The following is a 140925-nucleotide window of genomic DNA, read 5'->3' on the forward strand; positions in this document are numbered from 1 at the left end:
TGTGAGCCCCACCGAAAGCCCCTACCTCCCCAGACCTAACGGCTTTTCACTCACCTCTGCCTCCTCACCCAGACCCCATCAAAGCCCGACTCCAGCCCCACCTCCCTGCACAGCCTCCCAGGCTGTGGGAAGGCTGGGCCCTTCGTGTTCCTCAATAAACAGTCCTAGCGTGTTGAGAATTGAGTCTGGCTTATTCCTTTTTCCATTTTCCTAATACTTGGGAATAGCACCCAGGCACTGAGTTCAAGCCCCAAGACTGGCACAAGAAGGAGGAGAAAAGGAGGAGGAGGAGGAAGGGAAGGGGGAGGGGTGGGGGGAAGAGGAAGAAGAAGAGGAGGTGGAGCTTGTTGCATGCCTTGTTCTGCTTTGCTCAGTGCGTGCACACAGCCTGCTCCATCGGGGAGAGGACATGTTTGTGTCCTATTTGTTTTTATTTCTGGTTACTCACTAATTAAAAACTTGTTTCCAAGAAACATGTAAGCGTGACTTGGCGTCCACAATATTGATGTTTTCCGTGTCTTGTGGGATGCTGGAGACAAGTGAAATAGTGACTCAGTATCCACATGTCACAATTGGCTGGGCCGGCCTCTTCCATACGAACAGACACGTGAACCCAGACTACAGAAACAGAGAGTTCTACACCTAGCACACGCAGCACAGTGGCTTTGAGCCCCGAGTGGCTGGGGTCTCTGGAAGTGCGGTGCTTAAACTTTAGGCTAGTGCCCCCCTCCCTCTCAGGGCTCAGTAACAAGCAAAACAGCATTTCCAGTCTGGGTGGTGGGGCTCCTGGGGGCCCCTGGGACCAGGCTCGCTGTGGCAGTGATGTAATGTCCCTGAGGGGAGGGAGAGGTGGAGTCAGCCTGGAAGTGGGCGTGGCTCTGCACACACTGGCCAATGAAATACAGAGAGGGTGACATACCCCACATTTCTGGATGAAAGCCTGAAGGGCCACAGGGTGGCTTTCTGTGTGACTGGAGGCTGTGCAGGCCTGGGGCTCCATCTCCCCGGGACTCCATCACCACAGGCTCCATCTCCCCGGGACTCCATCACCGCAGGCTCTCAAGCCACTCCAGCTAGTGAGTTCCACTGGCAACCCAAGTAGTGCACAGAACACACGGAGGGATGTGGCCCCCTAGGAACTTGGGGGCTGTGTGTTCCTGCGGCCTGGCCTGGCCTGGCTGACCCAATGAAACGCATACACACGACTCAGCTCATGCCTAGGGAGAGAGTCGCTGAGTTACATGGAGTCTGACAGGACTGTGGGATTTCTCAGGGTCTGCAGAGGGCAGCTGAGGCCCCGCAGAGAGGCACAGGAGGCTGGCAGCTCAGAGGACTCTTGCTAGCCTCCAGTTCTGCCAATGGCAGCCGAACCTTCCTGCTGGACTCTGGACCTGCAAAGACTACTTGGGCACTGCTCCCTGGGAGCAGGGACTAGCAGCCACGTGGAAGGCTAGCTGTCCCGTGCAGGGGTAGTGTCCACACATGGGCAGGTGACACCTCGTAGACCTGTTCCCCACCCACACAGCAGTCCAGCCGTGGGCACATCACTGCATGGGATCTTTGGGATGACACGGGAGACTGACAGAGCTGGACACACCCGCACTCCGTCCGTGCTCTGGCCCTGGGGGGACTTCTGGCCATCTTTGCCCAGCCGCTGAGCCAACTCAGGTCCATTTATTCTATCTGCACTGAGCCTCCCTCTCTAAGACGAGAGATAAGGGCTAGACTCACGCAGCCATGGCCCAGTCCACACCTGCACCCTCCTCCACAGAGAACACAGTGCCTTTGACCACAGCAGTGCGTGGAGCTGCCTGAGGGCAGAGCCACGTGACCGGCCAGGGCGTCCTCTGCAGATGGAGGTCTCAGACAGAAAGGCTGTCGACCCACAATGAGCCCGAAGGAGGACTCTAATGGCAGGCCAGCTCCTGGACACCTAGGCGGATGAGGACCTGGAGGTGATGCTCGAAGCCTCCCCCCGTGCTAGGGTCTTCTGGTCCATGCACTCTGCCGAGTGTCTGCCCTCCGTCCACTGGAGCGGTGAGCGGGGAGGAAAGTCCTTATGTTCATTCGACAAGCAGCCAGATTGGCCTCTCAGCCAGGGCTGGGAGATGAGGTCACCAGGACAGGTGCGTGTCCTTCTACCTCTTTGTAAAACTCATGCACTCGGAGGGAGGCAGGGAGTATAAAGGGAAGAGGCTCACAAGTTGAAGCCTTGTCCCCAGCTAGGGGTGCTGTGGAGAGGTGATGGACAGGGCCAGTGAGCCCCGTGAGGAGCTCACACTGAAAGGGCTGTTAGGAGGTGGGCCTGGCCAGGGGGAAGGGTGGGGATCTGGTCCCCAGATCCTTCCTGTCTCTGCCTCCTGTCTGCCATGAGGTGAACCATCTTTCCCCACCATGAGATGAACTCTGGCTCTGCCTTACCACACACAAGCCCAGAAGCAACCGAGCCAGGTGACACGGTTGGAGCCAAAGCCACGCTCTCCTCCTTTAAAACGGTGTCCCTCGGGAGTTCTGTCACAGTGTGGCGGTGGTCGGCAGTGTTTGGCGGAGCGGGGGTCTGGGCAGGGGCCCAGGGTGGCTTCCTGCTTCTTGTGGAGACCACACTGAACCAAGGCCTTGTTGTTACATGGGGGAAGTCAGCTGCACACAATCCAGCCGGTACCACAATCACCCCCACGGGCCAGGCAGACGTCCTGGTGACTCACGACCTGTGGTCTGGCAAAAGAAGAGATCTGGTAGAGGCAGTGCGGACCTGAGAGGCCCTGGGCCCAGGGGCCATTCGGACTCCATCCGTCCCTGATTCCTTTCCTTCCCAGCCTTCCTTGCGCCAGAGGGATGCAGGCCCCAAGACCCCACAGATACTCCACCCTCAGCACTCTGGGCCTTCAGAGCCAAGCTGAGGGACACCGAGGACCCCAGCAAGATGCTGGGTGCTGGGTGAAGCCACCCCTCCAGATGCCCTGGAGACCCGACCTCCTGAACCCACCGCTGGATTCCACAGGACCAAAGGCAGAAGCTGAGTCACGTCACCACCTAGGTGAGCAGCCACGTGGCTGAACATGGAGCCCCACAAAGCTCTAGGTAGAGGTAGTGTGACCCAAACCCCACGAGGCTCAGATCCAGAGCTGCTCGGCTATGTCATCCCCCAAAGGCTTTCGTTGGGATCCATGGGTGAGTTTGGGGTAGTTTGTTCCATAGCTGTAGATAACTAACACCCTGCATGACAGGATCACTGCGGAGAGTAAGCAGTGCATCGGTGGAGATCAGGTTCAGCGGGTACCAGCACCCAATGGCCAACTTCAGCCCCCATCATTCCCATGGTCCTCTAAGGACTGGCCACCCAGGAAGTGCTCTTGGCCAGGACTCATTGGGCAAGCTGACCCCTTCTCCCCTGACACTGTAGCTCAGGAAGCTGGCACCTACCAAAGCAGAGGCTCAAGTTGTATTAGCAGCTGCAGATCAGGGCTGGGGGTGGGGGGTGACAGTGTGGGTGAAGCTGGATCGAGTGTGGGAGATTTACAAGTGGCCACCCAGCCATGGATGTAGGTGCTTCATGTCCTTGTCAGAGGACCCGGGGCGCCATAGCGCACACACTTCAGAGCTGGGAAGACGTGGAAATTCAATTAGTCTGCTGAGGGCTTCACTTGCTCCTTTTTAATCTCTGCTTTCTATTTGCAAGCAGCTGGCAGCTAATTGGAGCTCAAGTGCGCATTCGAAGCCAACTTCCCAGGTTCTCGCTCACCCTTGTCTTCACCTTCTCCCTTGGGCTTCCCCTCCTGTACGGCAGTGAACCCCAGAAACCACAGGCAACGGGAAGGGTGGAATGGGGACTGTGCAACGGCACTGGGCTTTGACTGATCCAAGGGTTCTGTGCTGACCGCACCCCTCCCCCTGCCCCACTCCCACCACTGACCAGAGCAGTCCTGGGTTGCACAGATGGCTCACACTCAGCTTGCCACAGGCACGGCTGGGCTGTGGGGCGCAATGCAGGTGTCAGTGTGTGGCAGAGTAAAGAGAGGTGCTGGGGGCACGGCAGGTGTGTGGGGTGGCACGGCAGGTGTGTGGGGTAGCAGGTGTGTGAGGTGGCATGGCTGGGGCATGGCTGGGGCATGGCAGGTGTGTGGGGTGGCACGGCAGGTGTGTGGGGTGGCACGGCAGGTGTGTGAGGTGGCACAGCTGAGCACGGCAGGTGTGTGTGGTGGCACGGCTGGGGCACGGCAGGTGTGTGAGGTGGCATGGCTGGGGCACGGCAGGTGTGTGGGGTGGCACGGCAGGTGTGTGAGGTGGCATGGCTGGGGCACAGCAGGGGAACCATTGCAGAAGTGTAGCAAGTATTGGTGTGACAGGTGTGTGGATATGGCAGGGGTGTGGTGTGGCATGGCAGGTGTACAGGTATGTCATTGCAGGGGTGTGGGGTGGCATGGCAGGGGTGTGGGGTGGCATGGCAGGGGTGTGGGGTGGCATGGCAGGGGTGTGGTGTGGCATGGCAGGTGTACAGGTATGTCATTGCAGGGGTGTGGTGTGGCATGGCAGGGGTGTGGGGTGGCATGGCAGGGGTGTGGTGTGGCATGGCAGAGGTGTGGGGAGGCATGGCAGGGGTGTGGGGAGGCATGGCAGGGGCCTGGCCTGTGGGGGAGAGGGGGTCTGGCAGCACAGGGGTGTGTCAGTGTCACCACCGGCAGGGATCTTGGTCCCTGCACTCTGCGCTCTGTGGCAGGGGCTGGAGGAAAGAGGAAAGCCCAGGAACTCAGTCGTTGGTGCTGTGAGCCCAGGCAGTGGCCCCCCTCCAGCCCACAAGGCTGTCTGTCCTTCCTGGGGCCCTGGGACTGGGGAGATGGACAAGACCGGGGCTGTGTGGCATCACCAGGCTCCAGGGGAGAAGAGACGGTGGGGCCATGTCGACTTGGGGGCCGGATGAGATAGCCGGGGGGTTTCCAGAGGGCTGTGGAAGAGGCACCTGCGGGCTGGTGTTGGAGAATGATGCAGAGGAGTTTTGGGGGCAGGGCAAGAGATGGCAGAGGCATGGACAGACACTCGCTATGGGGAGTGTGCACCCAGGCAGGCGAGCTGCATGGACATGGGCAGCCGAGTGTGGAACAGGTTTGAGAGGCTCCCTGTCCATGAGTCGTGGGGCCTGGTCACTGCCTGCCTCCCTGGCCTCCCTGGCCTCCCTGGCCTCCCTGGCCTCCCTGGCCTCCCTGGTCTCCCTGGCCTCCACGGTCCCCGTCCATGTGGCTTCTGCCAACCTTGTCTGTGGACACAGACTGAGGCTGCAATCCTCGTCCTCCTGTCCTCTGAGAGACTTGGTGCTGGGACACTGGTGAGGTGACCAGTTCTGTATGAGAAGGCTGCTCCTGACACTCTGGTGAGGAGGTTAGCCCGTGTGTGTGTGTGTGTGTGTGTGTGTGTGTGTGTGTGTGTGTGTGTGTGTGTGTGTGTGTGTGTGTGTGTCTGCAAAAGCGCATTGTGTGCATGCGAGTATATGTGCCTGTGTGTGTGTGTGTTTCTCCTAAGGGCTCAGGCCGTGTGTGTGCATGCATGTGTATGCATGTGTGCACATGTGACATCTCTGTGGAGCTCATGCACCTTTTGAAAGCAGCCGTCAGACCCTGGCGGAGGTCCTGGTTTCAAAGCTGAGTGCGTGGCTAAGATGAAGGCAGTGACATGGACACCCCTGAGTGGCCCGTGGGCGGCAGGGCCTCGTGGGCTGGTGACTGGGGGGGGGGGCAGGTCAGGGCGTCAGGATAGGAGGCTGTCCTTCCCAGAGAGGGAAGGACAGAGGAAAGAGACGCCCCTGCCTGCCCTCCTCCCCCGGCCCCCTCCACCCTCGCCCCCACCCTTGCAGCCCCTCCACATTTCTCACCGAGTTTTCACCTTTTAATCGATGGGGCTATTTTTAACTAGCCTGCCAACACTTCTGTAATTCCTTTTCTCTTCACATTGAGAACTGACACCAAGGCTCTGTTCTACCCTGAAGCCTTGGGGAGGATGAGGAGGACCCCAAGGATGAGGGGCTGGGAGGATGGCCTGGACTCTGCCATCCAGGGCTGGATCTGCGGGAGGTTTGCCTCCTGGGGGCTGTTCTAATGTCCGAGGCTCCGGTTTGGTAACCATTGGTGCCGTTGAGTCCCCAGGCTTGTTCTTCGTGAACAGAGGGCAGGAGTCATCTGCTAGCTCTGAGGAGATGTACAGGGTCTCCCTCAGCCAGATTTCTTCTCTAGTTCTCAACTAGGGGGCCAAGACCAGCCTCCAACCGCCAGCATTAGCCCAAAGCTGCCCCCAACACAGACAGGCTGCCCAACCCCAGCATCTTGACAGGATGGACCGTGGCAGGTGTGCCCAAGACATAGACTCTGGTGTGCCTGTGGCATAGACTCAGGTGGACCTGTGGCATAGACTCAGGTGGACCTGTGGCATAGACTCAGGTGTGCCTGTGGCGTAGACTCAGGTGGACCTGTGGCGTAGACTCAGGTGTGCCCGTGCAGCACAGTCTGTCATGGTGACCACCAGGTCTCCAGGCACATGGAATGCTCGCATGTCCTGGTCTGCATTGGAGAAAACCTGACATGCCAGGGCTGGGGCCCTGAGTCCCTCCCATCCACCTAGGAGTCTTGGCCGCTCAGCCTGTGGAGAAAATGTTAACCCTGGAAAGCTGAGCTCAGCCCCACAGCTGGCTCCGTAACCCAGGCTCTGTCAGGCCTTCAGAACAGCAGGGCACTCGTCCACAGGGCACTCGTGCTGTGAATAAGTGCTGGTGGAAACACTCCCCACAAATCCCTGGGGGGTTTCCTCTCTGATGGGCACCTCCTCTAGCAATCCAGTGCTTCTGGCTGGTGGATGATGCACCTAGAAACTACTGTAACGTACTGGCTTGCTTGGGTCCCAGCAGGTTCACAGAAATAGCAGATGGTTTCCTAGTGTCCGTCCCCAGCAAGTCCTGTGTCACATGACAACTCCAACAGCCTGTCTCAGTGGGGCAGTATTGGAAGCCTGGTTCTGGGGCCAAGCAGGGCTGAGGCCAGGTCTGCTGTTGGCCCGGGCTTCCCTGCTTGGAGGCTGGTCCTTGTTTGTAGTTTAGAAATTGCTGGAGTGCCAGACTGGCAGTTGATGACGTGAGCTGCTAACCCCACCTCTTCCTGTGCCCCTGGCCGGCACACTGTGGTGAATGGCACACGGTGTCCATTGTTTCACACTGGACAAGCCACCTCCCCAGGGAAGGGCTGGCCCAGCGTTGCCATCCCAGCCTGGGCCTCCACTCCCCAGGAAGGGCAGGGAAGAGAGGTGGCACCCCGTGGCCACTCAGAATGCCACTTGGCAGACGGCATGCAGTTCATTGGCCAGAGCAGGTCACATGATCTGTGCACAGTCTTCCTACCCCCTAAGGCGGACAGCGGGATTGGTGGGCATTCAGGACTCTCGTAGCCAATCCCAATGAGCAGGTAAGTGGGAGCTTTCCACAGCCCAGGCAGCTGCTGGCAGGTGGGGCTGCGGGTGAGGAAGCAAAGTCATTATGTAAAGGATGGTTGATTCCAGGTTCCTGTGCCTGGATTGGATGCCTGATTAGCCATTAATTAAGCCCCCATTTAGGACAGTGTCTGGAGACATTTCCCAGCAGGGGAGCGGGCACCAGGCCTGGGGCTCTGGGTCTATGGTGGTTTCCTAGAGAGATGACATGCCGCAATATTATGACCCAGCAAGTGATGGATGGCTGGAGAGAGCCCCGCTGACCCCTGGCCAGGGGGACAGAATGAGGCGCTAATGATGGATGACTCCAGGAGAGCTGTTTAATTTCCTGCGACCACCTGCCACTCCTCGGCCGCCGTTCCCTGCACTCTGCCCATTCGTCAAGCAAACCAGAGGCCGGGGCACAGCGGGCCAGGGTGGGGGCCGGGGTGGGGGTCCCTCCTCAGGGTGGGTCCCTCCTCGGCAGCAGAGATGGGACTGTAGCAAGATGAGAGGAAAGGCAGGCAGACGCCAGCCTCCGTCCCGGTGGGCTCACAGAGTAGGAACAAACAGTGGTCCTCTCCCCAGCCCTTGCCAAGCTCCATAGGGCACCCCGTTCCCCGGGGGCCAAGCCCCTCAAGGCCACTGGGCCTGTCCCGAAGTACACAGCTGGGCGAGGTCTTCTCCGTGCCTACTGCGCCCCATCCAGCTGCTGCTCCAAACTAGGGTGTTTGTTCCCCAACTGTCCACCCCCGCCTCGGCACCACCCAAGGCGGTGTCTACTGTTCCTAGACACATCACCCCACGCCTGCCGTTAGCTTCTCTGCCCAGGTGCCATCGCCATCCTGTAAAATTAGCTCTATTGTTTCCTCCCCATTTAAAAACAAACCTAAAACTAGTATACACTTGTTGCAAAAGAAAAAGAACAAGTTCGTGGTATCTGGGAAATGAAAGGCATCTTTGCTGCCTGCCGGCCTGCCTGGAGGCTGTGAGGAGGAGGGTGTCGCACTGCGAGGGCGGGTGCGGTGAGCACGCACACGCCCGGTGGTTTCCATTAAAAAGAGCCCGGGGCTGTCCACCCACGGCCACTACTGGAGCAGCACGTGGCACTTTCTGGGCCACACCTGCCTCACCACAAAGAAGTTGGCATCTGAATACAGCTAGGTCTGACCGGGGCTGACTGCTGTGTGCTTCTTGCTTTTCAGACCTGGAACCACACCTGGGGCATTGTGGAAGGGTTTCCTGGAGATGAGCCTGTCAGCTTTAGTGTCTGCCTGGGACCTGAACCCAGGTGTCTGGTCCTGGCTTCTCTCCCTGCCTGGATCATTGCCACCGCAGGAGAGAGGCCCTGGGCGTCTCCTGGGCAGCATATCCGTGAACATCAGCACAGCTCATGCCCGTAACTGGGAAACACACAGCCCAGGCTTGGGGGCTTGCTAGGGCCCCATGCCCCTCGGGGTCCTCACCAAACTTGACAAGTGCAACGCTTGCAATCCAGGCGCTACAGTGCTCAGCCCGGGCAGCTCCTGGAAAACAAACCACAGCATGAGAGCCTGGCTGCAAACTGGCTGGGGTGGAGTCCTGAAGCCCCTCCGGCCCCAGCCCCCCGTCTAATCTCTCCAGGCTGTACTGGCTGAGCAGAGTAGAGTGCCCTTGATTCTGGAAACAGCACCAGCGGCCAGTCCTGCCTCTCCCAAGAGATCACACTTGAAGTGCTGTTTGCACCGATGAGCTAATTAGATTAAAGGAAAAACTCTGCAGCCTTGAGAGAAAACATCCGCTTTGCAGTTTACCCAGGCGCTCCATTCCAGTAGGCCCTCTTTAGAACAGATCCATTAACCTCTTAGGACCTGGCTCTTCTACTTCTCAGAGTGGGATGTGCAAGCCCCTGGTGACCCCTGAACTCCACTCGCCCAAAGCTGCCTTGGTTCAACCACTGCCCTCGCCTTCAGTGCCAGGTCTGTGGGTCTGGGGCCTCAGACCCAGTGATACGGGCCTGCTCCTCTCTCCCCGTAGGCCTGGAGGGCTCCGCTTTGGTTGGAACTGCAGCGTGCTCAGCAGCTGGCCTTCAGTACCCAGCATCCCATCAATCTGCTGTGGTGGCTCTGGAGTCCTCAGGAGCATTTCTTTCTGGCTCAGTGGTATCCAAGCGGCCTGGACACTTTCCTCACCCTGCCCAGAGCCCTCCTCTACCAGGCACAGAGATCAGGGTGCGTGGCTCGTGTGCCACGAGTTGATGAACAGATAAGGCCGGGGGCAGCCAGGAACTTCCCACCACAGCCAGTGAGACCCACCAGCCCCTCTCTGGCTATGTCATGCACGACCATCAGAGCCGGGCTTCTGATGACCATGAGCCCTTGGGGGCCAGGGAGGGGAGGCCTCTGTCTTCCAACCGCCGCTCCTGGAGACGCGGCCTTCCCGGCCACCCGTGCTGTGGCTCTTTGGGGATGGCGCTGATGCCACCATGCCCTGACACCCAGAATCCTCTGTGTGCTGGGCATTTGCCTCTGCAGCCTTAGCTCACATTTCTTACAGCCCACTGTGTGGGCTGGCAGGCTGGTAGTGCTCACGCTGCAGAGAGCTGTCCCAACCTGCACTAGGAAGAGACGACATGCTATGTGGCTCTCTCCTCCTTTGAGGAGGGCTGGGCAGCAGACCTTAAACCCAGCCCCCACCCTCCTGGATTGGGCATGGCCAAGTGTGTGTGCTAAGGGTCAGAGTGTCTCAGAACCCCTGGGGTGGGCTCGGGAGGAGCCTCTGAAGTCTCAGGGTGCTGGAGCTGGTCTTCTCCCTCTCCTCCACCCACCTGATACCCTCTGCTCGTCCCATTGTACCAGCTAGTGCCACCACAGGGCCCTCTCCAGCAGGGATCTGAGGGTCGGCCACCCCTTCCTGGGAGGCAAAAAAGCTCCAGGAGACTCTCAAATAGACCTGACCCAGGCAGCACAAGCCTAGCTCTATTCTGGAGTCTTCTCTCCCTGATTGTCCAGCATAAGCGTCAACTCTGTGGGCAGAGCCCCACCTACAGCCTCCTGGGTCCCAGCCATCTTGGAAATAATCCCAGAAATGCCAGCCTCCAACTGGAACTGTGCAGAGACCAGAAAGCATCCTTAGCCTCCAGCCAACTGGCTCACTTTGCTTATCCCTCCCGGCCACCAGAGCCAGAGGCCCAAAGCTGGTTTTGTAAGGACACAGATGCCTCTATCCAGGCCTGGCAAGGGCTATCCTGAGGACACAGGAGCACTTCTCCTCGAGTCCCTGTGCCCTGCCCCTCGGCACCTCTGTAGCATCCTCAGCTCTGGGGTGGCAGATGGCTGGCTCTGTCGGCATCCAGAGGGACCACGCGCCTGCTGGAGGAAACTCCCCCCACCCCCCTGCCCTGCACACCGTGCCGTCAAGACCATTTTGCAGAGAAAATGTTGAAAGCGTCAACTCTGCGCTGCTTGGCACATTCGGTACTAATTACTGTCCCCCGTCGCCGAGGCCACCCAGGGCCAGTTGCCACGCTGACTTCACGCCACCCTCTTCTTGAATCTCACCATCATGCAGTGAGGGCCAGAGAGAAGGAAACGGCCCACAGACTCGGCAGGGCAGCAGAGGGGCAGGGTCTCCACCCCAAACACAGAGCCCGAGGCACTTGGCACAACCGCTTGGGGCTGCAGAGGGTCCCAGAGCTGTCCTGAACTGGAGTCCTCGCTGTGGTCCCCCTCCCTTTCTCAAGTGAGCCGCAGGCCTTGATGACAGTGCTCACGAGTCTGCGGGCAGAGAAGCAGATGCGGACGCACCCAGCTGCAGCGGCGACCTGCCAGCCGTGCCGCCCTCATTCCCCGGGAGGTGCCAGCCGCAGGTGGGGTGTGAGCAAGGAGCCAGCCAGCCAGCCCTGGCTCCAGGGTGACTTTGGGGAGGCCCTCAGCGGTCAGGCAGAGCCTCTGCCCTGGCTCCCGGCCCTGGCCATTCAAACCCCAGCAGCCGGGGATGGAGGAAGAGGGTGAGGGAGACGTTGGCAGGCTCTCAGTCTGCCTCGGGAACGTCCAGCCCACCTGCGGGCATGCGGGTGAACCCACAGCAGGTGGCGGTGTGAAAGGTCAGGCGGGCTCAGCACTGGGGACACGTTGGGGACAGCTTGTGCGTGTGTTGGGGGCAGTGACATTCTGCTCAGTCCTGCCGGCCATATGGACAGACGTTGTTCCTGGTCAGCCCCGCCAGGGCTGGAAGCCTGTGGGCGGCTCATGTCAACAGTCAAGACCTGCCACGTGTTGCATAGAGGAACCCCTGTCTGCTGTTGTCCAGCAAGCAGTGTGGCAGAGAGGGAGCTTGAGAGATGGGGAGAAAGAAGAGGGACAGGGGAGGGAAGAGGGGAGGAGACAGAGAGAGAGAGAGAGAGAGAGAGAGAGAGAGAGAGAGAGAGAGAGGAAGCAGATTCATGTTAGTGGCCTGGGAAGAACAGAGATCCAGGGTCTCTTGGCTACAGGGCAGCGGCACTTAGATCAAGACCCCAGGCTCCACCAAGAATGTCAGATAAATTCCTCACTACTGGGCTCAATAAACAAACAAATAAGCAAAGAATGCTCTGTGCAGGGTATGGTGGTGCATGGCTGTAATCGCAGCACATGGGGGCTGAATGAAGCAAGAGGGTCGCAGGGGTGAGGCCAGCTTGGGCTATGTAGCCAGGTTCTGCTTTGACTAAAGGAAATGTGTCCCAGGTGATGTCTGGGAAGGGAATCTACGTCACAAGAGCTCACCCAGTAATGGGGAAAGAAAAAAGAGAACCATAATTAACTTTTATGGATATTGTATTTTTTAATCTGTACTTTTACAGCCAGAGAGGAATGGTAAGAAGAATCACAGCACCATTATCCCCAGGCTCATCATCATCCACAGGCTCATCATCATCCACAGGCCTCATTCATATTTGGTCTGCTCGAATCTACCATGTCGAGTCAGTAGAAGCTGTTCCCTACTCTTGGAAGTGACCCAACTTTATCTCTGCCATCAAATACTCACATCTTCTTAATCTCTTTTATTCTGGGACATTCCTCAGCCTTCCTCTGAGTTTTTTGATTTGGACAATTTTGAGGAGAATAAGTTCGTTATTTGCGTGTTTGTGTGTAGCACTGGGGTTGGGGCGGAGTCTTTTACTAAGCAGACATTTGATCTCTTCACTCATTCCCCTAGACCTGTGTGTGTGTGTGTGTGCGTGTGTGTGTATGTGTGTGTGTGTGTGTGAGAGAGAGAGAGAGAGAGAGACAGACAGACAGACAGACAGACAGACAGACAGACAGACAGACAGAGAGACAGAGAAACAGAGAGTGAGACAGAGAATCAGAGAGAGAGAGAGACAGAGACAGAGACACAGAGAGAGAGAGATGGCAGTTTTCGAAGTAGGATCTTGGTCCATACATGGGTCAGTCTGGGCTACAATCCTCCTATTTGTGCTTCCCTTTGCCACTGAAAAGACAGGTGTGTCACCAGGCCCAGATACTTTTTGAATTGGAGCCATAAAATACTATGCCCAGGCTAGTCTCAAGCCTTAATCCCTCCCAATCTCCACTCCCCAGGCCTTCATCAAACAGGCTTGAGCAACCAGTGGACAGGTGGTTCGTTTCCCAGGTCATTCCTAACTTGAGTTAGTCTTGTGTTTCCTGGCGATGTCACCTGGAGCCCTTGTTTGGCAGCGGTACCCCACGTCCGTGCGGCATCGCAGGAGGCAGACATGGTATCTTCAAGAGATTGAGAAGAAAGCCGTCTGCATGCTGCCTGCCTTCTACCCCACTGGAGTTCTTCACTCTGTTCGGCAGAGGTGCGGCTCCATCTGGAGCCAGCTCGAGCATCCTGAGGAACTCGGTGCGGGGAGCCCCCGATTTGCATGGGTCTGAAAATAGCTTTTCTCGCTTTCTTTTTTGAAGGATATTTTCACTGAATATAGAATTTTGGATAACAGGTTTTTTTTATTTTAATTTCACGTTTTCTGTCTCCTGTCACTTCCAGTATGGAAGGCGGCAGCGTCTGTGCCACCGATCCCCTCAGGTGCAGCCTGTCTGATGGGAAGGTTTGGCTTGGAGTTGCCTCTCAGCAGTTTTACTACCCTGTGCAGTGTCAGTCCTCTGTGGCTACACCAGCACATCTGAGGAAACCATCTAAGGGAGGAAAGATGTGTTCTGCCTCATGGCTGTGGAGTTGCAGTCCATGGTCAGCTGTGGGCCTGAGGCCAGGCAGAGCATCATGGCAGAAGAGAGCAGCAGGGTGGAACAGAGCTGTGGAACCCATGGCAGCCAGGAAGCAGAGAGGGGAGGGGTGGGGACACAGTGGAGCTTTCCGGTAACCAACTCCCCCCACCAAGTCCAACCACCAGGTTTCCATCCTCTCCCCACAACGCCATCCAATTATGAGCCCATGATGGTCGATCCATTGGGTCAGAGCCTTCTGAGCCAGTGACCTCATCTGCTATCCAGGGACTGAGCTTTTAAGAGAGACTTCAACCCCAAACCTCAGTGTGTGCCAGGGGTCTGTCATCTACTTTGAGTTCATTGCTCTTGGTGTTTGCTCAGATTCTCACATCTGAAAGCTGATGGTCTTCCCTGAATTTGGGGGCTTCTTGGACACTGGTCCTGCCCATCTTCTGAGCTGGTCCCTTTCCTGTGCTAGAGCTTCTGACACTTTCACTGGGCCATGTTGGTTTTACACAAAGGAGTCCAAGGTCCTTGGGTGTGAAAATGTCTAGGCACTGTCTCCAGGCTGCAACAACACCATTACTTGTGACTTAGGGGCCCCATCTCCACCCTTGCCACACCACTCTGCCTCACCGACCCCTGACGACACTTCCAGTTCTGGCGCTTGGTCAGGAGTGGTGAGTTATCCTAGGTCTGTGTTATTCTGCCCACAGCCGCTTGTGCTGGTGGTTTCAGGGGCACGCTATGAACATGCCCTGGTCTTTCTTGCACTTGTTCATATCCAGACCAGGGTACCCCCTGCTGGCTCCTGAGACATCATAGTGGGCTGCCTGGGGTTGGCTTCACCTCGTTGTTTGTTGGGCTGCACTTGTCTTGAAGACCGGGACTGGAAGAGGACACTTGTATGGTCAGAGCATCTAACTCGGTGCTCAAGTCCTTCTGTGCGCAAGTCTTGTAGGAGGTACACGCATCCCGGGACTCTGCATCCACGTTCCCTGGATTCTTCTCAGACCCAGGCTGAAGACAGGCTACCGGGATTTTCTCCCAAGGGGTCCAAGTATGACCAAGGGGGCTTGTCAGTCAAAGAGGAGCCACCAGGCTCCCAGGGCACCCCAGACTGCGGTCAGGCCCCTGGGGGTACAAGTGGCTGGGAATCCTGAGGACCAGAGCCCAGAGGAATGTCACTTAGCTCAGGATGACCCAGCACAGGGTAGGAGCGGCGTCGCCTTCACCGGGCAGCCAGCAGCCAGACACGGCTGCCAGGGCATGATCATGCAAGATCAATGCCTCGAGACCTGGTGGGGAGTTTGTCCTGAGGGTTAGCCCAAACCAAGAAGTCGTCCGTGTCCACAGTGGGATGTAGACGGGTGACCGAGAGAGGCGGGCGCTCCTGATCCCACAGCAATGACCCATCATCTCTCCATCTCTCCCATGGGGCCTCATGGCCGCCCCTGTCCTAATGCTTCTGATCAGTTTAGTAGCCAACCCAGGCCCAGCCAGCGGAGGCACTTGGAGGCTGCTGGTGGCCTGCATCCATCACGGACTTTGACCACAGGGGAGAAGACGTGGACTCCTTAACAGGAGTCAGACGCCAACGTGGGAGGGGTCTGTGATGTCTGCAGATGGTGCCACCCTTCTGTCAGCGGTCCAGTGGTCCAGCCCTCCATCGGAGCACTGAGGGCAGAGGGAGAGGAGCAGGCCCCGCCTTCTCCTGCCTTCTCTTAGTCCCAGCATGAGAGTAGAGGACTCAGGCTGCTTCCCGAGTCCCGCCCTGGGATCTGCTCTGGGATCTTTGGGGCTTGGAGGCTTCTAGCAGTGACCCTCACCACTCAGAGTCACTTGGTCACTCCCTGACCAGGTCCATGCCAAGGGACCTGCCTGGACAAAGCCAGGGCTCCCAGTGCTCAGAGACTCCCCTATGACCTATGGGTTATAATTACTAAAGGCTGGTCCCTAGCTTGGCACCCTAGCTTGGCATCTGTGACTACATTTAGAAATAGGGGCTCTGAGAGCAATGGAGGACGTCCTGCAGGGTGCAGAGCTCAGCGTGTGGGGCAGAGGCTTGACCAGCGTGAGCAGTGGGGAGTGGCCTGGAGTGGATCCCTGCTCCCGGCCCCGGGGAAAGCACCCTGCCCATACCCAGTTCTCAAACACCTGCCTTCCAGAGCAGAATAGGGTGGATGTCTGTATTCTATGTCACTTGATTATGACAACCCCAAGAACTAGGGTCCCCGGACCAGGCCACCCACCTGTCCCCACCGATGTCCTGGTAGGACGTGGTGATGGCTCTGACAGCACTGTCTTCACCCCACGGTTCCTGACATCCAGCGCGGTCACCTCTCCCTCTACCCACCCCAGCTGCCCCCCAGGAGCTGGACGGGTCTCTGTGGTAGCAGGGGGAGGGAGCAGTTAGACCCTGAGCAGAACTAGAAAAGGACATGGCAGGAGTAAGGACAGGGGCCACTTGGTTACCTCCCGGCCCCCACCCTGCACCCTGAACGCCAAGGCCTGCTAGTGTGGACTATCTCCCAAGGGACACAGCTATGGGCAGAGAAGAGGTGAAGCTCAAGTCTCAGCCCTGCAGCTTGTGGGGTTGGTGACCCTCAGATCTCCCGTGGGGGCCTGCCACCCACTGTCTCAGCTCCCAGCTGGCTGATCACCTGTGTGGCAAAGGCACGCCTGTGAATGAAGGTGATAATTTCATGCTAGTGAATAATGAAGAGCGGCTAATGAGGTGATCTGGAATGAGCCATCTCAAAGCACTAACCTTTCAAGGGGGTGGAAAGTCAGAAAACCCTTTAGAGTCTGACCGAGGAGCTAAGAGGGCGAGGGAGTGAGGAGGGGGCCTGGAATCACCTCTCACACGGCCCAGGAACTCCAATCTGCTCCTCCACCGCACATTGGTGTTGGCAAGTGTTTCCCCGGGAGTAAAGACCACTTCCTTTCCTGGCACCAGAGAGGGGTCTGCGGCGGTGCGCAGGGCCGAGGCTGTGGCCCGTGATGGGGGAAGGGTAGAGTCAGGAGGAAAGAGCTGGAGATGCCTGCTGGACACGCTCCTTGAGCAGGAATCCCGGAGGAAGCTGTCCTCAGCTCCCAGAGTTCTGCAGGAAGTGCATCTGGGCATCACTAGACGCAGCACGGTGCCCCAGCTCCCCCAGGATTGTCACAGGAGACCACCAAGGGGCAGCCCTCCTTGTATAAGCCCTATAACATATATATGGTAAGCCAGCAGCAAGCCACAAATCCCCGAGCCTTGCTTTCTCCCCAAGACAGCCCTGAGGTAGTGAAGGGGCTGTCTGTGTGGGTCTTCCCCCAGGGACCTCCAGGTGTAGCCTTGTCCTGAGAGCTCTGGCTGGCTACTGGCACCTGAGGCTTCCTGGCTCCTCTTCCAGGGTCTTGACTGACTGCTATCTTGTAGTATCATGGCTGCAATGGAGAAAAACAGGGCCCTGGAGCTGTCTCCACACAAGTGAAGTACATCTGCAGAGCAAGCATGCTAACTGCACCTTGCATCTGTACAGCAAGCATGATAACTGCACCTTGCATCTGTACAGCAAGCATGATAACTGCAACTTGCATCTGTACAGCAAGCATGCTAATTGCACCTTGCATCTGTACAGCAAGCATGCTAATTGCACCTTGCATCTGTACAGCAAGCATGCTAATTGCACCTTGCATCTGTACAGCAAGCATGCTAATTGCACCTTGCATCTGTACAGCAAGCATGCTAATTGCACCTTGCATCTGTATAGCAAGCATGTTAATTGCACCTTGCATCTGCAGAGCAAGCATGCTAACTGCACCTTGCGTCTGCAGAGCAAGCATACTAATGCACCTTGCATCTGTACAGCAAGCATGCTAATTGCACCTTGTATCTGTACAGCAAGCATGCTAACTGCACCTTGCGTCTGCAGCGCAAGCATACTAATGCACCTTGCATCTGTACAGCAAGCATGCTAATTGCACCTTGCATCTGTACAGCAAGCATGTTAATTGCACCTTGCATCTGCAGAGCAAGCATGCTAACTGCACCTTGCATCTGCAGAGCAAGCATACTAATGCACCTTGCATCTGTACAGCAAGCATGCTAATTGCACCCCACATCTGCAGAGCAGCAGGCCCCCCCCCACTTGTAGGCGCATGTGCCCACACGCACATGTCTAGTTACACAGATGTGCACTCACACCTGGGCACAAGCACACCGGCAGGCTCACACTGGCAGGCATCCAAACAGGTGTGCAGGAGTGTCATTTTATGAGTGTACACATGTGCACATCCAGCACTAGAGACACGGTTCGTGACCCACAAATGTAGCACCCCTCCTATCTCACCTTTGCTCTTGCTCTTCCCATGGCACTGGCTGGCTCCTTTCCCCGCGCCCTCCTCGGGAGTGCCCACCAACTCTCCCAACACTCTCCCGTCTCCGGGATCTGTACCAAGCCCTCTGTCTTAGTCGTCCTGACTGGAACAAGGCCTTTGCCTGGGTGCTTCTAAGCAACCCGCATCCATCGCCCACCTTCTGAATGCTGCAAGTGTGAGGGGCGGTGTGGTGGGCCGTGATGTGCCGAGATCCATTTTCTGGCTCATGGACAAAGCCTTGGAACTGTGTTCAAGAACGGAGGAAGGGGAGAGGCGGCTGAGCCATCCTGTCAGTGCCCGTGAACTAATCGCTCCCCAGAGGCCCCCTCCAGGCATGATAGCCCTGGCTGGCACCGGGTCTTCACAGAGGAGCCTGGGCTGGCTGTCTCTAGCTGCTCGGGACAGTTTCTGTGAGCTCTGTCTTGAGTCTTGCTCAGTTGATACCAGGTATGCAGTTGGTGCGGACCTAACAGTCCCTGCCTGGGGTGTAGGGGACCCTGGGAATCAACCATGCTGCCAGAGGGACCTCCTGGTGGCAAGCCTCTGCGGGAAGACAGATTTCGACATGGGGCCTGGTACAGGGCAGCCACCTGTCCAGAGAAAGGGCGCCTCTAGAGGAAGAGGTCCGAATGCTGAAATGAAGTGGACTCACAATGCTGGGCAGAAAAGCCCAGAACGAGTTCATTTTTCTGATGACTGCTGTCCTGGCAATTTTGAAATCTGCTTGGACATCGAGCATCAGGCTCTTCTCTGAGCCGAGAATGTCAGGCGCCGATTGATTGGAATGAAAAAAGGCCCAAAGAGAGGCCCTGATTGAGAAATTCTCCTGGTAAGCATCTCAATGCTTCCTCAAATTGATTTTGGATATCAGGATCACTGATGAAGTGGAAATTTACAACTTGCTGCTGAAATTCCTCCCCGAGTCCACCATCCACTCAACAGATGGTGTTTCTTCAGGCTACCTTTAATAGCCCCAGAAATTAAATTAGAGAAGAAAGAAAGAAAGAAAGGAAGGAAGGAAGGAAGGAAGGAAGGAAGGAAGGAAGGAAGGAAGGAAGGAAGGAAGGAAGGAAGGAAGGAGAACTTCTGTAATGTTAAAAGCTTTCCGTGGCTTCAGGAATTGAGTAAATTTCCATCCACAGAGGCGGTGTGGTGTGAAAAGAAGTTGGAGATGAGGTTGTTGTTGTGAACTGAAGATGGCTACCCCTTCCTGTCTCTGAGCCACGTGCTAGAGGCCCCAGCTGGGGTCAGCAGGGCTGTGGGTGGAGCTGGGGGACTGGCAGCAGCCATACTGGGAAGTCTGGAGGGGGTGTGGGTGTCCCTGCCATGAAGTGCAATCCTGGTGGTTCCTGGCATGCATAATGTGCCACTTTACACCCACCCGGAGGGAGACGAGGGGGTGTGGCCACGGTCTTGTAGCCCAGACACACCATGGTCCTTGGTAGGTAGGTACCAACGTTCACAGCAAGGGGTGAGAAGAGACGGGGCAGGGTGTGGGTGACTCTGGCTCCATCCAGGTATGCCAGACCCAATGGTACAAGCCAGGAGCTTGCACTCTGACCCAAGCCTGTGTTCCTTGAAGTCCAGGCTAGGTCTCTTCCTCTGCCCTGGATTCCGCCCACGGGGTACCAAGCTGGAATGTTCTGATTGCTGCCCCTGGTGCCTGGGTCTCTGGCCAGATGCCGACAGCCCATTCTGAGTCGGCCACGTTGACTTCATGGGCAGAGTTTCCAGCATGGCAGATGGTCTGACGTGACATCAGGAGAATTGGGGGTGGCGTCAGAGAGAGGACCAGATGGGGGCCGGGGGGCAGAGTGCGGCACGGAGACGGAGCGTGTGTTCTGTGCATCATGGATCTCACGCAAGCAGCTCTCCCCTCCTTCATCACCGAGCCTTCCTGCCTTCCTCTCCCAGCTGGGGGGGCGACTTCCTGCTGCCTCCGCTTCAGAGCTCCTAACGAATTCATCTGAAAACTAGGCCATCTTGAACTCCCCCTTTCCGCACCTCTTCAGGGGCTCTCAGGCAAGCGCAAGCACACACCACAAAGGCTGGAGGGGGATGCTACAGTCAGACAAGCGTACCCCAAAGGCCAGAGGTGCCCTGGGTGGCGGGGGGGGGCAGGGGGGCGCGTGTGAGAGGGCCGTGACCGGTGTGTTCCCGAGGGAGGCTGGAGGCTCTCTTGCCCTTCCTCCCCTCGGCCTCTGGGTCATGACATAAGCAGTTCGGCTCTGGCAGGTGCTCTGCCCACCACACACAGCCTCACCCTGGGCTCCAGAGAAGCAAAGCCAATCGGTCATGGCCCGAACTGTGACCTTCCATCACGCTGTTCACTTTCTAAGTTAGCGCACTTATGGTAACATGGAGTTCGCAAACACAGGTGTGTTTCTTAGGGAACACTCGCTGATGGCCAGAGGTCTCCATGGCCGGCCCCCTGCCATCGCCTGGACACACAGGCCCAGACCCCTCCCCAGGGGAGGCCCCCAGCCACCTGCCCCCCCAGCCACCTGCGCACACCCCACGGTCCGTTTCTCAGCTGGGCCATGCAGGCTCAGGCTCCCATCTGGGAAACGTGTCATCGTGTCTCCTGCACCACACAGCGGGTTGTCTGCTCAGCCACCGTCCACGGAGCAATCCGAGGACAGCCGGCACCCACAGCCTCCTGTCTACCTGGGGTCTCCTCCCTGGGAGGCCAGTGGACCTCGAGAGAGACCTAGAACCATCCAGAGGCTTGGTTGGTGTGCCCTGTGCAATTCAATGCAACCCATTCAGTGCCGACACATTTCCTCTTCTCAGAGGCCTCAGGGTCCTGGGGACGGTGCGCTCTGGCCTCTGGCTCTGCTTCTCGGTGCTTCTCTTGTGCCTTTGTCCTTGAGCTGGCTAGCCTCATGGTGGTAGTATGGTTGCTGGGAACCACCCCTTAGCTGGTGTCCCTTCCTACCCATTCTCCAGTGCCTCTCTTTTCTTGCAAGAGAGAAGCAGAAGCAGACGCCTCCCACTCCACCCACGTCGTTGTTATGACAAATCGCTTCCTTCTGTCTGTTGGCCAGCATGGAATGGGTGTCAAGGTCCAGGCCTGCGGAAGAAGAGGCAGCAGGAGGACTTCCCTGGACTCGTGGCCGCTGACAACTGTGGTTTTCAGAGTGACTTGGCAGGAAAAATCCTAGCCCTCCTGGCCCAGCCAGCCCAGAGCCCATGTTAGTCGGGGGTGGGGGAGTAGGGGGGCAGGGGCTGCCCATCACCAGACACCTGTGCTCTGCACCACCCCTCCCAGGGTCTCTGTTCTGAGGAGTGAGGAAGGCAGGGGACGGACCCACAGCGGGACCCGGAGCTGACATCACAAGCAATCACTGCCATCTGTGGCTGTGAGAAAGTCTCCAGGTCTCTCATGCTCACCGTCCCCTCCCTCCCCCTCCCCCTCCCCCAGGGCCCTGTGTGACCACCCACCCCCACCCCTGTCTGGCCCTCCCTTAACTCCTGTGGGCTGGTCATGGTGTCACCTTTCTTGCTGTCTGTGTAAGCCCCCGTCAGCGACTCACGCCTGTCATCCCAGCTACTCAGGGAGCTGAGATCTGAGGATCAGGGTTCAAAGCCAGCCTGGGCAGGAAAGTCTGTGAGACACTTATCTCTGCCAGAAAACCACCAGAAAACCAGACGTGGCCCTGTGGCTCAAGTGGTAGAGCGCTCGCCTTGAGCTGAAAAGCTGAGGGACAGCGCCCATGCCCCGAGTTCAAGCCCCACAACCAACAACAACAACAAAAAAGGATAATGAAGCACAATGGGAGCTGACCCCGACTCACGTGGATGCGTGGACAGAGCTGACTTGTAGGGTCAGACATTCCCACGAGACACGTTCCCAGACAGCCCTGTAGCCTGTTTCTTTGGCATCTGAGTTTGGTGTCTTTGCTTGGACGCTATTTCCAGGAGCCCCTAAGGACCCTGGACAGGGCTGCCGGTGGCCGTCCTGCGGGGCTGCGGGGCCTGCTCTGGAGGGAGGAAGTGTCCGCTCCCAGCCCCCAGAGGATACAGGAGTCAGTTGGCGAAGGTGCCTTGCGCCCTGCGATGCCAGTGCTTGGCCTCCCCCGGTCCGCCCCGTGGCCACGCTCCTCAGAGGGTGTGTTGTGACAGCCACGTAAAACGCTAATTAGCCTGTCACAGAGGCTTCAGCTTGTCACACACACCTCTCCTCTCCAGCATCGCCCATCAGGCAAAACAGCAACATAGAACCAAGGGTGAGGGGTGGGGCTGGCACCGTGCAGGGAGAGCCTCTGGGCCAGGGATTGAGAGCCCAGCAAGTCCCCACACCCTCCCTGCTAGGGCCAGGGCCTTCTGCACATGCCTGCCTTGGGTCCTGTGGGCACTCTGGGGGCTCTTGGAGAACCTTTCTTCCTGGCCAGGTCTTCCTGGGCTGGAGATGGGATGGAGGGAGGATTCTAAGCCCAGCAGTGGGTCTCTCCCGAAAGCCTGTGGCTGGAACCCCTCTGCCCCCCTCCACCCTCCACCCCCCACCCTCGCCCCGGCTCCTAAATGTGAACCACAGTGCCTGAGGGGAGTTTAGGGGCCAGGAACTGCTTCCAGGGGATAAATCCAACTTGGGAAACACAGCAGAACCATTTCCAAGCAGAAGTAGCATGTGCCAAGGCCCAAGGCAGAGGTAGCTGGTGGGTCTGGGAAAATGCAGAGGCGTTCTGCATCCGGCCAGATCAGGGCTGAAGGCAAGGCAGCCTCTCTGAAGACACCAGGCAGCCCTCAGTTCTCCATGCTAGGGGCTGTGGGCTCGGACTTCCCTGTGAGCAGATCTGCCTTCCTTGTTCTTGGACCCCAAAGCCAGCTCTGTAACTGGGGCTAGAGGTGTGGGGTGGTAGGGTAAAACAGTCCCACAGGAAGGAGATCTGCTCCGGGGGGGTGAGGGGTGGGTCAGGGCACTGGGAGCAAGCAGCTTCTTCCCTCTGCCAGAGCTCATGAGGCAAAGTTGGCCCCAAGCTGGGCCTTGGGATTCCCCAGGGAAAGAGGCCAGAAGACTCGGCTGGAAAGGCCGTGGAAGAGGCCCCTGGCTCTGTTCCACCCCTGGACAGACAGCAAGTTGGACCCCTCTGCCTCCACTTCTGATGGTGCCACAAGGCACAGCATCGTCACCATACCCAGCCACGGACCAGCGGTGCTGTGACGAGCCCCAGGCTGACCATCACATCCCCGGGGTCCACAGGGGTTCACCGAAGGAAATACCAAGACCTCCGCTGGCCTCTCTAGGCTTGCCAGTTCTTCACCTCAGAGGCTGAGCATGCGCAGACTGAGTGGCAGGCTCATCTACCTTTTGCTGCCTCTCGGCCGCCTCTCCAGAGATGCAATCGGTCTCCCTCCCTGTGCTGGGCAAATCCATCTCCATCCAGGTTCACGAACCCATCTCCTCCACCTCCTAAATGTATGGATGGCAGCGGCTCATCCCTCCCGAGAACCTGTGTTAGTGACAATAAAGACAGGCTCCAGCCTGCAGATTAATGTCCCGGCCTGTCGTTCACAGCCAGGCTGGGGACTGGCAGCCAGATACAGCCGGGAAGGCGACAGAGCATGGAGGACAGATCCCCAGCCCACCGGGCCCAGACCTTCCCCCAGTGCACACCCCACCTCTAGCCCCTCACCCAGCCACATGCCACAGAACAAGGAAGCAGATAGAAGCCAACAGGAAGAGAGGAGAACACCAGGCTGTGGGAGAGAGCCAGGCCCAGGAGCAGGGCGCAGGTTCAAGCCACAAGCTGCACTCGGCTTACGAAAGCTACAGGCTCACTGCTTCCCTGGCTGGCCAGTCACTCATGCTGGGAAAGAAAAATGCTGGGGCCTAACATCCTCCATGAACGAAGACTGCTCTTGGGATCTGTCTGGGGAAGGTGGGGGAGAGCTCTTCCCTACTGGGTAGCCAGTTGAGGGGCAGCTGCTGGGGCTTCTGGGCTCCTTGCCAAACTGGCCTGTTGGTGCCCTGCTTGGTCCCCCACCCCAGATTCATGGTGGTGCTGGGTAAAGAGCAGATGCCTTTACGTGATAGGTCAACCTGGGAGTTAAGAACAGGGTTTCAAAGTCAGAACACTTCCTTTTTGTTTTAAGATGTCCAGTGGTTGTCATGGAGATGGTAATAAATATTTGTACCTAGTCACACAAATGGTCATCTTTCAAGTACCATTTGATAGATGCTCCTCAGCTTACAATGGGTCATATCCCCATAAAGGCATTGTAAGTAGAAGATACATTTATTTGACCAGTCAGCTGTGCAGCCTAGCTTAGAACTCAGTGCCTTCCCCCTGGTGTTTATGGGGCTGCCTGCAATCTGCAATCACGGCTGCTAACTAGCCTTGCAAAGAAGTAGCATACTACATGGCATTAGAAAGGAAAAAAGTAGAAAATTGAAATCTGGATTTTATTGAGTATGTGTATATATATATATACGTATCTGTTTGTCTGTCTGTCTGTCTGTCTGTCTGTCTGTCTATCTCCCTGGCCCTCATACAGCCTCAAGTTGTAAGCTGAGCATTGACCAAGCCCAGAGTGATTTGTACAGCTTCTCATTTAGTGCTGGACTCGGTCCTCTTCCCCTTTCCTGGCCTTTGTGTTGGTATCTTTTCCTTTTCCACTGATGTTTAAACCCCACACTCTGCTCTTAATTAAATTTGCTATAAACAGACAATTGCATTTTAGAGAAACGAAAGCAAGGAGAAAACAAAAGTGTGATCACCCTCATATTTCTCATTTCTGACTTCTTGCGATCTTTGGCGCAGAACAGATTTCCATTTTGTCTTGTTTTCCCTCCATCTACAAAACTTGAGCCAACATTTGCCGGTAACCGTCCTTCTGCTTCTCTGTCTAGGGGATAGCTGGCCTCACCCTCCTTTACTGAACAACGCGGGTGGGTGCTTGGGATCCTGGGATGGCAGAGTGGCTTGGTGCGGCTTTCGGAAGCTGTCCTCCCCAGGCTTTTCTGGCCTGCTTGGGTTTCCATGAGATGTTTGATGTCCTTCGTAGTTATATTCCTCCGTGTGTATCTATCTGGCTGCTTTTAACCTTTTCTTTTTAACCCTGGGTGCTTAGAAACTTGATCGAGCCATGCTCCAGTGTGGCTTTCTTTGTGTTGATCTGTCTTCAGGTTCACATGAGATTTTTAGATCTTTGGCTTTAACGTGGGCATCAGATGTAGTGAATGCTCAGCCATTATTTGTTCAAATATTTCTTTCTCTACTCCTCTGCTTCTAAGTTCCGAAGCCAGAAGCATTCGATGCATCAGGCTATCTCAGGATAACACAAACGCTTGACTCCTCTCAGCCTTCTTCCTCTTTGTGTTGGATCTCAGGGGTTTTCTGGAAGCAATGGCTTTCAGTGTGCGGTCCAGTCAGCTGATCACCTTCCTGCTGGATTCTGACTGGCACCTGCCCGACTTTTTCTTTTCTTGTTTCCTGGCCTTCGTCACTGGTCATGCCTTCATCACATTTCTATGCTGCTCGATATTGTGAGACTCATTGTGTTCCCCCCCCCCCCCGCCCCTTCTAACTTGTTTTGCTAATTCTAATTTCTAGATCTGCTTTGATTGGTGGATCTCGCTCTCGGCCGTGGACCTATTTTCTTGCCTCTTTGTTGTCTGGTAATTTGTGGTTGGATGTTGGCGATCATGAATCTTATTGTATGTCTTCAAGAATGTGGGCTTTGCTCTGATTCTTAATTCAGTTACAAGTCTTTCTTTAAGCCATGTTTAGGTAGGTCTAGACTAGCCTTTAGGGCAGGACTGGGGTGCCAGCCAGTGGGGGGCTCTAGCTGATACTTGAGCCATGGAACGGAACTCTGGTGTCGGTCTAGTGGCTCTATCCCCACCCCTGTGCAGACACATGCAGAGCGGTGGGCTGCTGGGGACTCTACGGGTCTCTCTTCTCCTCTTGGGATCCCCAGCCATCTGGCTTCCCGCCCTCATCCCGTCCTTATTCTTCCGTTGAGGAAACCCCTTGGTCCTGGCTCCAGGACACCTGCGGTGGCCATCAGAGGGTGTCCCCGCTGTGGGCCTCAGGCGGGGCTCACCGTGCAGCGACAACACCGCCACCTCGTGGGTGTGGCTCTGGGGGCTGGAGGACTCTCCGTGTGTGAGAACCTCAACCTTGACATTGACCCCTTGTGTGGCTGAGGCCGGAACTCAACCTCCAGGCTATATTTTCCCATCAGTAAAACAGACACGCGTGCTGCTCTCCCTTCGCATTGGCAGTGGTCCCACGGTCCTCCCTTTGCCGGAGGCCCAAGTTCCCTGCGGTCCAGTTACAGCCACGTTCACCCATGTCTCCCCCACCAGGCACTGCCCAGCTCCCCGAATGTGGAAGGTCTCTCACCACACCTGGGGACCCATTTTCTGCCCGTCGACCCAGGCTCTGCCGTCACGGAGATTCATCTGCCGTAGAGGCCACACCGAGGCCGCAGTATTTCAGGGACTTGGCCGCGTTTATGCCGACCTCCGCAGTGCCCAGCTTCCCGCTGTGCACCCCTTCCCTGGCCCCTGACCCTCTCTGCTCCTGACCTCTGGGATGTCCCCTAACAGCGCTGACACCCACACTGGCGGCCAGCCCCTTCTCCACACCGAGCTGAGAGGAGGGTCGAGGTGGCCTCTCCCAGGCAAGGCCACGACAACCGCCACTCCGCCGTGGCACCCAGGGATGCGGAGATGCCCCTGGCACATGCTGCCCGCGCTGTGGTGGGAGCCACTCACCGGAGTCAGGGTGGTGAGTAAGAATGATCATGGAGTACCGGTCTAGGCTGGACAGAGTCCCACCTGTGTCCCGGGGGGAGGGGGGGAGACAGACCCACAGAGGCCACAGGGCACGAGCCTGTCCTGGAGCCCCTGCCGGGGGGTGGGCCCGCCTCTGGTCCCTCCTATGAGGACATCACATGGCTCTCGGAGGGGCCATGGGTCAAGCTCTGTCCTGGGCAGGGGAGGCAGCTGCAGAGATGGAGCTCTTCCCCTGGGCTCTAGCACGCTTCTCATTCCAGCTGCCCAGCTGCCCAGCATGTGTCCAGCGTCCCCTCCATGCAACTGGAGCCAGAGCTGGGATGGGCGTCCTACGGTGCACTCCTGCTCAGGCCTCCTCTCTATCCAATGGCTCCCTGCAGCTGCTGGGGCTGGCCTGTGCCTCCAGCCCCCACCTTGGGACCAACACCCTCAGGGAGGGGCCGGCCCAGTGGGAACACGGCCGTTCCCCTCCTCCCCCATCCCTCCTTCTTTCCCTGTGACCTTCAAGTTCCGTCCCAGGCTCTGAGAGCTCCTGGCCAAATCACATTTCTAATTAAGCTTTCTTTTCTGGGAAAGACCCTAGGATCTCTTTTCTTCCTTCCTTAGCTTTAAAAAAAGTTTGCGTTTTTCAATTACCACCTTAGAACTAAAAAAAAAAAAAAATACCAAAAACAACATCTTATATAAGGGACATTGTAGGGAGAGCTGGTCGGGAGCCGCAGCTCCGGGCCCAGGGCTGCAGGTGGGATGTGTGTCTGTACTGCGTCTGTGTGGACTGCCACCTGAGCTGGAACTTCTGCTTCCTGAGCCCCCGTGTCCCCATCTCTGAGGCGGGGCTGGGAGGGCAGGGAGGGAAGGGGGGGCTTCTAGGCTGCAGTGTGAAATGGGGGTGGTGGCACCCACCTGACCTTCCCAAACCACCTTTGAAACGCATATCTGAAATGAGAGCAAAGGCAGGAGGGAGAAGAGGAGGAGGAGGCAGGGGAGGGAAGAGGGGGAAGAAGAGAAAAGCTGGATAAGAAAAGAAGGACACAGAGGGAAGAAAATAGAGAGGGAAGGGGAAGGAGAGAGGGAGAGGCATCAGGAGGGAGGGGAAAGGGGGAAAGAAGGAGGGAGGAGCAAAGAGAGGAGGAGGAAGGGAAGAAGGAAGGGGAAGAAGGAGAAGGGGGGAGGAGGAAGGCGCCAACCCTCCAGACCTGGACAGGGCTGCCCCTCCTCTCCACCCAGGCTGCCACTTCTGTGTTCAGGATGCAGCGGTGTCTGGAAGGTTCTCCACCAGACTCCACAGGAGCCCTGGACGCTGTCCCGGAGCTGCAAACATCAGGGTGGCCTGGGGTTCTGGCCTGAGGACACTCTCTGGATCCCATCCCCGGGGACGGGAGGGGGCGTGGGCAGAAGGCTGCCTCCTCTTCCCCACAAGCCCCACCCTTCCCTGGATGAGACCCACAGCACCCCTCCTCAGAGCCCCGACCCCAGCCAATCTCAGCTCATACGTAGAAGTGAGTGTGTGCCCACTTCCCCCATGTGGGCAGCAAGGCCACTGCACATGCAGCATGGGTCTGCTGGGAGGACATCCATGGTGGGGGGGGGGAGTGGAGGCAGGGGCTGGACAGGGGTCCCAGAAGCTGGACAGACCCCAGTTCCTAAGGGTCCCGTGGAAGTGTGGCTACCACACCCGCATGGACCCGTGGTCTGTGGCTGGTGCCATGCCACGGCAGGTTCTCTAAGAGAGATCGGCCTTCACCCCACCCTATTCCCCTCTCTTCCTGTCCCTTCCCCTCAACTCGCACTTAGGCCTCAGATTCTCCTCCGCCTTCTGCTCCGCCCTCCCCCTCCGGTGCCTCCCCCTCCCGCGCAGGTAGCCTGTGCCGCACTCTGTTCTCTGACAGCTGCCCAGGCTTCCTTCTCTCCCACGGGCGGAGCACCTGCAGACTTGCGTATCCCTCAAGTACCTCACTAAACTGTCTTTCTCCCGCCTAGGATTCCTGCAGAATGGGACGCAACCCCAGGGAACACCACGGGGCTTGGCGGGCCTGGTCTGAGCACAATGCTGGTTGTGCGGGAATGAGAACATGAGCACCGGCCAGCGGAGAGCTGAGCTCTGGACACCTGGGTCTCCTGTGAGCCCTTGGGCACCGGGACGGGGCTCAGCCAGCCCTCAGTGAGGATGAACCCCTCCCACTTCCAGCCTTGTCTGTTGGTGCAGCTAGGCTGTGAGGCGTGGGGCCTGGAGAACCAGGGCAGCTGGTGGGATGGGCTGTCCCTTGGGCCACAGTGAGCTTTGCTGAGACTCTGTGCTGCCCCTGCCCAGCCATGGGAGGGGAGGATGGGCAGTCACATGTCCAAGGCATGCGGGAAGCAGAGGAAACGTTGGACACATGCTAATTGTGTCTTTCCCCATGCCTCGCAGGTACATGGCTGGGAAGGCAGTGGACGGAAGCTGGTCAGCAAGTGGTCCCGTTTATCTTAGCGAGGAGGGCCGTGTTTGAGTTGTGTGTCTGGTTGCCGTGACGTTCCTGCCAGCACCATGCCCATCAGCCAGCCGAAGTGGGTCACACATCCATTCCTCCTTGCTTTTGAACTTCCGTGCGATGACGGTGGATCGGAGCTCGGCACATGCCAGCCCCTGCTGTGAACTCTCCCCTCGGCCACCTCGGGGCAGCTCCCTGTCTTAATGAGCTGCAGGCTGGAGGGAGAAGGGTGCTGCCTTTCACCTCTGTGTCCAAGCCCAGCTGCTGTCTCCAGGGTGCAGGTCAGGGTAGCTGCACGCATAGTCACCGGAAGTCCTGCTGTCAGTCTGACCGTTCACTTCACTGTGACACTCTGTTCACGATATGCACTTTGGCGCAGCGCTTCGCTCTGTGGATTCCAGGCCCATGGTGCTGTGGAAGCAGGGCCTGATGGACCAGGAGGCTGCTCTTCTCATGGTGGACAGGAAGTCAAGAGCAAAGAAGGGACCAGGGCCCGGAAGAGCCTTCAGAGGCATGCTCTCAGTCACCTCCTTCCTCTAATGTAGGAAGTTTCCCCACCTCCAGAAGTTTCCAGAATCTTCCAAAATAGTGTCAGGAGTTCAGCACACGAACCTATGCAGGACACTGCATATTCAGACCATAGGGGTGAGGGAGCATGTGACTCCCACCTCAGGTGAGTCCACCCCATGAGCATCTTCATGTACCCCTGGGGTGCACAGGGTCCACGCCACGAGCATCTCCATGTACCCCTGGGGTGCACAGGGTCCACGCCACGAGCATCTCCATGTACCCCTGGGGTGCACAGGGTCCACCACGAGCATCTCCATGTACCCCTGGGGTGCACAGGGTCCACCACGAGCATCTCCATGTATCCTGGGGTGCACAGAGTCCACTCCACGAGCATCTCCATGTACCCCTGGGGTGCACAGGGTCCACCCCATAAGCATCGTCTGCATGTGGACCTGGCATCTGAGGTTCTCCGTGACCACCCTGCCTAGGCTGGCATGGAGGAAAACCGTTTGTGGAACACCCCCCTGGGCTGGACGAGGTGACACCAAGATGAATCTAAGAAGAGGTGCTTTAGCCTCCTGCAGCTTCTGAGAGGCCAGAAAGGACACTATGGGGGTGAATGGTGCTGCCCCCCAACAGTTACACCCTCCCCCGCGACTGGGAGGTGACCTTAGAAAGTGTCTTGTGGACCCCTGGAGCAGGGTGGCCCTGATCTGAAAGACATGTGACCCAGAGACAGACAGACAGATGCACACAAGGACAACTAGCTGTGAAGATGAAGGCGATGAAGGCAGAGGTCAGGGCGAGGCTTCTACAAGCCCAGGAATCGGAGGACAGTGGGAGGCTCCAGGGCCCGGCCAGCCTCCACCCAGGGCTGCCGGCAGAGCAGGTCCCGGGCCTCGGGGCTGTGGGAGCAGGTGGCTCACCCCACTCTGAGCATCTGGGGGTCCTGTGCTGACCCCTGCAAGGGACCCAGGGAGGCGGAGGTGGCTCCCAGCAGCACGCCCAGAGCTTTTCTTCTACTGAATGTGACACGTGTCCCCTGCCGTGGGAGCTGGGACAGAGCAGGTCCACATCAGGGCTCACGTCCTGAAGAGGTATCACCTATATTTATCGAGGGAAGTGCTCAGCATCAAATGTCACCCCTGCTCAACCGGCCTGCCTCAGCCTGGGACTTAGCTTCTTACCCCAGGGGGAGGACGGGAGGCAGGGCCAATGCGGGCAGCCCTGGGGAGGAGAGGCTGGAGGGGGCGGCAGCCGCCTGGTTCTGGGGACACAGAACACAGATAAGAGGGGTGCCCTCCCCAGGAGAGCCTCCCCTCTGTGACTCACGCCCCTTGAGCCACACAAAGCTCACAGGTTTTTTCCACTGCATGGTGTGGCCTCTCCCTCCCGGAGTAACTTAATTAGCTCTCTGTTTTCCAAACAGGCAGAGCGTGACTCAGCGCTCGGCTATATTTGTCGCTGTTCCCCAGGTGTCTGCGAGCCCCCTTCCTCCTGGGGGAAATTAGATCATGGGGCCAGAGATGAGTCCAGGGCAGCCTTGGCAGGTTGGGGTCTCTGTCCACAGGAGGCCAGGCACCCCCTTCCCACACCCCTCCTGCCCCCAGCAGGAGCTCCACTCCCCAGAGGCTGCAACTTACAACAAACAGCAAGGTCACCAGCACACTATTGATCCGCCCGCAGGGCAGGCACCGGGCAGAGAGGCCCGTGGAGCTGGCTGGCCCCTCTGGGGGTCAGGACACTGTCCCTCTGTCCTTCACAGGGCGGCAGAGCCCCGACTGCCCCTCGTCTGCAGATGACGGAGGCCGCAGACTCACCTGCGCCCTGGGCTGGGGTCAGTTACAAGATCCCCTCTCCACGTTCCCTTCCCGTTTGTCCTCCACCCCGTGGCCAGCCTCCTGCCCCCCTTCCTTCTCAGGCCTGGTGGGGGCTGGGGGCTGGGAGACACAGTGGCCCCCACGGGTCTCAGCAGGAAGCCAGGCACTGTGACAAGGGGTGCCTGGGACCCACAGCAGGAGAGGCTCTGCCACTGGGGGGAAAGCTGTTCACACACCTAAGGGGTTCAATCCCTCCTACCCTTCCTCCCCCAGCCCACCTCTCCCCCACCCCGCCCCTCCTCCACACTTCCCCACCCCGTCACCTCCCCCACCCCACCCCTCCTCCTCCCCCACACCATGCTCCTCCTCCCCCTCCTCCCCTTCCCCTCCCCTCCCCCTCCCTACCCTTCCCCTTTCACCACCCTTACCCCTCCTCCTCTATCAGCCCAGGCCTCTTCACCTTCACCCCTCCCTTCTTCGTCTCCTTCCATCACCCCTCTCCTCCTCCCCCTCCCCTCCTCATCCTCCTCCACCCACTCCTCCCCCTCTGGCCCCTAGGACTAAGCAGTCACCCAGCTCCTCCAGAGTCACTGCCTGGCAGGCACAGGTGTGAACCAGGACTGACCTCTGTGTCCTTCCCTTCCTGTGAGCACCTGCTCTGCCCCCACTCTTCCCCCATGAACACCTGCTCCCCCACCTGCTCTCTCAGGGCGGGGCCCTGGGGGGGACAGGGCGGGCTTCTCTCTGTCTCTGGAAAGGCTGTGTCTGGGCTGGGGTCTCCCGCATTACCCATCCCCATCCCTCCTGGGGCTCAGGGCCAGGAGGATGCTTCGCCCACAGCTGGCTCAGCTCTGTGCCTGCTACACCAGCTCCTGCAGCCCAGGCCTGCACACACATGTTCCTCCTGCAGGCCCAGAGGTCAGCAGCTCTGGCCTCAGGCTCCCTCTAGACCCTGGGGCGCAGCCTCTTTTCCTTCCGTCCAGCCTCCAGAGGCTTTCTTTGTAGCCTGTCCCCTCCCCAAGGCCAGCAGCAAGCAGCTCCTTGCCTTTCCCATCTGCACTTTGTCCCCACGTCTGCCACTCCACCCCACCCACCGACTCCTCTCAGAAGGTCCCTTGCAGTGGGCCATCGAATGACACAAGGAAATCACCTCCTTAGATCTTTAGTGTGGTCACATCTACTGTCTCTTGGACCCACAAGGTGCCCTATTCACAGGCTGTAGAAAGAAGCAGGATGACTCTATCTCCACCAGCCTCATGCCTGAATCCCTCAACCCAGGAATTTCATGTGGCACAGGAACTTCACCCACTTTACCCACTCACCTTCGTGGCTTGGCTGTGAACTCTGGAGGGCAGTAAACTCATCTGGCTCCTAGCTGGTCAGTACACCCAACGCCACTGCCCCAGCCACACTGCAGTCTGAGCAGAGCCCCCCGCCTCCCCCAGGCTCTGGCTGACTCATGAATGCTGCTCTTCAGCCACCGGCTGGGCACGCGGGACACCTGCCACCACCCCGTAGGCTGTCATGTGGCGCTGTCATTAAGGCTGCAGAGCGTAATTATAGATATGGAATAAATTACATGTCACCATGCATGATTACACCCTGTCTCTCCTGCTATCATTAGGCATCTAAGTAACGGGCAGATGCTCTGAAACAGGCCATTGATTTCCTCAAAGGCAGGGATGAGGGATACAGCCATCCTGGCATTATCAGAGGTCTCCGTGGCCTCCGGGTTCTCCTGTTCCATGGCTAGGGCTGACTCCTCACCAGCCGCAGGCCCCTGCCTACCTCCTCCAGCCCGGAGGGCTGGCCTCGATTCCACGTGCTCTGCAGCCTCTGATTTGGATTCAATCGATCACTCGTGAGTGGACACTGGCATCTGCTTGAGTCCTGTCTTCTCACCACACACCATTTAGAACTTCAACAGCGGCCCACAGCTTTGCCAACTCATATCCCACAATCCTGTATGCCAGTGCCCTTGGCTGGAGGAGGTCACAGAGTCACCGTCCATGGGGCGCTGTCCAACAGCCTCTTTTATGGAGCTAGTCACCCACCTGGCCCTCCATTTGTAAAGGAGTGGATTGCAAGAGTCCCTTGTTGTTGTTTTTCCTTCCTTTCTTCCTTCCTTCCTTTCTTCCTTCCTTCCTTCCTTCCTTCCTTCCTTCCTTCCTTCCTTCCTTCCTTCCTTCCTTCCTTTCTTTTCTTTCTTTCTTTCCTTTCTCCTTCTTCCTCTTCCTCCTCCTCTTCCTTCTTTTCTTCCCGTTTTGTTTTTTTTTGTGGTACTGGAGACTAAACCCAGGACATTGCATTTGTTGGGCTACTGAGCTACATCTCAAGCCAAGAGTCTCTCATTTTTAACATGTTTCAAGCTCTGTGCTGGGCTGGGTGCTGGGCTGGGCTGTGTATCTCACCCCAGCGGTCCTGCCAACCCTGGGGAAGATGACGTGGCTGAGGAAGGGCATGTCACCTGCTTGGCCTCTCCAAGGCCAGCACTGCCCAGGTTAAACTGCGAGGCACACAGACGTCTATATACCAGTCCTTCCTTTTCTCATATTCTGCTTCCCTGGGATCCCCAAAGCCACATTTCCCAGCCTCCCCTGCGCGAAGGCTCCAGCCATGTGACCCTCTTTGGCCCTTGAAATGAGAGCAGGGCCTTCTCTTTCTGAGAACTCTCTAGAGGCTCAGTGAGGGAGGATCTGCTGGGTCCCTTTGGACCTCGCGAGGAGAGTGTAAGGAAAGCCCAGGCCATTTGTGAAGTTCTGGGGTTAGGGCTGCTCCTGCTGCGGTGAGGTGGGGCGGCGCTCACTTCTTCAAACCCTAGTAGATAGTAAACCAGCACAGGTGGTCTCAGGGAGTGCAGGTGTCCAGAAGGTCAGGGGCTGTGGCTGAAGTGAGCCAGGCTCAGGCCCCGTGGCTCTCAGAGCAGTGGAAGCACGGGAAGCATTCCGAACCCTCCCGGCCTTCACTTCACCTCGGCAGGTGTTTCTTAGGAAAGCTGCCCCTCCCCTCCCCAGCATCTGTCCTGAGCCCTGGGGCAGCCTCGGGACACTTAGACTGCCTTTTCTCCATTTTGAAGTCAAACATTTATTATCCAGAAGGGAGGAGGGAGGCGCCTGAACTCATCGCTCTGATTTATAAAGTCAGCGATTCTGCGAAGCACAGTGTGCCCAGTGTTTTATGTCGTCCTTTTACACGTACAATCCATTTTACGACTTGTTTAAGAAAGAGACAGGAAAATGCATGCTCTTCCCCACGTAGGAAATCGACAAGCCCAGCATCTCCAATCAATAAAATCATATTCTGCTGACTTTGAGCAGGAGGCTGAACTGTCATCTTGGGGGGCTGCTGATGTGTCAAAAAGCGATCTGGCACTGTGCAGAAACAGATGGTCCAGGGTAGGGCCAATGCCTCTCAGAGAAGCCTGGGGTGTGGTGTGTGTGTGTGTCTGTGTGTGTGTGTCTGTGTGTGTGTATGTGTGTGTGTGTCTCTGTGTGTATGTGTGTGTGTGTCTGTGTGTGTGTGTCTGTGTGTGTGTGTCTGTGTGTGTGTGTCTGTGTGTATGTGTGTGTATGTGTGTGTGTCTGTGTGTGGTGTGTGTGTGTGTGTGTGTGGTGTGTGTGTGTGTGTCTGTGTGTGTGTGTGTCTGTGTGTGTGTATGTGTGTGTGGGGGTGTGTGTGTGGGGTGTGTGTGTGTGTGTCTGTGTGTCTGTGTGTGTGTGTGTGTGTGCTGTGTGTGTGTCTGTGTGTCTGTGTGTGTCTGTGTGTGTGTGTCTGTCTGTCTGTGTGTGTGTGTCTGTGTGTGTGTCTGTGTGTGTGTCTGTGTGTGTGTGTGTGTCTGTGTGTGTGTGTCTGTGTGTGTCTGTGTGTGTGTGGGGTGTGTGTGTGTGGTGTGTGTGTGTGTGTGTGTCTGTGTGTGTGTGTGTGTCTGTGTGTGTGTGTGTCTGTGTGTGTGTGGGGGGGGTGTGTGTGTGGGGGGTGTGTGTGTGTGTGTGTGCGCGCGTGTGTGTGCGCGCGCGTGTGTGTGTGTATGTGTGTGGGGTGTGTGTGTGTGTATGTGTGTGTGGGGGTGTGTGTGTGTGTCTGTGTGTGTGTGGTGAGTGTGTGTGTGTCTGTGTCTGTGTGTGTCTGTGTGTGTATGTATGTGTGTGTGTGTGTGTCTGTGTGTGTCCCCATCTTGGTGTGTGTGTGTGTGTGTGTGTGTGTGTGTGTGTGTGTGTGTGTGACCCCCTCTTGGTTGCTGCCAGGTCTCTGGGAGTAGGCTGTAGCATCTCAGATTGCCTGTTAGCGACACTCCATGGGGAGTAGGAGGGGGAGTGGATGGCAGCCCTCCCTTTATGCACTATGCTAACCTTTGCCATACCCCTCCAGAAGGAAGGTCTCCCTGCTTCTGCTTGCATTCCACTGGCAACACGAGGCTCACCGCTGATGGGAGGCTCTTCCTGCAGAGCCAAACCTCCTCCTTCACCTCCGCCCTGCTGCTGGCTCCCTGTCCCATCTTGTCTCACCTGGAAGTGGTGGCTGCCAAGGCTCCAAGCAGAGGTATAAGCCAGTGTCTCCCCGGGAACCTGAGCTGGCAGAGCTGCCTTCAACACTTGGTTCTTGCCAACCCTGCTTGCCAACTTGGTTCTACCTGAACATCTTAGCTCCCTTGGTCACCCCAAATGGGAACCTTCTTCCCCACCCAGGTCAGCCCCGCACTGTCCTCCCTGGATCTGCCTCCAATGTTCATCTGCCTGGTTCTCTCCACCCAGAAGTTGGAAAGACTTCTCCCCACCATCTTTGTTTCCCATTCTCCACTGTGCTCAAGGCCAAGCTAAGCTCCTCCTCCAGGAAGCCTACCAGGTGCCTCCTGCCTGTCTCCCCGCTGCATTTCTCCCAGAGACCCCGGCTCTTTCCCTTAAGGATGGCTGTGGCTCCTGGTTCATAAGGGCTGTGTGTTGGAGTTGTGCCCATGCTGAGTGCAAAGCTTAGCACCACTAGGCTCTGACTTTGAGTCCTTGTGCTACATGGTAAGCAGAACAGGCATGGGGAAGTGGAGCAAGAGGGACTCTGCTGCTGCATGATGGGTAGAGAGGGCAGGGAGACCATGCAGGCCAGGCTCTGTTGCTGTTGCATGATGAGTAGAGAGAGCAAGAAGGCGGTGCAGGTGGGGCTCTGCTGCTGCATGATGGGTAGAGAGGGCAGGGAGACCATGCAGGCTGGGCTCTGTTGCTGTTGCATGATGAGTAGAGAGACCAAAGAGGTGGTACAGGCTGGGCTCTGCTGCTGCATGATGGGTAGAGAGAGAGAGAGAGAGAGAGAGCAATGAGGTGGTACAGGCTGGGCTCTGCTGCTGCATGATGGGTAGAGAGAGAGCGAGAGAGAGAGAGCAATGAGGTGGTACAGGCTGGGCTCTGCTGCTGCATGATGGGTAGAGAGAGAGAGAGCAATGAGGTGGTACAGGCTGGGCTCTGCTGCTGCATGATGGGTAGAGAGAGAGAGAGCGATGAGGTGGTACAGGCTGGGCTCTGCTGCTGCATGATGGGTAGAGAGGGCAAGGAGGCCGTGCAGGCCAGGCTATGACTACTCTGCACTTTGTGCCGCCCCAGCATGTGGGGCGGGGTAGGGGAGACTGAGAGAAGTTCCGCCCTCTCTGCTTAGCCCAGCCACTGTCCCAGCGTGGGAGAGCATCAGAGAGGCGCTCCTGATGGCCAGTACAGGCTGCTCTCCTCCTCAGGACCAGAACTACCGTGGCCTCAGACGGTGCAGTCGGACTATCCTTGACCCACAGTACTCTGTGATCTGACAGAGGGTGCCTTTCCCACGTACACCGCCCGCCTGAGTCCCGCAATGCAGCCCCTCACCAGCCCCACCAACCCCGGGCTTCCCTGCCCCCTCAGTGCCCACCCCCATCTCCCTGCCCTGACCCCTGGTGGGTCTCCTTTATTGTCAGCCCTCTCCCTCACAAAGCCCCGGCTCACTGGCTGAGCCCCACAAGTTAGCTGTGCCCCCAGTACATCAGGTCTAGATTCTGCTGTTGCCCACTCGGGGATTCCCCCAGGGCCATCCCCAGTCCCTTAGGCCATGCCTTTGTCCTTTGCCCCCCTCCCCTTCCTGCTCACCTTTTACAGCCCTGTTCGTACCTTAGCCCCTCCCCTACCCTTTATGGGAACATCTGGCGTGGCCTTCCTCCAGAGTCCCCCTGCCCCTCCTCCCCTAGTCCCAACCTGAACACCACCGGCATCCCGCTGCACAGAGACAGTCCCAGCAGGTAACTGAAGGCCACCCTGCAGGCCCCTAGAAGATCAGAGCTCCCTCCAGATTCCTCCTCTTTGAATGGCTGGGAGACTTGGCCACCCTGCCACTTGCCGGTGTCACTCAGCACTCTGGGTGGATGATGGTTGTGCCTGATGCCCTGTGACTGCTTCTCAGGCCCCTGCCCTCCCACAGAGCCGTGGGCTAAGGGGGGCGGTGAGGAGGTGGGTGTAGGCAGATGTTACCAGAAGCACACAGAATAGCACAGAGTGAAACTGCTGGGAGAAAAGCAATTTGTTAGTATCATTCTCCCAACAACCAGTTGCATCTAATCAAACAATGTTTTCTGTATCTCAGAGCTAATTTATTTTCAGGATCAACCTTCAGAATTGTTTCGCATTGGGATCTGTTTTCTGCTGCTTGGTATCTACGCACCTTGTCTCAATTTTGCATCACATTTTGGCTGCTCTGAATAATTCACACACACCAGATCGCATCTCACCCTACTACCTAGCCTCAGTGGGAGAGCACACACGTGGGGCGGCATTGGGGCCGGGGCCAGCTTCCTTCTTGTCTTCCCTGAAGATGAGCCTTGGGCACGGTGGAGATAGAGCAAAAGACAAGAGATCGTGGGCCTGGCTCCAGTGTCCTTTCCAACATGCTCTTACTCTCAGTGCCATGAACAAAGTGAATCCAGTGTATCTCACAGAATCACAGCCCAGAAGAGCTGATATTTAATAGCAAGGAACTGTCTGGGGCTGAGCAAGAGCCAGAACCACACCAGCTCCTTTCTCGATAAGTTTCATGGTCTTCCCTGCCTGGGCTGGCTTTGAACTGCAGTCCTCGGATCTCAGTCTTCTGAGAAGCTAGGATTACAGATGTGAGCTACCAGCACCCAGCCATTTTGTGTTTGAATGAGTGATGAAGCTGCTGGCGTCACAGCCAAGACCTGGTGCCTTGTAACCACCACCTGGAGCTGTCTACCTCCTTGGGGGTCTGAAGACCCCCGGTCGGGGACCATTGGCACAGGGATCTACACACCGGACCTACCTGCATGCAGGAGCTACCTCTTCCAGGAGCAACCTCTATGCAGGAGCTACCTGCAGAAGGGAGCCGTGGGGTCCCACACGAGGCTGCTCCCACCCAGCCCACTTAGATCAGTGCAGACCATGGCTTTCGGGAGCATAGAACCCAAGGAGGTGCATCACCTCTAGTCCTAGCTGAGCCTCAGCCCAGCTCTGGGATCCGAGAGCCAGGCTAAGAGCTGCTGAAGTTTAATTGAATCTCTCCTTTTCCGGCCCTTCCTGAGTTAGCACCGGCTCCTCTCACTGACCTGGTACAGCCTCTGTTTGTCTTCTTTATTATGACCTGCCACAGCCAATTTAGCAGGGACAACCGTCCAGCGTAAGCGAGACAAACAACCCAGGAGCAGATAGGAAGCTCATCCCTCTAATTAAAGCAGGCAGCAGCGGGAGGCAGGCGGCCGGTGGAGGGGTATCCAGGAGCACCTCCGCCTCTCTGCTGCATCAGGACTGCAGAGAGGGGGTGGGGGGTTGGGGTGGAGGAAGGCACCTTGCAGGTCTGCCCGGGCTGTGGATGTCCTTCATGAGCGGAGCTGCTACCCCGGGCAGGGGCAGGGGCAGGGCCCGGGCGCAGGCGGGGGGTGGGGGCAGGAATCACGAGAATTCAATAAGCAGAGATGAAACAACCAGGCACAAACAGCAGCAACATCATTCTTGGCGACCTTATTTTCCAGCCCTTAGCGGGAAGGAAAAGATCAATAAGGAAATTACTGTTCCTTCCTCCAAGTCCATGGCTGGCCACGCTTGGTCTCAGGCCTCCAGAGGCCTGAGTCAGGAGAAGGAAAACAGTCTTGGAAGGGGAGGGGGAGGGGGAGGACAAGGAGGGGGAGGGGATCTCCACCCAGGGACTCCGGAAACTTGCCAATTAAAACACATCTGGGTGACATCATACTGATTTCTCCTTCAAGATCCCAGGGCTGGTGCCTGGGGACATGGGTCCCATCTGTGAACTATCTAGCTACCTTATGCAGACCTTAACTAGTCTCTCTGGGCCTCCTTGTCTTTACCCGTAGAGTAGAGCGGGGATAATAGCGTCTCTGAGGCAGAGTGAGGGGCATCATGGCATCCGAGAGCATCACCAGGCAGGCAAGGGGAGCTGGAGCCATCCTGGAGCCGTGGGCCCAGGACGGGCCTGGCCTCAGGGCACAATCTGCCCCTCGTCATTCATTGTGACGCCTGCTGCTTCTCCAGCCAGCCTTTGGGTGGTGGTGCCATGGGATGTGGCAGACTCTGGATGGACAGGGAGGCCTCTGGCACAGTTGTCATGCCCTGGGCGTTGGCTGAGATCCGGGACAGATACGTGTGGTAGACCAGGCCCGGGTGACTGATCCCACTGAAGTTCCTCTCCTCCCTTGCTGTGATCACAGGGGGCTCAGGCCTGGCTGGCATGCAGGCAATGGAGGGGCCCCACAAAGGCAAAATTGCACCCCAGAAGCAGGAGGACAGAGGGGTTGCTCCTGTGTTGCCTGGTGGCCACGTGCCTAGAAAGTTAGTCAGTTTCCAGGCTTGTTCATTCACATGAATGGCAGGGAGCTTGATGTTAGCCTGTGTGTGTGTGCATGCGCGCGTGCGTGTGTGTGCATGCATACATGTGTGTGCGTGCGCGTGTGTTCATGTGTGTTTGTGAAAGGCAGCAGGATGAAGGTCACCTGGAGGAAAGGTCTTCCTCCCCACCTGCAGCCTCTCCCTCAGAGGCGAGGGGCTGGTCCACCCCTGGCTCTGGTTCTCTCTGCCGGGTCCTCACCTCCGCGTCCCACTCAGTGTGGGCCACGGTGACTCACTGGCCCTGGAGCAGGAGGACACGAGGCCACCCCCCGCCACGCGCTGCTCCAGTGCCTTCTGCTGCCCGCTGTGGGATGACTAAGGAGCTGTGACTCATGGGCTCGGGACAGCACGCACACCCAGGGGTCAGCCAAGGGCAGCCAGTTTGTGGCCAACCCAGCCACCTGTCGGCCAGGACTGGCTGTTGGGTAAGCGCCCGCGTCCCTTTGTTCAAAGAGGAGATGCTGCAGCCCTGGCTGGTGAGGGGAATCCACACACCAGGCCTGAGAAACTCTGCAAAGCCTAAGGAATAAAGCACTGGGGTCAGGATGACAAAGAGCTATCTTGGAAAGAATGGGACATCATCTTTCCAAGAGCGTATCTATGCCTATATGAGCAGTTTGCCTTCCCAGATCCAACAGAGTATTTCCTAAATATGCTGAATACTCTTGGTGACTGTAATCACCAGGGCCGTGTTCCATCACATGCCAGTTCGGTAAATATGACTCCCCAAAACAATAAAGACAGCCAGGTGCCAGTGGCTCACACCTGTAATACTAACCACTCTGGAGGCTGAGATCTGGTGATCATGCTTCAAAGCCAGTCAGGGCAGGAAAATCCCTGAGACTTATCTCCAATTAACCACCAAAAAAGCTGGAAGGAGAGTTGTGGTTTGAATGGCAGAGTACCACCTTGAGTGAAAAAGCTACAGGACATTGTGAAGGCCCTGAGTTCAAGCTCCAGCACTGGCACAAAATAAATGAATGAATAAATGAAGAGTAAGGGAAGCCTCTTCACCTGCGTGGTGAGGCCTTCTTGGGGTGTCAGTGTGCCTGGAGCCACAGGGTGGGGTTCCCAGGGGAGTACAAGGCCTTCCTGGGGTGTCAGTGTGTCTGGAGTCACAAGGTGGGGTTGCCAGGACAGCACTAGCCAAAGATGCATTAAGAGAGAATCTAGAAACAGAGCAGGCACAGAGGGTTTGGTGGGGGAGAAACTGGTCTGTTCAGGAAATGGTTCTGGGATAACTTGGCAGCCTCAGGCCAGGATAGAACGGGTACCAGTTCACTCTGCAGAACCCCGAAGGCCTAGACCGTCCTGACACAGGCAGGAAGTCTGCCTGCTCCCCCAAAGACCCTTACAGCTGAGAGGAGGGGAAACAGGACAGACTGTGACTCAAATGCCAAAAGTATCAAACCAAAAGATACCCACCACCACCCAAATCAAGAGATGAGCGGCAAAGTCAGCAATATTTACAGTGTACAACACAGAGTTTTAAAGACTGGCAGCCCACTCAGAGAAAGCTCTTGAAGTTTGAGAAAGAAAAGAACAAGAACTGAACAGATGGTTGAGTACCGATGATTCGTGCCTGTAATCCTAGCGACCGGGGGGATCATAGTGTGAAGAAAGCACCCTCCCTGAAAAGCTCATGAGATCCCAATCTCAACCAATAGCTAAGCACACTGGCATGTACCTGTAATCCTAGCTTCTTGAGAGAGAGAGAGGTCAGGGAGATCACAGTTGCAGACCAGCTTTGGCCAAAAAAGAAAATGACAAAGTTTGTGCAATTCCATCTCAATTCTTGTCATTCCAGCTCCAGTGGGAAGCTTAAATAGAAACATCACAGTCCAAGCTTACCTGAGCAAAAAACAAGATCCTATCTCAAAAAGTAATAAGAGAGGGGCTGGGACGGTGGCTCAGTGGTAGAGTGCTTGCCCTGCATGCATGAGGCCCTGGGTTCGATTCCTCAGCACCACATAAAGAGAAAACAAAAAGGGCTGGAGGAGGCATGCCTCACGTGCAGAATGCCTGCCTAGCTAATACAAAGGGCTGAGTTCAAACCCCAGTACTACCAAAAACCAAAAAGGGCAGAACAGATAAAAAGTGGACAAAAAATAAGAAGTAAACTGCAAGTTCACAGCAAACCTGGAGCTAGAATGATCTATTTAGTCCTCCTGCTGCCCTCAATGATGGTGCCATGGGCCTGGCAAACGAGGGCCTGGTGACCGGCTGCCCCCCTGGACTTCCACGAGCCCCCCAGACAGACCACTCCTTGGGCTGATCATCTCCTTCCGCGCACTGACAGAATGCAGCGGGCCCCACACCTGATTCTCTGACTTGTACCAGCAGGCAGAGAACCTGCAGGGGCTCCCTTCAGGGATGCCCCATCCCCCCACCCCCCAGGAAATCAGGAAAGTTCTGGACCCAGCTATGAACAGAATCCCATGTGTCCATTCTGATCTCTAAGCACCCTGCAGAAATGCCAGACTTTGACTCCAGGTCAAACTTTTAATAAAGAAAATCCATCCACAGATGTTCTGCCATCAGCCAATATATTCAGTTATTGGAATTTGGGAGATTCAGTGGCAGGCGGTTGTTTTATTTGCTCTCTGGATAGAATCATTTTTCTCGCGTATTTAATCTCCTGGAGGAATACTTTCCCTAGCAAATAGTCAGACTGAGACAGCAAATCCATGCCGGACCTATTGGGTCATTATTCTGTCTTCCAGTGACTCATACGACAGGTATTTGTACGTTTGTATTTTACTGTGTCATTAAGGGAAAATTAGGCAGAAGTCAGCCCATAATGACAGCCTGTAATTACAGAACAACCTGCCTGCTGGCGCTTGGACGGGGCTCTATCACACCCCGAATAAAGTCAGTGGCCTTGCGGCTGAGTCCCTGCTTTATTCAGATACAGGGCTTTTATATTAATAGCCAGCTCCTCTGTCCCATGGGGGGATTTCGTATGCCGCCTCGCTTCGTGATCATTTGTAAACATGAAAGTATGAGAATGCCTCCCACTTCTCCAAGTTCTGATTGGAAGCTGGCCCTGCAGTAGGGCGCGAGGCTGCTAGCTAATGAGGCTGTAATTAAGGATTAGCTTCTCTCCCCTCCTTCGGGTCACGCGGCACATGGCCGTAGATGATGGGGCGGGGAGGGGGGGGGAGGGAGGGATGGGAATCACTCACTTTGGATGCCCAGAATCCCTCCCTCAAATCCCCAATTGTAGATCCTGGGAAGAAGGGGCTCTCATGATGGGGCCATGGGGGGGCTGGGCCCAACAGAGGAAGTGCCGCTGTCAGTGGAAGCAGGGAAGTGGTTTCTCTGTGTGGCAGCCTGAGCTGCTCATGGCTACCTGCCACTCAACCTCTGAGGAAGAGTCTTCAGGACCCTGGGGTCCCATGAGTGACTGGCTGAGTTCTCACCTCCAGAGCTCTCCACCTTCATCCTGTGCATGGTTGCCCGGTCCAGGGTCAGAAGACAAAGACACCTGCTGTGGCCAAGCTGGACAAGGCCCCACATGCCCACCGCTGCCCCTCCCCCAGCCGGCTTCCATGTGGGCCTGGGAACCGATATGGTCTGTCCTTAGCAGTCCTCCACTCCACAGCACACACTGGTCAGCACGGATGTCCAAGCACTCCACTTCTCGGGCTACCAATGCCCTGCCGGGGTGCCTGGGTGCTGGCTGCTTTCCTAAGAGGTCGGTTTGCCCACTGGCTGGTTCATGTGGCCCTCCCTACTGCCCTGCTATCCGCCCCGCTGAGGAGAGGCGGCTGACAGCAGTGGAGGGGTGGTGTGAATGGGACAGCTCCCACCCCCCGCCAGGCCATGGAACCCAGTTTGGGCACCCTTTGGGTTCGGTATGGGATAGGAGAGTGATTTCATGGTGTGTCCTCTCTGGCTGGTGTGAACCCCCTGTATGTTCCTGCAAGTCTCCAGTCATTGATCTGTAGCATGTCTACAGGCGCCCCCAGCCTGCTTAGACGTGGGGGTCCCTTGGGATTCCTCAGATACTGTCACGTTTCAGGATCTCTGGGGCTCCAGGGGGAGCTGCCCAGCTCTTCAGTGAGATAGCTACAGGCTAGTTTGCCTGCCCTGATATTGTCTGGGAGCCACCTACCACATCAGGCCCATCGATGGTGGGTGGTGAGCCCAGTTCCTCACTGAGCCTTGGGAGGAGATGGATGGGGTACAGGAGTGGAGGGCGAGTCCCCAAGCCTGGAAGGCACCTCAGATTCACCCAAGGGGGTGGCAAACTCTGGGGTGGAATAGGACCACTACCCGCCCTCCCCAAAGAACGCATGCGTGAGGATCTGGAACACTCCATCACCTTAGAAACCCCCAGAAATGACAAGTGAAGCCAAAACAGCTCCTAATGCTTTTATTGTTCCTTAGATAACTGGAGAGTACAAACTTTCCCTCTTTTTTTCTTTAAATTAAAAAAAGGACCTTTCCACACACAATTGCCCTCATGAATTTCCTTCCATTGGAAACGAACGTTTCCCAAGACAAGCCCTTCCCATCCACGGATGCACAAGTCAGATAATTTAACAAGGAGAAGTCCCTCAATTATTATCCACACGGACTTGACTATGTCTCTATAAGGGTGAACACTGATTTTTTTTAATTTTTATTTTTTTTACTTTTTAGAAACAAAAACCATCCACGTATGAATCCAAACTACAGCATTGCATTACAGCATTCGTTGCATAAACTGAACACATGGAGTTACCACCTGAAGAATAACAGACGCACATTGCACAACACAGCTACAGGGTACAAAGTCCAAACAACGTGCTACAGCAATCACTCTACGCACGCCCACCATTGTTTCAGGAAATACTAGACATGGGTCCAGGAGCTACCAGGGATCTCGGCACAGTTAATCTAAGAGACAACAATGGCAGTTGGGATGGCGTGTGGGTTAAACCAACCTGTCCCTGAGCACTGCCCGCCCAGGTGCGGGTGCTCTCAGGCCATCGCAACTATCGGTGCCAACCACGACCTAAAGAAATGTCCATGCGATCCTAACAGTGGGTTGTTCTTGGGTGAAAGTGGCCAACAGTCATTGCCTTATTTCTTTAGTATGGTATTTGACCAGAGAGGAACTGGGGGATAAGGGGGACGGGTGGAGAGAACCAGGGGGCTTGGGGGCTGCAGTTCCAGCTGCAAGTACAGGGGTTTCTTCTGCAATCTATGGTCTTCCGGCTACCAGCGGGAGGAAGGCAGAGGCAACGCTACCCCTGGGTGTCAGAGTCGGTGTTGATGATTTCTCAACATTAGTCATCGTTAGTCTTCGTAGTATGATTTTGGTAGCTGGTTCACAGGAGGGGGGGGTCCTCAGCAGGGGAGGACTCGGACCCTAGGCGTGGGGACAGGAGGAGCTACAACTCATCCGAGCGGATGACATGGAAGAGGGTGACGTTGTAGAGGGTCTGGTGTCCATTGTTCCACGCGTACAGCGCACGGTCCTTGGGGTTGTAGTCTAGCATGGAGATGTGGGAGTACTTGTTCTGGAAGGGGATGTCGATGTACTCGTAGGTGGAGGCGTTGGTCTGGTAGGCATAGTGGACCTTGGTGCCCCCCGAGTAGCCATTGGTGACATAGAGGGTCCCGCAGATGATGAAGGCCTCGCCGGCACTGCGCTTGGGGTAGCTGGTGTTCCAGGTCTGCAGGATCTGCAGCGAGATGGGGTCCAGCTTGCTGATGACGATGTTCCCGGCGTTCTGGTTGGTGGCGTAGACGGCCCACAGCCCGTTCTCATCCACCATGAGGTCGATGTCCGAGTGGCCGCCCCACGCGTAGTGGTACATGTTGTTGTAGCCCGCATAGTCCAGGCTGCGCGTCTTGAGAATCGTCTCGGTTCTCAGGTCGAACCTGATGATGATGTGGCTCTGGAACTTGTTGAAGTAGATGGAGCCGTTGTAGACCACCTGCCCCGTGCCCGACCAGGGGTGCGGGAGGCGGTGGGAGGTGAAGTTGTCTGTGTTCATGAAGTCCACCATGGACCTGTACTCTCGGACAAAGCGGTTGTTGTGGTAACCGTCCATGTACCAGACCTGTGGAGAGAGCGTGCCTGGTCAGTGCTCCCAGAGTGGGGAGAGGTGGGAGGGGGCGTGGAGAGGCAGAGGGCCGGTGGGGCTTCCACGGGCAGGGGGTGTGTGGAATCCAGCCCCCACTGAGCATCTATAAGAGAAGGGGCTGAAGCTGGCGCAGTGGCACACTCCTGCCATCCCTGACACTTGGGAGGCAGAGGTCAGGACTGAGATGCCAGGCGAGACCAAGCACAAAGCTGAGACACCAAACTGTCATCCCAGAGACGTGTACACGGGCAGAGGGCAGTCCTACCCCCCCCACCCCCCCACACACAAAGGCTAGAGATTATCCCATCTTCCCTCCAGATCCAGGAGGCCTTGTTCAGAAGGGACAGGACTATTCTCCTATCAGAGAAAGGATATAGGGTGGCACTTGCATTTGTTTACTCTATTCTGGCTGAGGGCCTGAGAAAGGAGTTCCTGTCCTGCAGAAGACTCAAGGCTGGAATGACAGGGCTGGGCAGGGCACAGATGCTCACACACCAGGTAGTTTCCATCTGCAGGGTCAATGGATTCTCAAGGTCACAGGGAAAGGCTAGGGGGAAACACAGGGCAGGCAGCCTCTGCACCCCGCCAGGCCGCACCAAGGGGAACTGAGTCATCACGTCTGCCTTTGGGATGCTGGGAGTGTGGTCACCCGGGGTCAGGTCTAATCCAGGGAAAGTGGCTTTTAAAGAAATATGAGGTCTTCCCAGAAGGCTCTGGCTGTCCAAATCAAGCAAGATAACAAACGTAGTGCTGGGCCGGGTCTGGGGGTACAGAGGGTGATTTCCGACACCTGCTTCAATGCCAGTAAACCTGAGAACTGTCTAGACTTCGAACCAAACACTAACCAATATGGGAGTAAATGAGAATGCAGGGCAGTTAGCAGAGGAAATCTGGCAGCTAATGCTGCTCCCAGGGCATCTGTCTGGCGGTGAGACAGCTGCTTTATCCATCAAGAGCTCTAGAAGCTTCAGGAGAGATTAAGGATTCTGCTCCCAGGCTTGGCATGACACATACAATAAAAATTAAAAAAAAAAAAAACCATAACCTTGTTCCTGAGACATCCATTCAGATACTCAGAGGCAGATGTGCTTTTTTGTTTTTAATGAGATTTTTTTTAAAAAAACAGAAAAAAAAAAGAACTGGGTCTCATTTGCAGCTATTATCTCTCTCCTCCTTCAGACGCACCCTCGTGGTCATGGGCTAGAGGGGCACAGAACTCCCTTGATGTTGCTGGGAAGTGGTCCGACCCCTACCCTCTAATCCCTCTGCCTGGTTGCTGGTCTCAAGAACAGAGCTCTACTTCCTTCCTGCTTCAGCTCCAAAGATCATCCTCCCGGCTTTCCCAAGCCCACCTCTAAAAGAAGCCCATCTCCTTCCCCCAGTATGTCTCCATTCCAGCCCCCAATACGGGGCCCTGGATATTGAGGAGCAAGTGATTCATCCCATAAGAGTCCCTAAGGGTCCAATACCTCCTTCCTGGGGTGGTGTGTGTGTGGGGGGGGGGGTAATGACAGAACTAGTTGACTTTAACCTTCTGATGCACAATGAGACACAAGGTACAGCGCCTTCTGAAAACATAGTTCAGGTAGCAGGGGCTGAGTGTTCCCAGGGGTCTGGGCTGGCTGTGGCTCAGGGAAGGTGGCCAGGAGGCAACCTGTCAATGTGCGTGGTGTAAACACCCCCCGCTCTCCCCAGATGAGCCTGTGACAGGTGAGGAGAAGACACTCTTGCCAATGCCAGCCGTGTAATCGGAAGCCGAAGGGCCCTGTGAAAAAGAGACCCATGCAGTGTTCCTGCAGACCACTACTCTCAGTCCTCAAGCTCAGAGGGGACCAGAGCGTCTCCTTGGGGGCCAAGCGGCCAGCAGTGGCTGGCTGCTACCTGCCTTTCCACTTGGAAACAAGCACCTGCCCGTTTAGTTCCTCTCAGGCAGTGACCTGTGGCCTCCCTGGGCTGTAGTGAACCCAATTGGGGTTATTTCCACCCAGATCCCCAGGTCTGCTCTCACCTTGCCCCACAAAGCAGGTACCACCCCCAGGCATGCGCTACAGGGGAAAGCGAGTCTCCAGACAATCTTCTAATACCTCACTACCCCACGCCCAGGCCCTTGTCTCTGGCCCCTCCTTCTGCCCCAGTTCACTAAGAACGTCTGGCGGTCACCGAGTGGGCACAGGTAACTGGGAGATGCACACTTAGGCTGAGTGACTTCCAAGCTTCTGTGCCCAGCTTGGGGTCACACTACCCCCCACCCCCTTCCCGGACTGTAACAGCAGGGAATCCCTAGCCATAGCCACAGACGTCACCAGGCAGCTCTACAGGGTGGGTGGGGGTCAGATGACCAAGAATGGCCCAGCTCCAGGATCTGGGGGCTCATAAGCCCATGCTGGAGCCCAGGCCTCCCAGACGCAGGGGTGGGGCCCCGGAACCAGCCTTCCTCCTCAGATGGCCGCAGCAGCGCACGGACACACGACTCAACCCCAGCACAGGCTGATAGGGCCTGGGGGTACAACCACATGTCCATCTCCCTGGCCTTTCCTGGGAACTGGAATGAGCCTACCCAATCCTCCACCCCACCCACAAAATCCTCTGCCGGAGGAGACAGAACAGCTCCAGCCCTCCCTTCCCTTCCACGTGTGCTTGCCATGTCCGCTGAGGACCAGCACACAACACCGCCTCCCACAAAGGAAAAGCAGGCCTCCCCACATCCCGCCTGCAGTCTAAGCCTATGTGATGGTCCTTCCTGAGGGCACCAAGCCTCCTCATTTTCAGTGAGGAGGACCAAGGAGGTCCAGGACAGGGCCGGTGTCTGTTCCCGCGGTGAATCAGAACTTCCTCACAAAACACATCTGGTGCTTGCAGATGGAGCGTGGGGAGGCGCCCAGCAATGCTATTTAAAAGGCTTTCCTTCGGAACTTAGGTCCTAGTTTGCACTTCCCTGGGGCTTGGCAGGCATCGGTCATACGTCCTCCTGCGAGAACTACTCACATCAAGAAGGCTGATGCCGGAGAAGATGCTCAAAAAGGAGCTGTTAGTTGAAGGGGAGGAGCGAGGGAAGTGGAGACAGAGCCGCTCCCCAGAGAGCCCTGACTTCTGAAGTGAGCAGATTCGGTGGGGTGTCTAGGCTGGTAGAGCTGCAGGCCTTGCACACCGGCACAGCCTGATGCATTCTAGATAATTCCATCCTAGGATGCTAGTAAGCATCTGGAAGGCTCTGGCACTGTGCTAAGCTCTCTGTGGATGGTAAAGTGACAATGTTTTAGGAATTACACCAACCCCCCTTTGAACATGGGGTGGCAGGAGGGTCACGTGTCTCCCCTTCCAGTGTGAACTGGGTCAATGGTCTCTGCACAGTAGAGATCTCTCCACAGAGTAGCTGCAAGCCTCAGGATTAGGGACATGGATCCCTGGGGCTTTTGGGGTGGAACATAGCCCAACAGGGGTCTTGTGCATCAGGTGGGGTGCTCAGCCAGGCCCCACAAAGCCTTTCCTTCCTCTAACACTTGTGATGTGGACCAGGCCTCTGCCCAGGGCCTCACACAGGGGGACTCAGGACACAGGACTGCACATCCAGTTGGTTCTTCAAAACAGACAGACAAAAGCCTGATGCAAAGGCATCCCAGGAGGACTTTGTTAGGCTCGGCACACGTGTGGCCCACACGGCCCTCAGCATGCACTCCAATGGGGGGTCCCCCTGTGTGTTCTCCCTGCCTCTTGGCTCCACCCCTCTCACCGTGCCCTTGACAGCAGCTGGCTCCGACGCCATCATTGAGTCCTTTCCCCTCCCCCCCTCTTGTGGAGAGTTATTGATCTCCGAGCACGTGTGATCAACATTGGACAGGAGATTGAAAAAGATCAAAACAAAACATTACTGGTTCTGATTGGTGGTAGAACCAGGGGATGTACCACTTCATAGGCCGGGGGAGACCAGCCGGCCACTGTGCGGGGTGGGTGGGCTTAGAGCGGGCTGGGGGAGACCAGCCGCTGTGCGGAGCGGGTGGACTTTGAAGGGCTCAGAGCAGTCACCTGACAGTGCCCGTTCCTCCTGTTCCACCAGCCCCTGACAAAGGAAGGCCCTGACCCCACGGGTCTTTCCCACCCCTCCATCTGCTGCCAGAGCCTCCGGTCCTAGCAGGCAATGTAGTCATAAAGCAGAAAATAGATGTCTAATTACCCACAGTACCATGGGCACCCTCAGGACAGCCTTGCTGATGCACCCTTGTCCTGCCTGCAGAGCAAATGGGAGTCCTGGGTCCTCTGCATGTGGAAAAAAGATCACTTAACTGGACCCCCACAACCAGGGAGCGGAGGCCACACAGCCCCAGGGCTGGGCTGCAGAGCCCGATCAGTCAGCAGCCTCCTCCACAGCACCAACGCCACCGCTACTCTCATCAGATCCCCACCCTGCCTGAAAGGATTTATAGCTGGATTGTGGGCCTAAGCTGTGCAATGGGGGGGGGGAGATTGCAGAGGGAAGGCGGGGAGGGGGCTCCGGGAGCATCAGGAGGCTCAGCCTGGGAGGTTAAGGCACAGCCACCATGCCTGCCGCAGACTTGTTCTCAATGGTGCCAGGGACCCGCCTCCCAGGGAGCCCTGGGAAGGGCAAGGTCTTTCCGCACAGGTGCTGGGAGCTGGCTTCTCATCCTCCCCGAAAGGCAGAGGACCCGATGTTGGAGGGAGCTTGGAGGGAATGCTTGGAAAGGCTGGGGCACTGGCTCAGCGAGCCCAGACACCACGCAGACACAACAGTGCCCGGTGCCTTTGAGCTGCTTTTCGAGCATCTGTTGCCATTGTCTGGTCTTTATTTCCATATTATTATGATCATCGCCCGCATCTGCAGGGGGAAGGTGTTCCCTACTCCTAGCAGAGGTGCATTTTCCGGGTGGGATATGGAATAAAAGAACAGTTGGAACAACAGCCCATTAAATCAAATTAATTAAAATGTTAGGAACCTTCCAAGCATCAGCCATCGATGGAACTAGCCCTTTCCTACAAATGCTAGAACACAGCTGTAGCCCAGGTGCAGCCAGCCAGTCTGCCAGAACTCACAGGCAGCCAACTCGGGGCAAGGCTCAGCGTCCACGTGCCCGTCCATGGGGTGAGGCAGTGGGGTCTCCACCGGCGTCTGCACAACTGCAACAGAGCCTAGAGGTCTGCCTAGCCCATCTCCTGCCCACCTCCTTGGAGGGACCACTTCTGGTTTCTGGGACAGGACAACTATTCTGATGTCCCACCTACATGGTAAAAAATGGGGTCAGAAACTTCAAGACAGGCAACTCAGCCAGGCATTCCACTACAGACTTCCCAGACAGAGCTTCGAGGACCTGGAATTCCTCACTCCTCACAGAGGAGGAGCGGACAGCGCTCACCATCTGATTGTTCTGAAACCTGGGAAAGAAAAGGCAGGGGGAGAAATGCCAGACCCCACCTGGGAGGTCACTCCAGCCATGGTGATCAGGGTCACGTGGTACCAAAGGACACGGATCAAACTGCAGACAGCTTCCCTGCCTCCTCTGTCCCAGAGCTTCTGAGCCAGGAGCTGATCCATGCATGCATCCAGCAAGAGACAAGCAGCAGCCTCTGCCCTGGGCATCCACACACCCTTCCCCTCCCCCCCCCCCCCCCCCCCGTTCCCCCAAGCTCCCAGCCCTGGGGCTGAGCTCAGAACCCAGGGCCCAGGCAAGAGAGTAACCCAATCCCTCTCTACTTCTGAGGTCTGCCCAGGGGTGAAATGCCTAGGAAAAAAGAACAGGGCTTCTTCTTGAAATCAAAAAGGAACACCAGCCATGAAAGGAATGGCAAATGAAATACAAATGAGATGTCATTAAAACACGAAAGGCCTAATGGATGCTCTCTCCCTGAAGCTCAGGCTGCAATGTGAACAGCTGGGAGGTGGGCACAGGAAAGGGCTAGACTCACCAGTCCAGCCGGGCCACTTTGCACAGCCATGCCTAAGGCTGCCACTGCCCCCTCTGTGGGTGTGCCCTCCCCGACTCCCACCCTGCTCCCCATGAGTCTCGAGTTAGCACAGAGGCTGGAGAAAGGGACCCAAAGTCTTCCCAGGATGAAGCCCCTTGGTGAGCTGCCTGGGTGCGGGCACGGTGGAATTGGGGTGAGGATGGAGACCGGTCCTGCCTGGCCTCTGCCTCGAGTGGCCCCCAGAACAAGAGGAGGAAACACTTACCCTGTTGTCACCTTCTGGGGCCAGCGGGTCTGTCATCCAGGACCCGAACCTCGAGCCAGAGGTCTTGACGGTCACCGGGTCACTAATGCCAGTCAACTTGCCGCAGGCTGGAACAAAGCGCACAGTGGTCAGGCCTGGGAAACTGGGGGCCTTAGCCCACTCCCCCGTGGCACTACCCAGATGGCCAGCGGCCAAGCGGCTGCCTCCTACCCACAGACAGATGCAGGCCCTGGCTCTTTGGCCCCCACGCCAGCCCCAGGAGACAGAGAAGCCACACCTTCCTCTAAACCAAGCAAGTGAGGGAGGTATGTGCCAGCTCCTTGGGCCTCATCTGTCCTTGAAGAGCCCTGACCAGCAGGCCTGGGGACAGGAGGCCAGAGCAGCCCCTCTGGAGGGAACTCAGCCTAAGTAAGACTCCATTTTCTCCTCTAGAAGATGGGACAGCAATAGTTGAGGCTATGGGAGATAAAGCATCAGATGGGCCCAGCCTGCATCTTAGGCTCCACTCTAGACACAAGACCAGGCTGGATTCCTTTCACAGCAGCCTCGGGTGCCTGTGTGCCCACTGACCCTTGTATCCAGCCCAGGAGGAAGGCTGGTGGCCCCCCAGTGGGGAGCTGGTGGGCTTTTCTCCTTTCCTACAGGCCCCAGGCCCCTGGGGTCGTTAGCACGTGAACTTGGCACTGCTCCTACCCTATAGTGGTGGCTGGAGACTATAAGGGACGTGCCCAGGGACACTCCTTCATCCTCATCTGTGGCTCAGAGCTCCTGGCCCAGCCTTCCATCCTCCTGCAGCCCCATAGGCATCCAGCTTGCTTGTCCTGGGTGGGGCTTCACACCACTCAAAAACACCTCCCCCCAACCTCCAAGCCACAGAGCTCTTGTACAACACACCCATCTCAGCCTCCCTAGTTGAGTGAAATGCTGCCTCGCTGTGTGTGTGTGGAGGGGGGGGCGGGAGTAGTGGGTCCCTAACCTGTAGGTGCAGCTGGAAAAGGACCCCCTAATGTCCTTTTCCATCTCCCTCCAGGCCTTCTAAGTCCACAGGCCCCCCTTGAGGGCCTGCATTAGCGTATGTACACAGCTGTCTGCAAAGTTCAGAAGAGATCCGGTGCTTATGGAAGATTGTCAGCGACTTAACCTGGGGACCATAAGGAAGCCAGGATAATCCCTACAGCACAGAGGGTCGAGCCGGGCTGGGGGAGGGTGTGGCCTGGCTCCCTCGGTGCCAGACCTGAAGTGGGCTGAGCACACGGGCAGGGCTGGGATAGCTGGTGGGGAGGGGGCCGCTGGGCAGTGGGAGGCTTGGTGGGATTAAGAGCCTGTTACAAGCAGATGCAAACCCAGGGCGGAGCCCAGATTCCCAATCGAGTTCCCCACTCTTGTGCCTCCATCTGTAAGAGAAAGGAAGTGCTGGGCCCACTCTGCAGCCCTCCCTGCTCGCGGGAGATGCCTGGCTGTGCTCTCACAGCCGGGGAAAAGGGTCTGCCTGGCTCATCGCTGACCCCAAGGCCCCACTCTGAACAAACTTTGGTCTGGAAAGAGACTGGGCAAAGCAGGGGCGGGGAGGAGGGGGTGATGGCCAAGGTTAACCAGTGTTGATGCCTGGGAATGAGAAATACATTCTCGGAAATCTCATGGGCTGAGTCCTGGACCAACTATTCACGGCAGTGCCTGTGAGGGATTTGGGTGGGGGCTGGTTTCCTGTGGAGGAGGAAGGCCCTCGGAGGGAGGAGGGAGACCCGAGGAGGAGGAGGAGGGTCCACGCTGGACTCCACTCACACCTCCAGCCTTCCTGCTTTGCTGGACCATGGAGAGACAGCAGCTCCCCCTGAACCTGGTGCTCAACAGGGCCAATTTCCCCACCAGCTCTCCTCCCAGTCCCTCCCTACCATCCAGAGATAACCAAGGTGGCGTTGGGCCCACTGTGGACTTCCTGTGGATGGATGTGTGGGTTTGCATATCCATCCTATGAGCAACCTGGAAGGGGAGGGCCAGAGAAGCCACGGCCTTGCAGGGTGTCATGGTGGGAGACCCAAGCAGACCCAAGGCAGTAGCTCTTCTGACCAAGGGCACATGGTGTGCGTGGCTGTCTTGTATCGAGTCTTCCACGACTCAAGCTAGAGCTAAAGCTGTCCTAACCCGGCAGGAGGCCCCTTGCAGATCGGATTGTTTCCACGGAAGGAGAGCAGACATCTGTGCTGCTCATCACCTGCGGGCAGCAGAGGCGGCGGTGCGGGCCCACCCCAGCTCGGATGTCGGCCCGGGCCAGCCTTCCCTGCCAGCACCACACCCGCTCTGGAACACCAGCCCTGCCTTCCCTCTCCACATCCAGGACTGCACCCAGGCTTGGGCCCTCAAGACCTCCCCATCCTGAACCCCATCCCTCCACCCTGAGCTGGCAGGCGTCCCCCGATTTCCTGAGGTTGTCTACGTGGGCCTCCTGGCACACTGCTTCAGGCTAAGAGGGCTGCTCTTCCTGGCTCCCCTAAACTAACGGATGGAGGAGCGGGGATGTCGGGGGGGGGCTGAGGGGCACCCAGAAGCTCCTCCTGAGCACTGGGGACAAGGAGGGAAGCAGGGGGAGCCCCTTCCCCGGGATGCACCCCATCCCGGTGCTGCCCACATTCACTCCTGCCATGAAGAAATAGGGAGAGCAAGACATGTACCCTCAAAGAGGTCGCAACGGAAGCTTCCACAACATGCCTGCCAGCTTCTTCAGAGTTCACAGACAGGGGGCTTTGCTCTCAATCAAGCTCAGGCCCCATGGCCTCCCAGGGGCCTGTCCGCCCTGTACTATGGGCCACCTTGGGAAGCTAGCTGTGAGCCCTGGAGTCGCGGCTCACAGCCTGCCAGCCCAGGGCTTGCTCCTCCTGCACCAGGCCCCCACTCGCACAGTTGGCCTTGGAGCCGGCCTCCTAATCCTAGCTGAGGACAGCCAGGAAGTGTGGCCAGTGCAGGTACCCTGCCCTCCTGGAGTCCACGGGGCTGGAGGCTGCCCTCCCTTCTTGAGTCATTGAGTTATTTTTGGTTCTCCATCCAGACTGGCCCTGCCAAGACCTGGGTAACTGACAGGATCTATAAAAACCATGGCAGAGCCTTGGCACAATCTTGGCACATCCAGGTCAGGAAAGTGCCCTTTTCCCAGTGTGTTCGGGACACAGGCACAGGGGGGGCAGGGGAGACGGGAAGCGAGGGAGGCCGGCAGGACTTTGGCACTAAAGGCTCAGGAAGTACCTGCAGATTCCATCCCAGAAGAAACTGAGCAGGGAAAGGCAGGGCCCAGGCAGGGGGTGGGTCTCAGGGGGGCGGGGGCTGCCAAGCAGAGAGCTGCAGCAACCAAAAGCCCCAGGATGACACCCTGTGACGCTTGTACATTTGGAGGAAGGCACTCAGAGCAGCCTGGACAGTCCCAGGGGAGAAGCCCAGAGTGCAAGCCACCCGGGGCTTTGGAGTATCGGAAGCAGGCTTCCTAGGCCTGGCCTGCCTCCAGCCTCTTTTCCTTTTAACCTCACAAGCTCAAAAGGGTTAGGCCACAGTTTGTAGAGAGAGCTGGGAGCAAAGGGATGAGATGAGAGCAGCGGCACCCAGGGCCGATCAGGCCCACAATCCACCGGGGTGAGTGCCTGGGCGGGGTGGGATGGGGCATTCTGCATCCTCTAGTGACTTCTTGCTCTGGAAGGGAAGCTCTTGGTGCACACCGCCCTGGCTGGGGGCAGGAGAGCCAGCAGGATTGGCTAAGATATGTCCTTAGGGGAACAAAAGATCCCCAGCTGACCCTGGGTGTTTGGGGGCTTCCAACTGTCCCTCTCAACACCCTCCCCACACCTCCCCCCTTGTGATCCAGGCCAGCTGAGACTGGGGGGCACAGCCTGTGCCTGAGACCGAGATTTCAGGCCTTGCTCAGGTTAGCCTGGGATCTGACTGCAGCCCAGGCCCCAGCTCAGCTCAGGGGGTGATGACTCAGAGCTGGGCTGCACTGCCTCCCTTGTCAGGGGACAAGACTTGCTCCAGGGGCTGCTGGAAAACCCCTCTCGAAGGGAGGAGGCTGGGTTCCACCATGGTGGCTAGAGTTTAGATTCAAGTTCCTGGCTAGGCCACCAGAAAAAACAAAAACAAAAACACCATGCAGTTCCATGGAGAGAGCGTCGGTCCTGCTGCTAGTGCCTGCCTGTGCTCTGGTCAACACAGATTGGAAGGAAGGAGGCAGCCAGGACAGACCTCATTAAGACTCTGAGAGCTTCACAGAGACTTCCCTCCTCACCAGCCAAGAGTCCTTGTCAGGCCTCACAGCTACAGAGATGGGGAGGGGAGGGTGGGGGACTGTGGCAAGGGGAGGGAAGCTACCAGCCACTACCTCTTAGGGACAGCAGTAACTGTCACCCACAGCCAGAAGGCTGAAGCTTGGGCAGCTGTCACCAAGGAGGCATGCTGACAGAATAGTCCTGAGACGGGGCCTATGTGCAAAGCTAAAAACAAAGACTAAATTAAGCAGATACAGGATATTAATTGGATCCTTAAGTTACTGAGCTGAATAAAAGCCCGGGAAGAAGGAGGGCTACCTATTGGTCAATCACTCAATCATCTATTGATCATCTGTCTTTCCACTTACCAGCCATCCATCTATCTGTTTATCCATCCATCCATCCATGCATTCACTCATCCATCCATCTCCTCATCCATCTATCCATTCACTTATCCACTGACTCATCTACATCTATCCATCCACCCATTCATCTATCCATCCATCCACTGACTACATACCCAGCCGATCTGCCTACCTACCTGTTTACCAAGCTACCTGCCACCACGACCTCTCAAATAGTGTTAGCCGGCAACATTATGAATTCTCGTAGTGACCCCAGGGACTGCCTGGCCCCTTGTGTTACAGACACAGAGGCAGCGGACAAGATAGTAACTACCACGTGAGTCACACAGCACCGCCACCTCTAGACCACGGTGCTCACAGTGGGCTCTGCAAGAACCCACTGAGAGCTGAGTGTGAATGGCACCCACCTGCAGCCACTCTCATCCTGGTGTCTGTGTGTGTGTGTCACAGCCCTTCTGAGAGGAGCAGTGACCAGGTACCCTGGGGAGGGGGAAGGAAGCCACACACGCAGTTCTGAGGGCCTTGCTAGTCTCTCTTTACCAGCCAAGGGCAGCCATGTGAAAGACTCAAGACCCTACGCCATAAGGTGAACTCATCCAGGTGCTGGGACTCATCCTGGGACCAGATTTGAAGTCTGGCTCACTGGAGCATCTAAGGCCAGCAGCCCTTCCCATACTGGGGCTTGGGCTCCACAGGGCCCAGAACTGAGAAATCATGCAAGAGACCATCACTCAGGGACATAGCAAGGGCATCTCACAAAATGGGACGACCTCAAACTCCCAGTGCAGCCCAGGGTCCTCCTCGGGGGCCCATAAGTGAACACTCGCGGGGGCTGCTGGGGCCGGCACCTGGGGAAGGCCAGGCAAACGCCACTTCCCCACACTCTCCAACGAACGACACAGGAGTTTTAAACTCCTACCGAGGCAGGCTGGGAGGCGTGGGTAAAAAGGAAAGCTGCATCATGAGGTGGAGCCTCAGAAATTCTTCACAAGGCAAAATCACCCCAAGACTCCCCCAGCATAACCCTAAAGAACGTGTACAACGTGAAAATGACTGGGATTGTGTTAAGAGCGGGCGAGGAGGCCTGGCTCATCTTTGTGAGGATGAGGATATAAAATGGGAACTTTAAAACAGACCCAGCATTTTACAAGTTCAGATTAGCTAGTTACTAATCAGAAAGCAGGAGGGAAGCCTGAGAACTTGGAGGCCACCACCCGGTGAGCCTGATGAACTCTGAGAGAGAGGTCGCTGGCTCCCAGGGCCCAGGGCCCCTCCCTGGTAACCGCAGGTTACCAGGCTTTCACGATTCACCATTGCAAGGAAGTTCATCAGCCCTGTCCTCAACCTGGATGAGGATTGTAGCCCTACTGAACCTGTCTTAAAAACACATGCGCGTGCGCACCTGCACACACACACACATACACATACACACACACACACACACACACTCATTGGATGGTATCTGGCATTTACCACCACCTGGCTTCCTTCCAGATATGCCACTCAGAGGGGTCTGGCACAGGGCGTGGACACACGGGTGGGTTCTGTCTACACTTCCTGTTGCTGTCCTTCTGGGGCGGGCCTGCCCGGGAGCCCTAATTCAGCAGTCACCAGCCGGCCAGGGCCAGGCGGGAGCTGTCCCTTCAGCACTACTCCTTGCCCTGGGCATGTTCTGGGGCGGGCAGGGCAGTGCCACGCCCTCAGGGTGCTGGGCCTACCTAGTTTTTGCATGCATGCACGGAGCCTTTCTTCAAGATTGGACACTCTGCTCTGAAGTTCATCGTAGTCATAGGCGCCAATTTCCTCTTGCAGCTCGTTAAGGACTGACGTCAGATTCTGGACCTCCTCTTTAAACTGCAATACCAATTTGGCATCGGCCTTGTACTCCTCCAACACAGGTATCAAAGGCCTAAGTTCATCCATTTTCGCTTTAATTGCCTGCAAGGTTAAAATAAGCTGGGTTCAGTGCGATGCACGCAAGAACTCGTTACACCCTACCTCAGCCTGGCTACTCCGTACGTGAGGCAGGCTGGACGACCCACTCCAGTTATCCGCATTTATCCTGGTCCACAGGAGTCAGGAGAGCAGAGTAAACAGTCCTCAGCACACCAACATATTTGGGAAAGGTCTTTATTGTCAGTTTAGAATGCAACATCTTAAAGTTACATGCTTAAAGTCACATACACAAAGTTCTTTTTTTTTTCTTTCTTTTTCAAAAAATGCATTGACAAGGATTCAAACTATTCGTGAAATGCATCTAAAGTCGCATGCATGGGAGGATCCCGCTTGGGTTCAAGGCTCCTCAGTGATAGGGTGCTAAGGATTAGAAAATAATCATAGTAAAAATGCATGGTGCAAAAAGCTCTCTGGCTCTTTCATGGTTACATAGGACTGGCTGCTTCTTCAGTCTCTGCAGCATTGAAAAAACGCTTTTAAGTTAGCCCTGCAAGCAAGAAAACGAAAGACCGTTGAAACACTAGCTCGCTAGCCTGCCTTAAACAGACAAATCACAATTCAACACTAGTGAAACACAATGGCTTTCCTCCTGACTCGAATGCCCTCACAAGTTTTGCTAGGACTCCTATCTAGGCTGAACATGACTCCGGAACTCTGTGGACAGCACTCACCAGGTGAGCGACTTCATGCTGCTGTACCCACACTCCTGAGCAGTGTACCCAGCTTGGGGGAGGAGGGGGCGGCTCTGGCCAGCCAGGGAGAGTCATCCCCAAGGACCAAGAATGTCCACCTGGCCAGAACAGGCGCGACTGGTTCATCTCACCTGGGCAGACCCAGGCCTGCTACTATTTTATTTATAATACAGATTTAGAACTTCATTAGCTCGACTATCTACTGCATGGCTTTTAAAGAAGGATTAGCTCTTGCTTCCCATCAGAAACACATCAAAGAAAACATTAGCATAAAAAGACAGGAAGCAAGAGAGAACACGCCAGCAATTCCCAGCCAAGTCAGGCTGTGTGATTTGACCTGATCGCTTACATCTGGGCCAGATTCTTAATCGTCACACACATACGTGTGTCTTCATTAAAGGGCCTACAACCTCTCAGCATGGACGTAGCAAACTGTCGGGGTATATATACATACCTGTACATATGTATATATAATTTCAGGTCAAGGGAAGTGCGGGTTTAACGTCCAGAGTCACCTGGAGAACAGAGCTCTCACTATGAGCTGAGAAAAGCATTGCTCCAATTTCCCCCTGTGCCTATGGTCTATGATGCCCTGCCACAGTTAAATCAGGTCAGATGTGAAAAACCGCCCTGAGTGATCTCTGCCCAGCATTGGCTCTAATCAATTAAGCTAATCCTCCACTAATATGATTCACCTGGACTGACAGGGCCTGACAATCACCTTCCTGCCCAGCTAATGTGCCAGAGGCAGCTGAGGGTCTGGTCTGGTCTCATTCCTCCCCTCCCCATGCAGACTGATGGAGGAGGCTCTGAGGCCAGCTGGTGCCACAGCCCTGGCTCCAGCGCTACGCCCCTCCCTTCCCCCCCCCCCCCCCTGCAGGGCCCAGGACAGAGGACCTTTGCAGGGCAGACATCCAGGCCCCAAGCACTATTTCTGTGGGGAAAAGGAACAGAAAAGGGGGAGAGAAAAAGAGGAAGAGGAGAAAGGAAGAAAGGGAAGAGGAGGCTAGAGAGGAGGAGAGGTAAGAGTAGAAAGGAGGAGGGGAGAAGGGGGAGATGAAGAGGGAAGGAAAGGAGAGAAGGGGAAGAGGAAGAGGAGAGGAAGCAAGAGGACGAGGGGAGGAGGAAGGGAAGAGGGGAGGGGCATACATACCTTGAACTGCCTGGCCAGGTGCTGCTTATGGCTCTCCTCCACCTGTTTGAACTTGGACTCCAACCCCTTCATTTGGTTCTCCATCTTCTCCACGTACTGCAGGTCCCTCTGAGTCCTCCTGTCCAGTACCTCTATGGACTGAGACATGTTTTGCACCTGTGGAAGGGTAAGAGGTTCAAGGCTGAGAACCAGCATGGTCCTCTCTGCCATCTCAGCCGCCTGCTCGGGAGCCGTGCCGGCCCCTCCCGCACGGCCCCGAGGCGGGAGCCAGCGGCACCCATGCATTGTGCCCCAGTTACCTGGCAGCCTGGGGCTGTGAGGACTGAGAACCCCCCAAATGCAGTAAGAGCTCACCCACCTTCCCTCATCCCTGAGGGCTCACAGTCAGGGCGGAGGGCTAGGGGGACCCAGGCCTTGGAGGTCACCCCTCCTCTATTTCTGGGTTCTCTTTAGTCTTACTGGGTAAATGGTGGAGATGAACGGAGGCATCTGGCACAAACCCGCCTCTCCCCTAAGCCCCGCTGAGTGTCTTGCTGGGACAGTTGGCAGCCTCTTCCCCGCCCCCCCCCTCCGCCATCCATCATGCCCTACAATATCATGGGCTGATGACGGCTCGGCAAATGCACACATTCAGAACCCAGACTTGGGAATCAATCACCAGTGAATGAAGAATCGCTGTTTTACATCCTGGCGGGCAGATCCGAATGAGCCTCGCCTGGAGATGGGACTTAATATTCAATAGGATTCCAGAGGGCTTAAAAGAAAAACAGTTTGGGTGCAGCCGCCTGCCAGCATATCTCATTTCCAGGAAACTGGCTTGGGCTGGCGTGCAAACACATTGTGTGTGTGTGTGTGTGTGTGTGTGTGTGTGTGTGTGTGTGTGTGTGTGTGTGTGTGTGTGTGTGTGTGTGTGTGTGTGTGTGTGTGTTGAAAGAGGGAAGGAGGAGGACGCTGCTGCCCAGTTGGGTCATTTTCACAGCATCTAATCCAATTACTAGGGAGGAGGGTGGCACTCTAACAGCAAATCTTCATGGCTGATTTTCTGCTGAATTTGAAAACCCTCTCTCTTCCAGGGGAACGGAGTCAGCCAGCAGGAGGCCCCTGCTTGGGGTTCAGTGGCCAGACCAGGCCCCTTGCCTCCCTGTAAATCCTCTGCTGGCAAAGCACGATAAATGGGAGAAAGCAAATGGAAAGCCGCCTCCTTTGGGCAGATGGCCGGTATTGCTGAGCTCAGCACTTAGGGCTTGTGACGGGAAAGTAACACATGTGAGGTCAGTACAGACGGTGGAATTCAAGACCAACCACCCCTCCTCTACTCCCTTCTCTCTATAGACGTTCCTTGGGAAGCAAAGGCATGTGCTTCATTACCTTCCTCTTCTTCCTCTCACACATCCTGTTCTATCTATCCTTGAGTATCTGTAGCTCGCAGGTCCGGGGTGGGGTGGGAGAATTGGAAAATGTTATTTGCTTCACCCTCCAAAGCCTAGCTAAAGGCCGCCACCTCCAGGGAGGCCCCCAGATGATCCATGACAGAAGAGGCTGTGGAAACAACATTGCCCAATTGGCAAGAGGGGGTTGGCCACCCTGAGTCCCATCTACCTTGAGGGACAAGAAACTCAGGGAGGAAGGACGGGCTCCACCCACATCTAAATCCCAGACTGAGTAGTGCGAGGAGCCCCTGTAGCCAGCCTCCTTCTTCCCACTCCCTTCCTGCTTCTAAGAGCAAGAGGAAGCCTTCACACGTGGGGGAGGCAAGGCTGGGGGCGCTGGCTTTGGCAGCAAACTGGCACCGCAAGGTGGGCTTTTTGTCCCCCTTCAGAGAATGAATATTTTCATTAAATTTTAAAGACTAACCTTTACATTTAAAAAAAAAATCATAAAGCTGTCATCCTACCTGGCTGCTTTAAAATAAACTAGGTTCCCACCCTGCCTGCACACTTGCTGGCCAGGCCCAAAGCTTGGTAATGGACAGCGCCCCTCCTGGGTCACACCCTCTCTTTCAGGATGCTCTCCTAGGGGCCTGCCGATACACCCTGGGTCGCAGAGGTGCCCCAGCCGGTGCAGCAGCAGGCCCTGGGCTCGGGGGAGGGCCCCAGCTGCGTGCAGGCCTCCAGAGAAGCACTAATTGCTGGTATTTATGGCACATTTTCCATGCTCCAGGCACCGAGCTGGGCTGGGAATGTATTGATCTCACTTGATCTTGATAAAGCCCAGGGGAGTGAGCTCTTCTGAGTTCCGTGTTGTACACACGGAGACCACAGCTCACACAAAGGAAGCACCCATGCCGCAGGTCCCAGCCAGTCTCGCCACTGCGCAAGGGCAGGTGCGTGCCTCTGAGTGGGCAGTCTCCGCCCTGGCCGCTCATAACCACGGGAGATGTGTCCAGTCCTCTCAGTGAAATCCCAGGCTCTCCTGGACATGCCCCAGGGACCTGCTGCTCTGCCACCTCACCAGGTGACGGGGTTCACACAGAACTGGGCTGCACAAAAAGAACTAGCTGTGTCTCCGCCCCAAGGGCAGGGCACCAGACCTGGAGCCTCTTCCGTGCCTCGCTGCCCATGCCGGTGTCTGTGCCAGACCCCACCCCCTTCCACGAGGGCCCCAGGGAAGGAGAGGGGAAAGGCGGGGCGCTGGCCAGGCCCAGGGCCTAGAGATCAGGCTGTCCCTTGCAATACCCGGTACACACAGCCAAGGGCTTCTCTTCCAACCAATGGCTCAGGCCTGCTCAAAATAGAGCGGCGCACCGTGAAATAGGGCTTTAAATTTTTAAGCAGCAACGCCATGGCCTGCGTAGGCAGAAAGGAACACTTCATGGCCTCATTCCCGGGCCCCCCTTAGAGCTTTCTGGAACCCACTTCCCAGTTCTCTACCCTCTCACTAGGCACCTCTGCCTGGGGCCCTGGCAGCCCCTCCAAGCTCATCCCCTTCCTCAATGCTGCTGAATAATTAAAGGCTCAATTAGACTTCTGTCTAGTTTGGTGTTAATAAATGTTCATGGAATCTGTTAAATGCATTTTAATTCGATCCAAATGGTTTACTCAGGTGGCTGAAGAGGACAAACACGCTTCCCCAAGCCTCTGAGTCTCCTCAAAGGTGAGCCGGTGCTGTGAGCAGCTTCTTCCCGCTTGGGTTCCAGCCCCCTTCCAGGGGTGCTGGGCACAGTGACAGCTCAGAGTCCTCTCAGTTTCTACTCTGTGCTCTCCCTGGGGTAATGGGGAAACTGGTTTCCCCCAGATGTGGGAGGCCAGGGGGTGAACTGCTCTCCAAATGTGGGTCCTAGCACAGGGTGAGGCCGGCCACCTCTGGCTGTACCACCTGCCCTGGCCAGAGAGCAGCAAAGAAAGTGTCCATCCTCAGGCCCTGCCCCCAAGCCCAAGCCCTGCGGTATGTACAGGGACCTCTGCCCACCCTGCCAAGACCAACGTCCACCTGCAGAAAGCGCGGCCTTCCTGGTGTTTGGCGTGACCCCTCCCTGCAGTGTGCTACATGCAAACCTGTCCTCCTGGGGAGGGAAGGTGGGTGGGACAGGGGATCTCCCATCTCTCCTTCCCTCAGCAGCTCTGGGGACCCTCATGCTTGGAGGGTCATGAAATACAGAGGAGAGCCTTGGTGGGAAGCAGAGGCCAAACAGAGGCACGAGGAGGGCATGGAAGCCCATGCCAACCAGCTGTCCGGCCTGGAGACATCAGACCCATGCTCCCTTCTCGAATCTGTGCCCCACCCCCACTCCCCCACATAGCTCCTGTGTGACAGAGTAAAATGTGCAACCAAGCCTGGCTGCTGACCCAGGTGGGCTCCAAGGTGACAGCATGTGTGCCCCAAGCCGCATTCATGGTGGCAGCCCAAGCCCTGGCCAGCTGCACCCAACAACTACACAGCAGGCAGAGCCTCCCAGCCTGTAAAGCCCGCATTGACAGCCTCCGTGGTCCTAAGCTAGACCAAGTGTCACTCAAAGAGACAGCATGGGGTGAGGGGGGCGGGGAAGACAGTGCCCTGGCTCACTAAGCTGTCCCAGCTCCAGGGGAGCCTGCAGGGGCCAGGAAGGGACTTATTCACCTCCTTACCTCCCCCGCCACACACCTGTCCATCCATCCATCCGCCCACCCACTCATCTCCTACTCACTCATTCCAATACTGAGCCAACAAAGGTCTAGGCTGCACCCTGCAGACCGGCTGGGACTTCTGGTACTGCGTTAGGCCCATGAGTGCTTGTGCACACGTGTACATGCGCGTGCGTGCGTGTGTACACACACACATGAGCGCACGCCCACACCCCTGCCCCCACCCCCTACATGCACTCACCTTCTCCAGTAGCTGCCTCAGCTGCTTTGTGCGGGCATCCCGTGAACACATGGTCTGCTGGGGGGCCACCACGGTGCAGATACACCTGCCCTCGCTGTCCTGGGCAGAGCTGTACACCTGCCAGCTCTCCTCAGGGTTGGTGGGCAGCACCTGGAGGAAGGCAGGTGAGACGGGGAGATGGAGGAGAAGGTAAGACCAGGCATTAGAGGCAACCACCTAGAGGACAATGTGCATGTCCAACCCGGGGGAAAGACACAGAAATGGGGCAAAGATACTTCAATATTCCCAGGGAAAGGGGTCCTGGGAACAAGGAGGCACTGGTTAAGCACCAGGGTGGCCAAGAGAGGAAGGCAGAGAAGGACATCACTCTCCAGAGCTTTTACAATTCAAGTTCAACCCCAGGAACGCACGGTGTGTGGACATCTGTCTCAACTGACGCTTTGGGAGAAATGGGAGGGGCCAGCAGACGCCACCGCTGGATGAGGGGCAAGGCAGGAAAGCAAGTGGCTGGGTGACTCAGACATGGCGGCATACCAGCTTCTTCCCTCCCAATAAGCAGAGCACATCCAAGCTTTCCAGCGAGCCCCTGGGTGGCAGCCCCCATCCAGAGCTACTTTCCCAGAGCCACGGGCTGAGCACGCCACCTCCCCGCTGGCATCATCCTGGCAAACACACCAGGCTCCCAACTCCACGCAGGCTCCCACCCACAAGCCATTTGGTGGATGCCGCTAAAGTGCCAATGACACAGGATGACACTGGTAACCTCGGAGCTGAGGCTCACCCAAAGACTGCCAGGAAGCCAGAGCTGTGCACAGCTGGTCTGCCCCGGGGAGCCCTGCTCAGGTGCCCTGCCTGCCAGGCACACCGGCAGACGCCCCACACCCTCCTGCCCGCCAGCCCCTGCAGCCTGCCCCATCTCCAAGCATGCTCCCAGGTGACTGGTCACCTCCCTGCTATTTTTAGATGGGATGGGAGGAGGGCTGGGCGGGGCAAATGTGGAGTAGTGATCTATTTGGTTTCATTCATTTCCAAGCCCAGATGCTCAGGACTCCCGAGACTGGGGAGAAAAGTCATTGTGAAGGAAAACGCAATTTTCAAACCAGGAGAGGTAGAAGGCACCGGGGTCCCAGGCTGGGGCGCGGCACAGAGATCGGAGCAGAACAGTCAGCCCTTGATGGCTGCGGGAGAGCGAGCTGGGAGGATGCCCTCCATCTCCTCTCCTTTCCACTGAAGAGGGGCCAGGGCTTGGGCGCCTGGGGCGGGGGGTGTCCCACCTCAGCTCTCTCCAGCCCCACGACGCCAGGACCACAGCTCTCCCTCTCCCGGCCACAGAGGACCAAAGCAGAGCTGGCTCTCTGAGCCAGGAGGGAGGGCGGGCGGCGGTGAGCCCCTCTCCAGCCACCTCCAAGGGGACTCTGTGGACCTTCGCACCCACAGGAGACAAGGGCGCCCTGGGACTTCGGAGACGGGAGGCTGGGCCCGCTCCTGGCCAGCCCGGCCGGGCTTTGGCAAAGTCGGGCAGCCGGAGTCCCGGCGGGGCAGAGCCCCCCCCCCTTCCAGCCGCGTCTCTCCCCCTTCCCTGCTCAGTGACCTTGGACAAGTCCCCGGGTCCCAGCCTCAGGTTCCTAAGCTTGGCGGACCAAGAGCTTGCTATTCTGGCTGAGGGAGGACGCGGCTTCAGACCCGCCCCCCGCCGGCTCCCGCAGACCCCTCCCCGGCGGCCCCCGGCGGGGACAGCATCGCCCCCCCACCCCACCCCGGGGCGCAGGGGAAGAGGCCGGGCTGCGGCGCCGGGCTGCGGCCCGGGCCCTGCCTCGGCTCCCCTTCCCCCGGGAGACCCCCGTCCCGCAGGAGCCAGGCCCGGCCCGGCTGGGCCCCGGGAGGCGCCCGGGGGGCGGCGCGCGCGCGCGGGCGCACTTACGCCGGTGCTGCGGTCCAGCGTCCCGCCGCTGGCCGCCGAGAGCCGCGTGGTGTTGAGCCCCACCAGCGAGGGCAGCGTCTGGGACATCCAGTTGGTGATCATGGCCATGGTGCTCAGCACGACCCCGATCTTCAGCAGCGGCACCGACATCGCGCCTCCGGAGGCCCCCGGCGCCCGCGCCGCGCCGGCTCCCGCGCCCGGCCGGCCTCAGGCGGCGGGCACCGCGGCGGGCGGGAGCGCCCGGCCGCGTCCCCCGGGCCCCTCGGCCCGCCGCCGCCCGCCCGCCGCCGCCCGCGCCGCCGCCGCCGCCGCCCCGCGCGCCCGGGCCATCGCCGCGCCGCCCCGGCGCGGGGAGGAGGCCGCGTCCCCCCGGCCCCGCGCGCCCCGCCGCCGGCCCCGCCGCACGCTCCGCGCCGCCGCGCCGCCGTCCGCCGCCGAGCCGCGCCACCGGGCTCTGAGCGCCGCGCGGGCTGCGCGCGGGGGCCGCGGCCGGGAGGCGGGGACTCGGCCGGGCGGCGGCGACGCAATCGGCCCAGGAAATGGGTGGATTTCTGCTCGGCGCTCGGCTCCCCGCCGCCCCCTGGCTGCCGGCAGCCGGGGCTGCACGGCGCCGCCGGCCGCGGAGCGGGGCCCCAGGGCGGGCCAAGCGTGGGCCGGGATCCGAGACTCGCTAGGCGGAGCGGGCGGGTGGGGGGGGGGGGACCCCGACTCCCCTCCCCGGGCAGAGGCGCCCGCCGCACCCCTGCGGCCCAGCCCTTCCTGGGTGGCCAGGCCGGCCCCTCTCCCTCCCCGGCGTGGCCGGACCTCAGGCCACCGCAGAGGGGCCGGGCACAGGTCCCCAGACAGAGCCCAGAGGAGCCCATCCATGGGTGTGAGGGTGTGTGTGTGTGTGTGTGTGTGTGTGTGTGTGTGTGTGTGTGGTGTGTAGGGATCTGGGTCTGTGCTCAGGAGTCTGAGTGGAGGTGTGTGTGGTATGGTGAGTGTGTGTATGTGTGTGGTGTGTAGGGATCTGGTGTCTGCTCAGGGGTCTGAGTGGAGGTGTATGGTATGATGTGTGTGTGTGTGTGTGTGTGTGTAGGGATCTGGTGTCTGTGGTGGGGTCTGGGTGGAGATGTGTACACTATGTGTGTGCACTGTGTGTGCACTGTGTGTATAGGGATCTGCTGTCTGTACTGAGGGGTCTAGGTGGAGGTGTGTGCACTATGTGTGTGCACTGTGTGTGTGTAGGGATCTGCTGTCTGTACTGAGGGGTCTGGGTGGAGGTGTGTGCACTGTGTGTGCACTGTGTGCACTGTGTGTGTAGGGATCTGCTGTCTGTACTGTGGGGTCTGGGTGGAGGTGTGTGCACATGTGCGTGTTGAGTGGCTTGGGTGCACAGCTTCCCTGAGGAGAGCTCTGTTCTCCTTCTGCTCTGCTCTCCCTTTGCTCTGCTCTGCTCTGCTCTGGGCTGCTCTGCTCTACTCTGCTCTGGGCGGCTCTGCTCTGCTCTGCTTTGCTCTGTTCTGTTCTGCTCTGCTCTCCCTCTGCTCTGCTCTCCCTTTGCTCTGCTCTGCTCTGCTCTGGGCCACTCTGCTCCGCTCTGCTCTGTTCTGTTCTGCTCTGCTCTCCCTCTGCTCTGCTCTGCTTTGCTCTGTTCTGTTCTGTTCTGCTCTGGGCTGCTCTGCTCTCCCTCTGCTCTGCTCTGGGCTGCTGGCACAGGCTGCCCAGCCTCCCAGCCCAGGATGCATAAGCACCTAACAGAAGTCACCAGTGTGCAGATAGCAGCCAACCAAACACCTGTGAGTCTTTGTTGCCTCTGGTCCAGGGAGAGTGGCCTCCAGGACTTCCCTCTAGACCACATGCTTTCCCCTGGCCTCCTGAGGGGTACCGAGCGGGACACAGCCAGCCACTCCCTGGTGCCTGCCCGGGTCCATGGCAGCTTCCCGGGGCTTCTCTTGTTCTCAGTCCCTGTTTGCAGCTAGGGCTTTGATCACAGTCAAGATGACTGGCCTGAGTGACGGCTGGCTAAAGGAGTCCTGAGTCCTGAGTTCTTTTTTTTGTTTTGTTTTGTTTTGTTTTCTGGGTAATTCAAAGGCATTGGTGGCACAGGTCTGGGTTAGATGCCAGCACATTACAACTGTTGGGGAAGGGCGCCACCTCCCAGTATGAGCTGGTACTACAGCTCTGTGTCAGGATCGGCGGGTGCGAAGTACACAGGCCTGGCTTGTAGCCATTGGCACTCATGAATGCATTGCCTTCCTTCTCCCGCCAGGCAGATTGGCCACAGAGGCCGCGCCACAGCTGCCTCTGCCAGACCACCCGATTCCCACGGCGGGTGGGGCAAGGACCCCAACTCCAGTGCACAGAACTCTCAGGCCACCTCGGAGCGCACAGATGCTTACACGGGGAGCCACAGAAATGCGGAATCCCTGCTCAGAAACACAGAGACAAACATGGCTTTTCTGGGCTTTTCATGGGATACATTCTGTACGGTGAGCCTTCCTGTGCTTAAGAAGCAACATACTCAGCTGGAAGGATACCTCTCAGCTCCACAAGCCAGTCTGGCTCCACATGGATGGCTGGGCCTGAACTCTGGCTCTGCCACTAACTTCTGGGAGAGAGGGGCCCATCAAATTAGCCTTCTGTGGCCCCAAATGTATATCGAGGTTACTAACAGCAACTTTACTTAGCCAGGCATGAATAAGTGAATTAGCACAGAACAAGTGACAGGTGATGGTCCTTGTCACCACCGTGCAGGAGAGGAGTTGGCCCAGGAGTGCTTGCTCAGGCAAGCTGTAAAGCTGAGATTCAAAGCCAGGGTGATGTCCCCAAAGACCTATGACCCCCGCCCCCAGCTCCTGGCCAAGCACCATCAACGAGAGGGGCTGTCGGTCCAGATGTATTAGCTCAACCCAAAAATAACCCCTGAATCCAGAGCAGGTACAGATGAGGATGATGGTGATGATGATGAATCTCTCCTGATGTTGGAGAAGTTCTGGTCTGCTTTTAGAGGGTGTGAAGCCCCAAAAGTATTTACAATTGCTACTTCTCTGGACTCCCAAAAGACAAATACAAGAAGGAAGCCAAAGGCCGCTCAAGAGAACCAAATGGGAGGCAAGGCAAGATAGGAACCAGGGAGGGAGGGAGCAGGCCGCAGGACTCTGCCCAGGACACTGCCCAGAGATACAGACCTTGGACACAGACTGTAACAGTGTGGACTGGAGACAGGAAACACCTATATCCTAGGTCGTCGGAGCCACTGGCATGTTGGGGAGGCTGAGACCTGCTGAGGAGCATTCTCTTATTTATTTATTTATTTATTTATTTATTTATTTATTTATTTATTTATTTATTTTTGTGCCAGTCCTGGGGCTTGAACTCAGGGCCTGGGAGCTGTCCCTGAACTATTCTGCTCAGGGCCGGCTGTGGCTACCACAGCAACACTTCCAGCTTTTTGTTAAATTGGAGATAAGAATCTTATGGACTTTGCTGACAGGGTTGGCTTCACACCTTGATCCTCAGATCTTAGTCTCCTGACCTCAGTCTCCTGAGTAGCTGGGATTACAGGCGTGAGCACTGGTATTCTTTTATAAAGCCAGTCGAGGTGACTCACCTTGATCTGGCCAAATGGGAGCTGGACCTGAGAATTCCAAGGACCCCTGGGAACTAAAGTGATCTGAAATGTCAAAGCATTTCAGCAGGAAAAGCCAGACCTTGTTACTCTAATGCCTGTCAGTTCTGCTCATTATCTGCCCATGATTGTTGAACCTTACAGAGAAGTAAATAGCACCCAGACCTCCATGGGAAGGCTGAGCCTTTCAGCTCCAACCTGCTGATCCCAGGTGAACCTGAGCTGACCCTGCTTGTGCCGGAGTGGCTCTCCCTGTACCTGGAACGCTCCAAAGCAGGTGCTCTCCAATCAGCTAGAATGCAGCGGGAGCGACTGCTGTCACTCACAACCGCAGGGGTCACCGCAAAGACCAGGAGTGAGTGTGGTTTGATTTCCAAGGCTCCACAGCACTTCCAGAAGACATAAAGCAAGGACTCTCATGAAAGGGTCGACGCCATGCTGTTGGCCAACGCCCAGAGTTCCTAAAGAGGAATCCAAGCCCTGGTTTCCACATGATGTCCCTGGAAGCGAGCGTTGCCCACCTGCGTGCAACACATGCGTGCGACTTCGAGTCATCCCTCTGCCCCCCAGCACCCTGGGGATCCGCATGCTCTCACTTGATCCTCACACCAGCCCCCGGTGGCGCTGCGGCAGACTCCACGTTTGGAGACGGGTTGAACTGAGGAAGCCTCCAGACCTGCCAGACACCCGTGGCGGGACAGCCCCATTCCTGGCCAAGCCCGGACACGTGGTGCACTCCTGAAGCTCTGGCGTCATGGCTCTGGTGGGCCTTCCAGGCCCAGGGTGGTGTGACCTGCCTCGCTCCAGGAGCCACAGAAGCCCACGAGGAACGGCTCTGAGAGCCACGGAGGTCCACTGAGGAATATCTCTGCCAGCATTCCAAGGACTGACACCAGGCCGCCCCTCCCATGGTTCCTAGCACGGGCTTGAGGTACTGGGCCACCTGACACCATGAGTTAAGACTGATCACGTTCCCGTCCTTACACCAGTCTGACTTTCCAAGCCCCTGGGCACACGTGCAAACAAGAATAGGGACAACCCACAGCTCTGAGAGGGGGCTGGGCAAGGAAGCATGGTCTGTACGCGGCTGTCCCAGCGTCCGGAGGGGCCACCGCTGTGAGGCTCCCCAGCAAAGCGACAGCTCCAAAGGACAGAGCTCATTAACACGCGTGCTGTTCTTAGACTACTTCCAGCAAACGGCTCAAGGGAAACAGGAGAGGGGGAAAAAATGGAGGGAGAAAGGGAAACAGAGAGGGCAGAAGAAAGAGGGAAAAGAGCACAGAGACAGAAATAGAGACAGAGTCAGCAGTGGAGGGCAGAGGCGCCCACATGCAGCCCCTGCACTCTGTGGCCCTGTCCAGGTCCCAGGCCTGCCTGTACCACCTGCTAATTTTGCCCAGTGAGAGGGTGGGTGGCACCCTCCCCCTCCCCCTCCCATGGGAGAGCCTGTCCAGCAACACCGGGGTCCCCGGATGCGAAGGCCCAGCTGGCAGAGCCAGCCTGATACCAAAGGCAGGAAAGACACAGAGGCTTGGGGGAGCCTGCATTTGGGGTGTGTCAGCACAGCTAGCAATAGCTGACTAGCTGAGGGGCTGTGGTCCTCTGACATTCCGTCCTTCTCCCTTGCAGCTGATTTTCAAACTAGTCAGGCCCTCCCCCGGTGAGGAGGGGCCGCCGTGGTGCCCAGCCCTGGGGGGAGGGGTGCTCTCAGTCACTCCACATCCTCCGACCACCTATAGAGCCGCTCCCCACCCCAGCACGCTCCACGCCATTCCCATGAACACTGCTGCAGACGGCTCCACAGCCAGACCGTGTGAAGCCACGGAGGCCTGTTCCTGACTGAGGAGGCAGGAAACGCCTGGGACCCCAGAGTTACTTGGGACTGAGGATTCTGGGGCTGGGAGTTCCGAAGGCCAGCACTGGGTACCCAGAGAGCACCTGTCTCTCCTGGGTCTCTGCTGAGACCCACTGCCCCAGGGCCTGGATTGGACGTGTGGCCGACCACTCTGCTGCTGGGAACGCCTCCTGCCCTCCAGGCCCAGTGCTGCTGGGGGGGGGGCAGGACCCAGGCCCAGCCCCGCCCCTCCCTGCAGGCCACAGGGGCACCTCACTGTGTGAGTGGTGGGCAATCACCAGCTTCGGAGGCAGGGTGACTTCAGGAGTAGAGTGTTGTGTCAGGTGGAGGGTGGGAAGCACAGGTTCTCATATTTGAAAGCAGTCTTTGAGGGGAATCACCCCCAAAGAGTACAGTCTAATATTGCTGTCTATATAGGACCAGTGCTCAGGGGAGGGCAGCGAGTGAACTCACTTCTAACACCCCTGTGTCCTCCCTCCACCCCACAGCGAGGGGGGGGGCACTGCGGGGTTCAGAGTCCCGGAGGGCAGCGTGTACGCCCACTCACGCCCCTAGATGGGCCAGAATTGCAGGCCGGAAGTCGGCATCCAGCCTCTCCTCTCCAGCCAGATTTTACATGTCACAGCACTTGTCACCGCAGTACGTAAGGAACACAGAGATGAAATCCAAGACCAGGGGAACGACCTCCATGGAGGAGTGAGTGCCAGGCCTCCGTGTGCAAACACTTTGCAGCTGCCTGAGCAGTGGCCATGTTTTAACCTGGGTGTGGAGGAAGCGGGGACTGTCTGAGTAAAGCCATGGGCAGCCAGGAAGCCACACCCTGAGACAGGTCACAAATGCACGCAAAGGGCCATGGTTTATTTTAGTGGCCACAGGCTTCTACCGCGTCATGCAAATTGTACAGGGCAGCCACTGGGGCTGGCGGGGCCACAGGCCTGTTGGACAGCCTGGACATTGGCCGGAGGCTGTATCTGCCCAGTCTCCTTTACACAGGGTGTTCATACAGGTTTCAGGGCTGCCGTGTGACTTGTCACACGTGCTCTGGAGGGGAGCGGGGCTCCCCAGGGAGCCCCTCGGTTCGTGCCAGGACGGAGTGTAGCCTCTTAGCCAGTTGTCCACCTCCAAAGGGACTCACCAGAGGCCGCCATCCTTCAGAGGAGGGAAGTAAGCTACGCTGAGGAGCTGGGCTGCTCTTCCCTGCCCTGCTGCCCCCTCTGCCCCCTTCTAGACGCCCCAGAAGCAAGTCCTCAAGATCAGCAACGGCACCTGCAGAGCTCTGGCCCCCGTTAGAAAACACAGCCAACAGCTCTGCATTGACTCCTTGACACAGATCTGTTTTTCTCGCAGCTTCTTTCCCCTTTGTTTGACAAGCACCTGGAGTCAGGTGTTCTGGGTGTGAGACAGAGCTGGGGCTGCAGGGTCCTGCTTAAGAATGTGGGGATGGTTACGTCACGAAGAGTCAGAGCCAGCAAGAAAGTGGACCCCTGCAGTACCCCAACACCACCATCCCTGGGCAATGCTCACCTCCCACATAGCTCAGGCCCGCCATCCTTATTCCCCTAACAATGGGGGAAACGCTCTCACAGCCCCCTTACCCCCCCATCTGTCCTCCCCGCTTGGGACCACAGCGGTGTTGTGGCCAGCCGGAGGCCAGCTACCATGGCTTCATAGCTGTTGGGCTGGGTGTAGCCATGTCAACAGAGCCGAAACCCGGCTTCTCTCCCTGGTTTCGAACCTGGCTTCTCTTCCTGTCAGTCAGCCCAGCTCCTGGCTTCACAGTGTGAATCTAATTCAGTTTAGCTAGTAATTAGTTTTGTATTACTTTACACAGGGACGTTAATACTGATTAGAGGCCGATAACTTTAGTAATAAATACAACTCCAAGGCAGACAATTATCTTGCTTCTGATTGGGGAAGGCCGGAGTCAGCGGAATGAGAAACAAATTGCTTCAGGAGACAAAGGGGCTGCCTTGTGGGGAGGTTCTACGGTCCCCGGCCCCTGCTGCACCAGGGACCTCCCCACAAGGGACAGGGATGAGAGACAGAGGCAGGCCTCTAAGCATTACCGTCTCAGAGCCACGTGTCACTGCCCTTCAGGGCTGCGTCCAACTCCAATGCAAAGGCTAAACTCCCCCGTGTTCTGAAAGACCACAATTCTGTCTCCTCATCATCACCCCATTCATTAGGTGCTCTGTCCCCAGCTCTGAGCAAAGCACAAGAGGGACCAAAATCCAAGCAGCTGGCCTGGCAGGAGTGGCGTAGGAGGGACCACGGGGCTCAGGCTCCCGGGGGTCTGAGAGGGGACACATCAGAGTCCCTGCTCTGACTCCACCTGCTCCAACCCACACCAGTGGGCCAGGGCTGTCCACAGGGCCTTCCAGGCACCAGAAGAAGCACCAGGAGCTCACCGAAGTCCAACTATACAGCAGGCACTCAATAAAGCCCCAAGACAAACAAGCCCAGCGAGAGTGGAACCTTGGACCACATTGTAGACACATTGCCTTGATGGCTCCAAGCTCACCAATGGCCCAGTTAGGAGGGACCACCTCTACCTAAACAAAGTCAAACACACTCCATACACAGTTCTGGAGCACTGGGTATGAGAGCTGACGTCCTGGGCCCATCTTCAGGAGCTCCTGACTCCCTGGTCCTCCTCCTCAGCCCACCTCTTCCTGTTCAGAGCTCACAAGCAGAGTCAAGATGGTGTCCCCAGGTCCCTGAGTGCCCGGCCAGAGTCCATGTGTAACAGCACTGGCTCCTTAATCAGTGGTGTGGCAGAGCCTTGGGTCTGCCTTCGAGTCGCTCACCACCTTGCCACCAGATGGCAAGGGTTTGGATCGGCCTGTCGCTGTAAGCCAAGACTTGACAGGGTTAAATTCAACCAGCTGGTAGGCAAGCTGGGCAAGGCTTGCCCAGTGAATCTATGCCAGGCAGGACTGGGGACAGGGGTAGGGAGATGGATGGGAAATCATGTAGCTTACTCTTCCCTGTTTGAAAACAGCTGAAGTTCAGCCTCCAAAGAAGCTCAAGGTCTCTGAGCCGGTTCCTGGAGGGACTGGGGTAAGAATCAAGACCCCCTGGGTTCAAGGTCACAGCTGAGAGCTTCCCACCCCTCCACAGCCCCCACACAGGGGCCATACTTCTATGAGCAAAGAGGCTGGGGTGGGCTGTGGGCAGGCCTGGAGCTCAGGAAGCCTGAGTGTGCCTTCGCTCCTGACACTGAGCTGACCCTCAGGAGGCTCTGGGGTACTGCCATGCTCCTCTTGGCATGAAATGCCAGCCTTTTATCAGGAATCACAGAACAACAGGACGCTGTAGGTCTTTCTGACTGAAGACAGAGTTCCTGTGGACCCATGACTTTAAGTCAGTAGCCGGCATTCGATTGAGTGCCCTGTGTGGTACGCAAGCTGTCAGGAGGGCAGATGGCCTGGCACGTGCTCCACGCCCCCCACATGCCCGCCTGGCTCCAGCAAGCAGCCCTCCTTCAGTGCAGGTATGAGCACCCTTCCATCTCTGACTGGCCCCCCTCTCCACAGAGGCCAGCTAGTCTGAAAGCCCCGTGGTCCTGTGATCCTGTGCCCATGTCCCTTACAGGAACTGAAAAGCAAAGTGTGACTGTGATTCTGCCTGCAGTGGGGCCAGATTGCAGGCAGCAGGAGGACTAGTCAGTGAGTCTGGGAATGCAGATTCCTAGGCCTGGCCAGACCCATGCAGCTTCAGATTCAGTGTGGCCCAACCCTATCATGGGCACCCCTTACAGACCACAGGTGATGGAGAACCTCCTGATGGGGTCCCTAGAAGGGGAATAGGAGAGAGGAGCAGAAATCTGAGGAGCCCTTGTAGAGCTTTCATCAGTCTTGGAAAGTGAAGCTCTGCTCTGAAACCCCACTGTTAGAAGCAGTTTCCAACACAAGATCCCAACAGAGTGGCTGTTCAGGGAGGGTGGAGCTGCGGTGTGGGACTGAGAGGTGTCTCCAGACTGAGCTTAGGACACGGACACATCCCCCAGAGACCTGCCTGGCTCAGCCTCTAGGAGAGGAACCTATCGAGTAGGCAAAGAAAACATTCCGCTTCCTGCCACAGGAGGCCACAGACTGGGGCGCTGACAGGGAGCTGACCATGGTCCTGAAGGTCGCCAGCCGGCTCCTGACCCACATGGGAGGATGCAGGTGTTGTGCTGCAGGAGCAGGCTAGGCTTTGGCCAGGGCAGGTTTAGCATGCAGGCATTGGAGAGCCTCACCCCCCCCCCCCAAGCTTCTAACTCAAGTTGAACCAAAAGTTTCTCCCCCCCAAACACAGAACCTTTTAAAAGACGCAGAAAGGGCTCAGGGAGGAAGAGCACTTTGCCGCTGGCAGTGGAGGCCCGGGGGTGTGTGGATAAGAGCCACGGAGGCTTTGGGGGCCCTTGGGGACGGCCACTTCCACAGCCAGCCATCTCAGTGGAGATGCAAAGACAAGGCCCAGGCGTGGCATTTCGCAAGGCAGCTCCGTGCTATCCCGGACCTGTGAGGCTCTCTTTGCACCTGCGTGCACACGCGTGTGTGCACACGTGTACACGCGTCTTCCCCCTTGCCCCACACAGCCACCACTGTTCCCTGGGCCTTCCTCCCCGGGGTCAAGGAAACTTCTGTCCCGGAGGCCATAGGGGCCGCTTTAGGGGCGGCTGACACCCAGGCAAGGGGTGCTGAGAGCCAGCCGGCTGGCAAAGCTCCCTGTGGCTGTGGCTTGGACTCTATCCTAGGCAGAGCCAGGGAGCCAGCAAACAAGGGAAGCTTGCTCCTGCGTCTTCTCGCTGTGGTCTTCCTCCTGCTCTCCTCCTCCTCGCCTTTGTTTCCCTTTATTCTGCGAGCGGGGCAGGAGGGAGGGGAGGGTTGCAGCGGCCGAGGCTGGGGCCGGAGGGCTGTCTGCCCGTCTGTCCACCCCTTGGACTCTCAACACTCAAGGGCCAGAGTCCGCGCTCCGAGCGTGGCACCGTGGCGCCAGGGAAGGGCATTTTAACGTCGCTCCCGAGCGGCCGAAGCTGGCCGGCTCTTCGGGGCAAGTGAGCACCGGTACCCAAGCCGCCTCCGGCTGGGGGCCTCCACACCGCGCTCCTCCCGGACCCCGACCCAGATGCATTCGGAAAATGGAGACTCCCAGCCCCAGACACCCATGCCCGGGCCGCCACATGCACGCGGCCCCTCCGCCCGCCGGCGGCCCCAGCCCCCCAAGCCCTCCGCCTGAATCCGGCGATGCGCCCCGGGGCCGGGAGGGGCGCAGCGCTTTGCCCGAGGGCGGGCACGGACGGGCGGCGGAGGTGCCGTGTGCACCGGCAGGAGTTAGTCCCCACCCCCGGCTTCCAGAACGCCCGGGGGCTCCCGGCGATTGAGTCCCAACCCCAGGCAAGAGCCCCCTGCCCGCGCCCCCCAACTTCTCAGCGGGAGTCGGGGTGCTGAGCCGCGCCCCGCCGCGCCCGGCCGGGCCGGGCCGGGCTCCACGAGGCGCGGCCCGCACCCCTCCCCCGTCCCGGGGCGCGGCGCGGCGGCTCCCCGACTTGGCCGGGCGCCCGGCGGGAGGACCATGGCGTTGGCCGCACGTACTTGGGTGAGTTCGGTGCCCATCAGGAGGAGGACGAGGAGGCCGAGGAGCTTCCGGGCCGGTGGCATGTCTTGCGGCCGCTCCGGGCGTCCTGGCGAGCGGGGCCTGGGTGCTGCCGGCCGGCGGCGGCTACGCGGGCGCGGACGCGGGCGGACGCGGGCGGACGCGCTCCCGGCTCGGCCGCGGCGGCGGGGCTCCGGCGAGGGAGGCTGGGGCTCAGCTCCCGGGGCGGGCGGCGCGCGGGCTCTGCTGCGCCCGGCCTCCGCGCTGCATCTGTGCGGCTCGGGGATCCGGCGCGGCGGCCTCCGGGGCAGGGCTGGGCCGGCGGGGCGGGGGCTGCGCCCTCCTCCTCGCCGCTCCCCTCCGCGCGCGCGCGCGTGCCCGGCACGGAGCCCGGCGGCGCGCGCGGGCCGGGGCGGGGGCCAAAAGTTTGCCGGGCGGCGGCGGGGGCGCGGGGCGCGGGGCGGGGGCACCGGCGCGCGCCCGGGAGGGGAGGGGAGGGACGGCGACGGGAGGGCGGCGGCCGGGGGGGGGGGGGGCGGCGGCTGGGACAGGATGTGACATCAAAAGGCGGGGGAAATTGAACTGGGGCTGAAGACTCCACGGGTGCGGGCTTGAGCCCGGGCCTGGGGTACACAGTGCGGGCCCCCCACAAGGGGCCGGGCGCGGGGGAGGGCGCGGGGACCTGGGTGGCCAAGGCTGAGGGCTCCAGGACAAGCGCCTGCGCGGAATCCTTGCAAGGGACCCTCCAAAAGGGTAAATCGAGGCTGCGGGGAGCCAGCTGGGAGCGTGGCGGGCCGGGCCGGCACATCTGCGCGCTGGCCAGGGCTCCCGCCGGCCGGCCGGCCCGCCAGGCCCCGCAGGGCCACCCTGGGGTGGAAGCCCTGGGCCGGGACCGGACTCGGGGCCTCCCAGGAGGAGCCCTCCCTCACCCTGCCCACCCCCCTCCCACAGGGAGTGGGGCTTGGCTGAGGCCAAATGTACTTTCCAGCCAAAACCTCCCTTTGGGGGGCGTCTCCAGGAAGCCCAGCCTGCCACGGGCGTGTTGAGTGTCGCTCACATGCTTTTCCTGGTCGGCCGGCCTCCAGTCTTTGGAAAATGAACCTTAGAAAGACCTGCAGAAGAAAGAGGCCTCTGACCACCACCTCCGAGGAAGAGCTGCAGGGCCGAGGTCTCACCTCCCTGGGTCCCGCATGGGACACTGGGGTCTGGGGGAGAGGTGGGAGAACTTAACCCAGGCCACTCAAGGAGCCCCACCGGGCCCTGTGTCCATTCGTGCCCTGCCCCTGTGGAGAGGGGGGCTGGAGCACACGGGTTTCTCCTCGGCTTTCACTGGATGTTGGGGGGGGGAGTTGGAGACAAAGGCTCAGGAATACCCACCCCCACTGTGAGGCCCCCAGAGCTGGGATGTGGGCCCTGCTCTTCAAGGTTCTGCTCCATGGGAAGGAAAGACTGCACTAATTTCCTCCGAGAGACCATCCAGCCAGGGTGGTGTCTGTTCTGAAATTATACAACCATCTAGCATGGTAGCTTCCCTGCTGGGTTTTCACCCAAGGGAACTAAAAGCAGGACCTAGAATCAATATCTGCACCTCTGAGTTCACTCCTGGGGTTCACAGTGCCATTCACAGCAGAAGTAGAAACACGCCAAGAGTTGGGTTCTTCCCTGGAGAGATGAGTGGGTAAAGAACCAAGGTCTGTCCACATAGCCACGTCCAGTGGAATACTAGTCAGCAGTGAAGAGGAAGGAGACCTCCAGAACATCCTACTGAGTGAGAAACCCAGAGAAACCCAGCCACAGGAAGACTCACGGTGCAGAACTGATTCCACTGAAGGGTGCTGGATGGAGACTGAAGGTAGAGCCAGGCTTAGGGGACCGAGGGGTGGGTGGAGGGTGTTACCTCGAGGATACAGAGTTTGACATTGATGGAAATGGTTGTACAAATGACAAATAGACTTAATGTCACCGAATTGTACAGTTAAAACTTTGTGTTACTTCAAAGGGGCCAAGTGTGCAGTGCATGAATGATAGCTCCATAACAGGCTATAATTAGCTGGGTGGACCTGGTATAGCTCCCTCCTTCCCTGTGTGGACAGAGGAAGCAAAGCAGGCTTGTGTAAGCCAGACGGCCCAGGTTCCAGTCCAGCCCTGTCTCCCCTTGTGCTGTCACCTCCCTGGGAGAAGGGTCAGGGCTGATCCCCTCTGGCTGCGGCTCAGTGATTAGAGCCCTCTAGATGCAGTGATGACCGGAGCAAGTGGAAGGGAGTGATGGGACTGGATGCTGTGGTCCGGGCCTGTCACCCCCACTGGCTGGGGGGTGGCGGGGAGGCAGAGATGTGGAAGATCTTGGTTCAAGACCAACCAAGACAAAAGAAAAAAAACATTAAAAAGTTATTGATCTTTTATTTCAAAGAACAAACAAGCCAGGTCAAGCATGGTGGTGTGCACCTACAGTCCCAGCTGCCAGGAGATATAAACAGGAGGATGGGGATGGCCCCCAGCAAAAGTGCAGGACCAGATCTGAACAAATAACTGAAGCTAGAAGGGCTGGGGGCCTGGCTCAAGTGCCTGCCTAGTAAGCATGAGATTCTGAGTCCAAACCTCAGTACTGCAAGAAGAAGAAGGAGGAGGAGGAAGAGGAGGAGGAGGAGGTGGAGGAAGAGGAAGAGGAAGGAGAAGGAGAAGAAGAAGAAAAGAAGAAGAAGAAGAAGAAGAAGAAGAAGAAGAAGAAGAAGAAGAAGAAGAAGAAGAAGAAGAAGAAGAAAAAGAAGACGACGATGTAGACTAAGGCCATTCTATAGATGTGGAGTTGCTCAGGGTCCTTGGGGAAGGGTTGGTTCTGGGTCTGGACACCCTGAGGGCCTTAGAAGCTCAAGCCCCCCATATATTCAGCACTAATGGGCACCCTTTCCCATTTATTTGATTTCCTTACTGTTGCTTGGCCTTTTCCATTAAAAAAAATTAGAAGTACTGGGGTTTGAACTCAGGGCCTCATGCTTGCTAGGCAGGTACTCTACCACTTGAGCCACACCACTGAGATTTTTTTTTGTCGGTCATGGGGCTTGAACTCTGGGCCTTGGTGCTGTCCCTCAGCTCTTCAGCTCAAGGTGATCACTCTACCACTTGAGCTACAGCGCCACTTCCAAACCACTGAGATTTTTATCTTACCCTAGTTCTCCCATTTATGTCTTCCACACAGCTAGGATGGCACCACTATTCCAAACCCATTGGTTGAGACAGGACCTTGCAAATGTTTTGCTGGCTTTGAACTGCAGTCTTCCTGGCCTCCATCTCCTGAGTGGCTGGAATTACAAGCATGAGTCCCTGGGCCCTGCTGAAGTTTTGTTTTTTTGATTGCTATATATCACATTTGTACTAATTTGTACTAATTTGTACTATTGGTGACGTTGTTGTACTGGCATTTCAACTCGGGGTTGCACTTGCTCTGCGTGCTGTCTATCTATTGCTTGAGCCTTGCCCTCAGTACTTGTGACCTTTTTAGTTTGTTTTCCACAAACTCCTGAGTAGCCAGGATTACAGGCCTCGGCCGCACGCTCCTGTATCCTTTAAGGCTTCTCTAGGAAATTTCTAATTCCAGGTAAACGGTTGTTACAACCTATCATTTACCAAACAATGATAAGAAAGAAGGGGGTGGTGAGGGGGGAATGTGTTCAGGCCATGCCTCTAAGATTTTCCACCTGCTGTTGGTTAAATCAGAGAATGTCGAGCCTGGGGGTATGGAGACCAAGGTTACCTGGAGGCAGAGGGTGCCAGGCTGTACTTGAACTTAGGGCAGGGAGGGAGGTGAGGTGGAACTGAAGCCACTGGTTGGCACCCATCCGTCCCCACCACAGCATCTCAGACTCCCTGGAGCCAGGTGTTCCTGTCCCACTTCCCATTTGTATCCAAGCAGCCATGTCCGGGGGCGGGGCTCTGGTGGGTGGTCAGCACCCCCCCCCCCCCCCCCCCCCCGCTCTGGATGCTCCCGTCCCTCCTCAGAGTTGATCATAGTCACCTCTCCCCTTGCTGCCCAAGCCCCTGGCTGCTTGGCCACCTTGTTCTGGATGGGGGTGGATGCGGTGGCCAGGCCAGGGTCCTCAGGGACCCACGAGTGACCCCAAATGCAGGTGGCTCAGCCCCCTCCCTGCAGCTCTTCAACTTGCAGAATATCACAGCACTCTCCACACAGAGCCGGCTCTGAGAGCTGACATCTGCCCCGACAGCCACAGCCTCTCTACGCCAGCACAGACCCTGAGCTGGCCTCAGTGGGTACAGAGCCACCAGAACTCACAAGTTCCTGGGCTGGCACCCCACAGCCCCCTCTCCTGCTGACTTCCTGATGGAACTGATGGGCCAGTGAGCACTGGAAAGCAGAGTCTTTCCTGCTGAGCCTTCTCCTCCGGACCCCAGCAGATCGAAATGCTTCGTGCTCCTTTAAGACAGGACTCCTGCTACCGCTGAGCCTCATTATAATGTGACAGGATGTTGCCTTGGAAACGGCACTAACTCTCCCCATCCTCTCTCTGCATTTCCTAGCAAATGGGGCCTGACACCTATGGGGCTGTCCTAATGCCCAGGCAGCCCTGTGCTGCCTTCTCAACCCCCTCCCCTCTCTCCTTCCACCACCCCCCCCCGCCCCCATTTCCCCTTTTCCTTGAGCTGGGTCTAGAACAACAGCTGTTTATGGAGAATTTACTATTTGGTGAGCACCGGGCTCTGTCAGGCTGGCCAGAGACACAGTCTCCTCCAGGCCAAGACACCAGTCCGGGCCTCACACAGAGGACAGTGGACTCGTGCGTTGTGGGCAACTGCTTCTGTCTGGAAGCCATGAAGGAAGGACAGGCTGGCAGCTTCGCTCCCAGGAGTGGCATGCTCACAGCCAAGGCCTAGTTGCTCCGGTGTTCTTAGCCCTTCTTCTGTGGGCTGGCCTGTGCCTACGTGTACTTGTGTGTACTCTCTCCCGGAACCCTGGAGATCTCAGCACAGCATGGTTGCTCTGTAGGGGGTGAGGGGGCATCCTGGGCTCAGTCCTTGGTGCCCCCTGTCCACCATCATTATTGTATTGCCCCGCTTTTATGTCAACATAGCCTCTTCTGGAAACTCCAGGCTTGTACCCTACCTGCAAACAGATAGCTCATTAGAGTTCACCATCCCCAGTGCCCAGGGTGCAGGCAGGCCAGCTCTGTGTGCCCGGACTCAGCCAAAATCAGCTCGGGCCCATTCCTTCTCATCTGAAATTCTGGAGGGCTGAGCTTGGCTCCTTGGTCTTTTTCAACCTTTATGCCCAACCACCCAGGTTGAGCACTTTCGCAGGCCAACCACCCGTTTACCCAGCATCCGCCAGGGGAGCGCCTTGCTTCTGGGTCTCTGCCTTCTCATCTTCCCCGCCTTGCAGTTGTTCTGCATGGGCTTCACTGAGATCCCCCGACCGGGATTTCCCACATCACTGGGAACAGCCAAGATGGCCATCCTGGCTGCACGCCACTCTCACGCCTCCCCCTGCATCCCTCTCCTTCCCTGAGTCCTGTGTGGCTGCTCCTGCCTCCCTGCCCCACCGGAGCAGGGAACATACTTCCTTTCTCCACGAGGAACTTCTGACCTCAGGCACCCGCTAGCTTCATCAGGAAGTCCCTGACCCCGGTCAAGGGCATCTTACATACCATGTTTCTCAGGCCCTTGGCTGTACTTTGCTTTCTTACTTCTTCTTACCAGCAGATGTGATTTATGTTGTTTATATTCTCTCTTTCTCTCTCTCTCCCTCCCTTCCTCCCTCTCCCCCTCTCTTCCCACCCCCTAGAGCTGCCTGAAGGCAAAGCAAATACTGTCCTTGTCTGAGGGGACTGTGGCAGTGTTCTGCTTCTGGCTGCTAGAATGAGACACCCCATTCTGGCAACTTGAAACACTAGGGAATTGTTCCTTCCCAGTTCAGGAGTCCAGGATCAAGAGGCAGGCTGTCCCATGCTCCCTCCGGGGCTCCCTCCTTCAGCTCCAAGTGTCCTCATCAACCCTGGCCTCAAGACTCCAGTATGTATGCGTCAGTCCCCTTACCTCCGTCTCCTGAACTTCTGCAGTTTAGATCCTAAACTTGGTCACATCTGCAAAGGCCAGTGAGACCTTCAGGAAAAGGCCAAGGCCAGCTGGACAGCTGTTTTTCCGTCTATTGTAGGGACAGACAAAAAGCAAAAGAAACAAGGCAAAAAGCAACAAGCAAATAAAAGAACCAGGGTAGACATGAACTCTGGCTATGTGAGCTAACAGGCAGGACTCTGGACTCATGGAGAGTCTCATGGAGAGACTGAAGGAGAATCTCTGGGGGAAGGCAGCATGGAGCTGGCAGAGCATAGAGAGGCTGAGGGTGGCGATGAGACCTAGTGACATGGGAAAAGGGGGTGGGGAAGAGAGAGACAGAGACAGAAGTGAAGGGGAGTGAAGGGGAAGGGAAGAGAGAGGAGAAGAGGGCAAGGGAAGGGAAAGGAGAGGAAAGAGACACAGAGACTGAAACAGAGAAGTGCTAGCACAGGTACAGAGGAAGACGTGGGGTGTGGAGATGGAGGGCAGGAGGCAGAGCCTCTCCAACCAGGGAAAGGCAGACCTGTAGACGCTGTGGACAACTTTGGGTTGTAAGCAGGAGTGACAGGGTGCAGTGTGTTTTATTCTGAGAATGTGGACTAGTGTATGGGTGGATGGAGCAGGAGGTGAGGCGAGGAAACAGGCTTCCCTGGCTTGATCAACAGAGAAGCAAGCTAAGGAGGAAGCAGGAGTCAAAGTAGGGCCCTGGGCATGGGGACCTAGAAGGAGGCTGTTGGTGTAGTAAGCCATGGTGGAGCAGATCATGGTGGAGTAGATCATGGTAGAGTAGATCATGGTGGAGTAGATCATGGTGGAGTAGATCATGGTGGAGTAGATCATGGTGGAGTAGATCATGGTGGAGTAGATCATGGTAGAGTAGATCATGGTGGAGTAGGCTGTGTGGAGTAAGTCGTGGTGGAGCAGGCCGTGGTGGAGTAGGTTGTGGTGGAGTAGGTCACTGTGGAGTAGATGTTGGTGGAGCAGGCTGTGGTGTAGTAGATCGTGGTGGAGTAGTTGTGGTGGAGCAGGCCGTGGTGAAGCAGGCCGTGTGGAGCGGTCAAGGGTGGCTGCTCATGCAGTAGCCATGCAGAGGGAGCGCAGCACCTAAAGCATGAGAAGTGCACCAGGGGTCCCAGTGGGCTTTCCGGAAATGATGTCCATGCTGACAAGGGGGGCCTAGGGCACCAGCAACGTGGACTTGGTGGGGAAGAACAGACGGGAAGATGGGACTTCAGGGTGGAAGGAGCTGTGCGTGGAGCCCAGCCCCACTGTCAGGGTTGTGTGGTGGCTCAGGGTAGGGATGCCATCTTGGTACCAATGCAGGCTGTCACTCAGATGCCTATGTTGGGTTCCCCAGGCTGGGGTTGAGCCTGCAGGTCTGGCAATGACTGGACCCCCACCCCCATCATTTGGTACAGTGGGAACTCCAGCCACAGGCCCCCACCTGCAGCCTCTGATCCAGGCCCCACACCCTCTGCGTCTGTTGATTTTACCCCAACTCAGCCCCCCCAGGCGTCTGTCTGGGTGCCCTGGTGCTCTGCCCAAATCACGGAGTGGCTTCATGTTTTGGCACGTGCTCAGCACCAGGCTGGTGGGGGAGTGGGAAGGAGACTCAGGGGTTTGGATTCTGTTATGAGTTATGGTGCCAGGGACTGCACAGGCATGCAAGACATTCATGGCACCTGGTCTATATTTAAGCCTCCTCCCCCACCTTCCTAACAGGAGGAACGAAAGACTTGGAGGTGTGACGTTCCTGCCTGGGTTGGGTTGCAGCTCAGTTTCCTCTCCCTCTAGGCTCAGCTTTGACCTGCCCCTCCCCCTCACAGGGCTGGACACCCATTTTTTTTTTGTAAGTTTTATTTTCTTGTAAAGATGCTGTACAGAGAGGTTATAGTTACATCAGTAAGGTAATGACTATCCCTTCCCTACCACATATTATATATATATATATATATATATATATATATATATATATATATATATATATATGACATTTTTTTCTGGATATAGCAAGTCTTTATCAGATAAATGCATTTTTATTATTTCTTCCATTTTTTTCTTTCTCCTTTTCCTTCCTTCCTTCCTCCCTCCCTCCTTCCTTTTCCCCTCCTTCCCTCCCTCCCTTTCTCCCTCCTTCCCTCTCTCCCTTCTTTCCTTCCTTCTTTGCTCATGGCTGGTGTTCTACCTTGATCCTCAGGTCTCAGCCTCCTGAGTAGCTAGGATTACAAGTCTGAGTCAACAGAGCCCTTTCTGACTCTTCTTGGACTATTTGGTTGAATTTACCAGGGAAAGCATCTAGGTGTGGGATTTTGTTGGTGAGAGGATTGTTTATATATAAAATAATTCTGAGAAGTAGCTATAGCAATATCCAGATTTTTCTCTGCCAGTAGCGTTAATTGATGGCAAGGCATTTTTCCTTAGTTCCAAGTTTTCAAATCTGTGGCATTCAGTTATTTGCTATCCTCCTTGTTGTGTTTATGCTGTGTGGCATTTGCTGGCCCTTGCCCGGCGCCCTGATGTGGTAATTGCAGGTTGTGTCCCTCACAGACAGCACAAGGCTGTAGAAGATGCAGCGTGTTTTCTTGCTTTAATCGGCCATGTGTTTGAAGGCCACTCAAGGACCGTCATCTCTTCCTTCTGTCCACCACTGCTGGTGGTGGACAGAATTAAATTTCAGGCTATCTAGAGAAGGCTGCAGCTTCCTTGATCTGAAATTGCCTTTGTCTTTCTTTTGGGAGGATATTTTTGTTGGTGGTGGGATTCTGAGTTGAGAGGACTTCCTCTTCTCTCTCCTTTCCCACCTTAAAGAAGCTGTTCTGAGCTGGATGTAGAGCTGCCTGCTGTGCACACTGGGAAGATTGTGGTTTGAGGTCAGACAGGCATGGCAACATGCATCTGTGATCCTTGCTACACAGGAGTCACAGGTAAGAGGATCACAGTCTAGACAAAAACTGGAGATCCGACTTGAAAAGGAGTGAAATAGGGCTGGGGGCATACCTCAAGTGGTAGAGCATCTGCTTACTAGACAAGGCCCTGCGTACCTCCAGGGTTACAAATAAACAAACAAGTAAATAAATAAAGCCATCCTCTTCTTGCCTCCATCCTTTCTGATGCAAACTCTGAGATGATTTAAATTGTTGTTTTTTCTTTTCCTTCAGTGTTCCTCTTCTCTATCTCCAGTATTCCTACTTTACCATTGGGTTCTGGCCATTTGAGTCCTCTCTGCAGTGCCCTGAGCTTCTTGAATCTGTAGATTTATGTCTTTCACTAAACTTCACAACTTTAGGGACGATCCATTTTTCTCTAAGACCCATTGTCTCTCTTTTCTTTTGAGATGCCACTAATTGCGTGTGAGGTTTAACAACAACAACAACAACAAAACATGTCCATGGGTTTTGGAGATGGTATTCATCTTTGTCGTTTTCTTTAATTTGTCCTTCCAGACTGGGAGACTTCTGAATTTCTATGTGCAATTCACTGGTTCTTTCCTTTCTCCTGACCATTGGGAACATATTTATGGATCTTTGGGGGTTTTTTTTTTGTTGTTGTTGTTGTTGTTTGTTTTTTTGTCGGTCATGGGCGCTGAACTCTGGGCCTGGGTGCTGTCCCTCAGCTCTTCACCTCAAGGCTAGCGCTCTACCACTTGAGCCACAGCACCACTTCTGGCTTTTTCTGCTTATGTGGTGCTGAGGAATCGAACCCAGGACCTCATGCATGCAAGGCAAGCACTCTACCACTGAGCCATCTTCCCAGCCCTTTTTAATGCAGTTTTATGTATCAGCTCTAAAATTTCCCTTCAGATACTTTTGCCACATTTATTTCTCTGTCCTGTGACTTTTCCCCCCTTTTCCATTCAGTATGAGAATATTTTCCTTTTCACAGTGAGATTGCTTAGCAATACTTAAAAGTAGCTGTCTTGGTCCTGTAATCCCAGCACTCACTTCCTCTCGGGTGACTCACGGCGGACTACATCTTGGAATCGTCTTTCTTGAAATCGAGTCCCATTTTCTTGACTCTTTAAATGTCAAGTGCATTTGGAAACCGCTATTGTTATGCTGTAAGATTACGAATCTGATTCTATTGTTCCAAAAGGGGCTGATATTTCTGTTTTAATAGTTCATTTACTTCATTAAATCCACATTGGAAAGAGAGAGAGATTGTAAGGCATTGGTGAATTGGCTCACAGAACCGTGTATGCGGAGAGGTCCCAGGTCTGCCATTTACAGTAAAGCTGGAGCCTTGGGGAAGACAAATGTAAATTCCACTTCAAATCCAAAGGCCAGAAAACCAGGAAAGTCATGCGCAAATTCCAGCCCCAGAGAAGGCCAGGGTCCCACAAGCAGTCAGAGAGACGCGGGATGCCCCCAACACCCCTCGCAGGCTCTTAATGGCTTGGACGAAGCCCCCACACTGGGAAAAGTCATCTGTTTACACTTGATCTACCAGCTCAAAGCTAATTGTATCTGGAGACACCTTGTCTAGAAACACTGATCAGCTGACATCTGGGCAGCCTGTGACCCAGTCACGGTGACCCATAATCTTGGCCGTCCTGCAGGACCCCAGCGCTCCGGTCCTGCTGCTGGTCATGGGCTCCACAGGCCTGTGTTCCAGTGTGCATCTGAGATGCATAGAATTGGTAAACAGAAAGAATGTGGGGTTTTCCTTCCTGGCTCTGCCCTGGACCCCCAGCTTCTTGCTCCTGCTCTGCATGTGCAGCCCCCTTCCTGTCTGCTGGAACGCCATCACTGTCCCCTCTCCTTCCCCCAGGCCACCCGACCACCACACACAGCTAGAGCAGGAGGCTCACCCTACACTCATGACCCCCAGGTTTTCTGTGTCCCTGTGCCTTCGCAGACTTAGCCTCTGAGCCTCGAGGCCATTGTGTTTTATATTTCATCCTCACACTACGTTTGGTTTCTGTGGAGAAATTGGTCTCTGGGGGTTTATTTACTCTATTCTAGAAATGGACCCCTGGATGTCATTTCTGCTTTTAGGATTGCTGCTGTGTAGACAAGCGGGCGGCCGTGGGCCAGTGTCCATGATCAGGCGCGTGCTGGTGTGGGAAGGAGATGGAGGCTCTCTGCTCCCAGAGGGCAGAGCGATGACCAGAAGTTGTTTCTCAGCACTGTTCTGTGTGCAGCACCATGCCGGGCACGGATGGAGGGTGATGACGGCCAGGACAACAGAACCGAGCGCTTCCTGACCACACAGCTCTTTTATAAATGACGGTGCTGCACCTTGTGCCTCCCACGCTCTGAGGCAGCAGTGTGGAAGTGGTGACGTGGGTGAAAGATGCCCAGTCACCCCTGCAGGATGGGTCTGTCCCACCCGCCCCGTCTGGCGCGGATGTCTGGCAAGGGGAGGGGCTGATCCATTTCTGACTCGCTCAGCGGGGTGGCGCCCCCCAGTTCTGGGCTCTGGCTCTGCTGGTGGAATGAACAAGAATCAGCAGACAAGAGCCCAAATGATGTGCAGTCTCCTCGGACGTGGTGGAGGAGTTCGGCGGAGGTCCGAGGCTGGCATGTCCGTTCCTCTCATTCTGCTCACTATCAGGATCAAGACCTGGGCAACAGCTTGTCAATGTCTCCTGGTCTCTGCCCTGTCCACCCCATCCTGTCCTCCTAGGGTGCAGTGTGATGGCCACGCTGGTTTTTACATCGTGTTTCTTTCTTCATGGCCTCCACAGCCAGAACCTGGTCCCAGCTCTCCTATCTTACCCTGAACAGAAGAGCCACCTCTTTCCCTGAGGCTGGGGCTCTGTGACTTTGACTCTCAGGAAATTAATCTTTCTGGAGGAAGTATCCCCTGTGAGGTCTGACCTTGCACCCCAGGAGTCCCTTTGCTCTGCACAAGGGAGTTTTCTTACTTTTGTACATGAACCTAAAGAGAGGGGATGGGTAAGGATGGCGGTGGGAGAGAGGTTGATGACCAATGCAGACCAAGAACCTTGGGAATACTCATGCTCCATATCCTAGAAATGAGGAGAAAGAGAGAGAGAGAGAGAGAGAGAGAGAGAGAGAGAGAGAGAGAGAGAGAGAGAGAGAGAGAGAGAGAGAGAGAGAGAGAGAGAGAGAGAGAGAAGAGAGAGAGAGAGAGAGAGAGAGAGAGAGAGAGAGAGAGAGAGAGAAAGAGTGCGTGTGGTGTGTGTGCCAGTCCTGGGGCTTGAACTCAGGGCCTAGGTTCTGTCCTTGAGCTTGTTCTGCTCAAAACTAGTGCTCTCCCACTTGAACTACAGCTCCACTTCTGGCTTTTTTGGTATTTTATTAGAGATAAGAGTTTCATTTCCTGCCTAGGCTGACCTCGATCGATGATCCTCAAATCTAGCCTCCTAAGTAGTTAGGATTACATGTGTAAGACACCTACACCAAGCTGGAGGTGAGGTTTTGAGTAAACTGACTTGATTCTTAGAAATGGGAATGAGGCCAGGCACCGGTGGCTCACACCTGTAATTCTAGCTAATCAGGAGGCTGAGAGATATTTTGAGGATCGTGGTTCAAAGCCAGCCTGGACAGGAAAGAGTCCATGAGACTCTTATTTCCAATGAACTACTCAAAAAAAAAAAAAAAAAAAAGCCAGAAATGGCACTGTAGCTCAAGTGGTAGAGCAGTAGCCTTGAGCAAAAGAAGCTCAGGGACAGTGCACAGGCTCAGAGTTCAAGTCCCAAGACAGGCAGGAAAGAAAGAAAGAAAGAGAGAAAGAGAGAGAGAGAGGAGGGAGAGAGGGAGGGAGGGAGGGAAGAAGAAAGGAAGGAAGGAAGGAAGGAAGGAAGGAAGGAAGGAAGGAAGGAAGGGAGGGAGGGAGGGAGGGAGGGAGGGAAGGAGAGAGGGAGGGAGGAAGGAAGGAAGGAAGGAAAGAGAAAACGGGTTTAGCACAACCTCCCCGCCCCCCAACAATCTGCCTGGCCCCCGCTGAGCTGAGCTCAGATGCACATAGCCAAAGCTGCCTTCTGCTTGCTTGCTGGTTTGAAACAAGTGCACCTCCGCCCCCCCACCCCACTGCCCCAGGATCCATTTGTCACATGGGAGCAACAGCTGGCTTGGCTGGCTTCTGTCTGGCGCTGTGCGTCGTCACAGAGAGAAAGTATCGATCGAACAGCTTGGTTCTCCCAGCAGGTGCGGCAATCGCTCTCCATTTGCTGTAACACAAGGCTGCTCACCTTTCCCCGCTCCCCCTACCTCTTACTTTGGGGGTCACTGGGGTATGCACCCTGTCCTTATGCTCTGCTCTTTCTTCACAGGCAGCTTTGTTTCTTCAAAGAGCAGAAGAAAACAGATCTTTTAATTGTCCATCCAGGCAAATATAGGAGTGTGAAGAGAGAGAGAAAGAGTGCAATGAAAAGCGTTCTATACTTAGTCAAGTTTCCATTGAAACTGGATTTTTCAGAGCTTAACGCGGTCTGTGCTGCAGAAATGTAGGGCGCACATTATGCACAGAGAACTCAGACAGCCCGCCCGCCCGAGCTGGCGCATGGCAAGCCCGTTCCTTAGGTGCTGCTGCACCTGACATCTTCCTTGGCAAATGTGCCAGCGCGTCAGACATCTGCGCTCTGCTGCCGGCCTCCACGTGAGTCCCGCCTTGCCCGTACCACCTGGGTGGCCTGCTCAGACCTGCTGTGCCAGACTTCCACCAACCTCCACCTGCTGGGAGGGAGGGGCAGAGGACCTCAGGAACACACCCACTTGTGCCCCCACCCAGGGTTTTATAGCAGTGATTTCCAGCTCCCTCCCAGCAGGCATCTGTCAATCAGGCAGCTAAGGAGAGGAAGGCAGCAGTAAGGAGGGTGCCTGGGGGCCAGCCAGGCTTCCCATTGCCAGACACAGCCTTCCCAAGCATGCCCACCAAGGCATGGAGCAATTTTCTTCTGTTTCTACCTTTAGAGGTAGCGTTTGGTCATGTGGCCAGCAGGGCTGCTCCCAGCGTGGGGCCTGTTCATCCTTCTTTTCAATAGATGACAAAGCCCCGGAGGCTGAACAATGTTTTTTTCTTTTGATTAGATGATACAGGTAAGTAGTACAAAATTCCAACAGATAATGGAAGGGTTTATAGTGTAAAGCAAGTCTCTCCTGCCCCCTGCCCCCAGCCCCCTCCCTACCTTATCCCCTCCTCCTGATTTCCATCCTCAGAGGAACCACTGTTAAAAGTTCTTGAAATCTGAGATTATAGATAGATGGATGAATGGGCAGTGGGTAGGGGTCCTGAGTGAGTAGATGAAGGGATGGATGGATAAGCAGATGATCGATGGATAGGTGGATGGATGGATGGATGATGGATGGCAGATGGGTGAATGGATAGATAATGGAAAGATATTGGATGGATGGCTGAATGGATGGTTGGAAGGATGGATGGAAAGATAGTGGATAGATGATGAATAGATGGATGGACGGATGGACAGATGGACAGATGAATGAATGGAAAGATAGTGGGTAGGTGGATGGATAGATGAATGAATGGATAAATGAATAGATGTTGGGTAGATGGATGGATGCATGGATAAATGGAAATACATGGGTGGGTGGCTGTCTAGATGGTGAGATATGTGCATTAATCTTCACATACACATGTATAAGCAGTCACACACATATGAGTATGTGTAGACACATTAATATATGCATTGTGTGCATGTACACACACAGCATGGGAACATACATATACCTTCATAAATGCTCATACGTACATGCACACATGCCCATCTATTCACATGTATCACGCTTACCCGTCTTTTTGTAGACTCAAGCACAGTGCACATTACACACTCTGCCCCTTGTGTTTTCTGCTTGCTCCTGTGTTGTCTCCTCGTTTTGAGGGCTGCACACTGTTCCGGTGTCTGTGTTGTGCTGTTGGGTATTTGATGGCCTCACTGCTGACAAGGGGAGCAGCAGTCCCCCATGCTTTGCAGAGGACAGCCTTGTGTCTTGGTGCGCAGATGCCAGTGCGGGGTTGAAGGTGTCCACAGCAAGCCATCGGCAGCTTTCCATATTCAGAGTCACATCAGCACCTCCCCACTGTCCCGCCAGCCTGTTCTAACCACCGCCTGGTATTGCAAACTCAAACTGCCTGGCACCCAGCCTCCAGACCCATCTCTTACCCAAAACAACTGCAAAAAGCTGCCTGACTCACTGTCCCCGCACCCCACACCACAGCCACACTGCCCCAGCCAGGGCCTGCATCAATGGCCCTGGATCCATGGCCCCTTCCCCAGCTCCACATCCTCTGGTTCCTGGTCTTCCCAGCACACATGAGACACAGACATGGTTAGGAAAACAAATCTTGCCCCAGAGCCTGCTGGGGGAACCGGCCCTGCTGCCATTTGTTTTTGTTTTGCTTTGTTTTGATTTTTGTTGGTCGTGGGTCTTGAACTCTGGGCCTGAGCATTGTCCCTCAGCTCTTCAGCTCAAGGCAGGCACTCTACTACTTGAGCCACAGCACCACTTCCTGTTTTCTGCTGGTTCATTAGAGATAAGAGTCTCATGGACTTTCCTGCCAGAGCTGGCTTTGAACTGCAATCCTCAGATCCCAGCCTCCTGAGTAGCTAGGTTTATAGGCATGAGCCACTGGCGCCCAGCCCTGCTGCCACTTTGACTTCAGTGTCGCCCACTTAAGAATTCTGACCTGAGGATAGTGAGAGGACATGTGTGCATTTATGAGCTGCCGAGGCGGTGGTATTTGTTACGCATACCCTATGCGTCACTCATCGCTTTCTTGTGTATTTCTTCTAGTAGGTTAAGGAAGACAGACCTCTGTTCTGGGAGTTTGTGCTTCCTGGTGGGAACAGTTCTGAGTCCTAGTGGGAACCCAATAAACACATTCTGTTGCTTAAAAATCCAAGCAGTGAGAACTGGGCTTGGTGATGCCTGGTTGTAGCCCTAGATTGTCATCCTTGGCTGCCCTGTGCAGTTCCACCCACAAAGCCAGCTTCTGTCTTCTGCTCTGGTTGGAGTGGAGGTCAGTTCATGCATGAGAAGGGGCAGGCACACCCCAGCGTGCACAGAGCAGAGCAGCTCCCACTTCTCAGCAGAGGGGGCTGGGGTAGAAAGACCACATCAATGTACATGGGCATGAATGCAATTCTCTTATTAAATGAGGCAGAGTGAAATTTTAATCTGGTGGTCGTTACTTCTGGGGAGAGGGAGAGACGGTGGCGGTGGAGGGACAGGCGGGGGAGGCTGGGTGCTCTGCACCCTTTGTGCTCAAACACCCTCTAGACCCAATGAGCAATGTCCTCCACGCCCTTTGCTCCAAGAAGAGGCAAAGCAGCTTCAAGCTGAGTGCTCTGCACCAGCGAGGTCCAGAAGGTGGGCATGAGATGCCAGCTGTGGCTCCTGTCCTCTCCTGCTTGGAGGGAATCATTGTGAGTGAGTGATGGAGACTCACTGATTGGGGCCAGATGCTGACCACCTCCCCCCACTCCCCATTGGCCTCTGCATCTGGTTAGTGCAGGTAGATTTCTTGGAAGGATGTGTTATCGGGGATTAATGGTGATTCCTTCTGCCTTTTGTAACAACTATATGTATTTTCTTTTGTCCCCTTTTTCTGACTTGGTTGGCATTTGCTACTGGATTCTAGATGCATGACTTTTCATGGTTCCCTTCTTGATGTGGGTTTATCAGACGCATGTGACACTGTACCCTGCACACAGAAGCCGGTAGCTTCCTGCTCCCCCCTCCTCGGGGAGATGCCTGCCATCCCTGCCCAGGCTGTGTCTCCAGGTGCCTCAGGAGGACACACAACCTGAGAGAGAGCCACACAGAAACCCCAAGTCTCCCGGGCATGCCTCAGAAGCTTTTGGCTTTATTGCCATTGCATTTTCATTTGGCCAGTCCTGGGGCTTGAACTCAGGGCCTGGGCACTGTCCCTGAGCTGCTTCTGCTCAAGGCTAGTGCTCTACCATGTGAGCCACAGCCCTACTTCAGCCTTTTCCATTTATGTGGTACTGAGGAATCAGACCCAGGGCGTCATGCGCGCGAGGCAAGCACTCTCCCACTGAGCCGCCTTCCCAGCCCTGCCATTGCAGTTTAATGGAGAGCCAATCTGAAGGGCAGCGGGTGGCTGGTGGGGACAGTGAGCCGCTTTCCAGGTCAGCCATCGGGCCGGAGCACAGTGGGGACCCCACAGCAGCACATGGGGGCCCCGAGGCTGGCCAGGCTCTTCTCTTTGAGGGGACACGTGGGGTGCTCCAGGCTGCATGTGGATCCAACATGGGTCAGGCTCCCTGTGTCGGGTGATAGGGGAACAGAGGATGAGCACCTGCTCACAGTGCTTCTGGAAGATTCTGGCTCTGCTTCATCTGAGAGTTATGAAGCTCTGCCTTTCTTGTTAATTTCCCCTCCCACATCTCTTATGAGCATCAATTAATTGTGGAAGAAGGCTTCATTCTGACATGTCCATATGTGCGTACCATCCGCTTTGATCAGAGTCCCCCTCCACCCTCTCCCTCCCTTCACTTCCCGGACTGGTCTCAACCAGCCACATCTTTCCATTTTCACACATGTGCACAGGGTATTTGGGCCCCATTCGCCCCCACCCCTCTGCTTCCCTTCTCTGGACAGCGCCTGCTTTTACTCCTGCCATTCACTTTTTTGTCAGCGTGTGTGACTCGTTCAGAGGGGTTCCAGAGCCCTTTGGCCTTTCACACACACCATATAATACTTGAGTCTGGTGGACCCCTCCTTACTCCTGCTCAACCCGGCCGGCCCCCCATCTCTGCATGCTTTCTGTGTGTCCATTTGCCATCTTTGTTCACATTTCACTATTGCTCACCCTCTAGCATTCTCTTTTCCTCCCCATCTGCCTTTCTTTTCCTCATGGTGGGCTGAAGGGTGGAAACTGCAGCAGCAACAAAATGCAAGAGTCGTTAGTTCCAGAGCTGAGTGAGTTTAGCCCTCGGCTTCCCCGGGGTGGAGATGAGCCCCAGCCAGCCAGGGCCCCTCCATCCGTTCCTGGCTGCTCCTCGCGTGTATGGTTCCAGGCACGTATCTGAGTTGAGTGTCCGTGGTGAGGGCCTGGTCTGGGCCTCTTGGACTCAGCCCTTGAGGAAGCCCATGTCCAATGTCCCTGGTTTGGGTGACACAAGAAAGGAGACAAATGAACCAGAGATGTTCCGAAGCTGTGTCTGAAGATTCCATCAGGGATGTGGGCAAGATGGAGAAAAACAGGAGAAGAGTGAGCTGTGGGCCCCCATTAGAATGACTGTACACAGACCGAGAGCTGACTTACAAGGAAATAATCAAGATACATTTCAAAGAAAAACATTCTTTGAGAAGAATGTCTCATCCTCAGGGATGAGACAGTGGTGGGGGGGATAATGGCGGTAATAGACTGAAACACATCCAATGTGTTCAAGTGCATGAGTTAATAGCTAGGCTAAAGAACGTCACTCGGGTCCCCTGGGAAGGCTGCGAGGCACCAACGCATCGCTCTGGAGACTGATGAACACAAGAGAGGGCGCAGCAGCCCACGCCTTCCCCACAGAGACAGAGCCGGGAAGCTCTTCACTCAAGCCCTGCAGCTTAGACACACAGAGCAGAGGGGAGATGGCAGCCCACTCCACCCACGTGCTGAGACTGGACGCCTCCGTGGATGAGGTTTGCAGGAGCCCCCGAGGCTGGCAGCTTCCTCAGTCCATGCGAGGGGCCAGCAGGACCTGGTGTGCCATGGCGTGGGAAGGGCCTGCTCCATCCACAAAGGGCTCTGTGAGAAGATCAAGCCCACCGGTCACCAGGCCTCTGATCTAAGGGTGCAGCAAGAACTGAATCTCACAAGGAGACCGTCCACCCAGTCACCAGACAGGACACTGTGGTTACAGCAGACATTGATTTCCTACAGGTCTGGGCTCTGGAAGGCTGAGGTCTGGCAGCTGCAGGTTCAGATCTGGCAAGGCCTCTTCCTGTCCACCTTCTTCTCACCATGTCCTCACAGAGAGCCTCTGGCCTGTCCTTACAGTCACAAGTCCCTCCCTCAGAAACTCTTCTACCCTAATCCTCTCTCAGACCTCTCTCCCATCCCCAAGGCCAAGGCTTTGACATGGAAACAGGAGACACCTGTGTTCCATTTATAACAGCTGTCTCATGGAAGGGGCCCTCCAAACCCACCCATGAAACGCAAGGTGTGAACTTTAGATTCGGATCCAAACAACACACCTGCCTTAGAAACATCTGGAAACACCAGGGAAGGGAACAGAACGGCTGAGGATCTGGGGTCTGCTTTGGCAGTTACAAGATGGCATCTGTGGTCCAACAGGAAGCACCCCCAAACACTTACCAGCGAGGGACAGGAGCCTGGGCAGGCCCTTCCTCCCACGGGCCTGAGCGCTGGGGGCAGGGAGAGGGAGGCAGCCCAGTGAAATCTGCGGTGTGGACATTAGCTGACCCGGGTCAGAGGGGCACAAGGGGCTCAGCAATCCACGCTATTTTATATGTTCCAAGCACTTCATAATGAAAGCTTTTTCATTAAATTTAAAAATGAATAACTATTGATCTTGAATGAATAAATGTATCCATTTATCATAGTTTTCTCCACAATCCTGGCTGCGCCCGTCCTGGGTGTCTGGGTGGGATTGATGGCTGGCTGGTTTCCTGAGCATGTGGGAAGAAGTCCTATCTGGGAGCCATGCCCGCCCCCCACCCTCCACCAAATCAGGGACGCTCACAGGCCCCTTCAGTCCCCAGCAGCCCCCTGGCCTGAGCCCAGAACTGCACAGCAAACCGTTCTGTGACCTTGAGGGGTGTTGTCATTCTGAGCTCAGGCTCTGCTCCTGGTTTTGGTCATGTTGGGTGGAACAGAGCCACCATCCCCAGGGCTTAGCCACCATAGTCCTGGTGGAGAGCACACATGTGCTCCCGTATGAACACACTCACCAGTGGCTCTTCCTGTGTCCTCCAAGGCCCGTTGACCACAGGCAGGTGCTGTCTGTACAGCACAGAGTCAGGAGAGCCCTGCAAGATGGTGGCTAATGGTGTGGCTGGCATTTAAATGAGGATCTCAGCATCCCAAGGGCTGGCCCGGATCCCAAGGCCACTGGCTTTCTCCTCCACCACCCACCAGGGCTTCCAGAAGCATCCCTGGAAGGAGGCCCGGCTCTGCTTGGCCCCCGGGGGCTCATGCCAGGACCCTTGCAGGAGACAAAGGGGGCATCGATGCAATGAGGCGACAGCAGTCAGGACTGCCAGAAACAGTCTGGCTGACCCCTGGAGGGCCCAGGGCCTCAACACAGAGTTGTGCAAGAAGACTGGGCGCTTGGTATGGAGTTGCTGAGAGGCCTCCCATGTGTGCCTAGACGCATGTATCTGCGTCTCCCTGGGGAGAGGGAGGAGGGCGTGGGAGGCCCTGTCCACCCTTATAGGGCAGGCAGTGAGGCGTGTGTGTGTCCCCCACGCTGACCATCAGCTTTAGGGGTTCTGGACCCTCCCTCCCCCTCCTCCCTGCACCCCCCCCCGGCCCGCCCAGGTGCACTCCTGAAGAGGCTCAGGCTGTCCAAGCAGATATGTCCCCAAATGTGCTTCTGGAAGCTGCCAGCCCTGCCCCCACACACAAGGATGAGGAAAGGAGTCCGGGCTTTGGGTGCAGCCCAGTCCAGAGTCAGGCAACACCTTTTCCCTCTACTCGTACCCAGAGGTGCACTTGTGTAACCAGTGCCCGGTGCATGAGCAGCACTGATTAATTCCGGACACCACACTTGGACTGGTTAACGCATCCAAGCCAGGGGAGGTAGCAGGTTGCAAATCAAGGACAACTAATTCATGTATTGATCAGGAGCTGCCTTCTAGTTTTCCTCCTGTCAAGCGGCTTCATCCTCTGTCCTGAGACGTCAGCCTGCCTGTGGGGGGCAGTGAGGCCCACTCACCTGCAGGACAGCCTCCACCACTCACCTGCAAGACAGCCTCCACCACTCACCTGCAGGACAGCCTGCACCACTCACCTGCAGGACAGCCTCCACCACTCAGCACCTCCTCCCTGGGTCCCTCCCATTGTGTCCTCCAGGCTCTTCTTCTGAACCCCAGCCACTGTGCACCGCTTCTTACTGACCTGAGCCTTGCTGTGGTAAGGTGACCAGCCTTCCTCATGGCAACCTCCAACTGGTTCTGTGCACCTGCAGGCATTCATTCATGAATTCACTCATTCAGTCAGTCCCAAGGAGCTCATCGGACAACATATTACTGGGAAGTGCAACGTCCCCATTCCCTTGGCTATGCTGGGACCCAGCTGGACTGGCTGGTGAGAGCTGCAAGGGGCCACAGCCCACCCTGGCATCGTGTGACCTGGGCTGTCCAGCCCAGCTTCCCTGTCCCAACCCAAGTCCCTTCTTCCTCAAATGAGGCTAGCCACAAAATAGAACGACTATTTTCCCATTTAGGAAAGAAAAGAGCCAGTGAGATAGAGTATAACAACTAGCAGAGACAGCTATTATCAAGACCAAACCAAACACATGTGGGCTGGGCTGTAGAAAACTGGAACCTGAGCCCAGAATGGCATGTGTGGGGCAGGCCTGGGGATTGAACCCAGGGCCTCCTGCTTGCTAGGCAGGCATCTACTTGAGTCATCCCTCAGATCATGAACACCATAGTTCTCTACAGTTAGGATGGTAAATTTTATATGTATTTTGAAAGGGAAGGAAGGAAGGAAGGAAGGAAGGAAGGAAGGAAGGAAGGAAGGAAGGAAGGAAGGAAGGAAGGGCGAAGGGGAAGGGAAGGGAAGGGAAAGGAAGAGAGGGGAAGGGAAGGGAGGGGAAGGAAAGGAAAGGCTGGCATTAAGCCTGAGAATGGCAGATGCTCAGAGCAAGCTCATCCTCTGAGACTGTGGGCAGCTCTTTCTAGGACAAGAGGACTTCTCTTGTGCCCAGAGACATCTAGACGAGAGTGTGGCACCAAGCAGAGTTACAGCCAGGAGGAGCCACAGCTGACCCAGACAACCTTGAAAAGTCGCCTTCCTCCTGCTCCTGATCCTCCTATCTGCAAGTGGAATCAGTACCAACTCAGGCTTCGGTGCCCAGCCCACCCTTTGTGCTCTGACTCTGCGGCCAGGCCGCAGCATCTTCCTCCTTCCTGGGCTCCATGCAGCCCCTTGCTCCCTGGATGGCTGTGGATGGGCTGCCTGCACACGGGGGCCGTGGCTGGAGGTCACCAGGCAGCTCCGGCCATTGTGTCTCACACTCATTTGCTGAACACAATCTGAGCCACAGCCTGTAGGCAGTCTATGAAAAATCTCCCTGGAGAAGTGCAGCCTCTGGGATTGTGTGGCGGGGTGGTGGAGGTTTTTACTCAAGGGCAGCTCAGTTGGCTTGGTCAGTCTGGGAACCTGGGGAAGCTCATCAGCCCCCACAGAGTCACCCCTGGCTCCTCCCATCCAGTTAGAGTTTGTTCCTGGGCTTGCCCAGGCTGCCCTCTCAGACAGGATGGGGAGTCCCCAAGTTCCCATCATTCTCATGTCCCCACGTTTACCAGAATGTACCCAGCTCTTGTCACTCTCTTCTCATCCCTACTTAATGGCAGGAAGGGACAGTCCTGCCCCAAACTCTTGCTGTCCACTGGACCAGCCCACCCTGCGAACCAAGGCAGCTGACTGGGAAGGGGGGCTAGGCGAGGAGATTGTCACAGAGGAAGGCTGAGGATTTGGGGAGGTGGGCATGGGGGGCCCAGGTGGTCATGTTTATCCTCCAGAGGGCTGGAAGCATGGAGAGCCCTTGCTCTGGTGTGGACATAGTAGCTTCAGGGAGGAAATGTCTGGAAATGTCTGGTGACATGTTGGTGTCCAAGTGTGGCTGACTGCTGGGATTTCAGGCGTTGTCACGGGTTTGGGAGTTTTGTTTTGTTTTATTAACTTGGAAAAGACCTTGTAATACCTTTCAAAGCACAGCCAGCACAGCTTTGAGCCTATCTGCCACAGGCAGAGCGGCTCCTGGGCTGACCTCCTCTCCAGGGACAGCCCGGTGGGGAATCTCTCATTTCCGCTGCCCTGGGCTCCCACATGGAGAACAAGGCAGCACCAGCCAAAGATCACGTTCAAAAATAGAATCCAGCCTGTTCAAATCCTGTCAAAGCGAGAGCAGGTGCAGCCGGGGCTGGTGGGCGGCCACTGCGGTCCTCCCCCAGACACAGGGCAAGGGCACGGAGGACCACAGGAAGCCGGTGGGAGACACCGCTGCATGGGCCGGGCGCTCCAGGCCACCCGTGCCCGTCTCCAGGTCCTCCTCACTCAGCTCGTCCAGGCTCGTGGCGGGTGGGCATCCAGGAGAGCCTGGAAGAGGCCGGAAATGACGCCAGGCATCACCTGGCTTCTGCTGGCTCATCAAGGCAGCCTTGGGGCACACACCGGTCCTCACTGACCTGCAGCTCCTTGCTCTGGCTCTTGGGCCCCAAGAGCCACTCTTGGGGCCCAAGAGTACCCACTCTGTACCCCACTCTCCGGGTGACATCAGTGTCAGCTGGGGGCTAGGCCCCTCCAAGACGCTGCCAGTGAGAAGCCAGCCCTATTCCGTCTGGAAGGCAGGCTCTGCTCCTTCCTCCCCAAGCCTGGGGCAGCTTGGTCCCTCTATGAAGGGTGTGACTTATTTGGAACATCTCTGAGGGAGATGTGTGTGTGTGTTCCTTCCCACTTACTTATCCGTAACAGCTGTGTTTCTTTATTATACATCAGGTTATAACCTGACATTGCTCTGTCTTGTTGCTCAAACAGACCCAGCCTGGGTCACTGGACGCTCGGCTCCTGGGCCATGTCATCACACTTCATTGTGTGTGCTTGCTTTGTGTCTCATTACTTTACAGCATTACACACCAAGATCCAGCCCTAGCTGCTCTTGTGGCTGTGGGGGTGTCTCAGCAGGCAGTGTGTGTGTGTGTGTGTGTGTGTGTGTGTGTGTGTGTGTGTGTGTGTGTGTGTGCCTCCTAACCTATCTCTGTCCCAAACAGATCTGCACTCAGGGAGCCTGGGGTCTATGAAGCCCACTGGGGCCCCCATGATGGAGGAAGCTGTCCTTTTCTCTCTTTCTCTGCTTGTCTCCATTCTGAGCTCTCCAGAGAAACTGCAAGGGCAAGTGGCCATGATGTGTGCCCCCTGACTTCCAATGATTCAGCTCACACATTTTCACCTTTATGATGGCGGGAATGTGATCTACACTTATTAGAAACCATGCTTTGATGGTGACCCCATCTCAGGGGTCTGGGCAATCCCCCAGACCAGACAACTAGTATGCTAGGTTGGATGTGGTGAACGCACTTTTGACTTACAAATGCATTATGAACCAGAGAAAAGTCCGGGGAGGTGCCATCTTCAAGTTGGAGATTCAGGGAGTCCAGGGTAGTTCAGCCCACAGCTGAGGGCTGGAGAGGGTAGCAGGATTTTGGTAAATGGCCTTGGTCAGTACATATTTTTCTAACCTTCATTTACTGAGAGTTCTGATTCATGGATTGACATTGAATTCTGAAAAGCCTCATGAAGTGACCAGGTTTTTGGCTATGTAAGTGTGTGAATATGGTGAATTACTTTTCAAATAATTATTTTTCAAATGTCTTTTTTATGATTAAACTTTTTTTGAGAGTTTTTGCTTTGTGTTCATGAGCAATAGTCATCTCCCATTTTCTATTCTTGCTGATATCTTTGACTTGTTTTGCTGTTAGGATAATGCTGGCCTCCTGATTCATAAATTGAGTTGGGAAATATTTTGTCTTTATTGTTTGGAGTTAGTATTAATTCTTCATTAAACATGGCTAGAATTCGCCAGTGAAATAATTTGGTCTGTTGGTTTTATTTTGAGAATATTTAAACTACGAATTCAATTGTTTAATTAGCTATGGGCTTGTCAGATTGCCTGGACTCTACAGTAAGACTTTCTCAAACCAAACCAGACCAAATGGGTGTGAAAAATCTATTATTTTATATTTGCTTACTATTTATTTTTATTATTCTTTTCCCTTTTCTTCTCCTTCTAGCTTCTCTCAGAGCAAATGAACATTTTTATTTCATTGTATTTCTTCTGTGGATATATATGGATCATATACAGTTTAAATTTTTTAGTTGTTGCCATGTGGTTTATAGCATGCATGCTTAATTCATCATTCTACCATCAAGTGCTCAGATCTCACAGCCAGCGGCCTTCGGTGCCCTCCTCCCCATCCTTCCATCCTGGAAGCCAGGCTTTGATCCCTTCTACCAATGAGATGCCACACCTTGCCAGCCTCATTCTGAGGACAGTGCGGGGTGTGCTCTGCTGGGACTCCTTGAGCCAAGAGCAGGTCTTTTCATCCCCAGAGCATGGCTGGCTGCTGACCAGAGAAAACACACAGAAAACACACCCCCTGTACTACTGATCTTGATAAGAAGCCAACAGATGCACAGAGACCCCTGTTGCTTCCCACCTGCTAAAGGTCGCCCTGGGAGTATGCTGAGCTGCAGCATCTGGGGGCGGGCTGCGTAAATGCCCACTCCCCCAGGACCTCAGGACCAGCTTCCTCCCTCACTTCCACAACCACTGGAACCCCTCCCTCCCGGCCTGTGGGGAGCAGTGCCCTGTGGGCCTCCTGCCAGCCTCTCCATGTGTTTCTGCTCACCTTTCAGGAAGATCCCTCCTCTCAAGATGCTGCCCACCCTGTCCCTGTGTGGAGAGCTCTCCTGGGAGCCCTGTCCCATCTGGTGGGGGTGGGGGGTGTCTGCACCTGGCGTGTTGGCCTGGAGCCCGCCCTTTCACCCCCTGCAGGGGCGGGTAGAATGCCTGCCATCTGAGTGAGCAGCGGGGCAGGGCAGTGGCATTGATTTGTCAGAAATCCTGGGGACGAATGCCCTTCACCGTTCTTGAAAGAGCTGGAGCTGGTGACAGGGAGCTGAGGCCAGCAAACTCCTCGCTTGCTGAGAAGCATGTAGGTCAATATTTCCATTTCAAGGAGGAGGGCTGTCAGTCTGTGTCTGTGGTGAGGCGAGGGGTGTGGAGAGCAGGTTGCTGAGGACCTGGCCAGCTGAGAGTCCACGTGCACAGGTCCCCTCAGAACGGGGGTCTCTATAGAACCACAGTGCACAGGTCCCCTCAGAACGGGGGGGGGTCTCTATAGAACCACAGTAATGAATCCTGGCCCCTGATTAGCAGGAGTGGCCAGAAAGGTGGCTGCAGTGACAGGAGGATGAGGAGGGAGGGAGGATGGTGGAGGGAGGGGATGGAGGGGGGTGGAGGGAGGGGTATGGAATGAAGGGATGGGGGAGGAGATGGAGGGAGGGGCATGGAGGAAGGGGGTGAAAGGAGGGGATAGAGGGAGGGGATAGAGGGAAGGGATGGAGGGAAGGGCATGGGGGGGTGGAAGGAGGGGATGGGGGAGGGGATAGAGAGGGGGTGGAGGGAAGGGTGGAGGAAGGGGTGGCCCGGTTCCACTCAGGAAAGCACTCCCAGAGCCATGGAGGTCAAATCTTGGACCCCAAAGGGCCGGAGGGCTGAGGCCCATGCCCTGTGGCATGGTGTCAGGCAGAGTGGAGGTGGCTCCCGTCCGTTATTGCTTACCTGGTTAGGAAGGTGACGGGGTAGGGGGCACATCCCCCCCCCAGGCCTCTCCAGGACACAGTTTCCTGAAGCTCGTAGGCCTCCCTACAGCAGGGAGAGGCCAAGCCAGGCGGCCTCTGACCCCCGCAGCAGGGGTTGCAGCCCAGGCGGCGGGCAGCCCTTCTTGCTCTGCCGCCCCCAGCAGCTCCGCACTCCTCTTGCCTTTCTGTTTTCTGTCCAGTATTGTTTGCTCTGTAGGCCGAGGACTCGGCGCACATTTGACAGGAACATTTATCGCTTCCTGTGTAGCATCCTACCATGTTTCTATCTTCTCCCAATGCCCCGTGGTGATGTTTGTGGGAAGCAAGGCTCTCGGCTGGCGACAATCCCTGGTCCCCAGTGGCAGGGGTAGCCAGTGGGAGGCCTGGGGTCTACGATGCTGGTCCTGGCTCCCTCTGCCCTCCGCTTCTGCAAGGGTGAACACGGCGTGTTGATCTCTGGGGTGCTGCCTGCTGACAGGAGCTCAGGCTACCAGGACTGGCGATGTTGTCAGGGCTGGGCCGCTGCACCCCCCGCCCCAGTCCCCAGCAGCCAGTTGTCAGGGTATTGCTGTGAAGAAGATGGGGTTCACATAAGTAGGGGGGGCAGGCAAAGAAGAGGCAGAAATGTGGAGGAGGAAGGAAGGCTAGTAGAAGCTGGATCCCAGGCTCCAGGAGGATCGGGGCAGGATCTGCATCTCTGGTTCTTGGGAGATAGACTCTGCCAAGACACCCAGACGCTAGGGTCATGGTCTGGACAGGCCAGGTCACAATATAAAGGTGCCCCAAAGCCTGCCTGACTGTCTGCCTCAGTGGGTTTCTGTGCTCTTCCTTACCTGCTCAAGTGTCACCTCCTACCCGGTCTCCTCCCATCTGTCTTCGGAGATGAATGAAATGAAAGGCAGGAGTGACGGTTGTAAGGTATAAGACGCTGCACAAATGAAACAAAACTACTATTACCATCACTGCTGTTATTCAGAGTGGATGAAGATGACGGATGGCTGGCCGGAGGAGTCCAATCCACCCAGAAATCCCTCCATTTCAGCAGGAAAGCACTCTGAAATCCACAGAGGAAAGAGGCTTCTTGACAAAGGTATTTGATTATCATTGCACATGAGTTAACTCGGATTAGACCTGACTTCCTACGGGACAACTGCCCTCTCTCGCACCCCTCCCTCCTTCCAGCTCCTCGGAGCACCGGGCTCCAGAGCTAAGCGTGCGGGCGCCAGACGTTGAAGAAGAGGCTTGCTGGAAATTCTGGCCCAGCTGGCTGCTTGTAAGTTACCATTTCCCTCTGATCAGATTCCCTTTAGATGAGAAGTATAAAGTATTATTTAATACCTTCCCAGGCCCAGTCCTGGAGCTATTCATCAAAGTCCTAGCCCTGGCCAGCCTGAAGGATAGACAGCATTGGTCCTGTGGCTGCTGGTACCTTGAGTTGAGGTCATAGAGGCCTGGAGGTCATAGAGGAGCTGGAGCAGGGGTCCCAGCCCGGCTGTGTGGCCAGCTGACACCCATTGCCACATGGAGTAGCCGCTCGGCAAACACTAATGGACTGAGGGACAAAGTGCCACCTGAGAAACAGAAGTGGATTCTTCACAGTACCTTTGGAGCCATTAGACAGCTGGGACACAGTGACTCATACCTGTAATCTCAGCTATCAGAAGGCAGGCATTGGGAGGATTGTAATCCCAAGCCAGCCCAGCAAATGTTAGTAAAACTCCCATCCCAATCAATGAGCCAGGCTTGGTTGGGCTTACCTGTGAGCCCAGCTACATAGGAAGCTGGAGGGAGAGGGCTAGAAGGCCAGGCTGGCTGAGGGGAAAACAGAAGACCCTGCCTGAGGATAACAGAAGTGGAAAGGGCTGAGTGCCCCCTAACATGTAGGAGCCCTGGAATGCAAATCCCAGCACTGCCAGAGAAGTAAATAAATAAAGCATGGCTGCCTGTTGGCCTGGGGCGTCTGTCAAACTATCCCTGTGTGTTCTGAGGGAGGAGAGCTGGTGAGGGAGCTCCACGGAACAGCTTCAGAGCGCTTTGCCCTGGGTCCATCCAGACAGCACCCTGCCTCCCGGAAAGGCCCTGGGCCTTGCTCCACATCTGGACCTCGGCTCTGCCTTCAGGTGTCTTCAGGCAATCCCTGCATGAGACCACTGAGGGTCATGGGCAGGACGGGGTGGTAGGCCCCGCCCATAGGAACATCTCCCCCCCCCCCCATCACTCAGGTCCCTGGAGATCATATGGCCTGGGGACTTGGGCAGTGAGTGGAGCAACTGAACGGGGCTTCGTGCAGACCCCTGCTTCTGGGACCTCACTGAGGCCAAGAGGCCTTTCTGGTCACTGTTTCCGGGGTCAGCATCCTGACAAGCTGGGTGAGAGTCTTGTTCCCAAGGTGGTCGGGAGAGTCCGAAGACAAGGCAGGCAGGAGCAGGATCCCCCAGCCAGACCCAAGCCAGCAGGCCAGGGGAGGGGCAGGCCAGGGGAGGGCAGGCCAGGGGAGGGCAGGCCAGGGGAGGGGCTGCCCAGCTTAGGGCAATGCCCGGGCTGGGCTTCCCCCAGCCCCTGTCCCACATCACTGTTGTGGAGGTCAATCACAGACTCCATTGGTGCTGGTGACCCTGGCTCAGGGCTGCACCAGGCCACTCTCTGCTCCTGTTATTGTGCGTAGTCCTTCCAGCCCCCCTCTTACAAAGACCCGAGATGGAAGTGGACAGCCAGGGATCCAGAGCTGTCTCCCATCTCAACCCTGTTAGCCAGCCCCTCTGGGCTCTGGCGGGACACAGGTTCTGGCTCCAGTGGAGGGCAGAGGTGGTGGATGAGCTGGCCAGGTGGGCTGAGCCATCCTGGGCTTCAGGGAATTACAACCTAGCAGAACCACTTTGGGAGTCTCTACAGCCATTTTTTCCCCTTTCAGTGTAATTGATTTGCAATGGACTTGGCTGGAAGGGACATCCCAGGTAATAAATCGATTTAATAACACCTCCCCTTGGTGTGAAGCTTTCCTGCCTGCAGGGCTCCTGTGTATCTATTCTTTTACCAGCTCTTGGAGGCCCTGGGGAGCAGGCCTGGTGACAGTGAAGGCCAGAAGTAGGCGTGGCTAACCACGCCAAGCACCTGGAGTGGGCGTGGCCAGCACTTCCTGCACCTGGAGTGGGCGTGGCTAACCGCCTCCTGCAGCCTGTCTGACTGTATGTGACTGCTTGTGCATCTATTCCATTTTCTCACTGTTCCCTTCCCCAGCTCAACCAGGGACCCCTTTCTCCTCCCGAGCATGGAGAAGAAAACCACGGAGGGGGCACAAACTTTCTCTGCCTTGCTCCCTCAAGGTCTCTGTGAAAGAGGCGAAGGGGGGGGGTAACAGAAGGCGAGACAGAGCGACATGCATGGTCCTCCTTCCAGACTGTGGTCACCTTGGGGGAGCAGGAGGGAGTGAGCTGACCCCACCCAGTCCCCCCCTCAGCCTGAGGAGGAAGTAGGATTGTCCCTTGGGGGATTCCAGGACCCCCGGGCCGAGCAAAAGGCTCCCATTCCTCACATAAGTAAAACAGCTTAGTATTGGCATAGTACTTGCAGACAGCCCAGGAGCACATTCTTGACTACTTTGAACCAGCTCTAGATGACTTCCAAGACCTAACACAATATAAATGCTATGTGAGGCATTGCTGTGCTGTGTTATTTGGGGAGTAATGACAAGGAAGCATCCCTGTATATGCTCAGGACAGACCCTAATTTCTTTCCCACATATTTTTGGTCTGAGGTTAGTTGACGCCTCGGGCGTAACACAGGGGACGGATTGAAGTCACACATCACCTTGCCACATCTCAAGGGTGTGTCGCACCTACCACCCTGCACTGCCACAGGTGTGCTGAGTCCTGCCTTTAACACCAGCCACTCAGGATGTAGATCAGGAGGATCACAGTTCAAGGCCAGCCTGGGGGACAGGGGGAGTAAGACTGTCTCCCAGAACAAACTAAGTGTGGTGGCTCATGCCTGTCGGTCCAGCTACAGAGAAGGCACAAGCAGGAGAAACATTGCCTTGGTCCCCCTGCGGACAGCCCAGGCGGGCAGCGGAGGGCCTGGCTCTCTTGGACAGACCATGCAGGGACCACACTCCCCCCTCCTCCCTGGGTTGTAAGTGGGCTGAGACCGTGGACTGGTCATGAGGCAGGCTGTCTTGTGTGCCCTATTTTCACTGCTAATGAAAATTTAGATACAGCAGCTAGACGTGGGACCTCTATCGCAGCTGTCTGGAGTGTCATCTGAGGCCGCTATGAGGTCCCACACACTGAGCGCGGACATGCCAGATGAACACAGATGGTGTGCCCCATAGATCTCACGGCTGTGAGGCCTTGAAATCAATGGCAGTGGAGTTGGCTGTTGCTGCAGGCTCTGCAGAAAGCTGCCAGGTCCCCCTCCTTCCCCCCCTTCCCCTCCCCCCCCGGCCACTGATGACCTGTGACATTATAGTGACATCACTCCAGTAGTCTTCTCTTTCTCTTCTCATTGAGACACCAAGATGGGGCCAACATGTTCCCAAAGCAACAGTCAGCTTAAGCCCCTCATCACCAATGACATCCACAGAGACCCCATTTCTAATGAAGTTCAAGTTCAGGAGCACTGGAGGGCAGGAGCCCTATTCAATCAGCAACAGGAGGAGTCCCGTGAACCCCTTATGCTTGCTGAATGATTTCCAGCTCTTCTCCTGGCAGTCATTCCAGGATGAAGTTTGGTTTCCTTTGTTATGTGCATTTTCTGGGGGTCTTGCTGATCCCTGGGCTGGACAAGGGGAGAAGGGCTGGGTGGCCCCGATTATCCAATTATCTATCATTCCTCATGTCACCACCTCCCGGCCCAGGGATGTCACTCTTGTCTCCCACAGCCAGCTACACGGTGGACCATCTCCAACGCTAATACTAGTGACTGTTGATGGCTTGGTGGAGGATATTTTCAGCCAAGCTGCCCCCCCACAAAAAACCCTTATAAGAAAGAAATGTTAAGATCCCCAAGAAAAGTAATAATTGCACACTGCATCTGTTATTAGGCCTATTTTTGGAGAGCTTTTCATAGTTAATCCCACCTTAAGTATGGGTGCTGGGACGTGATGCACATTCGCACCTGCTAAGCTGAATCCTGGCACGCTTCCGGGCCTGATTTAGCTATTCAGGGCAAGCTGATCTCCGGCGTCAAGTTCACTTCTATTATGAACGACTCAGCAGAGGAACGTTATTAAGGCCCGGATGACGGGGAGAGTGGAATTGAACTCATGCTGGCAGTGACAGCTGCTTTCCGCCTCAAGTGCTGAGGACAGCTGGGGAGACGGAGCGGGCAGCCAGAGGGGAGGTGTGGTGGGGACCGAGACCCCGCCATCCCAGAATGAGGGTCACCTCGGCTGCTCCTTCACAGCCGGGAGGAAGCTCAAGTTTCCCGGGAAGGGCCACAGAACATCGCCACTTGCGTGCCAGCCAAGGAGGGATGGCTGGCCTGTGACATGCGTCTGAACTCACCTGGCTTCAGCCTGGCCCCCCCAAGGAGCTTTGAGAGCTACCACCCCAGGGCCCACCCCAGACTCAACGCGGCTGGCACCAGGCTTTTTCTGTTGTAAGGGAACTCAGTTGTGAGAAACAGAGAAGCCACGTTTTGTGAGGTCAAATTGGAAGTCTTTATTAGAAAGCTGCCACTGCAGGTGGACTCCTGTCTCAAAAACCCGCAGCCCTGAAATACACATATCACTGTTAGAAAACCGGGAGAGCCAAAAAAACCAATACCAACACACCAGGTCAACTCCAATTGGGAGCTGATTCCACCACCATGTGGCCAAGATGGCGCTGGTTAGACCCAGCATCCTCATTTCGTTTCCACATCTCTCATGGGGCAGGTCTGTACCCGAGAGGTCCTCTGCTCTCTGGCTTGGCTCCTCCAGTCTGCTCTAGGACTCAGCCCACCGTGTCCAGAAAGATTTCCCAAAGTGTTATTCCCTTTAACTCCATAATGCAGTGACAGCTCCACACTTCCCAGCCCTGCAAGACACAAGTAGATGTCCCTCCACCCTGCCCTCCTACCCCACACCAGGGCCCCCTACCCCACACGCTGCACCCCTACCCCCCACCCTGCCCACTGTCCCCCTCCCCACTGCCCGCTGTTGCCGCCGTCCCCTTCACTTGGCTGCCATCTCCTTTTCCAGCACTGGCACAGAAGTCTCTCCAGTTCTGGAGAGCATCTCTGTCCACTCGGGCTAACCCCTCTCTGCCCTTGACCCGGATCCCCCAGACTCACCCAAATTCCGACCTGCATGAGTCCTCTCTGGACGCTGCCCCACAGGGCAGCTGACAGCACTGTGGGCTCAGAATCCAGCAGCCTCTGGGAGGTCATGCGGCCTCCGGTCCCAAGCCCCTGCTGCTGGGTCCTCCCTGGGAAGGCAGAGGGACAAAACCTGTGTTCCACCCTGCTCCTGCTGACAACCAAGGGACCCTCCGGCTGCAGCCACGGTTGCCCTTCCTGGCTGTGCTAGGCCCGTTTCCGGGGCTACTGGCTTCTGTCTAGATGACTTGGCAGGGGCCACTGATTTGCGCAAACCTTTAATGGCTGATTTCCTGAGGTGGGTAAAATCAGCAAATAAATACCGGCGTGCCGGGGCTCCATGCTGTTTTCTTCTGCAGAGCCAGGCCTGCAGGCCAGGAGCCTGGAATTGTCCTCAGAAGCCTCCAAGCTCCCTGCTCTGCCCGAGGAGGCCTGGGAACCCACCAAGAGATCTGGAGGTCTAGAGAGGCTGGGGAAGGAGCCTTGGAACAGGGCTAGGCACAGGCAAACATGGCCCAGAGGGCCCCAGGGGGCTCACACAAGGCCCAGGCCTAGCCCTGCTCCACTCCCTGCTTGCAAGCCCAATGCACAGACCCAGAGCTCTTCGGCCAGTGCGTTTGTAAACTGAGGCAGAGCCTCTCACTGTCTGTCTCAGGAGAGAATCTCTAGCCCTCCCTGTCCTGTCTGTCCCCCCCCCCCCGCCCCATCATTTCTCTTCTCAGGAATGTTCCTAGATTCAGAAAATGAAGCCAGAGGACACTCGTTGAAATTTGAATTTCAGATAAATAAGAAATAACAGTTTTCTATAAGCATGTCTCATACATTATTTAAAGCCTACCTCTACCAACAATGAGTGTTATCTTTCTGAAATTAAAATTTCAGCAGGAGCTCTGCAATTTATCTGACAAGTCTTCCTCTCAGGTGGCCTCAGGACACTACCTGAGAACAAACCATCGTCCTCCTAAGACCAGCCTTCTCAGGGAGGGACAGCCCGGAGCACTCCCTGGCCTCCCTGGCATGAGCAGTCACATGGTCATTTACAGGCAGACAAAACACAGTACGTAGGTCGCCTAACTCATCCATCCATCCATCCACCCAATCATCTGTAATGTATCTACCTGTCCATCCAGCCACCAATATATGCATCTATTGATAGATACATGCATCTACTGATGTATCCAGCCATGCATATATACATGCATGCATGCCTCAATCCATGCATACATACATGCATACACACATGTATTCACACATCCTGTCTCCAATCGTCCATATCTATCCATTCTTCTCTTCATCTCTTCATCTACTTCCCTATTCATTTACCTATGCACCACTATACCTACCCATCCATCCACCCACCCACCCATCCATCCATCCATCCATCCATCCATCCATCCACCCATCATCTATCCATCCATCATCCATCATCCATCCTGTATCCCGTCTACATGCATTTTTCCTCCTTGTTTTCACCTGTCAGCCCACTCTCAGCCCACTCATCCACTCATGTATATGCCTTATATCTACATTCTCACCTACCCATCTTCCATCTATCCATCCAAAGAGCTAACACTTACCCATACCAACTAGGCTTTGGGCTTTATACTATCCCAGGGAAAACCGAAACAATCAAGAGAGCGTCTCTATCTCTCATGAGCTTCATGAGCCCCAGGGAAGCAAACTCCAGCAGTCTAACCAGCCAGCATCCTGGGGTAAGTGTCAAAACTCCAGAGTTGTGGACCCCTGTAGAGAGCTCAAGCTTGTAGGGAGGGGAAGTCCCTGAAGAGGATACTGAGTCTGTGTCCTAAAGAGACAAGGGCATGTGGTGAGGTGGAAGGGAAGAGTGGAAGGTCTGCAGTCAATGGGAGCCACAGGTGCACAGAGCTGTGGAAAATGATTGTCGTGTTCCATCCTCAGACACATATGGTAGCTGCAGGAGCACCAGACATTGCACAGGGGTGCAAATTCTCGCATGCCAGCACATTGACATCTTCGAGACAGATGCATCCTAGGACCTTCTTCATGTTGCCAAATGCAACCTCCTGGGCAGTTCTTCCCAGAAATTCAGTGATATCGGACTGTGTAGGGAATGTGACTGAATGAAAATCTGGTTGCTATACTCTCCTTGTTAACAGCTGTCAAATTTTCCTAACAAAGGTCCAGTACCATGATGGTACCACAATGGGTCAACAATGAGAATCAGATTACTGCTCTTAAATAAATATATAAATATATATATATGCACATATATATCCATGCATGTATGTGGGTATATCAATAATATATGTGTATATAAAGTCAATAACACATTTAATTTTTTCACACTGTTTATCTAGCATAATTTACAGTTGGCCTGTATTTGATTAAATACCATCATCTTCTATGTATGTGTCACCAAAGTAAATAGAAAAATCATTTACAGTCCAATGCCCTATGAAAAATTAATCTCTGGTCTGTCTGGCACTAGCAGGTGCTGGGGACTTGTGGGTAATTGGATATGGGGAGCCAGCCAGGCGGGGCATCGGAGGTGAGCCTGGAGCTCCATTTCTCTGTTTCCCTGAATGAGAAGTTCCAGATGTGCTCTACATGTGTGTGGAGTGAAAACCAGAGACAATGGACCAACGGAATCTTCTACAAGTGTTCAAGTAACAAATGGTTCACTGCACTACAAGCCAGGACATTTCCCACAGGAAATTACTTCCTTGATTGTAGTGATATTCCTGACACAGGACAGCAGGTGACTGGCACCAATCTGGCCAGACACAACAGTGGTCCAGGGAAGAATTCTAGCCGGCCTCTTCTGAAGCCTCCAGAGAGCAAGGCCTGCCACAGCAGGCCACCACCGCAGGCTCTGGGGAAGAGACTGTTCCTGCCACGCCGACTCCAGTGGAGTCTGCTTAGCATGGGAAACCATCTATCAGACCATGATAGGGGCTTCGAGACCTATCTCTGAGTTTTGGGACTTCACCGAAGTCTACCTCAGAGAATGGGGCTTTACAGAAACCAATCTCCAAGTTTTGGGACTTCACCGAAGTCTACCTCGGAGAATAGGGCTTCTAAGAGGCCTACTCCTGGAAAAAGGCTGGCAAACCCCTGGGAAAAGATGTGTTTCTGTCTTTCTTCCCTCATAAGAGTGTCTGTTAATCTTTTACTGCTTCTACTGCTTTTTGTACTTGCTCATTGTCAATGTCCCCTTATTCAAAGCTCTTTCTTAAGAGTGTTGATGACTCCAATATCTGATGAGTGTCTTAAAAAATATGACTAACTCACCAGAGTTAAGTGCTACCCTGAAACCCCCTCTTATGAAGGCTAGTAGACAAGTTATAAGTAAATATAAAAGTATTGGGGGTTTCACAAAGTCACTTCAGCAGAAGGAATTGTTTGTAAGGGACTTACAAGAAGCAGTAGGCTCAGCTAAAATAGAAAGAATGTATGGCAATTGCTGAGATAATTATTTAGGAGAGAGAATTTCCTGCTATTTACTAAGAGAATTGCTAGGTCTCCTTAAAGTTTACTATTAAAAAAAGACAGGAAAGATCTTATGGGAAAGTTAAGGCCTCTATAAAAATAGGTAATGGTTAATTGGTGACAAACATCGAAACCCAAACCCATAGTCCTTAGAGATAAGGCGGAGACAAATGCCTATCAGGTGACCAGCTGGTGACCACCCAAGAAAGAAGCCATGCAGCAAGATTGTGTAACCTTTTGCCCTTTCTCATGAGACTTCTGTTATAAAAGTTTGCTATCCTCTGCATTAAATCGCACTCAGCACTCAGCACTCAGCATCTACTCCTAATGTGTGTGAGTTGTCTGTTTGCCATCTCCCCACCTATTCCAGGTTCCTCCCCTAGGTATCCTCCGTCGTCCTGACAGAACCCGGTCCGCGGCATGTTCCGTCTTCCATCTCTACACGGGCAGAGTCCCGGAGCTGACATCTGACATCAGAGATTCCAGAAGCCCAGAGTCTGCGGCAAATGTGGGCTCCCCTGGAATTCCAGCATGGGTCCTTCTGCCTCTCCAGCCCCAGGCCCAGGGAGCCTGGGCTCGAGGATGCGTTAGTCCAGTTCTGCCTGTCTTCCCGTGGCCTCCACTCTCCTGTGTCTCTGTGGGTCTCTCCTAAGGACACCGGTTGGTGGATTTAGGGTCCATCAGCTCACCCAGAATGCTTTCGTTGGCTCCTTGGGAACTTTACCTTCAGGGATTCCATCCTGCTGGCCCCTGCTTCCTGAGCCGCTCCGCAGCCGCGGCAGCCTCTGCAGCCATTGGTCCTGTTTTGACTCAGGGAGCAGCTGCTGGCCCTTAGACCCCAGAGCTTCCCTTTATTCCCATCCGATCGCAGCTCACTGTACCCAAACACTGGTGTCTCCAACCAAAAATCTTCAGTCCCAACCTCCCAAGAGTGAGAAATAGGCAGGTGGCGTTGGAGGTGTCCTACATCATGACTTATAGTTCAGGACCCCACACCAGCATGCCAGCCCCGAGCTGCAGCTGCAAGGCCTCCAGCCTCCAAGCTGGGTGATGTGGGCTGGAGCTTCCCTTTCAATCACAAAGTTCCTCTGCTCTAGAAATCCGATAACAATGGAACATGATAACAAAGTAACATGAATACTATGGGAAGAAATACTGTAAAGGCTTTGTGAGAAGCAGAGGATAGGAAATGTCCTAACCCTGAGCTCCTACAAAAAGACCAGGTGTGTGGTCAGCCTGCATTCATCTGTCTCTCTTCCAACCTCAGGCTGGGCCGCAGCAAAGCACCAGGCCCCGCTGGGGACACCTGCAGACTGCTCCAAGGCAGAGGTTGCTAGAGACCTCACTCCCGGCCCAGTCCAGCCCCTCAGCCTCCTCTGCCATGGTAACTGCTTCCTGAGAGGCTTAGCAGGGGCTGGGGTGGGACTTGGCTCCCATGGTTGGGGCTGCCAGCACAAAGGCCTTCTCCTGTGCCAGGAAACAGAATGTTCCTAAGCCAGCTGGGCCGCGTGGTGAACTATGCACAGGTCCAGGGCAACGGCGGGGCGGGGGGTGGGGGGGAGACTTCCCCAGCAAGTAAACCCTTTGTGAGCATCGGATTCCAGTTTCCTGACACAGCTTTCTCACGTTTATTGAGCACTTAGCAGGCTGGGTTCTGGGAAGACCACACCACCTGCAGTGTTTGATGGCACTGGGAGGGAATTCTCGTTCTGGTGGGTTTTTTCAGGAAGGGCTTAGTGCTCAGAGAGGTTCACCCCCAGGGGACTCCAGTGTCCGAGCATGCCACCCAGAGACGCAGAGGCCACCTCCATGAAATTTGTACAAAGGGGATTTATGGTTCTCACGGTAAATTAATTTTAGGACTTAATGCTTAATTAAATAGACTTAGGAGGCCCTCGCAATGCACTCTTCTGCTCAGCTGGGACGCCAACTCTGAATGCCAGGTTCTGGAGAGGGCTGTCCCTCCAGGCTCTCCTCATCGCCTGAAGCCTCCACCTGGCCCCAAGGTCTCCCTGCAGCTCCGGGGGTTTGAGTCCGGCCACCGCCCAAAGGAAAATGTCAAGTGGTATGAGCCCTGGTTGGGTGAGAATCTCTGGGTTCACATTCTCTCCTCCGCGTCACCGGCCGGAAGTAAGGCCCCGGCCCCCAGCTGGTGGAGTAGAAAACACACGTTCTTACAGTGGCAGCGGCAGCCCGTGGCACACGGTGGTCTGGAGAGGGGCGGTGACTGTCCTCCTGCAGGTAGAGGCAGAGCGTGGTGAGGCAGGACCTGACCTCAGGCACACTCCTGCCTGGGAGGGAGCCAAGTGTCCATCCAGGATCCGAGGGTCTCCTTCGCCGGCCCTGACCTGACCCCCTATCCACCCACAGCTGCCATCGCCTGCTGGGTTTGTAGGCTTGTCCTGGTGCGATCCATCCTGACACCCGCCCCAACCCATTGGTCTGGTCATTAGCAGGGAAAAGTACATCTGCAGCATCATGCAGGGTCCCCCAATCGCCTTTGTCCATTTGTAAGGTTCTCTTTAAGGAGTTGTACCATGTGTGAGCTTATCAGTGCAGTGTAGGTTGATCAACCTCACCCTTCCATCCTTCTCCAAAGCATCTCTTCACAGCCCTCCTGACGATGTGGATGTAGGAGTATAACAAATTCCACACTGTTCCTTGAATTCAAGGCTCTAGAATGGTCCATGAGTTGTACATACAAGCCCATAATCCTAGCTACTCAGGACGCTGAGATCTGAGGATCACACTTCAAAGCCAGCCCCTGCAGGAAAGTCTGTGAGACTTATCTCCAATGAAAAAGCCAGAAGTGGTGCTGTGGCACCAGCCTTGAGTACAAAGGGGCTCCGAAATAGTGCCCAGGCCCTGAGTTCAAGCCCCAGGACCAGCGGGGGAAAAAGTGCACAGTTGGAATTTTAGAACTTTTTTTTGTCTTTTACAAAACAAGTCTAGTCGGAGAATAGTATTAAATCTCAGGCACCTGTTTGAGGACCGAATCTATTCACTTTTAAATTTATGTTGGGGCCACATCCTATCACAGAAAAAGATGAACTTTGTACACTTAATTATTCTTTTTTAAAAAATCTCATTATAAACACACACACACACACACACAGTCTAAGGTCTTATTTAGTCTCATCTTGGGCCTGGAAAGCAAAGAAAGTGATGAGCATAGACCTTCTAATTTTCTGGGGGTCCCCTCCCTTTTTACCCTGTGTCTGGAGACCCCTGGCATCTGTGACCCCACAAGGGGGACATCTCCTGGCTTTCAGCTGTTACCCACGCTGGGTGGGAGCATGTGGGTGACATGGAGCACACAGGTTTTAGAAGATAAGGAGGCCCCACATCCACATCAACAAGGAGTCGGGGAGGCTAGCCAACCATCCAGTCAGCCAGGACTCCTCCCTCCACCGCAGGTGGTCCAGGAGGGGCCTGAGGCCCACGCAGACGTAGCCAACTCCTACCCCTTCCACGACAGATCTTCACCACCTTCAGAGCTGGCTATGGGGCTGTCACTGTGTTCCCTCTCATCTTCCATGATGTGCTGCTGCTGTTTTGTAGTATTTAGCGTGCAAGTATTAGACAGCTTTCGTCAGGTGATCTCAGAGTGTTTTGTATACTTTATGCCTGTGTAGATTCTCATTTTCCATTCCCAATTTCAATTTCCAGTCGTTTTGGGCAATGTATGGAGATACCATTACTTTTGTCTTGTGTCCTGTCTCCCTGTTTAACCCACCATCAGTTCTGGTCCTGTTGTTTGTGCGGAGAGCTCATGATGTGTTCTATGCTCACACTATGTATTATGTTTCCTCTCCATACAATGTTCACATCTCCTTTACATTTGGGAATGTTTTTTTAAAAAAAGAAGCTACCTTTAAGTAGTTGTAGGAAAGAGTTGCCAGTAAACAAAGAGGCTTATGGATACAATGTATCTTAATCAGTGTCACCCCTTTCCTCATTCTCACCCATCCCTCCCTCCGCGACCCACCCCTTCTCTCACTCTTCTTCATTTTGTAGGATATGCATTGAATTCTTGACTGCATTCATTTTCTTTCTCTTACCCGATTTCGAAGGCCAGAACCGCTTGTGTAAAACAGGAACCTCACACCCTTCCTTGTTTCTTACCTGAGTGTGGGAAAGCACTTGGTTTGCCATAGAGTTTTCTGTAGACTCTCTCGGTCAGGCAAGCAAGTTCTCCAACCAGGAAAGCATGTTGGCTTCTGATGAATAGCTTCCTGTCTCTATGCAGAATGACTTATGGTCTTCAGTGTTTCGTCTGGTTTGTAAATACAAGTGGCATTGACCTTTACAAACATTAGATCCATGTTTGATATTCGACCATCATAGTTTAGTGCAAAAAGTGGCTTGTTTTGTAATCCTGTGTATTTTGTGTTCAGAATTTTAAAATGTGTTCAGGAAAGGGCCTGCTATTTGGGATCAATACCAGCTGGCTGCAAGATATGGAGCCCTTATCAACACTTTTGGAGTTTATTTGCTAGAATTTTGTTAAGAATGCTTAATCTCTCCCCCTGATGAATACTAGTCTTGTGTTGTTTTCTTATAATATCTCTGTCTCTCTTTGGCTTCAGAGTGCTTGTGGCCTCATGGAAGTAATGCATCCTTTTGAAGATTTAGAAGAGATTAGGAAAAATGGATGCTTTTCCTTTGATGGAATTCCCTAAGGAGGACCGCCCAGGATTGTGAGAGAGCTTTAGCTACAAATACATTTATTAAAAGGATAGGGGGTAATTTGTGATCTTTATTTATTCTTAAGTGAGCTTTGGTAGTTTGCATCTTTTAAACCATGTGTGTTTAGTTCACTCGCGCCATCAAAGGTATTGGCCAAGGCTGTTTAAGAATGTCTCCACATTGCACTTCCTTTGCCTGGGAGATGGAGTTGTTGAGGACAGGGGAGGTAAATGAGGAGCTGAGTCTGGATCAGGTACATGGAGCCCATGCGTGGAAATGTCACCATGAGACTTCCCCACGTGTGATCAGTGTAAACGATTAAAACGTCAGAGGAAAAGCAAGAAGGAGGCCTTGTCTCCTAGTCTGGAATACGGCTCCGAGTGAGCTTGAAAAGACCTGTGTTCTGTGGCTGGCTGGAGTGTTTGGTGATATGGCTTTGGCTGTTCCTGCTGATCAGGTCCCCCCGCCCCCCATCTCCTGATCTTTGTTCCATCAGCTCCTGGAGAGAGCATGGACATTTCAGACCACAGCTGTGGGGTTTTCTCTGTACTGTTCTGTAAATTCTTGCATTGTGTGTTTTTGAAGCATAACTCCTGAAGAGTTTTATGGCCTCTGAGGAATGGACAGGATCATCACTACGGAAGTACACCGTCATGCTCGGCACTATCCCTGCTCTGGAGACATCTCGGTCTTATAGTAATATACCCAGACTCTTTAAAAAATAGCTTCTTAAAATCTCCCCTTTGTTTGTTGTGCCAGTACTAGGGTTTGAACTCCTGGTCTTGTACTCTCACTCAGCTTTTTCACTCAAAGCTGGTGCATCACTACTTGAGCCATAACCCTAGTTCAGCATTTTGTTAGTTAATCAAAGATTATCAGGGATTTGTCTGCCTAGGCTGTCTCTGAATCAAGATTCTCAGATTGCAGTTTCCTCAGTAGCTAGGATTTTAAGCATAAGCCATAGGCTGCTGGCTAAAATCCATTTACCTTTAACCTATTCATATTTTACCTCTATTTTTATTTATTTTATTATTTTATTTTATTTTATAGTTTTACATCTAAATTGAATGTCTTACAGCTGTTTGCTTGTTTACCTGATTTGTCAATCTCTGTTATTTTAAATTGAGATAGTTAGGCCATTTACATTTAATGCATTCTCTATCCTCTAATTTTCTGTTCATCCCGTCTATTCTTCCTTCCCTTTGTTCTCCCTTTCAGCCTTAAATCAAATCCACCATGGTTTTTAAAGTCAGCTTATCAATTCATTGTAACTTTGTTTGGGGGAGGAGGGTCAGTCATGGGGCTTGAACACAGGGCCTGGGCATTATCCCTGCACTCTTTTGCTCAAGGCTAGTGCTCTACCACTTTGAGCCACAGGACTACTTCTACTTTTCTGGTGGTTAATTGGAGATAAGAGTCTCATGGACTCTCCTGCCCATGCTGGCTTTGAATTGCAATCCTCAGATCGAGGCCTCAGGAGTAGCTAGGATTACAGGTGTGAGCCACTGGTGCCCAGCAGTTGTAACTTCTTGTCAAGACATTTTAATGGTCACTTTCAGATTCATGATATGCGTCTCTAGCTTATCAAATCTCACTTCTAAGTGGTCCATCTTCTCCCTTCAGGGTAAGAACCTTGCAGTACTGAATTTCATCTCCCCTTTTCTGGCGGCTGATGGCAATTTCTGTCATGCATTTCCCCTCTCCTCATGTTATAAATCCCAGTACATCTTTTTCTTTCAACAAATTTCTATAACATTCTTCTACATAGAAGATTTCCTCCTTAGTGCTCAGGTCTGCTAGTGATGTCTTGCTTCAAGTTTGGGATATTTGAAAAATGCTTCATTTGATCTTCATTTTCTAAGGTTAAGTTTTCCTGGTGAAGAATTCTAGTGTGACAATTTTTCTTATCTTCCAGACTTAAAAAAAAATCTTGCCCACTCTCTCTTAGCTGTCATTGTTTCAATGGGATATGGACTCCATCATTTCTTGTTCTGTATGGAAAGTGTCTTTTTTTATACTGGGTATTTTGAAGATTTTCTTTTTATTATGGATTCAAAACAATCTTATTATTTTGTGTCTGGGGCAGTTACTGTGCATTATTTTTGTGCCTGAGGTTTGTGGAGTTTATTTGGATCTGCAGATTTATAGCTTTAAAGTCCAATTTAGAAAATATTTGTATTTATTTCTTCAAATATTTTCTCACCCTGTCTCTTTCTCCCTCTCCTTCTGAGACACTAATGACACATGTATCTATGAGCTCTGAATTGTCCCATGAATCACTGTTGCCTTTATGTTTTTTCAAGTCTTTATAGTAAGAGTCTGTTGCTATTCTTAAATTTCATTAATCCTTCACTCTTTTTGTTTTTTGAGACAGCATCTCATTATGTACCCACAGTTTTTTAAAATAAGTTTTTTTATTGAGAAAATACTGTATAGAGGGGTACAATCACATGAGCAAGGTAATGAGTACATTTCTTATCAAGCATTGTTGCCTCCTCCTTTGTTTTTCCTCTACCATCCCTTCCCTTTCATCTCCACAACTACATTCCTCCCTTCTCCCCGCTAAATTGCAAAGTTTGTTTTTCGGCATAGTGTCTTATACATCTCATTGCTGCAATGGGCCACCTGTATCCCTATTTAAACAATTTGTTTTTTCCCTTCCACTTCCCAAATTATACCAACATCAAATACAGTGAAAACAGGGGTTATACTGTGGGGGAGGGACATACAAAGCAACAAAAAAAATCACGTGGTCCCTTATAAATACCTTAGAAACAATAGCAAGTAAGAAAAAAACACTTGTGTCCTTATCTTGGGGTTCATTTCGCTTAACATCATCTTATCTGACCTTTTCTGCTTGTCCCAGACATATACTAGTTATTGCAAATAAGAGAAACCATGGGACCTATGCTTCTTTGCACCTGGCTTACTTCACTTAATATAATTTTTTCCAAGTCTTTCCATTTCCTAACAAATGGGGCAATGTCATTCTTTCTGATGGAGGCATAGAATTCCATTGTGTATATATACCACATTTTCTTGATCCATTCATCTACTGAAGGGCATCTGGGTTGGTTCCATATTGTAGCTATGGTAAATAATGCTGCTATAAACATAGTTGTGCTGGTAGCTTTCGTGTAGTCTTGTTTGTGCTCATTCGGATAAATTCCCAAAAGTGGGATTGCTGGGTCATAGGGGAGCTCTATGTGGAGTCTTTTAAGGAACCTCCACATGACTTTCCAAAGTGGTTGAACAAGTTTACACTCCCACCAACAATGTAGTAGGGTTTCCTTCTGTCCACATCCCCTCCAGTATCTGTCCACAGTTTTTTTTTTATAACACACTGTCCACCTGTCTCAGCCTCCTGACTGTTAGGATTACAGGTATACACAACCATACCTAGCTCTAAATGTTGCATTCTTCAAAGTGAATTCTGTCACTAAATCCCATCCAGGGTGTATTAAAAACTGAAGTTTCCATGTCTAGAATTTTTATTTGGCTCTTTAAAGAAATCTCTTTCATGTTTCTAATTAATATATTCATTTAAGTTGTACTGGCTTTTTAATGTCCTTTTCTATTAGTTCTATTTTCTTGTTTTCATTTTGGTCTATTTTCTGTCCTTAGTATAGACTGTTTTTTCTTGCTTTTTTCTTTGCCTGGTAGACTTTGGTTAGACATTAAACCTCAGTGGAGGCTGGACACATTCTTGCATTTATTCTGAAACTCAGTTACTCAGGTACACTTTTGTTTTTGTTTTTGTCGATAGTGGGGCTTGAACTCTGGGCTTGGTGCTGTCCCTGAACTCTTCAGCCAAAGGCGAGCGCTCTACTGCTTGAGCCATAGCGCCACTTCCTCAGGTACACTTTTTAACCTTGAGTTTTTCTCTCTCTCCCTCTCCCTCTCTCCTGTCTCTGTCTATGTCTCTCTCCCTCTCTCTGCCTCTCTCTCTCTGTGTCTCTCTCCCTCTCCCTCCTCTGTCTCTGTCTGTCTGTCTCTCTCCAGAAGAAACAGAGCAGTATTCAGCCTGGGGCCCATTCCTCACCCCAGCAGTCCCACTATGAGGACATTTGAAGTGAAATCCTGTAGCTTCTGGTCTCGCCCTCTGCCTCATGGGTTCTCTATTTCATCCCAAACCATCCTCAGGTTCATTCCCTGTATCCTTGATGAGCCTCTGCTGCTTCTGGAGCTTTCTGTGAAGCTTTTGGGGTTCTGTCTTACTTTCCTGCTACCTTGTCATCCCCAAACTGTCCACTCAGTTCCCTCAACTTTGGGGGATCTGTGTGGCTTCCCATGGCTGCACTATAACCCCCAAATGTTCTCTGGGCAGAGTTGCAACACTTGGGCCTACATCTTTCAGGGTGCATGACTTTCATTGGCTGATATCGGAGACGTGGCTAGATGTCATTTACATCTCCTCCTTTTTTCTATTTTAATTGTCTCATGATGGTGGGTACTCTGGTTCTTGCTACATTATCTTGGCAGGAAGCTACATTAATTTTTTTTTCTTCAACAACCAGGTTTTACTAGGCATATTTTCTCAACAAATATTTACTTGCTACGTGTCCAAAATACACCTGGCATCAGACTGACCACGGGACGTGGAGCTGTAAGGAAAGATAAACAGAGCCCCACCCTCGAGCAGAGGAAGACCTTTGGTGAACTGCGTCTCAAGGAATGGCTTCATTAACACGGTCATGGACGCCGATGGCAAGCACCAGGAAGTCAGCGTGACCTTCTGGGAAAGGTCACTGGGGGGACAGGCTGGGATGAGTTGTTTGAGAATGATTTTGCTGAATTACCCAGGTGGGGAGTGAGGAGGGACGTGCTGCAGTGGGGGGCTGAGAAAGCCCCCAATCCCGCGGGGAGACACCTCCCCTCCCCACCCCTCCCACCAGGGACCAGCTCAGCACATCAGTCACAGCAGCCTGGCAGAAGCCCGTGTGCTCCGTGTGTGCCCGCGGGGAAGCCCACCAGGCCCAGGAAACCCCCGGTTGACTGGCCTCGGCCTCCATGTGCAGCTGACCTGGCCATTTATTCTTCCTCCCTGCCTGTGTGGCCCACACATCAGCAGCCATGGAGGCCTGGTCTTCCCCGACCCCAGACCTTCAGGTAGGAAAAAGGAAGTTCAGAAATGGCATGTGTGGGGGTCTCTTTTTGGTGTACATGTGTCGGCCAGTACTGGAGTTTGAACTCAGAGCCTGGCCACTGTCTCTGAGCTTAAGGCTAGCGCTTTACCATTTGAATCACAGCTCTGAGTGCAGCTTTGCGGTGTCTAATTAGAGATAAGAGTCTCATGGCCCTTCCTGCCCAGGCTGGCTTCACATCTTGCTCCTTAGATCTCAGCTTCCTGTGTGTGTGTGTGGGGGGGGGTGGATAGCAGGCCCGCACACCGCTGCCTGGCTGGGGCTACTTCTTCGGTGGCAGGTAGCTTCCCCGGCTTTTCTGATATTCTCATCCCAGGCTACTTTGCACTGCTAACCTCCCAACACAGGGCCCTTGCATTTATTATTCATACCAAGGAGGGCTTAGGGGCAGCCGGCACACTGACTGGGAAGTACAATTATTGTTTCATTAAGGATTGATTACACACGTGGCTGGTCATTTAAATAATGGCTCTGCCGACACTGTTAATTGAATGATAAACGATTCCACCCTTGTTCCTCTGAGTCAACAGCAGAGCTATTCCGTGGAACAGCTCCCTCCCCCCAACCCCCACCCCAGCTGGAGGTGAGGGGAGAGATCAAGGCAAAATAGGAAGTTCCGAGATGGCACATAGGTCAGCTTTGAGGTCAAAGGTGACAGATTGGGACACTGCCTAACTGCATGCAGATGGGCCCATGAGCAGCCGCTAAGAACTAAGCCAACTTCAAATGTCTCTATGAGGACCTCAGTTTTAATTTAATAAGACAGATACTGTGTGTGGTTTAATGCTACTTCATTATTAAAAGCAGATTGATGGTGGCTTAAGGCACTAGACATGCTGCCAGGAATCGTGGAGCAGCTCAGACATTCTAGACTGGATGGCACCCCGGGCTGCCGGGGAGCAGAGGTGTCTGGAGTACCCACACGCATTCAATTCATTCATTCAAGGTCCAGATAACACAGCCCTGTGTTCCCTGACCTCTTGGTCAGGCTGGAAGGGAGTGTGGTCAGAGGTTGGGAGAGCTGGGCCAACTGGGAGGGACCTCCAGCGCTCAGCACTGGGAAGACACAGTCCCTGCATTGGGAGCAATGGCAGGAAAACCCTCTACCTGTGGAGGGCAGTCACCTGGGTCCATTCCCGAACCACACAGAGTCTCCCTGGCCCAGGCCTTTCCTCTCTAGAGGGCATGGCCCTACAGGTAGAGCCGCCAGCCCATGGCTGGTAGGAGAGCTGGCGTAGAGTCTGGGGATGGCACATGGCAGCTGTGGCTTGAGTCTGATGTCCAGCCGAGCAGCATGGCTGGCTGGCAGGGGAAAACAGATGCAAAGAATGGCCTCAGGTGCCCAGGACTCCAATGCCAAGGCACGGAGAAGCAGAAGCCCCTAAGTGGGGCTGTGGGCCCATGGATCTGTGGCATCTGGGACACCTGACGGAAGTGAGCCACTAACTTCTCTTTCTGGCTTCCGGGAGGTGGTGGCCAGGTTGTTCTGAGGCATGAGCACTGTCCAACCCCCCCCCCATACCTCAGCTCAGCCCCCCTAGGCTTTGACCACCCAACCCCCACCTCAGCTCCCCCAGGCTCTGACCACCCAACCCCCCCCACTCCGACCACCCAACCCCCCCACCTCAGCTCCCCCAGGCTCTGACCACCCAACCCCCACCTCAGCTCCCCCAGGCTCCGACCCATGGGAGCTCCCAGGGAGCTCTGTCTCAGCCAGATGGTGTTCCAGGTGCACCACCGGCCAGTCCCATGGGTCTCCTCCAGCTGTGGGATGGAGGATGGGGCTCAAGGCCCCGCCTGGCCCTCTCGGCCTGTCCGGCCTCCACCAGCTCCTATGGTGATTCTACCAAGAAGTTAGCGCAAGGCTGGCCCTGCTCCGCTGTCCTCGATTCACACCCCAGGTGTGCGGTGCTGCTGCTTTGCCCTGATTGGATAAGAGGATGTCCCATTTGTTGGGGCTCAAGCAGGCCAGGCCCTCTGCGGCCATGGTCCATCCAGGCGCCCCTCCCTTCAGGTGCTTCTGCAGCCCGAGAAGCTCGCTCTGCCATCGGATGGCCCGGCCTGGCAGAGACGAGGCCTTGGGGGTGAAGAGTCCTCCCTCTCTCCTGGGGCGCATGCATGCCTTCCCTTGGCCAGGCCTTCCTGGGGTCCTGTGTCTGGGGCCCCCCCACCAGCCTGCCTAGCACTGCTGCTCTGGCGCCCCTCAGGTATGGAGGAGAGCTGGCGTGGCTGGATCTGTAGGTGGGATGCGGTGGGCATTTCCTCTGCTGCCCACCTGGCTGTACCACCTTCTTTCCACAGCTCACATTTCCCTGAGCCATGCGGGGAGATGGCAGAGAGGCCTGAGAGGTGATTATTGGATGCTGGGTCTCGGGGATGCCATAGAGGGGATCTAGAATGTGCTTTCCTCCGGAGGTTCCAAGGGGGCCGGGTGACGGTGCCCCGGTGTGGGGGGGACAGAGCCCCTCCACATGTCCCGGGCAGCGTCTCTTTGGCAGCTCCTCCTGGACGCCGCTCCGTGCCCCCCAGGTTGGTGCGGTGAGCAGGCAGCGCTGTCCTGTAGCAGACACAGCATAGGGCACCAGGGACTCATGTGAGAAGTGTGGGGTGAGGCGGGGCCCAGGCTCTGCACTGGCGGGGCAGCTCCCTCCAAGGAGGATAAAAGGCCAGGCCTTGGGCCTCAGGCATCAGAGCAGGAGGCCCGGCGGCCGAAGACCAGCTGCTGAAACCCGACCTTGGTCTTTTTACTTATAATCATTCCAGCCGTGTCCCTTAAGTAGCACACATTGCTTTGTGGAATTTCACCGTAAGGTCCAATCAGAACGTATACAATAGAGAACTGTCCCCATGACATCAGCTTTCTTCAAGGCAAAGGAACCAGAACGAGCACTGCAGAAAGTTCAATGACTGAGAAAGCAGCTAGAGAAAAAATAAGTTCACCTCCCCAGCAGCCCTCTCTCCCTTGATTAATCAAATGATGAACTAATCCAAGTGGCAGATTTTGCTGAGGCTGCAGTTTGGGGCTCCTGTGAGCCCAACCACGATGTGAGCGATTCTGCAGGGCTTGGGGAACTCAGCTGCGTCCCCACCCCCCATACAATCAGCTGCATCCCCCACCCCCCCACATACCCCACATACACAGCTGCGTCTCCCACCCCCAGCCCCAGCCCCAGCCCACAGACACTTTCTGCAACTCTCCTCCTCCTGGTGAAGAGCTCAAAGAGGAGCGATGGCAATACAGAGGCGCTGCACCAGGAAGCCCACCGTGATTTCTCCAGACAGACCCGCTGGAGAACATGCCCAAGGTCACAGTCACATCTGCCAGGCCAGCAGACGAACTGGGCTTCCCTGAGCAGCGCTCCGATTTTAATATTGAGAGCTGAGGGGAAAATGTATATGGGGTGACGAACCGGCCCCCATCCCGGCAAACTGGGGGTGCTTTCTGTCACTGTCACACCACTGCATCCTCAAGATTGCACTAGCGATCCCACTGACCTTGTTCCTCGTCCCTGGAGGAGGCTGGGCCTCTGCGCTGGCATGCAGCTGTGCCACTGGGTTCCCTTCCCCCCTCCCAATGCCCAGAGCAATGCGCGGACAGAGCTGGACAAACAGGGTCCACCTCGAGTTTGCTTAGTCGCGGAAGGAACTTGGGCAGTGGGGCGCCTGCTCGGCCATCCAGGGCTTAGTTCCCATGGGCGGGCTGGGGGCAGGGGCAGTTTGTGGGCAGCGGGGCGACCCCTCCAATTCCATTAACCCCTGGTTGACACTTTTTCCCACTCCATGTGAACTAACTTCTTATCAGAATGCAGCCATCGGCAGCCTTGCGCCCTGCTCAGCTAAAATGAGACCCCTAGGGGACTCCCCCCACCCCAGGGAGGCTGGCGTCCTTACAAACGGGGGAGGCAGTTCACACACACAGATGGAGGGGGATATGGAGGAGATGGCTCGGGGCGTCCTCAGGAGAAGCTGGGCCCTGCTCACACCTGGATGCCCATCATCCAGACTCCAGAAGCGTGAGGACCCCAGGAGTCCCTGCAGGAGATCCAGCCCCCCACCCCCCACCCCACCGGGCCCCTCCCCACAAGGGCCACCTCCTCCCTCCCACCCGCTCGACCCTCCGCAGCCCAGCCTCGCCGCCCTGCCCTCATTAGCCGCGCTGGATCCATTTTTAGCCGTTTTCGTCGCCCGCAGCAGAACCATCAGCACATTTCTTTTCACTGCAGGGCCAATTATCCCTGGTTTGGAGCGTGTCCTTTTCAGCAGCAAGCGCCGAGCGCGCCTGTTACTACAGGCCTGGGTTTATTTCAGGGAACTGGGGGGGGGGGTCGTGCCTGGTGGGGAGGGACAAGGAAGACAGGTGCAAGTGTGCAGATGTGTGTGGCTCACGAGTGCTGACACAGAACAGCGGAGCTGCCGGGGGGCATGCGGGGCAGGGGTACCTCACACGAGCCGAGCGGGGAGTCTCAGAAGCTGTGATCTGGATCCAGTCCAGCCACTTCAGTCTCCCCATCCGAGCCCTTATGTAGAAAGTTTACAGGAACAGTGAGCTGGTCCTGGCTGTTGTACCAATTTCTCCCTCCCCCCTCCCCTCCCCTCCCTTCCCCTCCCCTTACCTCCCCTCCCGTCCCTTCCCCCTCCTCCCCTCCCCTGTCCTCCTCTCCCCTGTCTTCTCCTTTCCTCTCCTCTTTTTCCTCTCCCTTCTTTTCCTTTCCTTCCTTTCTGTTCCATAACTTGACAGCTACAAAGAGGAAGCTGAGCTGGCTGTAAGCCTCAGAGGGCCTGACTGACACCATGGTTCATGGGGACCTGTTTGGGCACCCCAGAATCTGACAGGGTCCCCCCTTCTCTCTCTCTCTGTCCATCAGAGCTCAGTGCTCAGACAGGCAGCATCCCTGCCCTCGGTGGTGCTTTGAGCCGGGCCTGGGTGGGGAGCAGGGGCTGGCAGACCTGGGTGGGCCGAGGTGAGCAGCCCCTGACCCTGTCTCTCATCCAAGCCTCGTTCACAGAAATGCAGCTGCAGGCCAGCAGGCTGTGACACAGGGCAGCCTCAGGGGGGACGGTGGCCTGGCCCCGGGGGCTGGTTAGCAGGGCTCTACAGAAGGACCCGAGTTACCAGTTAGGATTCCAGCTTAGGGGTGTGTGGGGTTCAATTCCTCAGCTGTGCTGGCCCCTAGAGAGCAGGGCTGGGCTCGGCAGGCTGGCTTCACCACTGTGGCACCGTCACAGTCAGGTCACGGTCAGGTCCCAGTCCCAGTCCTGCCCTCTCACCCATTCCCAATTCCAAGCAGGAGAGGAGCTGCCCGCCGTCCCCCCTTCCCCCGCTGGGGTGCAGGCAGAAACGGGGCTCGTGGAGGACCGGGGCCTCTTCCCTCCACTGTGCCTGGACAGCCAGCTCTGACAATGCACAGAAATGTCCCCTGTCCAAGGACCCAGCCCAGTCCTTCGCTCAGGTATCCCCGCCAGCGGCCCTGAGCGCCGAGCCTCAGATGCACGCCTGCCTTCCCGTCCCGCCATCCCGTGCCCTGGCCAGCGCTGGGGATGCGCACCTCTGGCGACTGACACAGCGAGTTGTCATGGCTCTATGGTGAAGCTGTGGACCCCCCCCCCCCACACCCACACATTCACAGCCCGGCTGGAAGCTCCAGGCACCGCCCGGGCTCTGCCACCCCTCATGATGAGAAGCCCCAGGTCCAGGCCAAGCACAGAGCTCCCACCATCACCTCCGGTCCCAGCAGCTTCCTTTCCACCGCGCGGGGCTGCTTGGCCAGGGTGGACTGGATCATCAGGCACCACCCAAGCCTGCCTCAGAGTACCTGACGCCAGGGGCCAGTGGACAGAGGACCGGTGGGGTCCACCATCGCTGTGGAAGAGGGCACAGGCTGTGCTCGGGCTGGGGCTGGGCACAGTCCTTTGTTTAAAACCAAGGGAGTGAAGAGGGATCTCAAAAACGTGACTCTGTGTTCCAGATGCCTTGGACTGGGGACTCAGGGGCTGGGCCAGTGCCGTAGAGGACCCATGTTGTCTCTAGGTGTGGGCCTTTCCCATGGGGCCTCCCTGGCCGAGGCCAGCACAGGGTCTTTCCAAAGCACGATGGTTGGAAAGGTGATGGCCACAGAAGCACACTCGGCCCATCGGGCAGGCTGCGCTGGCCTCCCCTGCACACTGGGGAGACTGAGCGGTAGCTTCTCCTGGGAGCAGACCCTGGGGACACCCCGCTGGGGGGCTGGGAGGGGATCATTCTGCAGCGCCTGCCTATCAGTGGGAACTCCATGTGGACCACACCCATCTCCTTGTCTGGAGTTGCATTCACTAGCAGTGAGCGTGTCTCCATTCTCAGTGCTGTGTGAAGCCCCATGATTAACAGGACCGAGGGAATCAGGCCGAAAGACCAAGCTGACAGATCTTCATCTGACGTGGTCCCTCCCAGCTGACCCTGGCTGTACCACCTCTAGGCTCTGCCATGTCCCAGGTCTGGCTTTGAGATCTTGGTTCAGCCACAGACCTAGGCCACAAAGAAGATAGAGAGGCCTGGAGCCAGCAGCTTACGCCTGTAGTTCTAGCTACTCAGGAGGTTGAGATCTGAGGATGGTGGTTGGAGGTCATCCTGGGAAGAAAAGCCTATGATTCTCTTAGCATCAATTAGCCAGCAAAAAGCTGGAAGTGGAGTTGTGGCTCAAGTGGTAAAGTGCCAACCTTGAGTGAAAGAGCTAAGGGATGGCACCTGGGCCCTGAGTTCTAGCCCCAGTACTGACACAAAAATTAAAATAGAGAATAAATAACAAGGGAGTAGATCCTCCCTTCTTCCTTCTGCTAGATGCCTGTCCTCTATTATTTATTTTTGTTTTGGTACTGGCCCGGGAGCTTGAACTCTGAGCCTGGGCACTGTCCCTGATCCTCATTTGCTCAAGGATAACACTCTACTACTTGATCCATAGCTCAACTTCTAGCTTTTTTTGGCAGTGAATTAGAGATCAGAGTCTCACAGACTTTCCTGCCTGGGCTGGCTTTGGACCTTGAACTCAGATCGCAGCCTCCAGAGTAGGTAGGGTTGCAGGGCAAACCACTGACACTTGGCTCTGTCCTCTGATCTTCAGCACAGGTCCTGAGCTCACACCGCCAGCTTCCCCAAGCTGTGGACACATGACAAGTCCTTTGCTGTCAATTCTCCGTCGGCTCCCACTCACACAGGTTGTGTGCTGACCCAGATGGCTAGCCAAGACCCAGGCCTGCCTCACACTCCTCCGGCCCTGGTGGGCACTTGTGTGAGTGCTCTGAGCCTCCTAGGCTTACATGCCCAGGGGTGAGGGGTGGCTCCTATTCTCCTCTTTGCTCTCCAGTTCCAGGTGCATAATTGAAACTCAATAAATATTCATCGGCTAAATACACTTTGCTAAAATTTTCACAAGAACTCTGCGAGTGTCCGTGTTGCTCCAGGCTTCATTTTTCCCCATGACACTTGACAGTTGTTAAATCAGAAAGCGTTCTATCTTTATCCCACCACCCATCCACCCAACAGCACACTCCTAAGAGATTTCTGACAGCTACAAGTCCAAAGGGAGCTGAAAGGGGAATGCATTTCCTGCCCTTTGCATATCATTCTGTAACAGCTTCGTCTCCCTGTGGACTGGCTTGGATCTTGGTCTGCTTTGGGAACTTAGGCACAAAGCACCCAGGTTTGGTCCTCCAGTTCTAACCTTAGCTGATGCATTGAGAATGGCAGAGGCAGCAACTGGTGGGGAGTATTCAGCATCCCGGAAGAGTAGGCGAAGGAAGTAAGGGAGTTGGAGAGTTCTGGATCACTCAAAGCTTTACAGGGACAGCAAAGAAAAAGTGCCTTGACATGACTGAAAAAGATAATCACAGTGCTCACAGTGAACTCGGCAGTTCAGGCCTGAGTTCAAGCCCCAATCCTGGATCAAAAGCATCCTCTCTATGTAAAAATTAATTGAAAATTTATCACAAACTTCAATGTAAGAGCTAAACCTATAAAACTTTTAAGAAAAAAAATAGTCATAAGTCTCTGAGACCTTGGATTAGGCAATAGTTTCTTTGATGTGACATCAAAAGCACAAAGAACCAAAGAAGGAGAAAAATGAAAGAAAGAGAGAGAGCAAGATAAATGAACTTGATTACAATTAAAAGCTTCGCTGCATAAGAAAACAAGAAGACAAGGGTCAGAAAAGACATCTGACAGGGATTTTCATCTGGAACCCACACAGAACTCTCTCTGCCCAGTAATTAATAATAGGCAGATTATTTGGCAGACCAATGTAACCAGAACAACAACAGAAGACTTGAATAGACGTTTCTCTAAAGAAGACACACAAATGACGGTAAACACAAAAAATGCTCAGGTGCACAAAGCCACTTCTCCCTCACCACAGCGAGAAGCCACCAACACTGCTGGGGAGGAGGTGGAGAAAGTGGAGCCCGCATACCCCAGGGTCTGACGTGCATGGGAGAGTGGGACCTCACACACCCCAGGCTGGCCGTGTGTGAAACAGCCTTGCAGATCATCGCGAAGGTAAATACAGAGTCACCGTGTGAGCCATCAATATATATTGCCTCCAATATAACAAATGAGGAAAGATGCTTGCTTAGCAAGCGTGAGGCCCTGAGTTCCAACTTCAGTACTGCAAAGAAGAAGCCCCGGATGTGACTGTCCATAGCACTTCTGCATAACAGCCACAAATCAGGGTCAGTCCCAGTGTCCGTCAACCAATGAGCAGATAGACGGCGATGGATGTGTGCAGTGGAATGTGATTTGACAACCGAAAGGAATGAAATGGCGTGGCCTGCTGCCCGTGGTGTGGGCGAGCCTCCGTGGAGAGGCCAGTCCCAAAGGCCACACGTGTGAGTCTATGGTCAGGCCAGTCAGGGCAGGGCGGGGCCCACAGAGAGGCCTCAAACACATGTTTGGGGCACATTGTTCTCAAATTAGAGTGTTGGCGGCTGGCTACATAGCTCTGAAATTTTATGAGACGCAAATTATAGCTCAATAAACCTATTTAGAAATCAGGCAAGATACCACCTAACCACAGCCCAAAGTCCCAAGGCCCAGCAAAAGGTTTCTAAGTCTGACTGTGGCAGAGAGAAGGGGTTCCACCTGCAAGAGAGGAGACAGACTAAAAGTGGACCCTGACCTGTCACCATGCACTATATCAACTCAAAATGGATTAAAGACCTTAACATCAAACATGAAACTCTGAAACTAGTTACTGCAGGGCAGACTAGCAGAGACACTCGAACTTATAGGCACAGGCAGGAACTTCCTGAACAGAGTTCCAGAGTCACAACAAATGGGAGAGACTCGACAAATGGGACTACCCTAAAATAAAAAGTTTCTGCACAGCTAAAGACATAGAAACCAAGCTAGAAAGACAACCAACTACCTGGGAAAAAATATTTACCAGCAATATATCAGACAAGGGGTTAATATCCAGTATATACAGGGAACTCAAGAAACGAATTCCTCCCAAACCTAACAAATCAGTTACCAAATGGGCAAGGGAACTAAAGAAAGACTTCTCAGAAGAAGAGCTAAAAATGGCAAAGAAACCCATGAAATATTCACCATCCCTGGTTGTGAAGGAAATGCAAATAAAGACAACCCTGAGATACCACCTTACCCCAGTCAGAATGGCCCACATCCTAAAGTCAGCCAAAGACTTTAGGGGATGCGGAGAAAGAGGAACCCTATTACACTGCTGGTGGGAATGTATACTTATACAACCACTTTGGAAAGCAGTCTGGAGGGTCCTCAGAAAGCTAACTATTGACCTCCCCTATGACCCAGCCATACCACTCCTAGGCATCTATCCTGAACAACAGGAACCAGGATACAAGGACACATGCACCTCCATGTTCACTGCAGCACTGTTCAAAATAGCCAGGCTATGGAAACAACCCAAATGCCCCACCACAGATGAATGGATCCAAAAACTGTGGTATCTACACACATTGGGATATTATGCAGCCATTTGACAAGACAAAATAATGGCATTTGCAGGGAAATCATGTTGAGTGAGGTCAGCCAAGAGCAAAGAGACAAACGACACATGGTCTCCCTGATAGGTGGATGTTAAACTCAAAGTGCAAGGAGAAATAACAAAGTAAACAGGACTCGAGAAACAAAGGACTGCTTCTTAATTTGTGGCATCATTTTTAGATGACTCTGTGTTCTTGACCCCACATAGGGTATTTACATATGCACATCTGAGGGAAGCTAGGAGGAGAGCACAGAATCAGAGGGAAACGGGTGAGGGGGAGCAGAGGGGCCCATCAGGGGCTCTGGACATTGATGAAAATGAGCAGCCTACACTAAGCAAAAGGAAAGAAATGTACATATCACCTGATTTGTAAAAGAATAGTTGGGTCAAATTTCATAGAGTTCATAAGCTTTATAGACCACAATAATGGCAATGCACCTCGTGCAGGTTAAAATGTGTGTGTGTGCCTTTTGCTAAGTATCACTATCCCACAATACTGTGAAACTTATGAAATTTATGTGATCACTTAATCTCAGTCAAGAAAAAAGCGAATTTTAGAAGCTAAAATCTAAAATAGTTAAGTTATATACAGTCTCCTCCAAAAAAACCATAAACCAATAGTCAAGTAAGAAACAAATTACAAGAACATTATCAAATTGCATATTTAATGTTGGGAATAGTAAAATAATGGTCTCATTTTAAAAAACTCAACAATAGATATGCGATTTATCATCAACCTTATTGTTAGGTCTGCCCGGAGCCATGCAGGCCCTGTGCGGACACCTCCCTACCTCTTGGCTAAGTTTCTGCCTGGTATCTGTTACCTAGGTAACTGGCACACCTGGAAGCAGTCACCTACCCCTCATGCCAGGTCACATCCTAGGTGGCCCTGGCCACACCTCTTCCTGTCCCTGGCCTAGATAAGTCCTGGTCTGGGGGTGGGTCACCATGCCTCCCTAGCTCGATGGGAGGGCAGCAATTCGGTAAACTTCTTTTCTGCCTGAATACCACATGGTGTTCTCTTCATCGGCTACCTAATGAAACCTACCTATTTAATGTAGTAAAAAATGAATGTTATAATTAAATTTGATTTTTAAATTATGAAAGAAAGAGAGAGGAGACCAGAAAGGGACAACCCAGGGTCAAGTGTATGCGCTTGCTCCTTTGCATCCTTATTCAAGATGAGATTTAGTAGACTGAGTTGTCAGATCTTGGACAGACAAGGTTGTTCAATCCTATAATCCTAGCAACTGAAGCGAGACATCGGGAGAGAGAGGTTTGAGGCCAACCTAGGCAGCAAAGTCTGAGTGACTCCATCTCAAGCAATAGCTGGGTACAGCTGCCTGTGCCTGTCATCCCAGTGACAACAAGAAAGAAGCACAAACAGGAGGACCACAGTCCAGGCCAGCCTGGGCAAAAAGTGAGAGCTTTCCTTGAAAACAGCATCAAAAGGGACTGGTGGAGTGGCTCACGCATTAAAACGACAGCTTATCAAACACAAGACCCTGGGTGGAACCCCAGCTCTGTCCCATGTTTGATTTTTACACACTCGGCCATTGTGGGCCACCACGTGACTTCCAGCCCCGAATTCGGGCATTTTCAGCCTTGGCCTGCTCCATAGGCAGCGCTCCCCAGCTGAGCGACCGCCCCTCATCGCTGGTGGCTCACACCGTCTGGGCCTGATCTAGGAAATCGCAGGAGTGGAAGTAGAATCGTGTCTGGATCTTTTGTTTGGCCTGTTTCTGACGTTCACATTACTGCACAATGTTCTCTGTCTCTGTCTCTGTCTCTGTCTCTCTGTCTCTGTCTCTGTCTCTGTCTCTCTGTCTCTGTCTCTGTCTCTGTCTTTCTCTCTCTCTCTCTTTCTCTCTCTCTCTCTCTCTCTCTCTCTCTCTCTCTCTCTCTCTCTCTCTCTCTCTCTCTCTCTCTCTCTCTCTCTCTCTCGTTTTTTTGGTCACTGCACAATGTTCTACGTTGTGACCATATCACAATTTGTTTCCTGGTGACAACAAGTTGTGTTTTTCCAATGTTTGGTGATTATGAATATGACTATTTCTGCATTTTTGAATGAATATTCCTGACTTTTCGTGGATATACATAGTCCATCATTCCCTGTGGATAAATATACAGGCATCTGTGCATCTGTCCCAGCCGTGGGCATCAGTGGGTAGGGATGCTCTCAACATCTCTGCGTTTCCAGTGCCTGTCCCACACCCAGAACAGAGTGGGACTGCTTCATTCATTTGGCTATGAGTCCATAGGGACTGGGCTGTTTCCATGTTGTTGCTTGTTATATTGGGGTCCTTGATCAGAGGAACGAGACTGATACAAAGAGAATGTCAAGCAAAGCTTTATTTTGTGCCAAGCATTGAGAATCAAACTGACCGGTCAGGACCGTCTCTATGGAGAGAGCAACCCTGCCTCATCTTACAGGCTAACTTTTATAGGGCACAACCACAAACCACAAGCTGACTGCAGACTCGTAGCTGACACTAGCTAATCTTTATCTCTATTGGTCGGAAACAGAGAAGTTATATATGTGCTTTTTTTACTTATTGGAGGCCTCCACAGACTGACTAGTCCTTGTTTTCTGGACTTTGTTATCAAGAATTAGCAGGCCATATTTTACTGGTTTCCTTGAATTGTTTTGTAAGTAAGTTTTAGTTTTTCTAAGGGCAAGGTCAGCTTGCACTCACTGCACAAACAATAAAATGGCAGCTTAGACAATATGGAGTCACTTAGGCTAAGCAGGTCTTAACAGTTATGTTTAAAAGCTTTATATCCTCTTGGCTCAATTTTGATAGGTTCAAGTTATCTAGGAATTCAGCTACTGCTAGATTTCCTGGTTTATTAGAGTACGTTTGTGAAATATTCCCTCATAGTGTTCTGAGTTTCAAGTATTTGTTTTTATTTTAACTTTTCTTTTTTTTCTTTTTCTTTTTGCTAGTCTTGGTGCTTGAACTCGGCCTGAGCACTGTCCCTGAGCTTCTTTTGCTCAAGGCTAGCACTCTACCACTGGAGCCACAACGCCATTCCAGCCTTTTCTGATTATGTGGTACTGAGGAATCCAACCCAGGGTTTCATGCAAATTAGGCAAGCACTCTACCACTAAGCCACATTCCCAGCCCCTTGTATGTTTTTTCCACTTTTTCATTTTTAATTTTGGTCAGATTGGCTAAGGGCTTATTTTATCTTTTTCAGAAAACAATTCTTTTTGGTTAATTTTTTTTTGGGGTCCGGTCGTGGAGCTTGAACTCTGGGCCTGGGCGCTGTCCCTCAGCTCTTCAGCTCAAGACTATCACTCTACCACTTGAGCCACAGCACCAGTTCTAGCTTTTTTTCTGCTTATGTGGTGCTGAGGAATCAAACCCAGGGCCTCATGCATGCAAGGCAAGCGCTCTACCACTGAGCTACCTTCCCAGACCATTTTTAAAAAAATATATACAGTAGTTTTCTTGGTCTCTAATTCTTTGATTTCTTCTTTAGTCTTTATTATTTCTTCATTATTTCTTGGCTTGTTCTTGTTCTCCTAAGAGTGAGAGGCACATAATTAAGATATCAGTTAGAGGGCTGGGAAGGTGGCTCAGTGGTAGAGCACTTGCCTTGCACGCATGAGACCCTGGGTTCATTTCTTCAGCACCACATAAGCAGAAAAAAAAAAAGCCAGAAGTGGTGCTGTGGCTCAAGTGGTAGAGTGATTACCTTGAGCTGAAGAACTGAGGGACAGCGCCCAGGCTCAGAGTTCAGGCCCCACAACCAACAACAACAACAAAAAGATATCAGTTTGAGGTCTTTGTTTTGTTGGTGTGGCTCTCACAGCTACAAACTCTTCTCAGAACTTCATTTACTATGTCCCAAAGGTTCTAGTTAGTTGTGTTTCCATTTCCATTACTTTCTAGGCATTTGTTAATGGCCACTCTTATTTCTTCAAGACCTACTCAGCATTCAGCAATATGTTCTTCTGTCTCTATGAGTTTGAATATTCCCTGTGGTTTCTTCTCATTTTATTCCATTATAGTCTGACAGGATATGGAGGAGGGGTATTCTAATTTTCTTATATTTTCTGAGACTTGTTTCCTTACCTGGACTTTTGCCTATTTTGGAGAATGTTTTATAGGCTCCTGAGAAATATGTGTATTGTGTAGCTCTTGGGAGAAATATTCTAGAGATGAATGCTTGATACAACTGCTCTATAGTATCTTAAATCTGAGGTTTTTTTGTACGGCTTTTGTCTAGAAGATCTGTCAGCTGGTGACACAGGGTATTGGAGTGTCCAACTATCATTGTGCGTTGGAGTCTATCTGTGTGTTTGTGTCTAATGCTGTCTTAACAAAGCTGGGTGTTCAAGCATGTGATGCATAGATGTAAAGGATCATTATATCTTCCCTTTATTCATGTGAAATCTTTTTATAACCCTTTTGACTAATTTTGATTTGAACTCTTTGTCAGGCAGGAGTACAACTACTCTCATCTTCTTGAAGGGTGCATTTGCTCAGATTTTCCAACCTCTTACCCTAAGCCTGTGTTTGTTTTTTGTCACACAGATGTTATTTCCTGTACATAAAATGGAGCTAGGTCTTGCCTTGTGATCTGACCTGCCAGTCTCTGCTCTGGGCTGAGAATTGAGCCTGTTGATATTATGTGTTAGTACTGAGCAGTAGGTAGTAGTGCCTGCCATTTCCTTCCCAAATTCTGGTTTTGTACCTCTTCCTGCTCCTTTCATATTTATCTACTCATCTGAAAGGATGCTTTCTCCATTTGTGCTCATGTTCATGACAATGTACTGGTGCAGGATATTTTTGAGTATCTTCTGTAGTGCTAGTTGAGTGGTGATAAATTAGTTTTCATTCATCATAGAATTCTTTATTTGTTCTTCACTGTGCAGTGGATTCTGGTTGGAAGTTGTTTACTTTCAGTGCTTGACATATATCAGTCTGAGTCCTCTCTCCTTGCGTTTATGATTTCTATTGAGAAATCTGTTATTCTGATAGGTCTTTCCGTGCTCTCTCTTTTCTGTCTTACAATTGTTAGTATTTTCTTTAACATGTCATGGAGAAATTCTTTTCTCGTTTGGTCTGTTAAGTGTTCTAAAAGTCTCTTATACCTGGATTTGGGATTTGGGATTTTTTCTGCAATTTCTCTGTTGACTATATTTCCTGTGCATTTAGCTATCATCTCTTTTCCTTCATCAATGCCCATAAGATGTAAATTTGGTCTTTTAATTGAGTGTTGAATTTCTTTGAAAACTCATTTCATATTTCTTTGATCACTTTGTGTTGTCCTCTGCATTGTCTACTATACCTATTCCATCTTGAAGCTTAGGAGCTCTGTTTTCCATACTCTGCTGGAGAGGCTTTCCACTTCACGTTTCATCTATCAGCCTTCAGATCTATTGTTTTTCAGAATTTCTGTCTCTTTGTTAAGATCCTGTTTCATGTCTTGCACTGACTTCATTAATTTGTGTATCTGTGTCCTCCTTGATCTCTGTTAGCTGTTTATCTATATTCTCTTTGAACTGATTTAGCTCTTTATTTGCATTCACTGGAAATTCATTTAGCTTTTAAATGTGTGTTCTCATTAAGTTCCTTTATTTCTTTGTTTGTATCCTGTTTGCTGTTATGTAGTTGTTTGTTGATGTCCTCTCTCATTTCATTGAACCCAGCATTTGTGGATTTCTCTACTTCACTGTCATTCTGATCCTTTGTTGTATAATTGTTTGTTTTACAAGTATTTTCTTTCTCATATTTCTTGTGCTTTCCCTTATTTCTTCTACTTCTTTGTTGGGTTTTACTCATTTGAGCACCTTTGGAAGTTTGGGCTTTTATTGACCTGAAATATTTTGATAGTTATTGCCTGCATTTCTCACTGGACTGAGCGTTCAGTGGGTTGATGAGCTGTTTCACTCCACTGGGGTGGGAGTGTACCTCAGCTCTAATATCATCTCTAATTCAACATGCAGTAATATACTTGTGTACAGTAGGATACCACTGGCAGCTTTATCTACACATCTGGTCCTGCTGTATGTACCAGGAGCTGGGTTTTATATAGTAAAGTAGGGGTTAGAACCAAGCTATTAGGAGTATGAAATGTGAGGGAAGAGACATGGAAAAAGGAAGCTGGTGAGACAGGGAATGGGACATGGTGGGTACCGCTATCTGATGCGCTTGATGTCAGTATACAGTTCAGTGAGGAGGGCTGGTGATGTCAGGACATCTGAGTAGAAAGGATGAGCATTCTAGAGTGAAGGAAGGGTGAGGTGAGGTACGTTACTAGTGAGAGCAGTGAGGGAAAAACAAAAATCAAGCAATCAATCCAATCAACCAGCCAAACCAAACATAAACAACTCAAAACAAACTAAACTGAAACAACAGTAAAATAACAAGTCCCCAAACAATTATCCATCCTTGCTGAGGATAAAGTGTGTACCTCTAAGGTCCCACTCCAGGAGCCCTGTGCCCTCCTT

General features: G+C 54.6%; 1 protein-coding gene and 3 long non-coding RNA genes across 6 annotated transcripts; 2 read left to right on the forward strand and 2 right to left on the reverse strand.

Annotated features, from left to right (window-relative positions):
- Positions 1-44742: 44742 nt before the first annotated feature.
- Positions 44743-78601, reverse strand: Olfm1 (olfactomedin 1). Of its 3 annotated transcripts, none has more exons than XM_070014970.1 (6): positions 78319-78601; positions 65354-65503; positions 61052-61207; positions 58969-59188; positions 52642-52748; positions 44743-46436 (listed from the first exon to the last, which is right to left on the reverse strand). In XM_070014970.1, the coding sequence occupies exons 1-6, from the start codon at positions 78382-78384 to the stop codon at positions 45762-45764; spliced, it is 1374 nt and encodes a 457-aa protein (XP_069871071.1). In that variant the 5' UTR covers positions 78385-78601; the 3' UTR covers positions 44743-45761. The 3 variants fall into 3 exon arrangements, with proteins under 3 accessions (XP_069871071.1, XP_069871070.1, XP_069871072.1); XM_070014969.1 differs by lacking the exon at positions 78319-78601 and adding an exon at positions 67275-67500; XM_070014971.1 differs by lacking the exons at positions 44743-46436; positions 52642-52748; positions 58969-59188; positions 78319-78601 and adding exons at positions 59365-59693; positions 67275-67701.
- LOC138822266 (uncharacterized) lies at positions 78268-108120 on the forward strand. The gene is made up of 5 exons (XR_011370389.1): positions 78268-78322; positions 105855-105968; positions 106061-106151; positions 107790-107832; positions 107916-108120. It is a non-coding gene; the product is annotated as an uncharacterized lncRNA (long non-coding RNA).
- Positions 104904-106295, reverse strand: LOC138822267 (uncharacterized). The gene is made up of 3 exons (XR_011370390.1): positions 106217-106295; positions 105712-105806; positions 104904-105446 (listed from the first exon to the last, which is right to left on the reverse strand). It is a non-coding gene; the product is annotated as an uncharacterized lncRNA (long non-coding RNA).
- A 3883-nt stretch (positions 108121-112003) lies between the features above and the next one.
- On the forward strand, positions 112004-114931 carry LOC138822268 (uncharacterized). The gene is made up of 3 exons (XR_011370391.1): positions 112004-112229; positions 112787-112884; positions 113090-114931. It is a non-coding gene; the product is annotated as an uncharacterized lncRNA (long non-coding RNA).
- The last annotated feature ends 25994 nt before the right edge of the window (positions 114932-140925 follow it).

The sequence above is a fragment of the Dipodomys merriami genome, unplaced genomic scaffold (genome assembly GCF_024711535.1).
Source record: "Dipodomys merriami isolate MVZ:Mamm:240054 unplaced genomic scaffold, mDipMer1.0.p SCAF_11, whole genome shotgun sequence".
Taxonomy (NCBI): Eukaryota; Metazoa; Chordata; class Mammalia; order Rodentia; family Heteromyidae; genus Dipodomys; species Dipodomys merriami.

Coding starts and splice junctions, on each gene's coding strand:
- Olfm1 (XM_070014969.1), bottom strand. CDS start 67,424: ATGTCGGTGCCGCTGCTGAAGATCGGGGTCGTGCTGAGCACCATGGCC. Junction 65,504..67,274: donor CGCTGGACCGCAGCACCGGC/GTAAGTGCGCCC, acceptor GCCTTCCTCCAG/GTGCTGCCCACCAACCCTGA. Junction 52,749..58,968: donor TGCATGCATGCAAAAACTAG/GTAGGCCCAGCA, acceptor GCTTTGTTCCAG/CCTGCGGCAAGTTGACTGGC.